Raw genomic sequence first — 106,351 nt, forward strand, 5'->3', positions numbered from 1 at the left:
ACCGTGCGGGTGCATCATGTTGCCCCCGGGGGACTGGGTGGCTAACCCCTGTCCACAGTGCAAATAAATACACTGAATAACAGCACCTGTTTTAATGGAAAGACAAACACACATCAAATCTATTTTCAAACGCATGACCTGGGAAAGAGCCTGCAGGCTGGTAAGCAACAGAGTGCAGCACAAGAACTATCTGCTGCATTTTTTCTCAGCCAGAAATAAGAAGCATGAAGGTGTTATTAAGACGTCACAGAGATTTACAGTGTGAGCCTCACACACCGGGTCATTCCTGATGAGGGAGTGTCACCATTTCTGACAGCGGTGGGTGGGGAAACACTTTGTTCACCCCTTATTCACACACACACACACACACACACACACACACACACACACACACACACACACACACACACACACACACACACACACACACACACACACACACACACAGGATGTGGTTTAGTTACATGGAGTTTTCATTTTATAGAAACATTTTTTTTTAAGAATTGTCTTCAGCACATTTGGGTCTCGGTTGTGAAAAACCTTGTGCTGTTGCAGTTTGTCTTTTGGACAACAAAAAAATCATGTGTGATCAACTCATTTTGCTTCATTTTGCTTTCAACCAAATGTTTCAGATTCAAATTCTGCTTTGTTTTAATGGGGATGAGGACAACCAGGTGAAACCAGCACTGATGCTAGACTGATTTTCATTGTGCACACTCCTGGGCTCCTGAATGCTTTACGCCCATTTTCACTATGTGTATTCATTATTATGTACGTCGGCACCTACACCGCGTTCCACATTATTATGCAAATTGGATATAAGGGTCAAAAACATTCATTTTTTAGTTTTTAAATTAAACTCATGGATGGTATTGTGTCTCAGGGCTATTTGGATGATTGGAATCAATCTCAGACACCTGTGATAATTAGTTTGCCAGGTGAGAACAATTAAAGGAAAACTACTTAAGAAGGATGTTCCACATTATTAAGCAAGCTACATGTTTCAGGCAAAATAGGGAAGAAAAAGGATCTCTGTGCTGCTGAAAAGCAGCAAATAGTGCAATTCCTTGGTCAAGGTATCACAACATTGGATATTTCCAAAAGAATTGCGCGTGATCATCGGACGGTGAAGAAATTTGTCACTGATTCACAGCACAAGCGGGTTCGTTCAGACAAAGGCAAAATAAGGAAGATTTCTGCCAAACAATTGCGTAGGGTTAGGAGGGCAGCCACTAAAATGCCATTGAATAGCAGCAAACAGGTGTTTGAAGCCGCTGGTGCCTCTGGAGTCTTGCAAACTTCAAGATGAAGGATGCTCGAGAGGTTTGCAAGTGTCCTTAAACCTGTTATCCGTTCCTCTAAACCAAGCTCACAAGCAAAAAAGGTTGCAGTGGGCTCAGGACTACATAAAGACTAAGTTCCAAACTGTTTTGTTTATGGATGAGTGCCGTGCAACCCTTGATGGTCCTGATGGATGGAGTACAGGATGGTTGGTGAATGGCCACCATGTCCCAACAAGGCTGAGACGTCAACAAGGAGGTGGCAGAGTCATGTTTTGGGCCGGAATCAATGGGGAGAGAGCTGGTAGGCCCCTCCAGGGTCCCTGACGGTGTGAAAATGACCTCGGCAAAGTACGTAGAGTTTCTGACTGACCACTTTCTTCCGTGGTACAAAAAGAAGAACCGTGCCTTCCGAAGCAAAATCATATTCATGCATGACAATGCACCATCTCATGCTGCAAAGAATACCTCTGGGGCATTGGCTGCTATGGGCATAAAATGAGAGAAACTCATGGTGTGGCCCCCATCTTCCCCTGACCTTAACCCTATTGAGAACCTTTGGAGCATCATCAAGCAAAATATCTATGTGGGTGGAAGGCAGTTCACATCCAAGGAGGTGCTCTGGGAGGCTATTATGGCATCTTGCAAGGACATTAATGCAGAAACTATCAAAGAACTCACAAGTTCAATGGATGCAAGAATTGTGAAGGTGATATCAAAGAAGGGGTCCTATGTTGACATGTAACTTGACCTGTTAAGATGTTTTTGATTAAAAACTTTTTTTGATTTCAGTAAATATGACCTCTTAATGCTGCAAATTCAACAAATGACAATTTTTAGTTCTTTACAACCTATAAAATATCTTGAAACTCAGAAACTGAGAGACTCTGCATAATAATTTGGAACACTGCATTTTGAGTTTTTTATTTTTGAAAAAAATACTGTTATCATTGGGAGGTTTGTTCAATACAATTTGAATTATACTCTAACAGTTGATGACTTGAAAAATATACTGACTGGCTGTGCATTACTATTTAGGAAAATCTGAGCAAAGTGTAATCTGCATAATAATGTGGAACGCGGTGTATAGTTCCCGAGTGCATTACTGGACTAAGCTTAAAGAGAAGCTGCAGAACAAAAAAATCTATATTTTTTGATTGATTAAAGGAGACACGTTAATGCTGTTTTTCCACAATTTGACATTTGCTTCTCAAGTTTTAAGTTTCAAGAGTTTATTGTCAAGCAGTCGCTTTCAATGAAATGCTTGGGTCACAGGCTCTCTTATGGCAATGCTCAGAATATTACAAGCAGACAAAAGAAATAAGATAAGATAAAATAAAATAGAATATGAAAATGTCAATAGAAATAAAATATACATATCTAAAATATATATATACACCTGAAGAAAAAAAGAAAAACAATAGTGCAAGTGTGTGCAATAGTGTAAAATGCAATTTGTGAATTTTTTATATTATGTCCCCTTTAAATTACGATAAAAAGCAATAACTGACAACAGTGTTTCTTTACACTGCTCTCCTCTTGTGCCGATGGAAACTCTGACTACTACAGTCACACTATGAGGTCAACAGAAAGGATAAACCCATCCTGAGGTAATCATCTAAACACAAAAGCTCTGATGCACAGAAACAGGGGAAAAAAACATTTCCTCTCGTGTGTTTTGGATCAAATTAGTTACATTGTCGTCCCTTTGAAGGACTGAATCCCTGTCGCCGGCTCAGTTTCACCCAAAGCGTGGCGATCGCTCTCAGGTTTCTCCCAAGATCAGGTTCAAGACAGACGGCACCAGCAGCAGGTGGACTGCAGCCGCGCTCAGATTACCAGGAGCATGAATATTTTATATTCAAAAAGCAGGAGTCAAAGAAGAGAAGATGACTCTGGATGAAACGGGACGCGTGTCGTCCGTCTGAGGTTACCAGGGATCAAGTCTAACATTAAGATGTTCTAATTAACAAATACAGGTGTCAATGATGGTCTCTGTGTTTTCTCTCGACCACCACATTGTCTGCAAGTCAACAAAATAAACCACTGTGTCCTGACATGGAAGCATCTTCACCTCTTACTCAACCTGGTGGTATCAATGGAGTCACCGATATGTTTCACACCCTGCAGTTGTTTCCACATGCACAAATAGGAAATTTGTGAAACAGCTCTACAGAAAATATGACAGCACAAATTTGAATCACGCCAAAATATTCAAACAGCTTCAAGCACCTCACGCGTGAATGAAATGTGGGCACACAACTTTTTTCACACATGCCCAAAATATGTCCTGCAAAAGTTTATCAAACAATCAAAAATTATTGCGACATTTTGAACTCAAAAAAGCAACTTGAAAAATAGTCTGATGGTGTGAGAAGTGTGGAACCGACTGGTGGTTGCAACTTCAACAGACTTTAAATCGTTTTTTTTTGCTCTACATAAAAACGACTACATCTCTTGAACACTGAGACCATCGTGAACATCATGTATGGCTGCAGAGGGCGCTGTTGCTCAGTAAAAGTTACGTAGTGTTGCTTTAAAGTCGCAATAATTCCTTTGATTTATAAATCTAATTATTCAGATATATGCATGCAATTTCTTTCAAGCACACAAAAGATACAAATGCAGAGTGTGGAGCTATTTGTTTCGCAAGTTCAAAATACCAGTGACTCTTATTTGACTCATAACTTCCAGAGAGTCACTCCAGCCTGTAGCGGTTGAGACTGTGTCGATGGAAAAGCATTGTTCTCTGTGTGTGAAGCACCTCCGACCCCCTCCAGCCCAACCACGTCCTTGCCAGAGCCTGGACGCTCCCCTGTGACATGTCCAGGTTTGCCTGCTAACATACCCAGAAACAAATCCCTGTCTGGAACGCCACAGCTCCTCCTGCAGCGTTGCCATGGACCAGGATTATGGTCCCGATCAAAGCTTCCCAGCAGGTTCCATTCATTGTGTCTGTATAGTGAAGGAAGGGCCAAGCATCAGCCTCCTCTCAGTTTCTAAAAGGATCTTCCAGGTTGGGTGTTGAAAAGCAGCAACTGATGATGCAATAACTGGCAGATAATGTGTTGGATGAGCCAACACATTATCACTTATAATTAAGTTTTTCATATGACACATAACAGGTTATGCAATCAGTGATTTATTGAGGGCGTAATAACAATTATTACTTATAATGTGAAAGTAAGCGTTTTATTTTTTTCTAAACAAATATTATTTTGAGTTAAATGAGAGAGTTCTTCTCAGCTTTTCATGGATAATAAAGTTCCATAAGCATGGACGTGGTGTGATGTGGTTAAACGTGAACCCTTGACTTGACTCAGGATCCAATCATCTAAACTTTTCTTATTATCTCTGCTGAAAGGGTAACGTTTTCTTCACTCTGTTTGTTTGTCAGTAAGCAAAATTACACAAAAAGTACTCAACAAATTTCTACCATGCTTGCAGGAAGGATTCATTTTGGGAGTGAATCCGAATCAGGAGACGGATCAAGGAATATATTATTTTACTTACCTCAACTTTCATTTTCACAGTCGGGGAATATTTCATGAATCTTGACTAAGCATATTAAGGGAACTGATATATGTGTGTGTGTTTGTGTGGAACTGGCACAGCTTGATTTTAATGAAGAGATTGTTGAATAAGGGAATAACATGGGGTCATGATTTACCATCACATAGGATCAATGGCAGATGCAGAGGAATTGAAAGGCGGTAAGAACAAGTGGTAACATGGTAACACAGCAGTGGGTACATATTTTCAACTGCTACTTCTTTCCTTCCCTCTCTAACCCCCTCACCTCCATCGAGACCACCTCCCGTGCTGCGGCCTCCAACCAGGTTTTGTCCAAGTAAGAGTTGGATTTTCATCATTGTGCAAAAGCTGTGGCTGAAATTTGAAACATCTTACGTGTGAGGTCTGGTATGCATGTTAATTCACACTGGTTATACTGTGAGCTTATTTGTGCCGGTACGTCTCTGACTGAGGTGATAAGAGGCTTAGAGTATCAAAAAAACCTTTATGTGAAAGAACTGCGCTGTTTGACCAACTGATCACCACGGCTACTGTATGTGCGACTGGTGACCTGTTTCAAAATACGTTTTGCATGGCAGATACATACCACATAGATATATGGGACACAAAACAACACAATGAAACAATTAACTTGCAGAGTTGCAGACGACTAAGACAGGGAAAATAGCTTCCTTCATTAAAATCAATCCATTTTCCAATCTGGCTTTTATGGTCCTAAACTCAGGGTTTAATTTATTTTCTGTGATCCAGAGAAACCTCATGTAGAGCTGCATCTGCCTTTTACAACTCATTTCTTCAAGCATATCATCAGGTGCATCTCAGGTTGCATTTGTGACAGCGTCCCAGAACCAAGAAAACATGCCACATGCGAGCGTGCATGCTCATGTGCACACAAACCTACGTTAGTGCAACATGATCTACACAATCCATACGTCCACACAATGTGGACGTGTGGATCATTTCCTGGGTGCCTGCTGTTGCTGGAAGGGTCCTAGCTGCACATGTTTGCGAGAGAGTGAAAATTAAGGTGTACAAAATAAAGAAAAAATAACACAGGAACCCAGCTGTGACCATTCAAAACAACAAATATGTGAAACTCAAAAAGCATCGATGTTGCCAGACGGGCCGTAAAAGAAACAGCGAGGTGAAATGAAAGTTAATGGGATGGAAGCAGAAAGTGTGAAAGGCCGAGGGAGGAGAAAAAGTGGCTGGTGGCTCTTGGCAGGTGATGTTAGAGGATTAGCAGATTGGTTCTGGGTTACAGAAAAACTCTTTCAGTATTATTCAATGAGCTCACCTTCAAATGCAAATGAAACCCGGAGACATTCAAACGACTTCAACTGCTTCATGTAAACACACACAAACTCTCCGACAGCACAAACACACTGTGTCTATAAAACCATCATTAAAAACTTCACGTGAAATACTTATTCTATACATTTTGCAATGATCAAATCACACAATATGGGCATTTTAAGATATTACAATCAGTCTTTATTAATGTTATATATAACTGTACAGTCTACATACATTATCCGAAATGGGGTAATAGTACATACAATTAATATATATATATATTTATATATATCAATATATCTTCTGTGTAAGTGCCATCTATTTCTGCAGACATTTAAATATGTGTTTAACATTAGAAAAGGGATTTGTATAAAAGAAGTTCATTTTGTTATAAAAGGTTACTCAATCTCTTAATCGTGGTTAAGCTGATGAGTATAAAAATCACTTATAAAAAGGACTTGTTAAACTTGTCACATTTCAGGGTGCATAGATCACAGTTCTTCAAACTCTTGTCTCGCTGTGTTAAAGTCACCATTAGTAAGGCACTTGATATGCTCATGTGTAGATGCTACTGTAACAGAGGGGCGTCGCCGGTTTTCCTTCTCGCTAATGGACACTAAAATACCTCCCAGCCTCCCACACAAGCTGAAGGACGAAGCAGTGATGTAACTGGGAACAGAACCACCATCGTCTCGGTTCCTGCCTCAAAAAAAAGAAAAAAGGTAAACTACTTCTGGCTGCAGGCTGCGTTCGCTCACGTCAACTGTAAATGTTTATGTCCGAGAGAAAACCTACAGCCCCGAACACAAACATTAAAGGGTGCCACTGTGTTTGGCTGAATAGCTATTGTTTCGGAGCGAACACGGTTTCCCTGGACCTTCCCACATCCACTTCCTGTGAGTAAGCCTGGACAAGCATTCCTTCACACATACACACAGAACCCTTATTCTGGATCAATTTATAACAACAATGCTATAATGTCAAAATAATAAAACTTACAAGGTTGTGTTCAATGAGCACTGTGCTGAGGGGAAAAAAAATTAAATCTTGATCTGCTCAAATTATGTAGGACGGCCTAATTACACCACACACAGCGTAAATAAGGTCATCTCACACGTTGTTCTCGTTCGGTTCAGAGCACCGTGGTGACAAACTGGTGATTGTTTCTGTTGACGTACAAGACAAATCCCAGACATTTTTTTTTCTCAGTTAGTAGAGCAGCTTTGAAGTTCACTTGATCAAAGCACTTAAAAACCAAAGCTTGCTAGGTGTTTTCCAGTTGCTGGACAAAACCCACTTTGTTCATATCCAAACTCTCAGAGAATACAGACTAATGCACTTAATGGATAGAAGAAACAAAAGCACCAAGTGTTGTATTAAAGAGAACGTATGGTTCCCTGGAAAGGAAAAGAATCCTGCCGGTGCCTCAGTGTTCACAGTCCAAACAAGAGCTATACTGCCCTCTAATGTTCCACCATGACAGCAGCACTTTGACACAGTCATGAGTGTGGATTTACAGCTTCGAGGGAAATGATTCCTTTACTCGTTATATGATGAGGGAACTCATTTCTATCACACCATTTGTATAAAATGGTTGACATTTTTTCCAAGACCGCAGTAGTAAATGTTTTAGTGGCTATATGTACAGTACATCCAGGAAGTATTCAGACCCCTTCACTTTCGCCACATTTGGTGATGTTGCTTCCTTACGCTTTAACGGTCTGACATTTCAAATTAAGTGCAGCTGTCACATTTCTCATCTTTAAGATGTTTTGACATATTGATTGGAGTCAACCTTTGGTAAATTCAATTGATTAGACAGGACTTTGAAAGGCACACACTGGTCTATATAAGGTCTCACAGTTGCATATCAGAGTACAAAACAAGCTATGAGGATGAAGAATCGCCTGAGCTAAGACAGAGGATTGTGTCGAAGCAGAGAATTGGGAAAGGCTGCAAAAACTATCTGCTGCATTGAAGGTTCCTAAGAACCCAGGGGCCTCCAGGATTCTTCAATTGAAGAAGATGAGAACAACCAGACCTCTTCCAATAAGATAGTAAGGATGCATCAATTCTAAAACCGAGACTGATATGGTAATGTAAAACATCCACAATCTCATACAGGATAGCTTTAAACCAAAAATGTTCACTTTATCATTTCGGGCATTCAGTGACGATTGATGAAACAAAATGAATCTTCACAAAGTGAAAAAAAAGATTTAGGAGTCTGATTACTTTCTGAATGCACTGTATTAGTGTGTACTTGTATGTGCATTTATGTAAAGCCAAGTCTGACAGGCCAAGGCTGTGTCTGTATAAATGTTGAGCACAGTGACAAACTGACGAGGCTGGGCGTGGTCAAAGGTTCCTGTGGCGTGCTATCCCAGAAGCACCCTCTGAAGGCGGGTGCTCTCGTCTTCCGACTCGGCGTCGCTCTGGGGGTTGGAGCTGCAGGGAGAGGTGCATTCTGGGGAGCACAGGTAGTGCATGAGGGGCAGCCGGTACTTCCCACAGAAGTCCACAAATTTGATCTGGCGCACACATGAATCAAAGTAGACGCCTGGAGAAAGTGAAAAAAACAAAGTTAGGTTCAAGTGGCTGGTCAGTGACCTGAATTGTTCAGTGTTGAAAAATGGATACAATAACACAACACAATTAATACAATAAATCGCCATCATCACCAGGCAGGAAATGGTAATGGGAAAGACAAATACGGGAAATGGTATCACATTACTTCCCGACAAGAGATCAAGACCCTACAAGAGTCTACATGATAAAACTGATGAGTCACCGGATCATAAAAAGAAGAACACACAGCACATTTATGAAAAACAAGCTTTCCTCATTCATTTGTGTTCTTGTTCAAATGATTAGATGTTTACTTCTTAAGGTCTTTAAAAGTCTCCTATATTGAAGGATATATGACGGAGCTGCATTTTAGTATACCAATCATTACAAATCTGGATTTTTCTCTTACCGGCACACTTAGGGTTGGGACACTTGCTGGCCAGGTCCAGGTATCGCAGTAGATTTGAAGGCATGTCACAGGGGTAGTATTGAATATTTCCGCTCTTGACCGTACGTCCGGCCAATTCTAGCAGCGAGGGCGGGTCGTAGGTCATCTCCTTGACAAAGCGCACCACCAGTGGGTTGCCTCTGAGGCTGAGCTCATGCAGGTGCACCAGGCAGAGGATTTCCCTCGGCAGGTAAGTGAGCAAGTTGTTGTGGAGACTTAAAGATCGCAGCGAGTGGAGCCTGGGGCGAGACACAGAGGTAATGAATTCAAGAGGGCAATAACGTTCTGTACGGATGGGATACAATGCAGGTTGGACTGGAAGGATGGTGGTGGAAGACAGCAGTTTACCTGGTGAGTTGTGGGGGGACACTTTGGATGCGATTGTCACACAGGACCAGGTAGCTGAGGTAGGGCAGGTTTGCCACTTCCGGAGGAATAGCTGTGATGAGGTTTCCGCCCAGATACAACAGCTCCAGACTGACAGAAAAAAAAAGAGGCGGAGAAAATCAATATCACAATTCATATAGAATTTGAATGCGTTTTGGTCCCTGAATTCTCTTTCAAACGTTTATCTCAGTCAGTCATCATGTAAAAGTTTAACCTGTTAGAGTGCTTTACTGCATTTAACCCATTTGACGGAGGATACAATAATTGATGTTTAGATTTTGGTCAGTTTTTCAAACCTTTCTGCTTGCTGACTAATTTTCACCTACTCAATTGCAGAGAATGGTATTAGATGGTACAGTCGGCTGAGAGAAGTGGTGGAGCTCTACAACAGGTGACCCTTTCATTTCTTATATATTATGTAACAAGTTGTGGTTGTTTGCATGGTTTGCACCAGTTGCACGGTTTCTAGACGTGAAGTTTCAACACGTGCTGCTTGCACTATCCAGTCTTTCTATTTCAAGGGGTAACGATGCAGTCGAGGGGAATTGTTCCAACCCTAACCCAAAGCAAAATGACCCAAGCCCAGTACTGGTACACACCACAAGGGGGAGCTAAAGACACATGGTTTTATGCAAAATAATCCATAAAGTTGTGCCTATGTTTCTGTGTTAATTCTTAGAAAACATCACAGACAACGTACAGAGGTAAAAACACTACAAAAAAAACCAAATGATTTAAACAATCACCAGAGTATTATTTATTTTTGACATTTATGGATTTATGCATCATCCCTTCACAGATAGTTTGCAAAAAACAATACGTAAATTTTATATCAAGACAAACAAGATTATTCATGCGATGACCGCATCCAATGTATTTATAAGGCCAAACTGTGAAGTTAATTAGTTAGTTTTATTAAGACAACTAAAGGACCCTGGAAGGTTAATGGAGGTATGGAGCTCCCAGGAGGGTGATAGCGAGTGAACCGGAGAGACGGGGAGAGGGCGATGGATAGCTGGTCAGCGAAAGTAAGCCGTCGGGCCATCTGCCTGCAGGAACTGATGACACAGCGACTGCGGGACAGGAAGCCATTATGCTGTCCTTGGTGTCTGAGCACAGAGCGAGCTCCTCTGTGGCGGGAATGGAGACATTCATAGTCTGCTCACTGTCCTCACTGACACAAATCAGCCCCCAGCGATTACACTGGTTTATGGGGCGTATCAAGGACAATACACAAACTGTTTTTGCAAGTAAGCAAAATCTTTGGTGAAAGATTGGCTAAGATTTTGCTTACTTGCAAAGGAAAAAGACCCTGTGTCTTTCTGGAGTGTTTTTATCTACACACGCCAAGACAAGAGCATTCATATTCGGCCTGAATTCAGTGTAAATTGTTGTTATTTTAAGGAACTCTCTTTCATAAAGTTCTACCCCCTGCTTGATAAATGTGACAATATACCAAAGAGGCAGATTTTCAACATGAGGACCCCGCCCCACTGAGATTATTTTTACTTGCTCAAAGGTTTTCTAAGATGACCAAATTGGGTTTCTCTCAATAACACCCATTATTCTTTGCATGTAAACATCGAGCTGGAGAAGCAAAGTTAGAACTCTGACCTCAATCTACAGAATTTGAAACTCCCCCCACTTGTTGGCTGCTGTCCACCTCCTCTCCCACATGTCTCACTTTATTGGCTAAAGCTATCCTTACATGACCCTGTTTTGCTGCTTCAGCCAACAGCAGCAGCACTGGTTGGACCCTGAAACTATTACAAATGCACTCCTAAACATACCAATGGGAGCTTCCCCTCCTGTATTTCGTCAAGTTTTGCTTGTGTCTCTTGTACAGACTGTTTTGCAGCTCCTAAAGGTGAGCCCTTATTATATCTTATTTATCTAATATTTATCTAGATTGAGAAGAGAAAAAAACAAGTTAAAAAAAATAAATATGTGTTATTGCACAACTAGCAGCTATGCCAGCAGTCTGCTCTCCTGTGCATGATCATCTTTTGATTCAGAGGGGGCACAATGAGGATGGGCTCATAGACGAATAAGTTTAGGGTGTGAGCAGCTCGAGATGTTTGTTAAGTTCTTGAGACCACGTGACTACGTTCAGAGGCTTTCATCCTCTGCCTCTGACTCACGTCGCCGCTGTGAAAAGCCACACTGGTGTGTTTGTGTGTGATCAAATGAAGACGGTTGGATGTTTGACCTTTGGCCTACAAAATCAGACAAGTCACTGACTTGCTACTGTTAAACTGAGGAAATTATAAGATAGACACAGTTGGCTGACCTTTCTCGGTCAGCTTAGACGCTGCTGCTAAATACACAGTTGTAAAATTGGTGTCATTGTTCTCTTGTACATTTACTCATGACTTATGTTCCTTCTCCTCACAAGAGATTAGACCTACTTGTGTGCCTGTGTGGCCACATGTACTAACAGCAGTGTCTCTGCCTTTATTTGCTCCAATGCTGTTTTCAATATGTTTTTCTATACTAAGGAACTTTTGTTTCAAATGTTTTGCTCAACACTACTGGATTCCTCACATTAGTTATAACAGCCACTTTGTTCATGTCTCCAAACCACATCCTGATGGTTCCAGGAACCGTTCACAATTATCCTGCTTCCTGAATGAATCATGATGTTTACAGGATAAACTGACGGGAAATAAACATGCGAGATAGCAACAGGAATAAAACTGATAGTAATAAACACAATTTCCTTAAAATAAATTCTGAAACAACGTGTACCATGCAATTGATCACCTGAACATTGGCAGTTCTTCATTCTATTCACTATTTTTTAATTAAAGTGTTAAAGACTCTTGCTTGATTACAAAAGTGTGTCAACTCTTCTGACCTACATGAAACAGAAGTTTAAGTGTGAGTCAAGTAAACAAGAAGGTATTTAAAGCAGATGTATCACATAGATAGCAACAGCATAATAAAAGCTAACTTTGGCAAACAGCAACCGAGACGGCAAAGACAAAGACTCTTTAAATGTCAGGATGAACTTTGGTGTTGGCATTTCGCCAGAGGCCAAACATCATTGTGAAGATAACACTGAATGAGAGGAGGTTCAGAACCACTACTTACATGCCTTGTACATCTTCTGCATCTGTAATATATTATTGTATATTCTAAAACCTTTTCACTGACTGATCTTGTACTTTAGGTTCCTGTCTTTAGCTTTCTCCTCCAACTACTGTACTTGCTTCTTAATTTGCTTTATCTAATTGTTATGCACCAAATACCAGCCTTGTATGTTAAAAACCTACCGATTCTGAAATGTGCCAAATGTGGCACTGCAACTTAAAAAACAACTTTCAATCCTTTCCTGTTCTGCAAATTGTTTTCTCAGACATTTACTTAAAGTAGTTGTGTTAGTAGCTAAATCTCCCAAGTTGCGTGTCCGTAATGAAAGCATGACTATCAAATGCACCTGTACTTTGGTAGTTAGGTTTCAGATTAAATAAACATTATAATGACCTTTTGAAAGGGAAACATGCTTACACAACTCACGTGGGAAACACGGTGCCTAAAGCAACGATGTCGAGGTGCTTCTAAAGATGCAGCTTGATAGAAGAGTGGCGAAGGGCAAAGATTTTGATATTATTTTTTGAGAAAAAAAGTGGGGATCTGTTTTTTGCAACTGCATGATAAACTGCAATAACTACAATTTATGCATGTGGCTGAATATCAACAGTGTCCTTGAGATGTTTATGCCAAAAGGTATTGCTTGAAAACCTTATCGAGGATTCATTGATTATCAATGTGGTTGATCAATGCTAGCCGTGCCGGCTAGCATAACATAAATGTTATGTGGCCAGCCCCTATAACATTTGAAAACATGACTCATATCAATAAATGGAGTAAGTACATAAAATAAGCAGATGCACACTTCATTTTTAAGCAGGTAACCTGCGTTCCAACTATGTACCAATTAATATACATTTAGCAAAAGCAAATCAGACTGCACAGGAATTGTTTTAACATGACTGATAATAGTATTAAAAATGTCCAGTGTTTACGTTTTAGGTGGAAGGGGTCTATTGGCAGAAATTGAATATAAAATAATCCTACTTGTGTTTTCATGAGTGTGCTTCATATAAATAGACCAAATTAGCCTAGTACTGGCTCTTCATATTTAAATATTTCCATGTTTTTTACAGTAGCCCAGACGGGACAAACTAAACCCCTTTTGAGTTTTTATGACAACTAGCGGCTGCCTTTAATGTTTGGAAGGGGAGGCTGAGGAATATTCATCTGCAACATGCAACTTCACCAGTAGATGTCACAAAATTCTACACACTGAACCTTTAACTTCATACTGTAAACGAGGTGAACATGAATGGACCAAGTGGGAGAATGAACTGGGTGCTTCGTCTCCAATGTTCACGCGGAAAAATCCGCTAAGTTCAACTAAACTAGCAAACTAGCTAGCTATGACGAGTGATGCAAGGCTACAATAATTGGTCGATACTGTCTCAACACTTATTCTCACGTATAAAGATTGGTGTTGGGTTAAAGGTTCAGTGTGTAGAATTCGGTGACATCTAGTGGTGAAGTTGCATGTTGCAGCTGAATACCCCTCACCTCACCCCCCCTCCCTCCTTCAAAACATGAAAGAGAACCTGAGGTAGCCTCCAGCTGTCATAAAAACTCAACCGGGGTTCAGCTGGGCTACTGTCAAAAACATGGTGGCCTTCGTAGAGAGGATCCACTGTAGATTTAAAGTATTTAAATATAACGGGCTCATTCTAGGCTAAAGAAAGCAACACTTTACAAATTAGATGAAAACATCACTAGGATTATTTTATAACGAATTTCTGCCAATGGATAATTTTCACCCAAATCTGACACCCTGGACCTTTAAGTCACGGCGGGTCGGTGTCTACCCACCTGGTCAGGTTCTCGATCTCCGCAGGTATGCTCTTCAGTCGGTTTCCGCCGAGCGACAGCGACTGCAGCCGCGGCAGCTTGGTGCACTGCAGCGGGATCTCCGTGAAGCGGTTCCCGCTGAAGTTCAGCACCTCGAGCCGCAGGCAGCCGAACTCCTTGGGCAGCGACGACTCGTCCAGACGGTTGTTCTTGGCGACGAGGGTCCGCAGGCTGCCCAGCCGCGTGATGCCCTCGCAGATGGCGGACAGTCCGTTGTTGCTGATGTCCAGGAGCTCCAGGTCGCAGAACACGGACAGGGACGAGGGCAGCGAGAGGAGCCGGTTGTGGTTCAGGTACAGCTGCCGGGCGTCCCGCTTCCTCTCCTCGCTGACCCCGTCCGGGCTGAACGTGCTCAGGCTGAGGCGAGAGAAGTCCAGGACTCCGTCGCCCACCGCCGCCGCTGCTCCTTCGTGAATCTCCATTTTGAGTGATTTACCGTGAATGTAAAAGTGAACAAAGTCCTCGCAGGAGCTGTGCTGGCGGCTCGACGCCCCCCGTCGGACCTCGGGTTAGCCCCAGGAGTTGTTGTGTATGTTGGGCCAGGAGCTCGAGAACTCTTCTCTGCGACCGCCCGCAACGTTTACCCGCATCTCTGGTGAGAACCTGGGTCTAGTTGAGTCCTGGTGGAACTACGGCGGCTCCGCAGGACTCCACCGAACAGACTGACCACAGATCAGCACGCAGCCTCCGCAGCTGTGCTCCCAGAGGAGGGACGCAGGCTTCCTGGCTTAGTGATTGGACAGTACCCGTAGTAAATCACGCCCACCCCGACGCTGATTGGCTAATCCTCCAATCTGTCATAATACAAAACTTCACATAAAGAATCTATAAAAAGTTTATTGGAATGTTTTTTTATGGCGTTACTCAACAATAGCTCTGGTTGTTGTTGTTGTGAGTACGTTAACAAGTTTCCCAGCAGTACGGTGGCCGGCACGCCGACTGCCCTGCTTCCATATGCGATTATGCAACCTCCCTCCTCGGTTGCATTATGCAATGGTCCGCTTATTGAGATGTGCATAGAATGAGAAGGAGGCGCAGGGTTGGGTTCGGGCCAAATGCATAGGACCAGGCAGCCATGCAACCTTAGAGCAAATTGCACTACATTATATCACGTGTTCTGTGCAGTTTCAAGCAAATGTGTAATTATTTTAGAATCAAAAAAGTAAAGCATCCCACATAATATGATGCACTGTGGCTGTTAAAACATCCAAAAGTATATGAATATGTATATAACTGTTCCAGCCAGAGCAACTGAAACACTACTTTTTCTTATGCATTGTGGCATCTACAAACAATTTTAATAGTGTAAGTATGTGAAGGTGTATTCATGCAGCATTTGCCATATACCAAACAGTAAGGATGTGCACTCAAATGCAACAAAATACAATTAAGAGATTATAAAGTGAGGAACATAAATAAGTAGTTGTGAGCTTCTTAGTATTTGCCGAGGTAACCTTAAGTTGGTGTAATAATAGCTTTATGTCAGGTATGTGCAGACATTTTTTTTGGGGGGGGGGTTCTCAAGTAAAAAAAGGGCACCGCTAACATAATTATTAATAGAATACGGTAACATCTTCTCATTACACAAGTTCTTATTTAAGTACCCATACAAACAAAGATGTTATATACATCTCCCTCTCCTGCTGTGGTTTTAATTTCACAGCAGTGAAACAATTTTGAGTTTTCTTTTAACTTTTTCTGGTTGACACCAAAAGGGGCAGGTCAGGGAAACATGATGATGATGATGATGATGATGATGATGATGATGATGCTGCTTTGTCGGGAGCTTGCTTTATGTAATACTCTCTAGTTCAGATTCAGACATTCTAAATCAGACAAATTAAGGAGTAATTCCTCATTCTTTGCTCTGTATTTAAAATGTCGGTCAGATAAAAGCACCCACGCGCACAGCAGTGTTGTGGTGTATTGGCTTTATTGGCATACATACATGTTCCTTACAGTCTCTGCACATTTAGTGAAATACAGAGTTTAGCTAGAACCAGGTAATGCAACTTTCACACAGTTGATAGAGTCACAAAGCACGAGGTTAATGCTAAACGTCAGTAAAGCGCACTTGCTCTGCCATGTGGCCGTAAGAGCCTCTGTGCAGGCAAAGAGAGACCTATACTGTCTGCAGGTCTAAGGCACTGATTTTTATTGTCAATCCTCCCAATTCAGATACAGGATTTCAACAAATAAAAAAATTTAACAAAACCAAACTTCTCTCAGCATCACACTTCATCAGCACACACTCATACACACTCATCACACACGTACACACACACACACACACACACACACGAGCACTTTATATGCACCAAAAAATGATGCGTCTAAGCTACTTTTACAGTGAGGCTAGTCCTGCTGTTAGAGTGGATTTGAAAGCACAGGTATAGTGTTGTTGCTGGGTCCAGAGTAATGTTTTACCTGGAGAGTTTTGTACATCATTCAAACATGTCATCAAGACTTTGGTTTCAGTTTTCATCGTGCTATATTCAGATCATGTCTCTGTTTTTTGCAGGAAAATCATCACTTAATCAGCACTAAGATATAAACAAAGTTCAGGCTTGTGATAAACTAAAGCCTAGGGAAGCGAGAGAGAAAGAAAAAGAAGTGCATTGGTCAAGTAGTGGCCGACTGTGGCAGTTCTACATGGCAGCAAAATCTAAAATCACTAGTAGCTATACCCTTATATCTATTCCAGCTCCTACAACCAACCTCCTGACCATAAAACCTAAAAATGCAGCACCAGGTGTGCAGAAGTCAGTCTTCAGCTCCCCATTTCAACAGGTGGATTCTCATAGTTCCTTAACACCGTAAGCCTTCTCAAACAGCGACTCCCACTTTCCAGAAACAACTCAATAGTTTGTTTCATAATAACTGTAAAAATATAAAGGATTGTGGTAAAAAAGAGCCCCGGGTCTAGTGTGGGGGCAAAGTAATACAATCAAACATGACAGTACTGAACACAAGGGAATCCTAGGATACTCTTTGATAGCCCCTGAATCTAACAGACAATAACAAACACTTGCACAATGTAAAAATGTATAATTAACATAGCAGAGAAAAAAAGTCAGTTTAACAATGACACACGGCCACAAGGTAAATCAAGTATGAAAGAAGGTCGATGGCGTGCATCCTCTCCTCCACTGCGTCCTTGTTTAGGCCTCCTTTGTGCTGCTCTTCATCTTCTCAACTGTTTCCTGTATTTTCAATAACAAAAAACATTGACTCAAACATTTTATATATATATCACATCATTTAAATAGTGAATAAACAATAATGTGAGAACATATTTGCATGAGCATCAACCAGCTTTTTGGATATTTTAAGTTTTTCTGAAGTACACGTATGATATACAGGTGGGTAGGTTTTTGTAGGTATGAAGGTAGGTCAGAAAAAAGGTAGGTCAGAGATAAGAATTAGATAAGTAGATGGGAAGTTATCTATCTGGGATATTTTATTGATTTTAAACTGAAAAATTCCTGTGTTACAGCAGCATTGTATCACTGAAGTTTTATCCTTTAAAAGCAGCAAAGGTCCCCATGAGAGAATCTAGCATTAACCTGGTCACACTGTGACCCACAGAGCTGTATTTGCGTAAAGTGTAATTTTATTCCGGCCTTCTGGAGTACATACATGACCTTGCTGACCCAACCTTGGCTTCCAGCCAAAGCCTGTCGTGCTCTCATACAATCATGTGAGCACACAAATACACACAAATACACACACACACACACACACACACACACACACACACACACACACACACACACACACACACACACACACACACACACACACACACACACACACACACACACACACACACACACACACACACACACACACACACACACACACATGCTTCTCACACATGTAGATGCTTTACAGATGTTGGACAGGTTTTAGAACTAGGCCATAAAGCAAGAGGGGTTCTAGAACTCTATTCTTTATTCTTAATCGGCGGAGGTTCTATAATAGTATTGAATATCTACTCCCATTGTTCTTTGTCTGGGGAGGTTCTAGAAATTCAGAAGAGGCTGTGGTGATTGTCCTGTTCTAGCTGTTGGACAATAGCCATTGTTTGCCCAGAGAGACTAAACTATTCCTGATAGCACTATGGTTGTGACAGTCTGGAGAGGTTCTAGACTGATTTGTGTGGTCATCTACTGCATCACAAAGGGAAATTGGTTCTATCGGATGTCCGGAGATGTTCCTGTAATTTTCCAGAGGGGCTGTGAGTAAGAACGCACATGTCCAAGTCAATTGCTCCACACATGATTTCAAAACTTGTCCTGCTAGGCCCCTGTCAAATGGACTTAAAAAATGTACGAGTGAGTCCATGTGATAATACAGAAGTATAATGTCTAAAGAAGTTTTTTTTTGAAGAATACAATACATAATGAGATTTGAGAGCTCTGGATATAAGTGACGACGCCATTTTCAATCTGCTGTAAACAAATACACATGCAGAGGAATGTATACATCATGTTCTGCTTCCCGCACATTCTACAGAGGCGATCACTGAGGATTAAATAACAGGGGCTTAATAAAAAAGAAAAATATTGGTGTCCATTTGCTTCTTTTATCTACACTCTATTTCATAGTCATTTGCATTTCATAGTTGTATTGATCTCATTTAGAAAACATACGTGTATTTCACAACTTTTGATTTGTTGGCCGCCTTTTCGTGCCAAGAGTCGTAAACCCCACTCACTCAGATTGGTCACATAAAAATGTACAACTACCAATTACTTTGTGAATTATATTGTGCTGGCTTGGCAGTTTGATTCAAATGCTTTATCCAGAAACAGTTTAAAAGCAGACACACAGGCCATGTCAGTATTATTTGATAGATCTGGTAATCCTATCAGCAGTGGGTAATGATGGAGCTTCACACTTTGCCCAGAGCATCTGTCCTTTAATGTGCAGACAGTTTGGGATATTTGCAATTAATATGATTCACTACATTATTGTTTATATTGCAAAATCAGACCTGGTGCTTGTTGAGCTCAGCCACACGGAGGTTCCACTCCTCCTCAGTCATCTCTGCCCCGGTATCTGTGGACTCATCCACAGCCGCCATTTTGTCTGCACAGGTGATAAAACGATAAGAAGAGATAGAAAGAGATGGTCAAATGGGATAATTTAACTTGTGGGTTGATTACAAACTTTCAAATGAATAAATGGTGTAAAATAGGTCTACACTACTTTAACTCACCAGTGCAGGTCATGGCAGTGCAGACCCAGTTGCCGCATGCACAAACACAGCGGTTACACTCAACCTGGGTCTCTGCTCCGTCCTCATACGTCTCATCCTCCAACGCGCATTCTGCAGAAAGACAAGTGAGGAGCTGTTCAAGACCACAGATAAGAGACTGTAGCAGAGTGAAAATGTCAACTGTGTCACTAAAATCATTTCAACCATGACCCAGAGATGTCAGCTTAATTTTAAAGTCATATGTCTTGTTTGGTGACGAGTTTTGACTTAGTCATAAAAAGTCAGCAAATCTGGCAACCCACACGATAATCATCTGTGTGTGTGTGTGTGTGTGTGTGTGTCATATGCTTCCTTAGTTCACATATTACCGATTGAGGACTGCTTGACCCATTGAAGACAAAAACGTGCCCCAAATTGGAAAACATGCTGATTTATGATTAGTTGAAGTTAGGTTATGTTTAAGGTTATTTTAAGGGTTAGGCTAAGGGTATTGGGCAAGTAGTTGTTATAGTTATGGAGGTTTTCAGGAAATTAATGTAACGTCCCACAATGTCGTTCATCAAGTAAAGCTTCTTGGTTCAGGGCCCTGAAGTGAACATTTTCTACTAATGGCTTATTTGTGCTGCCTCAACGTATGAAAACAGATTTGTCTGTTTCAAGTAATGTAACCGTCACTGTCCACATATCATATGTCCTTTTCGAAGGCATGTTTTTTAAGCAATACATCCACAAACATGTCGTCCATGGAGGAGGTTTTGATTGAGCTTAAGAAAGAGGCAAAAGCAAGAAAAAGGTTTAGTAACATCGTAAAGAAGCCTGTAGTTTCTAACTAAGTCGCTAAGACTCTCCATTACAGGTTCAGCAATTGTTTATATTCCTTCTTCATTTTATTTGGGTGACTTGCTTAAACTATTAGCTCCTTCTGTTTTCGTATATATGAATTTATCATTAAGGACTAAAGGACCAGAGACTGAGGCTAATTTCCACAGCTCACTGGATGCCCAACCCTGTCAGACCTGCATCCTTATAATATATCTAACTATATGTCAAAGTATAGTTGTCACTTTGAGCTCACTCTTCTCTGGTGGATTGAAGCCAGGTTTCAGACAGTTGAGGAACTCGTCAAAGCTCAGCTTCCAGTCTGCGTTCTCATCAGAGAGCTCGATGAGGGCGTCAACACACAGGCTCCTGTGAATCACACACACACAAAAACAGAATAAATATCAGCTGCTCCATACACTGACAACAAGATCCAGAAGAAATGAGCGCTCTCTGGAAATACGCATTGGTTTAGAGTGTTTTAGACTTCGGAGCACAGGTGTTTGTGGCGGAGTTGGCTCCCACAGGAGGCCTTCAGTAATGTTGGCACTGGACTGTGAAGGGTTCAGTGACACACTCTGTACGCTTAAAATAGCAGCACAGGAAAAAAGATACGGCTCTGTCTGTACAAACATGACCGCAGAAGAAAATGTTTCCATGGTTTGTGGCACTGATAAAACAAACTAGAATTCAAACAGTAGTTGTCCCCCCCACCTCCACTCTCCACCCTTCACACACACACACACACTCATGTAAGCAAGCAGACCCGACCTGAGCAGCTTGTTGCTCTCCTGGTCGGCGTAGGACTGCATCTCCACAACCGACTCGTTGTGCTGGATGAACTTGAGGAGCTCTGAGGAGTCCAGCTGAGAATCACCGTTGTCATAGGACTGCAGAGACATGGACAGAGACAAGAGAGCCACAGTTCAAGTCAAGGTAGAGTATGAACAACAAGGCTAAAATGTCACAATGAACTGCTCTACTGTCTGAAGCAAATATTACACAATCAGGGAGCCACACTATACTTTTGTCAACATGCGTGATAAAAATTTTAAATCAAAAGAATTCATTAGTGATACTAAGTCCAGGAAATATATACCCGGCCAGGATGGCATTATTTCCTATACTGTGCGGAGATGTCTACTACGTATATGCTCGCAGAAGATGGACTTTCCGCCATCTTGTCTACAGGCAGGTCCCTCTCAGGCCAAAAAGAATGAATCACTAGGTGTGACTGCAGAGGGCGCTGTTGTTCAGATATCTTATTCACATACATGTATGCAACCTTTTTACATACACACAAAAGGTGATATTCAACTGCAGAAAGTGGAATTATTTGTGTACAGGAAATTCTCAAAATATTAGTGGCCCTTATTTGTCTTATTTGAGTGTCCGTCCCTTCTGTAGAGGTTGAGACTGCGTGGATGGAAAAAGCATTATTCTGGGTGTGTGAAGCACCTCCAACCACCATGAGTAATATCCAGTGTTCAGTCAGTTCAGTGAGTGGGACCAGGAAGTCAAGACACATATTTTTTATCAATGTGGAAACCACTTAAACATAATGGAAATAGAGTATTAATACGTAGTGTTGCATTAAGTACCAAAATTAATTATTTTACATATCCTCACCCTCCCTTCGCTCTGGAGCTCTGACAAGAATAGGACCTTATATGTCTGCTGAGCAACTCATCTGATCGGCTGAATTTTATGCCACACACAGAGTGGCTTGGCTCCTCCTCTACAGGTCAGAGATCCTCATTAAACTCAATACTAACTTATTGGCTGATTCAAAGGTCTGACCTATGAATAATTAAACACAGTCTGAGCTGTAAGGGGTCAGAGTGGCTGGTGGAGGCCTGCATGGATAAATATATCAATGTATTTGGTGATCTGAGCTGTAAGGGGTCAGAGTGGCTGGTGGAGGCCTGAATGTATAAATATATCAATGTATTTGGTGAAAAGGATGATGCAGGTGTGCACTTACAGGATCAATATTACGTCTCTGCACCCTAGCAGAGAAAAGACACCCACCTTGAAGTATCTTTGCAGGATGTTGGAGAAGTTGGATCCTTTGACAAACCAGCCATCGGGGACAACCTCAGTCTGCAGCCACTGGATCACGCGACTCCGCAGTTCATTGCGGTCGGCGGCGTAGCACACCACTGCAGGGCGGGGACAATTAAATACAATCAATGGTATTAATAATAATCCAGGGATCAAAAGGATCCTATCTAACTTGCAGGTTATTTCAAGGCTAACCCCTGTCCCTGTGTGACTACGTCAGTATTGCGATTGTTCTTTCCATTAGATAATAAACTCCAGTTATGTCACACACATAACAGCCACTTCTTAGCGCCTAAGACCGGACATTAACCCCTATGAACCTACATAAAAGAAATCCTGAATTCAAACAAAAAAATAATTAAATTTGGATTTTTTTCTTATTTTACTAAATACACTTTAAATCCTCCAAAGATAACTTCACATTTCTATTTGGTACATGCAACATATGCAAGCAAGCACACACATGCACTCACACACACTCACCTGGGCTGGCAGCTGCCTGCTCTCTTTTCCTCTCTAAAGGTGATTTAAAAACAGAGAAAGCTGTCAATCAAACAGTGTTGCATTTGTTTTCCTTTTCTACCACAGCTCAGATCAATGTTCATGCCAGCGTGGACAAAAACAGTGACATCATCGTCAAGTGAGAGCAGCGAAAGTTAAGGCGAGATAGGAGTGTAATATTAGATGTATAATAGAGAGGGTCAAGGCCCGGAGTGTGAAAGTGACGGCAAAGTGATTCATAGTTGTGGCTTTATATGGCTCTCTATGAACCCGCTCACCTCACATATCAGTTCTGTGTATATGGGCTCGTTCAGAGATCAGCTCAATTAACTGTATTCACTTATCAGCATTTTTGTCAGGTGATACAAATGTAAAGAAGACTAACTGTCTCTATCTTTTTTTACATCGCACATTTTGCAAATCAGAGTTCAAGGAGAATGTGAGATTCTCAGTGTCATGGGGTAATAAAGATTTTAGCTCATTTTCATATCGGGCCAATGCTGAAATAAAGGAGTAACAACAAAGTTACAGTGAAATATTCCTATTTCATTAAAAAAAATAAAAAATAATTAATTCATTGTATGAATTTTAATTGTTTTTCTAAATACTTTTCTTATCATTCTACATTGTATCATTACTACATGTAAGATGATTCTTTATAACAATTTATTCAATAATCATTTAACCACAATTTGTTCTATTTATAACAATCTTATACCTGTACATCAATGTATCATTGTATGGGTCATGTTCCAAAATGTGTATGTCCTACAAGAAGGGTTTCTGATTTTCTAACTTTTTATATTTTCTGACATCTCTCTACTCTCTTTTCATTTGATAGCACATTGTGGTTAACTTTGAAAAATGCCATAAACATCAAACATAAAAGTCATGTTCTAAAAAATGTATGTAAAAGGCACCCTGTTCAGGTACAAGTACCCCAGAATATTAAAACACTTTATTACCCTTGATAAGAACAACTTTTTAATAATTGACGATAATATTATTATGGTATTCATTTTCCATTGGGAAGGGCAATCTGAACTTGGAAACAACAGGTGATAATATTACTATCAAGGCCAAGCTTTTTCCATGACAACAGGGCAAAAATAAGCGGTTGATGTACATTGTGTGACACTATTGGACGTTGTGTTGGAACGGTTCAGTCGACAGTGTTATCTTGTGTGCTCTTACCTTGGCAGTGTCCGTCGTGGGCCACCTGGATCTTCAAGCCAGTCAGGCAGGCGTCTCTGTGCAGCTCACAGTGATTCCTGTAGGTCTTAGCATTGCTGCCGCACACTGACCTCTTGTGGGGCTTACAGGTCTGCAGAGTGAGAGGAGAATGTCATCTCATAAAGTCTTTTCAATTTTCTCCTGTTCTTGTTGTCCCCTACTTTCTATGCCCTCCCTAATAATTAGTTTAAAAAAAACAGAAAAGGTACACAACGTTGCCCAGGACGTTCTTTATGTGACGAACGTAGTTAACATGATTTTGTTATTGAGTTTAAGCGAAATTTGAACTTCTAAAGCCCAAATTTCCACACAGAAAACCTGTACAGGATTCAAGGTTAGTTAACACAATGCACTAAAGCCATACACTCACCTCTATACACAGACAGCTGGGCTCCCCCTTCTCGTTGACAGCACACTCTCTGCCGGCCCCACAGAACACATTGGCACACACTTTGCTTTTACTCTGCAACTCCTGAGAGAAGAGGAAAAAACAGATTGCTGCTTTAAAAAAAACACTGGTTTTACACACAGGGCTCCGCTGTTGAACTAATGTTGAACGGATCTGAAAGCACTGAGATGACACCGACCACGTTTCTTAACACATACTAATTACTAATTTGCATATGGTATAAAGAGCCATTTATTTAAAGGAAAAACTAAACACTTTGTTCATAACTCCTGAAGAGTCTAAATAAACTGTAAAGTCTTAAAAAAGTATTCTGGATTTGTCTATTGATATTCTATCAACACACATTAAAGACATGTATAACTAACAGAAATAACCTTCACCTCAAATATATTTGATCTAATCCTCCCAAACTCTGGCACATATTTCAACATTTTGCGTGAACCCAATACAAATCACTGTTTGACATAGATTCCTTCTTGAGAGCATTCACCTCTAGGGCAAACCTTCAATGACTCATAGCAGTTCCCCACTAGGTGGTGCTACACCATGAATTTCCACTACATCCATCAACGTGTTGAGTTCAAATGTCCATAACTTTGGACTCAGGGTTCTGACTAATTTGCAATTTTGCACATTCACACTTAAACAAATGCAGAAGGCAGAATATGAATACTCTCCAAAAATTTAAGAATTCTTGATTAGTGAGGTTTTCTTCCAACATGTGCAACAAATCCAAACAGTTTTACAAATGAATTAGCTCATTTGCAGGATTGTGTCCTTTAAACACTTCCTAGTTAAAGCTTGGACGCGTCTATATAATGCAGTATTCATGTTTTGGTATTTCCACTATTTACTGAGATCTCTGCAGACACACTTATGTTTGCCGGTATAGTTGCCATGTCAACCATAGCCAGATTTGGCTCCAAAAGTGTCAGATGACCGTACTGCACTCAGGCAGTAATGGAAACAGTGGAGCTGGTGTCTTGAGTGTTGATTGAGTAAGGTTAACGCTGCACATAAAAAAACGGAAGGTCTGAGGGCTGCTGTACATCTGAACGAGCTTTTTCTAAATTAAAACCTTGAAGATCCTCATTCCTTTTCATTTAAATGTCTAAAGATATCTTGTTTCAGTCCATCTTATCACTCCCATTTCCTCTTGTTTACATTTTCACGCGACTGTTTCTTTATCCTTCTTTGTTTGCTGTTGCAGACTTGCCAAAAAAAAAAAAGAATAAGTTCACTGGAGCTACAAACCGACCAATCACAAGACGCCAAGCGGAGCTCCAAGAGAGGTTTAAGACCTCATTACCTCCTCCTTCTCCGTGACTGTTTGTATGTGAATGTGTGACACTTTATTTGTGTGTGTGTGTGTGTGTGTGTGTGTGTGTGTGTGTGTGTGTGTGTGTGTGTGTGTGATTGTGTGTACAGGGAGCTTCCACATCTGGAGCCTGAGCTGTGTTTTCATTTGGGCCCATTCCCATACCCCGTGAAATCTTTTCTCCGCCCTATTTTTCCAGACTCCCCTCCTCCTCCTCCTCTCTAAGCTGCGGTTTCCTGTAAGAGCCAGACAGAAAGTTGGCCTTCTGCGTATGACGGCACGTGAGTTGGCCCTAAAGCCCCGGCGCCTGTTTGCGAGTTCCAAGGTCCTGGTATGTGGTTTAAAATGAAGGTGGATACACGTGACTTGAGCTCTCGTAAGCCCAGCAGTGATAGAACATCACTAGATGGATATGGATGCGGGGGGGGGGGGGGGGGGGTCACATGCAAGCATCAGAGTACAGCAATTTTAACCCTGAAGTGCTGAGGGGAGAGGGATTGTAGATTTCTGTTCTATGCAGGCGCACACACACACACACACACCCACACACACACTCGAGAGTTGAGGTCATGGAAAATCTTCAAAGCAGTCCCTGTGGCCTTGAGCATGTTGGACAATCCAGTTTGTTAGACACAGATGGGTGAGAGAGAGAGAGGCCTGTTGAAACCTGTAGAAACCTCAGATGAGAACATGAATAATGGATGGACTCCTCTCGTGAATCTGGTATAAATGAAGAGCTCCGTCTGTCCGTCTCTCTTCGACTACAGGCATCAGAGCATCCCTGACATTTAGCTAACGACCACAGAAGCACAGGGCCCTTTTTTTTCTGATCAAGTGGATTGTCGCTATGATGAGGACATGTGCCTGCTCTGGTGGCAAAACCACAGATGCGTCACTCAAATGAGACACACGCCACCGAGTGCCATAATTAGAACACAGGAGAGTATGTTGTTCAGATTTGATGACTGACACAGTGACGTGGAAAACGTCGGACAAAGAGAAACAACAGCTCTCGAGGTGTCAGAGTATCAGAGCCGTGGTCTTTCCACCTTATGAGATCATAAATCATTTTCTGTGTTTAGCCTAGAGCCCTTGTTGTTGCTATGAACAGCAGAAATAGACCATTACATGCATAGTCATAGAACATTTACTTTTGATCATGATGCAGGATGTGGCATTCACATACAGGCAACATAGCGACAGCTCGTTATCAATTCCCATTTATATATGAATGTGACATTATCCATGTTTCTGATTATCCGTATCATAGACGGTATATAAAGATGGATGATATGACTGCCCCCCAAAAGTGAAGCCTAATCCCCCACTGGTGGCTGGCTGCAGTATTGGTTATAAACCCTGTCTCCTACATATTAGTAGATGGGACATGAACTAAACTGAAAAGTTAAAGTACACGTCAAATAAATTTGTCTCAAAGAGGATTTCTGTCATTTTAGGTAGTTGTTATAACCCAGGTGTATGCTATTTTTTGGCTTAATTTTTATACAATGTGAGGAAGGGGAGACATGTCGTCCATCTGTACAGTCTACATCTGTACCATCTCGGTCTGACTTGAGAAAATGTAGTTTTGAAGACTTTGTTGAATATTTCATGGGAACACTGCTTTGCTTTCTTCGTGTTTGATGATAAAATCAATTCTAATCTCAGTCTGTAAGCTACATGGGAAGCTAGTTGATAGTTTGCTTAGCTCAACATAAAGCTGGAAACATGGCTTTGTCCAAAACTAACAAAGTCAATCTATCAGTTTTAATATCCAATATGTAAATCCTCTCCAGGCGTAAGTTATGTAAAATCGAATGGTTTAAAGCTCAAACACATAACCAGGAATCTCCAGAATTCCTCCAGAACTGAGATGGTGCAGTGCATGTTAACACACTTATCAACCCAATCACCGACAGAACAGTCGTTAGGGAAAAAGTACAAACTCAGCACAACCAAAAACAAACACATCCCGCTGTGCGTGTCCTACTTTAAAGACATCAATTTTACATCACGGCCAACAAATGCCTGCCTCATTTACCTCCTCTCCTTTTTAAAACGATTACAGAAGCCAGAGCTCTGATAAGTGACTGGCGAATCGTAACAGATTAAACAGAGCCTTTCAAACCAAATGCTGCCTCCAGCATGTATGTATATATATACACACACACACACACTCGCCACATATCCTTTTCCTTTGCCATTTCCCAGTTGCACTCCTTTTTTGTCAGGAGGTTGGAGAAGATTAACACATTTAAGTTATGTCTCTCATGACCCTCAGAGCATCATTTTTCATCTTTCTAGTGGAGTCTCACACCTCACGTCTAGTGTGTGCTTTAATTTCTGTTGTGCTGTAATTCTCTCCATCTTGTCATCTTATTCCCTGTGCCATGCCCTTTTACGGCTGCAAGACGGGTGCCAGTGAACCGAGACCAGACAAAGGAGGAAAAAATAAGATGAGCAGAGGAGGAAGAATAAGAGAAGGAAGAAAGAGGCTTTGAGGACAGACTGACTTTTCAGTGAGGAACAGGTAGAAGGCGGAGAAAGAGGAGGAGAGGCGATGTGCCCTCCGATTTTAATTTATCTCCTGTCACATGTTGAATGGCTCCACACTGAGGCAGACACTGACGTGAAATTAAAGGGCAAAGTATAGGCCTCAATTAAAAAGCGTCTTTTATTTTCCACTGCTGATGAGAACACATACAGTCGAGCAGCACTGGAGCTAAATCTGCATATAAAACACCTTCGAACAGCTACCTGAACATCATCCTGCACGTCTGTGTCCTCACAAACCCATCACACACACACCCACACACAGTCTGAGTCTACAGCTACTAAGCTAAGCCATTATCTGGCTTCAGACAGCTGATATCTGGGCCAAGATTCTCTTTTCCGTTCATCCTACACTGCTTGGAGTCCGACTAGTTTCTTTTATCAAACAAAACACAAACAGTGTGTGTTTTTAGTTCTAGGCGTCAATTTGGCAAATCTCCATAAGCAGCTATCTACTTATGAATGCCAATAAATTAAAAAGCCAAGAGCCGATGTGTTCCGCATTTTGTTGCACTCCACATGGACTGTTTACCTGCGGGCAACTTAAATGCTAAAATGTGATTGGTCATGCTAGAAACAGAAAGCAGAAGTCTTACGGCCCCAAGATCTTGTCCCTGTCTACAGATTCTGCATCTTCGCATAGAGAAGATACGTTTTAGCCTCATTAGGACTATGCTTTGGTCCCCATGAGGTCTACATACATGTTCAGTGTTTATGCTGGAAAAGATCCTAAAGAGGAAACAAAAACGAGTACACACACACACACACACACACACAGGTCGACTAATGGAGCTTATCCGCTGATAAGTGCATGTTCTGCGTTTCGTGTGTACGTGCGTTTGAGTGCATCTTAGCGATGCTCCATCGATCTAACACACCAATCAATGACTCTGCTGTGGGTGTCACCTTATGGCCACTGTGGATCCATTACCACAATGCACTCTGCCCATCATTAGCACAAGAGACATTGATTAACACGCTGCCATGGATGTAACGACAACAAGCAGCATAGAGGAAATTGCTTGAAAAAAAAAAAAATAATAAGTTCATTAATTTCCTTTCTGTAAATGAATAATGGGATAACATGAATTTCTATAGCAATCAACATGACTAATCAGCTTAATTAGAGTATCTGACATAATAAGCTTCATTTAATGCAATCCAATACAAGAACCCTGCAGCAAATCCTACACATATCGAGCTTTTCTTCACAATGTTGGAGAGGTGTTGATGCAGCTTATTGTGGAGGCTCTATACATTCCTGATGTTGTAGAAACCGTGCTGCATTTCTAAAAGGTCAAAGGTCGATCAGGTTGAGCTGCATCAACATCTATATGACACAGTTTCTGTGACTGAATGTGACTGAATGTCATGTGATCAATTTCATAAAGATAGGATTCATAGGTTTTTGTGTAGATGCATCGAGAAGGCTCACTGTTTTTCTTCCCCTCAGGAACAGTGAGTCTGGTGTGTGTGTTTTCATGAATAAAATATTGTGATATTTGACAACTTGAAATATAATATATCCCAGGAGGGGGGAAGGAGATGGACGATGATATTACAATTCATTCGAGTTGCCAGTGCACATTCACGGTTTGTTCTACCCAAGAAAAAACAGCTCTGAATATTATTTTCAATCCTGCTCCTCCCTTGAAATTGTCACAGCAAAAGACAATAAATCTGAATAACAAATGACAATCAGAATGAAGGCAGATAATGGTAATTTAATTTTGTATGAAAAATAAAGAGATGAATGCAGAGTAAGGACAGAGGGCTCCATCCGTTTTCGTATACACAACCAACGTTTAGCATAAATGAGCCTTAAGACACCGCCAGATTAAAATCTTAACCGCTGTCTGTAGATAAGCTGCTCGCTGTGGTTTCATGTCTACTTTACAGACACGAGAGAGGTATTCAATACACATCAATTGTGAGAACCATGGAAAGAACACTGATGTTTGCTGTTGTAAAACAACAGCGACTCTAGTTACACAACCGCAGCTGCGACCTTCAGACTGACAGATGGACAGACAAATGCATGCACAGCAAGTCATCTTCACCCTCACAGCCTCAAGGTGTCAGTCCCCTGTGTTTTACATGCATGTGTTTTAATGACAGCGAGCTGAAACACTGGAGACAGAGCAAGAGACAGAATCGGGAGAATGAGAAGGTGGTGAGGAATGGGAGGGGGGATGTACATTCCTGAGCTGTGTGCGCCTCAGCTGGGGTCCGACAGAGTTCGCCTTGAGCCACAATGTCCTCAGTATCTAGGCCACAGAGTCGCCCCTGCTCTCCCCCTTCTCCTGCAATTCCCTCTTTACCCCTGTGTTGTCTCTGCAGCTCTAGTTCGTCCGGCGGAATCATTAGGTGGATACAGGAGGAAGGAGGACAGGGAGGGCAGTCCGTCTCCTTCACCTCCCTCTCCGTCGAACCAAGCCTTAAACCCGAGGAAAAAAGCGGGGCGCGGCCAAGGAAGAATGAGATCCACTTCACACGCTGTGATCCAGCTTTCCTCTGCAAAGGAGTTTGTGTGAGCTTGTGGCTAAATTCGCAGCACAGGGAAGAAACTTCACAGCACGTCATCGGCTCCAGTTTTGAGTCACAGACAGAAAAGCTGTACCGTTTACCCTCAATAATTCAAGTTCCTTCCATTCTCAAACTCTCTAGGCTTCATTTCTTCTCCTCTCCAGAGCTGTTTGACTGTATCTTCATTCATATCAAATCGGGTTCGGCCTCATCTCTTCTGTACTCGGCAGCCTCTGGAGATCAGACGTCCAGTTAAGCAGGAAGCGCACAGTCAATCCACAAAAATAACACAATCGGGTGAGATGCTTCCTTTTGAGCCGAAAACGCCTGGTTAGTGTTTTGTGGCTTCATACGACAGTGAGTAGATAGTGGAACTGGCAGGATGTGTCCTTGGAATATTAAGGCCAAAGTTAGACTAATTTGAGTGTGTTATAAAGATATGAGCGCTTTGCGGCAGCTTGACGGGTGGTCTCAAACACTCTCTGGGGGGGGACAGGACTGAGATTAGATGTGCAGAAACAAAAGGGGCCGTACATGGGTAACGACCGCTTTACACCGATCTCCCTGTTTTTCTTCCCCCTGTGTCTTATTCAGTGTGAAAGGAATGCACCAACAGACGGGATGATGTCACCCCAAGTCTGCAGCCCCTTGCTCTACACCCACCGGCCTCCGAAGAGAGCTGAGATGTGGCAACTACGCCCTGAAAGAAGTGAGACAACAAAAGGGGGGAATTACCGGGAGAAAAACATGGGGAAAAGATACACAAAGGACACAAGGAGAGACGGAGAGGGGACATAGAAAGTAAGAGAGAGAGAAAGAGACGAAAGAAAAGCAGGAAATAAGTCATGGTCTGAGCACAGCCACATCTGCTAGCAGTTAAAACGTCACCAGAGAACATAAAACGCTATGAACACAGCACCACCCCCGGCCCGCCCTCCCTTGTTTGCCCTGTTGTCACACTGCAGAGACCAATCTGTCCCCTGTCCCCCACCACCTGACCCACGTCAATCCCATGGCAGATTTGTCCCACCATCCCCTCATAAAGTGCAGATCTTGTCCGATTTTCTCTCCGCCTCTCTTCTTTGTAACCCAATGAATTTGACATCGCCCCTAAATTTTTCGCTCACTTTCTCTCTCGCTCTCTGTCCACTTTTCTCTCCCACCCCTGCTCCATTCTGGGCATTCCTCCACTGCCAGAGAGGAAAGGAGGGAGGAAGAGAAGGAAGGAGGGAGTGAGGAGGGAGGGTCTGTGCTCGGCTCAGGCCAGGGGAATGAGTAGATTCCCTGCCCTCGTCTCTGTTCCCTCTTTTGAGGCCAGTATTGGGGCTAAAGGCTGAAGCATGTTTGTAGAAGGAAATTAAGCGATTTACAGGCTACAGGATGGGATTCCAGACAAATTTAAAAACTGTTTAAGTACGAACATGCAACTTTCCACGACCCTGATCTTGTCAGATACGGTGGGTTTCTGTGGAGGTGATGGGACACAAACCAGGTCTGATAAGCTCTTACTAGACATAACTGTTCCTCACAGTGCACAGGGAAACAGTTTGAAACTAAAATGGCAGAGCGCATACCTCCGCCGAGACCCAACAGTCCCCTGTAAACCAGATCAGGCTGCACCAAATTGCAAACACTTGTAGAAATCAGGCCCTAAACAGCTACAAGCAGAAATGCAATAGTAAAGTGAATGTGTTTGTACAACTGGTCAGATACAACAGGAAATATGTTGCTTCAGGCTCTGCTATATGCTTTTTTTCATTATTTTTGACATTTGTATAGGCACATTTTCTTTATTAACAGATCTAACAATAATCAAAATATAACTAACTTGTAAGCTGGTATATTGTGCCAAAGAAATCAATAATAACATTATCATTGAGATCAATCAATTATGTCTGATTTTATAAGATATTATTTGTATAGCCCATATTCACAAATAACAATTTGTCTCACAGGGCTAAACACGGTATGACCTCCTCTGTCATTAACTCTCAAATAGAGTAAAGAAAAACTACCAACAAAAACCTTTCAACAGAGACCTTCCACTTTGAATATGGTTTGAGTTTATATAACATAAGATATTACACACTGAAGAAAAAATTACCTCAAAATAACCTCATCCCTGAGAATAATGATGATTTACCAAATGAAGACTGTAGTCTTAGTTGAAAGTTCCTAAAGCATGAGTAAGAAGACCTTAGAGCTTAGATTGATTTGTTAACGCTCCCAAAGGTCAGGAATCGCCTGACAATTAAATAATGAAATATTTTCATGAAAAGATTAAACAGATTCATGTTTCCATGACGACTCCTGTTTAACATGTTTTTCATAGTTGAACTCACACAAAACCTGATGACCTGCACAATCCTTTACAAGTCCTTTACACAGGTAAAAGACACAATGTCCCACACATATGTCTGCAATGCTTTTCATAGGGAAGACACAGACTCACTGAAGACTGGAAAAACGTCAGTATTTCTGAAGCACATAGATGTTACAGTCAGACTTTGGTGTTAACTCTATGAATTTCTTGGAACCAACCCGCCTTGTGTCAACAGGATATAGTGATGGTGTTGTGGGTGTTATGGTTTGTAGAAGGTTTGCACACATTTTGGCACATTCTTAATAGCACATCATTGTTTAGAGGCTGCAGCCTATTTGAGTTTAGCTGCTGACCATGTGAAATCCTTTACGGACTCACTTTACCATCTTCTAATGGCTTCTTCCAGGATAATAATGCTCCAAAGCCTATGGTCACAGAACATTTGGGATGTTGTAGAAAATGAGATTGCCAGCATGAATGTGCATCTGACAAATGTGCAGAAATAATGGGATGCCATGTCGCCATGGAGCAGAATCTCAAACAAATTGCCACAGATATCAGGATCAGGATTGCCTCCCAAATAAAACGTCAGTTTCCACAAAGTCTGGGTATCAGAATAAATATTGGGAAAGGAACATTGGTGTTTCACACACGTTTTGCAGTTTAGCAAAACATGTTTTGAAGTTTAGCTTGAAAAATAGTGATGAAAATGATTATTTTTCTGTCAATTGACTTATTGTTTTAGTTCTAAAGGGAAACAGGCTGAACAGAACAAACACTCTGAAACACTCACAAATTGAATCAGTAAATCAAAAGAAGCCAAGTTGATTTAATTCTGTAATAAAGATCTGTAAGCCACCTTCAAGCTGAAGTAGCTGTCGCGGCGTCTGCTCTGTGGTACAAGGATTTTTATAATGACGACCAAGGAGTGCAATTGTCACCAGTTAGTCACTCATCCTACCGTGACCTCCTGGACACAAAGCACAGTGCATTTCACATGCAGGACCTGCTCTCAAGGTGCATCCTCGACACAGTGTGATCTCTGGTGGACGTGAATGGGCGGCATAAACTTTCCCTGTCAGTTAACCTTATCAGAAAACTCTGTGATGCATGTAGGTCGCTTTGACTGAAGTAAATGGACCCATTCTTGGAATTTAAACTATTTTTTCTAACACGTCGCACTAATGACGGTGTGAGTCATTGCCCCCGACAGTGAACAGAAAGGAGGAGAACAATGGGAAATTGTCTCCGTTTATAACCTGCATTCACTACTTATCTCTAGCAAAGGAAATGTCCGCACAATGGTGTCTGGATATACTCCCGAGTTTGTCTTTCCTTGTTTCGGGTTAGAACCGTTCATGACAACATACAAATCTCCAAAGCTTTCAGGTGCCATCAGCTCTACATGCTTGGCACCTCTTCTTCATCCTCAAAGGTTTGGATTCTTCTTGTTTTTTTCAGCTTTTGTTCATCGCGTCACCCCATCGACTTCCTCCGGATGATCTCCTGCTGTATAATCACGTAGGTTAACTCAGACATTCTCTTTTTCACTTTGTGGCTGGCAGGAGAAACTCCAGAGCCTCTGACATGGACATCTGTATTCTCACACACAGCCACTGCAGATGGCTTTTTCCGAGATTAACCGGAGTTGAGTGCCCGTCGAAAAGCAGCTTCGGAATCCTCTTTGGTTTTGACGAGGGATCTCATTAAAAACCAGGCTGTCCAGATGTTTTTCAACTCCCAAACCTCCAGTGGTGCATGTTGGTATGTTACATATATTAATTATCTCTTACTCACAAACCCTTCGGAGTAGAGTTTAGCACTCCTGCTTGTCATTTGTGTGTGCGTGTTAATTTGTGTGTGTGTGGTGCCTTCAAGTGCAGGGTGCCCGTAATGATAAGATACCGGCACAGCTGCTGAGCTAAATGAGGACTCCTTTTAAGACAAGCCAGGAGTGAGGAGAACACACTGCAGGGACATGAAACACAGTCCACCCCCACCTTCTTCCTCTAGCCCCCTCACTGCACAGCCAAGTCTTACCTAAACCCCACTCCCCCCGGCTGCAATTGCACGACTGTGGCTCCATTTCCTCTCTGTTTTACATCACTCCATCTCGCCACCGAGACCACACTCTGTGCGCAGGACCCACGACTGGATGTCGAGCTTCAGTAATTAGAGCAGGCTGAGACAGACAGAGGACACAGCGATGCCCCCCCCCCCCCCCATCCACCCGCTTCAAGCTCATGTTCGCTCCACCTGGGCGCTTATTTTTAGCCCACCTTGAGTGAGAGAGAAACTGGAGTCAACATGGCGACACGTTGGGTTGTGGCTGTGACTCAATCAGAGGCTGTTACACATCTGTGGCCTCAATGAGAGAACATCGCCTTCCTCTAGCCATTTTGTCTCCTTTATCTTCAGAACTCTCTTGCTTTCGACGTCTGCGTTCGTCAAGCTCCAGAGCTGCTGGCGAGAACTAATTTAACCCCCGTGTCATTCCACCCTGTCCATTAGATGACGCAGGGTGATACAATAAACACTGCCCACCACGCAAACAGACGTAAACACCATTCTCTCTGTGTTTATATGCATGTGTGTGTGTGTTTGTGTGTGCATGTTTGTGTGTGCATGTCCTCTGAGGCCGCAAACTCTTACGACTTTACTGTGCCTGCGTCTCGACCTCCTCTGCATATCAAGCAAAGTGCAAAACATCCAGATTTTTATTCACAAGATGCTTATCTAGTTGCCAGCCTGGGCGCACAGAGTTCTCCCACATAGTCTTGACCCCGGCAGACCCCTGCCACACTACATCTCCGGGTTGCTTATCTTCAAGAGCTGCAATTTCTCGCCTCAGGAGGCACACAGGCATTCTCCTCCATAATAAATCAGGTGTAGGCGTGTAGATTTTAATAGCCTACACCCATTGCGGAAAATAAAAACAGCCTCATCGGATCCACTCCTGCGAGGGGCTTTGCTCCGACTTGTTGACCTCCTTTAGACAGCTCACTGGTATGCCAGTTCAGGCCCTGCCCACGGCCAGTCAACAGGCCATATATTATCAGGGTAATTACCTTTGGAGAAAAGATGCCTTTCTAATACCTCCCCATTAACTTCTCGGCTACACTCAGCAGACTCGGGCTCTGTGCTCCGCATTCACCGAGCCATACCTCGCAGATCACGGCCACGAATCTAATAAAGATGCAAACAAAAGCACATTGTGCAGCTACAAAAAGGTAGGGACAGTGGTTTAGGCTCAGCTGAGGGAGGGGGGGGGCTATGATGTCATAATGGCTGTTGAGGCAGTTGAGACGCTAACAGCCATGTGTGTGTAGCTGTAAAGATAAAGTGAGTGTTTAAAAGAGTCTATCCTCTAATTAGTCGACAGCAAATCTGGACGAAAATGAAAGGAAGTGAGTCGGCTGTTTATTTCCTGGGTACGTGACTGTGACTGTCAACAGGTCAACAGACGAGTCAACACAAAGCCAGGTGTTCAACAGCTGTCTCTGGTGAGGTTAAGAACGTCAAACCCCCCCGGCTGTCTCTTTCTTAAAGGGATGGTGTGAAACGTACGCCGAGACCGCCAAACCAAAGAGGAGGGTAGTGGTCGTGTCATGGGGCCTCATATAGCAACAGAGCTGCAATTGGACACGATGAGAAAGTTTTAAGTATTTTTTCACACGTGCGCCATGAGCTGTTCGGTTGAGTTGAAGCCTGATACTTTAGCATCACACGTCTCTAGCTTGCAGGCGTATGAGTCTGTTAAGTGTGTTGGTTTATCCTATAATATGAGAGAAGCCGATCCAAGATTTTGGTTGAATCAAATGTTTTATTTAAAGATACAATGAAGAGTTATTCATAGCTATGGACAATTATCACAGCCTATGCTAATTAAGTTAGCAGTAGGAAGATAATAATTGCCCCGAACAGCAGGGGACGTGTATAATTACAACAGTAGATTTGATGTGATTGGTTATGAATATTTGGAGGGGAGTCCCCGCAAATCACTTTGGATCTCCCTTATTGGTCCAGCCGCAGTCCCACGCCTCTTGTCACCGAATCCAGGAAGTGACAGGGAGCCGCTCTAACAAACTCTCTTGGACTCTCCTATCAGGACAGCTGTGAGACTGACCATCGTTGTGACTCCAACCTCGAGACTTATCAGACAGCTCTTGGAACTCTATGTGAGTTTAATGAATCTGAGGGAATAACGCTTTAATATAAATGAGAACTAGTGAAACATTTATTCTTAATTTGTAGATTAAACCCTAGGAAGGAAAGGTTATTATTAAAATCATTTGTATGAATGCCTCATATATAGCTAGAACTACTTCTATCTTTATTGTTAAGAGATCTTTCAGACACAACCTATAGTTAAAAGTTTGAAATTCCTAACAAGTCCCGGGATAGGTTTGCCTGAGAGGGATTGTTTCTCTCTCATGGAAGGAAGAATTTGTCAGAGCCCTTTAAATGGGACGGACTTATTGTGCCGCAGTGACGGAATCATATTGACCCATGGGCGCCTGAATCGAAACACAGCTCTTACACTTTCCAGTCTTTATGCTCAGCAAAGCTAAGTGGCTACTGGTTCTAACTCTAGAGTTGGTCTTGAGAGTGGTACCAATCTCATCCGAGCGTCACAAACCAAAATCAAACTGCAAATTCCTCAACATGTCAAACTATTCCTGAACTGAAACTTCATCGATTCTCAGTTTTTATTTCCAATCCTGCCCTGCATGCCACAACAGCAGCTAATCCAACAGCCCATCATCTCAGTGTTTACCCAGAGGTTGGACCACTTAGTGACGCAGTGTGAGACACATACGGTGAGTATTCTCTCAACCCTTGAGCACACAGGCAAACACACATGCTGACTCTGAGTGACCACCCAAACCATGTTTGTGTTTGTACGCCATTAGAGCAGCTGCCAGTTACCAAGGTGTTTTTTTTTGTGCTGAACCACACGGCAACAGTGACAACCAGGGCCGGGCAAAGCTCAGGGCGAGCAGGGCCTGTGTGACATACACAAACACCCGCCCTCCCAGTCTCTCTTTTCTTTTCACAGCTGTCTGTCACTCCTGTGTCACTCTTGCCTTCTTGTGGCGGCTTTTGCTGAGCTGTTAACTTCACAACTCCAAAAAAAGACAAATCTAGAAGGGCTCTGAGAGAGTACGTCCTACAGCCAAGGCCCAACAGTCCCCTTATGAAACCACTTTTAAAGTTTCTAGATCCATGTTTTTATACTATCATACATGTCAGTATTCAAAACATGTCGGATCTTTTTCATCAGAATCCACGAATTAGTCTCTCTCAACAAAAATGTTGAATAACGAAAATCGGAAACCACACATTAACTTTCAATGGATGCTTCCCTGACACATAACACACCCTTCCACCAAGTTTCATGCAAATAATCCACTGTCTTAACCCCATGACTAAAAAACGAATTATAAATAAACTATATAAACTAAACAACCAGTGACAATATCACGGTCACTGACACTGACTCCCAAATTAGCATTATGTGTTACATTAGAGCATACACCATCTACCACCTGCTCACATTATTAAAATGTAGATTATATTACATTTTATGTATTTATCTTTGGAATACAGCACTTGCTTCTTAATTTGCTTCATCTTCCCCCTATATTTTTTCTGCTTAATGTTAGTTATGCACGGAACACCAAGCAAATTCCTTGTGTTCATTTACGTGTGTGTGTGTGTGGTTGTGGGTGTATGGGTGTGTGTGTGTGTCATAGGTCTGGTTAACACTTAATTGATGTGCTTCAGAATTATGATGAATGGGTGTTTGTCAGTCTCTGCTCATAAAGAAGAGTTTAAAACCACAAACTTCGCTCAGGAGACCAAAAACTCCCTTCACACTGAAAGAAACGATAGTGTGACATTTAGCGTGATAACTATCAACATCGTGTGCCATGAAACCTTGTTATCCTGATATAATTGTCGATCGTATCGTGGAATGTTTATCTTGGGGAAGGAGACCGGTGTCCCTGTTGGAAGAAAACTCTCCCACTGGCAATTAAGTTGAAGTGTGAGCTCGATTGTCTCCATAATGAGGCTCATCATTGGGTACAGCGCCGACATTAATGCCATAATTGGTTCTCCTAAAGAAGATAAATGCCACAACAGTCTGACTCAGTCCTGGAGGGGGGGGGATTTCCCAACAGCACCGTCAGATAATGGACCGACTGATTCCAGATGTGTTCTGGAGCCGGGTCTTCTCTAAGAAGAGTAGCAAACCTGCTTTGTTGTTCGAGTAACTCCAGACTGAGTCACTGGGTCAGGAGACAGTTGGTGGACAATGAAGAAAATGTCTTTAGAAGAATTGAAGCCAAACTTACCTCGGCGCTGCTGAGCGCCAGGGAGAGCAGGAGGAGCGCGGCGACACTTCGCAACATCTGGACAGAAACAGGAGAAAGTGACGTTTAGTGAAGAGGGAAAAGAACCATTCGCTCCGATGGAGAGAAACTTCTTCCTCCTCGTTACCGTGTGTGGTTGAGGGGCTGCTCCGCTCGGAGGGGGGTGCAGGCAGGACGGGAGCTGGTCTCTGGGCTGGGTGTTCGCTCGGGACAGTGTCGAAGCAGGAGCCGCCGAGATTTTTCGAGAAATTTGAGGAGCGCTGAGGAATTCCAGTCGGTCCATTAGCATCTCCCCCCTCCTCCTCCTCCTCCTCCTCCTCCTCCTCCTCCTCCTCCTCCTCCTCCGAGCGGAGCAGCCAATAAAAACTCCTGGAATCCCGGGAGGACGTTTACTCAGCAGAGGAGGGGGAGGGACCAGGGAAAGTGTGTGTGTGTGTGTGTGTGTGTGTGTGCGTGTGTGTGTGTGTGTGTGTGTGCGTGTGTGTGTGTGTGTGTGTGTGTGTGTGTGTGTGTGCGTGTGTGTGTGCGTGCGTGTGTGTGTGCGTGTGTGTGTGTGTGTGTGTGTGTGTGTGTGTGTGTGTGTGTGTGTGTGCGTGTGCGTGTGCGTGTGTGTGAGGAATATCATAGTCCTCAATATTAAAAATATTCTTCTTTCTTCAGATCCATTTGGCAATATTTTGCTGATTTTGCTGATTTTGCTGATTTTGCTGATTTTGCTTCAGGTTCAGGTTTACAGTTAGAGTCACAGATGGCCCAGTTGGTTTTAAGAACAACTTTATGTATAAGCATATGTTGACTTTCGTCCAATAGGCATCAAAATAGCATTGATATGTGTTTTTTTCTATTTCTGAAGGCTACATGCTTTCATTCATGTAGCCTACCTATTTAGACAATATTCTTTAGCAGACACAGGTACTTGTTTTGAAATACACATTTTTCGCTTTTGATTATTATCGATCACATACTCACATGGTTATTGCTGTTTTGAGTTTGCACCCTTATGGTTGAATGCAGTTATTGGATATTGCTTTGGATAAAAGCATTAGCCAAATGAAATATAATGTAATGTACCAACATTGTATCTTTCCGTACACTTTTCTGCCTTGTTAAAGTATGTTCTAGTTTTCCAGACACAATAAGATGTGGTGTAAGTATACTGTATAGTGTAAATAGTACAAAAAAGCTCCAGGAGGCTTAGATTTGTGATATGTACCCATGGTATTTATCCATGTGAAATCCTATTTCAGCTGGATATCACACATTGTTCAAGCTACATTATACAATGTCCCTTTCTCTCTGTGCCCTTCAGTCAGACCCACGGGTAAGGGTTAGTTTATTCACAAAGGCCGTGTGTAGAAAGACCTTGTCCCCCAGTGTGCTGAATGATTAATGTTCAAGGGTTCCTATGATTTCTGTATTTCAGGGTCACAAACCACCACTGGTGTGCGTGCCTCAGCAGCGGTAATTAAAGCGTGGTTAAGCAGGACGGTCTGAGGCATCGAACACCGTAGCATAGTGAATTTTGAATAGAAAAAATGGAATAAATGAATTTCCCCCCTCTGCAAGCCATCAATTATAAATAGCTCCATCCCCTCTGAGGAAGAATACCTGTTAAAATAGACGCTGTGATTATTCAACACCCTCGGGCTCTTTGTCATGTGTTGTTGTTTTTTTTATTTCAGAGTCTGTGTGCATGTGTGTGTGTGTTCTGGTGTTTCTCATTCTTCCTGCAGATATCTCGAATAACAATCGACGAAAAAAAGTAAAGAGCGGAGCTTTAGGTCTGAAAAAAATTATTTTATGCTCTTAAAGTGGCTCCATGCATATTACTGTACATGGAAATGTTTTAATCCTTTGTCTCACTTGACCTTTGTTTGCCTCCCTAGTTGGCCGGCACACAGGAAGCTGTGTGAAATAGAGGAAAAGTTGTTATTATTATTTCTCTGCTTGCCCTTGGGAGCTACAAAACAATTCTTCAACTGTGAAGCAAACCTGGAATACAAATACAGAGATGAACTTCACTAAGCATGTTGGGGCGACGACCGACCTAAACTTAACTTTCTGGGTTAAATGTTAGAACTTGTTGGCAGCCAGCCTGGACTCATACAAATCACGACCGAAAATGCAAAAATATTAACACTGAAAGAGAAGCATCAGTCTCTTTATAGGTCTTGTGGATAACCACTGTATATGGGTAGTTTAAAGTCTTTCGTTGCTCCCGAGGGACCTTTGTGAAACATGAACATTTTTGGGTAATGTTAGAAAGACCATATCTCTGGTGCAGAATGAATCGACTTTGATCATAAAAACATTGTCTGTTATGAGTCTGACAGTTTCACAGGACTGCAATACTAAGTCCATGGAGTACTGATTTATAGGTATTTCAAAGCGTTTACTGACACTATATGTTATCTGTTTTCGACACTTTTGCGATACGATATCCAGAGAGGCCTGATCCGTGCATTTCGAGGTTTTGCTCAGACGCTCGCTGCACATGGTCGAAGGTTAGAATAAATTATCACCTTGGTTGAATTTTGAAAAAGGGGACCGCATTCTTGTTCAAATGAAACCGCGAGTGCACCTCAGGATGTGTGCTCTAGCCAGAACATGTTTCAATCAGCTGAGCGCTCAATTAGGTATGGGTAAAATTCAGTGCTCTGCAAAATAAGACACGAAAGTGATGTGATATAAGAGTCTTTTTGGCACTTAGAGCCATTGTGATGTCATCAAGGTTGAAAGGGGGTGTGGCTGCACACTATAGGAAACCCCCCCCGGGGGTCTTGACACTGTGGCTGATGGGATCTAGAGATGAGATGCTTGGACTCGACTGGGCTTGACTGGGCTTCTGGATATGGAGACTGATGGTGATTGAAGAAGAGGAGGGTTGCAGCAAATCCCAGAACAGAATTAAAGTTTGATAGCAACAACATGATTGGCTGATGGAGATCATGGCAGGAGTCTGATTGGATTACCGAAAACACCCAACATCCAGCGGATTAAAAGAGTCGGGAGAGTGAAAAGTCTTCCTTATTCTACTCCCCCTTAACTTCATTTGTATGACTCTCTTTCACATATTCATTAATGATCTGTATTTATTTCTAGTGCTTTTCCAGTCTGTATGACCACTTACAGCTCTTTACAGTACAGTTTTATCAATGATGCATACAGTTCATCTAAGGGCAGCACTTTATCTTTCAGACATCACACACACACTGAAAGCACAGCCAACATGATCAATCAAATTTTATTTGTAGAGCCCATAATCACAAATCTAAATTTGCCTCATTGGGCTTATCAAGGTGCAGCATCCTCTGCCCATAACACTCGAATAGATGAGGAAAAACTATCACCTTTCCACCTATTAACAGGAGAGAAATGACACTTGAAAACTTGTAAGTGAGGGACAAAATTGCAATGTGTGATGACAGTCATTCAGAGGTCAAGCATTCATCAAGTGAGGGGTCATTATTAATTCTAATAATATTCATTAAGTTTGTCCAACAGAAAGAGAGACTTTCGTGCAATGAAAAAGTGATTGACAGTTCATCCTATTCTTCTCCCCATCTTATTCTTCATCCATGCACATATATATATATATACAATGGGCTCCAGACATTGTCCCCCCCCCCCCCCCACTGTAAGTGTGACATACTAGAAACGGACTCACGTTTACAGCAGATTTGCTTTCACAATGTTCTGCAAATCAGTTGTTTAAATCTTTTTTTTTTTTTTCTTGCTGCAACATCCAACAAATAATACATACCCACACTCTCCGAGCGTGAAAACCTGTGTTCTGCCGCCGCTGATTTAAATTCATGCACGTGTTACATACGAGCGAAACCACACAGCCTTCAGGATGGAGAACAGAGGTGTTAAGCTCTTCTGATGTCTCTCCCTGTTCTGCCAGGGGCTTTCTGAGAGGCATCTCAAATATTCACAAACATCCATCAATGCCTGTAAGGGTCAGAGTCGCCACGGACACATGCAATCATTCTCGCACACCGTTGCAGGGAAAACATAGCACACACATTCAACAGTCTTATTTTCTTGCTCCTGGAATTGTCTTTAACCACAGTTTTACTGTCGTGTCCTTCTCAGAGGCCTGTTGAGGTTTAGATTCAAAGGAAGCCAGAGTGTCTTTCTGTGTGTGGGAGCATCACTACTCAGTGTCCTCATGAGAAATACATTCTTGGTTGGTTCTATGTTTCCGTGTGACACAGGAACATAAACATTTTCTACACAAGAGTGTGTGGTTGAGGTTTCCTGTTGGTGCTTTCGTGTGGGGGAGGACCCTGCAGAATCAGATAATACATGCAGCATGTCAGTTTCATTCGGTTGTGCACAGTATCACTTTATAATTTCCCATTAGTGTGTACTGACGAGTGGGACAGAGGGATAATGAGTGTAGTCCAAAAAAAATTCAAGAATCAATGCTAATCATGGTCATGTTGAGACAGAGGTTTCTATCTGTAACTGAAACAAATGTGTGATGGTGAAAGAGTGTGCATCTTGTGTGTGAGAAGTATAACGGTCTCTGTTCCTGTTTGTTTGCCCGACCTCTTCTCTCTCTGTCTCTGGCCGATGGCGCCTGATAACTGTCATTACCATGACCTCATTCATTAACCTGGCATTTAAGGGGAGGGGGAACTTTTTAAAGCTGCACACAAACACACACATTTGCACATGGAAACACATACAGTGACAACACAGTGGGGCTTGGGGGGCACAGCTGTCCCTTTCACATGCACATATTTGCACACATGCATACATGACACACATTTTAACCATGTTTTCCCATCAGTCTTGAGCTGAAATTTTTTCCTGAAATATTCTGATGGGGTTGCTTTTGTCCGGAACTACTCCTGCCGGGTCCTGAAATAAATGAGCCACTGTGAGAATGGAGCAGGAAAATTTCCAGCAAGCAAGTGGTTTGTGATGGTTCTAACATGAAACAGAGGAAATGAGAAGCCATTCACAATGAAGATGCTGAAGAAGATGTTCACTTGAAAAAGACGAGATTCAAGAACTTTGGACGTTAAGGGATGATGTCCCGTGTCGATGTCCTGTAAACAAAAACAAGTGATTTGCACAGTGCAATTTATAGGTTCTATCCTTCCTCCTGCTTTCTCTACTCAGACACCACCCATCGTTTGAACGTCTGACGCAAACAATCTCCTCCTGCATTGTTCAGATGTGAAAGGATCCAATTTTAAAAACATTTTAAAGTCTGAAAACATATACAGACCGACTCCTGGCAGTTCTGGCACTCTGCAGGCCTTTGTTCTACCATTACAAATATCTCCGGCCTGTAATCAAATTCTGCTCCATTAAGGAAGAACGAGAAAGAGAGACAAGACAGAGAAAGAGGTAGAGACAAAGGGAGGAATAATAGCAAATTAACTTGCATGATATCAATGGTTTCTTTATGAAGAACAGACCAAAAATACCAACTGGTTACATGCAGGCACATGGGTAGAAAACAAGGCTATAGAAGTAATCACTGAGGCCTTCACTTAACTGACAGCTTGACAGTTGAAACTTCAATAAACCATTACAAACTGTATGTTATGGGATGTATTATATTATAATTTGACTATTTGTCCATGGTACTACCAATTGACGGCATGGCACCAACACCAGTTATCAGGACACCACAGACACACTGTTTTTGCCATATTGAAGAGTAGTGGTGTAAACAGCAACTCCTGCTGGCGAACAGGATAATTAAGCCCCTCCTCACCACAGATGCATCACTACTACCTCCCTCTCCCCATGTATAATCAACTCTGCTTTGAAAACCCTTTAAAATGAACAATCAGCCCTTATAAACAGCACATGCATCACTCCCTTGCAGAGCAGAGCCAATGACGCTGTGACGACTAATCAAAGCCGTTCTCTGAATTTAAGGCCGGAACTGATAAAAGCCTGAGGATGTGTTTGATACATTTGTGATCGATCCAGAAGCTTTATCAATTTTCCTCATGTATTTGAAGTGTATCATGGATTGTATTCCTAAGTCACCTGTCGGAAAATGACAGTTGAGTCTGTGAGTCACCATATATGTTCGAGGGGGCAGAAATAAAGGAACTAGACAGGGTTTTGTTTTTCTAAGTGTTAAATTTCACACATACACCACACACAAACACCCATGCACCCAAACACAGAGACATTGGCTTACCCTTAAAGAGAGAGAGAGAAACATTCTTCCTGTACAGAGTCTCTTCAACAAGGATTGTTGCTTCGATGTTTGGTGTAGGAAGGAAACAAAACAAATTAAGAAGTAAGTACTGTAGTTTAAGGAGAATGATTAAGACATTATGCTAAAGCACACAAGGAATACGGGGACAAAGCTTTACAATATAATTAAATATGTAGAAATAGAAAACAAAATGTTTAGAAAAGTATGTACAATATGAAAATATGTGCCGGTGGCAGTTGTTGTATGTTTTAATGGTACAATTAATGTCCATTTAGGGGTTAGTATCACTGTTTAGTTAACATTTACGTTCTCATCTTGGTTTAGCTCATTCACACCTATGTACAATTCCTTAATTCTGCACTGAGAAACATAAGATTGAAATAATTGACGGCAGGGTTTCCTCACACACTCATTCGTAGGACAATAAATAATTTCCCAGTTTTGGATTGGACGGAGTTGTGTCAAGGTTACTGTCATTTTGTCATCTGGTTTTCATTCGCTAACTTATGGCCAGCCCGGGGGGAACAGAGCCAACCAGGACCTGGAGCTCAGCCACCTTAAAGTGCCTCCTGGATCGAGAACAACCAAAAGAGCCTCTGCAGTGCAGCCACAGATCCGTCCCCCTATTGAGTCATCCCTGGGTTAGCTGTCTTCTTTGCTCCTCTACCAAGAAGAGGAGATACCCTTCCTCCTGCTCACGTTTACCTCTGACCTTTTGTCACAGAGAACGTGAAGAACTCATCTGCAAATTTCTCCTGACTTGTCTCATGCTCCTGCTGGAAAACGACCTGCGTCCTCCATCGTCCAGCCTGGCCCAGCTACCTGAACTCTTGACTGGCACATTCAGTTTTCACATTTAGCTGCACTCAGCGCATAATAACATTAAACGTCTCCTCAAAGCAAGCTAAAGTAGGTTCTGTTATGGGTTGAACATGAGGAAGAGCTTTGGCAGAGCAGCATGTGAAATAGCTGTCAGGTGTTAGTTCACAGTATAGATCTTAAGGCAGTGTTTTCCTGCAGCTGCAATATCTCAATTTATCACATGATTGACTAAAATCAGCTGGAAAAAGGATTTCCAACGTTCCTAATTTATTGCAAAAGACAGAGCACAATTATAATTTCTACAGGACTTAATTATGTCTGACATACAGCTCTGAGCTTGGTCGAACAGAAACTAACCACTTCCTTTTCTCTGTGCCTCCTCCAAAGACACTGATAACGGCTGTGAAGCTCCAGTCTATCTCTCTCTCTGTCTAATGATCGCGATGTTATACTTGAACCAAGCTGCTCTGCTCGCTGTTCATCTCGTAGTTATGTGTCCTGTCCTCGCAGGTACGGAAATTTATGTTTTTAAATGTGTGATTTTCTGCAGATGTAATTTACACATTTAATTTTATACTGACTGATTTTCTCCTTTCCCTGTTAGAGATTTCAGAGTCTTTTCCAGATGACAACGGCAGTATACTGGTGTCCAGCGGAGACTCTGTCACGTTCACCTGCAACAAATCCACAAACGGAACAATACAAATCAACTGGACCAAAGACAAATTTCTTTTTGCTCACTTTGTGTTAAAAAATCAGACTTTTTCAAATTTCACCTCTGACAGAGTGAGAATAGACGTTGACTTTCCCACAAAGCTGCACATTTCTAATGCTCAGCATGAAGACTCAGGACTATATCAATGTAGTGCGACTGTCACAAACGGTCTATTGAGTTGCAGGTGGAATCTAACCGTGGCTGGGACACCTCCAGGTAAGCAGGGCACCGGGCGTAGTGCTCAAGGTTCAAACCGTCCTGCTACCTGCATAAATACACTTTCTTTTCTTGCAGAAGTCCTGTCGTGGTATTTTCTATACACAATTCTACCTGGAGTTGTGTTGCTCCTCTTTGGCATCACTGCAGCTGTTTGCCTCCACAGGTGAGTTGCAGCTTTTAACTGTTAGATTCTGATGAAACTGAATAATTATGGATGGACCTGGTCAGTTGTAGAGCAGTTATCAGCTCTGGGAACTAAGACTGATTTGACTGTAAAGCTCAATCACAGGTAATTCATTTAAAGTGTCATTACCTCCAGGGACGTCCTGTCATCTCATTATTTATGTTCAGTTTTTTCTATAAAAGTTCAAGTGAACCTTATTTGTGCTGCTTCTAGGGTTGGTTGGTTTATTACAGAATGGACCTTGTGTTGAGAAGTTGAATGGCAACATTTTTATTTGGAGCTAATTGCACACACTCAGATATTAGTCCCCTAAATATGCACAATCCCCCCCCCCAGCCTATTTCACAAAGAAATTAAAAAGATTTCACCTTTGGCCGGATCTGTGCAAAAATATAACAGGTTCTTTCTCGGCCCCTGTTGCATCCTTCCACTATGTTTTGTGGAAATTTGTTTGGTAGTTTTTGTGTAATCCAGCTGACAAACAAACAAATAAACAGATAGGGGTGAAAACATAAAAACCCTAACCCTTTTTTTTTTTTTTTTTTTTTTATAAAGTAGATGATGGATAAAGTTAAAATAAAGTTTTGGAATATCTAAAAAGTCCTTTCAAAACTGCGATCACCACAATGCATCACTCATCTGCATAAGGTGCATTAACACAGTATGGCTCTACGTTTATATTAGTTTAAATAGCTGTACAAGCAGCCGCAGGTCACTTCCTGACCTTGAGGTGTGCTTTGTCCTGTGGTCAAGATTTTTGTTGTGCACAGTTGAGGGTGCAACGTTGAGAGGAAATACACAAAGTGCTGCCTATGGAAATTATCTCAGGACCCCATCTATCACTGTGGTCATGCTCAGTCTGGTATTTCACCTGACGCCTTATGCAGGATGTAACGTCAGGCTTAAAGGTTGTCCAGTGGCACTCAGTAGAACACAAACATCGTCAAGGCCCGACTTTCCCTTGAGTTCACTCAAGCCACAAACTCAAAAATATCAGTCCCCTACCTTTATCTGATTCATTTCATCAAGATGCGTGAATTATTCCCTTGGAAATAAATGTAAATGTTGAAAAATGCCCTATGTTTAAGAAAGTGAAAAAAGAATCCTGGATCCATGCTAAAATTTAAACGGTTGTTTCTTGGTTCAGCCTTTCAAGTTTTGTGGAAATACGTTCAGTAGTTTTTGAGTAATCCTGCTGACAATAAAAAACAACAACAGTCAAATGGACAGGGGTCGATAACGTCCTTGGCCAACATAATAATTTACCTGCAGCACCTGGAATGTGATGGTTATCATTACAGGTCATTGCTTTACCTTTACAGACAACTCAGGACCAGGACATCAAATCAGGACCCGGCCCAGAGCCAGCTTCATCTGCAGTCAGGAGGAGAGGTCAGAGGAACTTTTGTTTTCATCTTCACATGGTCACATTTCCTGTCTTTTCTTTCCTGGAGAAATGATTGACCTTTGCTTGGATGTGTTGTCTCTGCAGGTGGTCATCCCTCAAGCTCAGGTGGGTCCAGAGAGAAGGACAAAAAACAAGCACAGGAGTCAGTACAGGGAAAGGCTCAACTCAATCTATGGTCTCTAGTGAGTTAACGGGAAATTCAACAGAAACACGACACAGTTATTTCAACTTCAAACCAGGTGCCACAAGTGACGACAGCTGGTGTGCAGCATCAACACAATGAATCCAGTGCATTAACTTTGATGGTAGATTCTGTATTGTACTCTGTGTAATGTAATGTTTTTATATTTGATGGTTTAATGCACTCTGAGTTCACTGAGGAAAGTGACTTTCAGAGTTTGTTGTTCATGGCAATAAAGTTAAGGACACTCAAAAGGTTTTGACTGACAGTCGGTGGCCTCTAGTGTTCTGAAAAGGAATTGAATGTGGTTGTTTCTATCAAACTATTTTATGCTTCAAACACCAACCAGGTCAAGTTTGATTTGTGTATTTATCTTCATTCCATTCATTTATTACAGATTTATTGTCTAATCATGCAGGCAAGGTAAACTGTATAAAATAATAATAATAATTATTACTTCATTTGTATAGTCCTTTTCAAAGCAGCCGTTACACAGAGCTTCACACAGAGGACAAATAAAAACAAGAAAAGAAAACACCCGAAACAACAAGCAAAATAATACATTACTTTAAATCAGAGATCACAATTTATTTAATATAAACAAATAAAATACTACAACGTCATTGAAAATCATCGGCAAACAAAATAGATAAAAGAAACAAAATAATGCATAAAGATCTCAAGTAAGAGCCATTTAGTAAAGGTAAGTTTTAAGAGATGGTTCAGGGTTAGGGTTAGTTGAATGTCAGCAGTGGATATTAAAGACCCTCGTACAGAGAAAGGTTATTTTTAACTTAACAGATCAAGTTAAGGTAAAAGTGTACAATTGTCCTCTGATAAAAACAGTTAACTTTCTTCTCATGAGCTTCAGACAGTGTCTGTTCCACTGTGAAGCCACACTCAGCAGGAGGGTCACACTCTGTAAGCATCTTGCTCATATGTGGTTTTCCTGCCGTTGAGAATGTCAACTATGTACATTATATATTTTAGTTTGTAATATTTATACCCACAATTTTCATCATCATTTTAGCGTCAAGAAAGATGGAGCTTGAATTCTCAATATTGACATTTTAAGTAAATCATCATATTTGTGGTTTCATTCACATTCACCAGGCATACTTTAGTTTCAGGTTTCGACAAAGAGCAACTCACCACTTCCTTTTCTCTGTGCCTCCTCCACCAACACTGATAACGGCTGTGAAGCTCCAGTCTGTCTCTCTCTCTGTCAAATAATCGCGATGTTCCACTTGAACCAAGCAGCTCTGCTCGCTGTTCATCTCGTAGTTATGTGTCCCGCCCTCGCAGGTACGTCAGAACTTTATGTTTTTAGATGCATGATTTTCTGCAGATGTAATTTACACATTTCATTTTATACTGACTGATTTTCTCCTTTACCTGTTAGAGATTTTAGAGTTTTTTCCAGGTGACAACAGCAGTATACTGGTGTCCAGCAGGGAATCTGTCATGTTCACTTGCAACCTATCCACAAAGGGAACAATACAAATCAACTGGACCAAAGACAAATTTATTTTTGCTCAGTATGTGTTAAGAAATAAGACTTTTTCAAATTTCACCTCTGACAGAGTGAGAATAGACGTTGACCTTCCTTCAAAGCTGCACATTTCTAATGCTCAGCATGAAGACTCAGGACTATATCAATGTAGTGCGACTGACAGAAAAGGTCCATGGAGTAACAGGTGGAATCTAACCGTGGCTGGGACACCTCCAGGTAAGCAGGGCACCGAGCGTAGTGCAAGTCAAGGTTCACACCGTCCTGCTACCTGCATAAATACACTTTCTTTTCTTGCAGAAGTCCTGTCGTGGTATTTTCTATACACAATTCTACCTGTAGTTGTGTTGCTCCTCTTTGGCATCACTGCAGCTGTTTGCCTCCGCAGGTGAGTTGCAGCTTTTAACTGTTAGATTCTGATGAAACTAAATAATTATGGATGGATCTGGTTGTAGAGCAGTTATCAGCTCTGGGAACTAAGACTGATTTGACAGTAAAGCTCAATCACAGATAATTAATTTAAAGGGTCGATACCTCCAGGGACGTCCTTTCATCTTGTTATTCATGTGCAGGTTTTTCTATAAAAGTTGAAGTGAACGTTATTTCTTCTGCTCATAGCGTTAATTGGTTTGCTACAGAACGGACTTTGTGTTTAGATTTACTACTGTATTCTACTTCCATTAATGTAATACTAGACATTTGTATTTTGAGCAAATTGCACATATATTAAAGTATTAGTCATCTAAATATGTGTGATTTTTTTCCAACATATTTCCCCCCCTGCCACTTAAAGTAAATATGTGTCTCTAGGTCAAACTCGTTCCCAGTAAACAGCATCAACTTCTCAACTGGTTTCCCTCTTTTATCAAAAAAAAACCTGTATGTCTTTTATCACAATTTTACTTCTGCAGAATACGCAGGGCCGGGACCTCAAACAAGAGACGCTGTGACCACAGGACTCTGACTTGTGCAGAATACAGACTAATTACAAGAGGTGGTAAATATGAACCGATAGACTCAGTTGAATGGCCTCTACTTGACTGAGAGGTATGAAGATCACATTACAGCTAAATAAGAATACAGAGAGATTTTGAACAGATATCACAAGAGAGAGGACATTTGGTTTATGATGATGTATAAAAATAAATGAATACACAAAATGTTCACAGAGGCCAGGCTTAATAGGATGTATAAAGATATATGTTGTTAAAATATCCCAAAGCAATGTTTCACATTATTCTATGGTAACCAGACAGCTCATGTCAGCTTTCTGTGGCTGGGCATGTGACCATTACATGCATGATATACAATATTTCTACTCAGATATTCTGCCATTACTGACAATAATCCATCAATTCATATACCTTCCATTATGCTACAAACTGTTTATTCTAATCAATGCTGTAAATACCCTTATCTTTCTGATGTTCTCCATTACACATCTACTGCACTTCTGTCCGTCCTGGGAGAGGGATCCTTCACATGTGGCTCTCTCTGAGGTTTCTACCTTCTTTTCCTCCTGTTATGTTCTTTTTAATTTGAATTTTTTTTACTTACTTTTGTTGATGGTGAAGGGCAGAGGATGTCACAACTCGTTATTAAAGCCCAATGAGACAAATTGTAATTTGTGAATATGGGGCTGTACAAATAAAATTGAATTGATTGATTGACTGATGTAAAATATACTTGATGTTGAGATGTGGTAAGGCTTCTATTTGGTTGCAAAAAAAATAAAAGAATACGGAAACTATCACTCATGTATTGATAGAGTTTGACAAATATAATGAACAAAGATAGGAATTATTCCGACAAAAAGCTAAATATTACTTAAAATTTTTAATTTGTTAGGAAATACATCAAGGAATATACATGCTTCTAATGAACTACTTAAGAGAAACAGGACTTAAGAAAATAATAACATTTTTGTTTAGTTTTGTCTGCTGCTTCCACTCCAGTCTAGTCGGTGGCGATAATACACCTATGAGCTAAAACTGCCAAGAAACCCCACAAACAGAAGAACGGTCATTAAGGAGCAAAGTGTGCAGCAGTACAGAAAAATTAATAAAGGGACCACATATGCTGAGGCTGATAAAAAGTTACTAAATGTGGTGAAGTAGAAGAAATGAGGAGGAATGAAGGGGGAGGCTCCCCTGAAGTGACACGTGTAACAGAAGACTCAATGGTGGAAAAAAAGTTTGTTTCCTGACCTTTATTGTTGAGTTATTGTGTGACATCTGACATGAGGCAGAAAATAAGTCAGATGTGGTGAGAAATATAGTGAAAACTGCTGAGAGGGTTCTTGGAATTGAAGAGGTTGAGCCATCAACACTTTACAGACATGTGTTTTCTAGAGAAGGGAAAGGTCAAAACAAGTGAAGGCCAAAGATGATGATACTTATCCTCCAGTGGAATGCCAGGAGTCTGGTGGCCAATGGGCAAGAGTTTAAACAATGTGTAGATGCCTTTCAAGAAAAAACAGGGTTAATATGTGTACAAGAGACGTGGCTGAAACCTTATATTCATTTTGTATTACCGAGATATGTTTGTCTGCTCAAAGATCGTAATACTTCAGGGGGAGGATGTGCAGTATTTGTAAGGGAGGGAATTCAATACAGGAGGGTAAATGTGCCTCATAGCTTGAGTCTGTTGTGATAGAAATACGGAACTCAACAGGAAGATTTTCAGTAATAAATTATTACAACCCCTTGTCTCCAATTGGTGGTCCCAACGGAATGTTTGATGAAGTGGGAGATGGATTTGGTAGATCCCTGTATGCGGATGACGGGGCCATATGGGAGACAGGTCGCGTCTGATATTTGATGAAACAGATTAAGGGTGCTACGGATAAGGTGCAGGCTCAGGCTGTTAAGTGGGGTCTCACACTGTCTCATAACAAATTGGGTTTGTTATGGGTGCCAGCAGATGTTGGGGTTGAGGGCATTGAGGTGGCAGGAAAGGGCAGCAAAGGCAAGTTTGGGGAGAAATACAGTTGAGGTGCAGGTGCCACTTGAAGGATGGAGTGTCGTAGCATCATCAGGGAGAGGCCGAATCAGATATGGCAGCAAGGGTGAGATGGAGACATCAGAGGAAGAAAGCTATATAACATTAAAATACATGTCATTTGGCTGACGCTTTTGTCCAAAGTGACTTACAATTAGTACACTCATCATTTATGAGGGGACATTTTTTTAGGGGCTCAGTATCTTGCCAAAGACATTTCAGCATGCAGGTGGAGAGAGTGGGGTTTGAACTGGCAACCTTCTTGTTAGAGTCAGACCACTCTACCACCTAGGCCAGATCCAAGCATCAGGCAGGTGAGGTTAAGGACCGGGCATTGTTTACTAGCAAGTGGGTTGGTGCTTGTTGGAAAACACAGAGATGGAAACTATGACAACTGTGGAATCCTGGAGTCTGTCCAACATATTCTGATGTATTTTCCACCCTATGCCAAAGAAAGGAGGGAGCATGTGTTGATGGCGTTTCATCAAACTTTGACGCCACGCCATGGTCAGAGGCTCTAACGAAAAAATAAAATTTTGATAACTTTCGATCTCCAACTTGTTGTGATTAGACTCATATAAATTTTAAGTTGATCTGAGGAAAGGTCTACGACAAGTATATCAAAGTAAATATGCAGAATATGGCCAAAATGGCCACCAAATCCAAAATGGCGGGCTTCCTGTTTACTCTAGCATATTTATCCAAGAGACTTATTTCTTTGTCATGAAAAGACACATGTCCCCGTCGATTTTCGTAGCTGTAGGCCAATCATAGTGCCGGGGCTGCCCTTTAGGGGGCGCTGGTCAGTTATTTTGCCACGCCCATTTCTTAAACCCTTCTGACAGTCTTCAGGGGGGGGCTGTTGACACACACGTTTAGTTTGAGGGAGATTGAACTTTGAACACAGAAGTTACAGCGATTTCGTGTGTCATGGCGAGTTGATGAACTTTGATGCCACGCCATTAATATGGCGTTTGACGAAAAGTCACAGTAATCTTATATCTTCATTATCAATGCCTTGAGACCCATTCGCCACAGTTTGACATGGTTGCGCAAAGTGGATGAGGAGTAATACTTCCAAGTGTAAGACGTACAAAAAACAAGACATTTCATGCTGCCACCAGGGGGCGCTGTGATTTTAAGTCACGATTTCTGTGTTGTTGTCTTCGGGTCGTGACTCTTGTCTTCTGTGTGTAGTTTGGACTTGATTAGACCAAATATGTCCGAGATACAGACGCCCGTGTTTTGATGGCGTTTAATCAAACTTTGACGCCACGCCACGGTCACAGGCTCTGACGAAAAGTTGATTTTTTTGATAACTTTAGTACTCCATATTGTTGTGATGACACTCGTCTAAATTTTAAGTTGATCCGATGAAAGCCCTACGACAAGTACATCAAAGTAAAAACGTGGAATATCGCCAAAATGGCGACTAAATCCAAAATGGCGGACTTCCTGTTGTTTTTTTAATAACGCACTGAGAGACTTTTTTGTGCATCTGGTCATGATACACAACCATCTCTTTTTTCGTGAGGATCGGTGAAAGTTAACTGAGGGGGCTTTCTGTAGGTGGCGCTGTTGAGCTATTTTGCCACGCCTATTTCCAAATACTACAGAATATGGCCATTTTCACACATTTCTAATTTACTGCAAAGTTTAGAAACTTTTTGAGCATGGGAAAGCCCTCAAAAAGCCAATTTAACTTGGCGGAGAATAATAATAAGAATCATTTCAATTTCAATAGGGCCTCCCACCAGAGGTGCTCGGGCCCTAATAATAATAATACTTATAATAAGGGGAGTTAGTTGACAGAACAATAATATTAATAGGCACACAGGCAAAGTTTTCTGTAAGAATCACACGTCCTGAGGAAAGACGATTACTCACAGGAGGTAAAGACAAAATTAATATATATTGAAAATAGAATCGCTGAAATAATAGAATAATCGTAGAAAAAAGCTTGTATAAGTAAAGTGCTTTCCACGTCGTATTCGTCGTATATCTGATGATCATATTTATATTTGTATGATATCTGTATTTACTTCTAATGATTTAATTAATTTGTGTTTCGTTCTGATGATGAGAATTATATTAATTATATGTGTAGTTTAAGGATCAATAATGGTACAGATAATTAATAAATGTGCAGTTTAAAGTTGTCACTACTTTTGCATAATCAAATGTTACACTGCATCTTGGAATGTATATAGTTTTAAGTTATGTATTTTACTTTTTATTTAAATAATAAGCTCTGTATACTTTTGATAGGATTAGGCACTTTATCTGTAAAAAAAAAAAAAAAAACAGTTTGGTGATGGGATGTACAAGAAGGAGAGAGCTGGGGAAGTCTTGCACTTCCTTAAAATTACAAGTTTATATCGCATAAACTGCAGTGAGGATTCCCCACCGTTGGGTGGCAGAAATGCGCTAAATAGTGCCTAGTCTGCCGGAAAGAAGAAGAAAAAAAAGTGCTGGAGCAAAGTAATCAAATCATCAGTTGGCGTTTTGTGATCCTCCAAGCTTCGCCTTGTTATAATGTGCTTGCGGCTGGAACGAGCTACACTTCGTGTTTTACTTCCAGCCGCAAGCATCGTCTTCTCTCCCTGTCGGTCTTCTGTAACATCGAGTTCAGAAATTAATGGATAAACGGAGAAACTCAACAACATGTGGCTGATGTTATTGTTCTTCCTGAACGTGAACATACAGATAAACGGTAAGTCACTCCTCCTCCTTAACATTCAGTCGCCTTTAGTTACGTTTACTGACGGAGGGAGCACGAGGAGAGAGGAGATAGAGGCTCCATGACAACACGTCATGATAAAAGCTAGTTAAGCTTATAATAATGATAATAATAATACTTATAATAAGGGGAGTTAGTTGACAGAATAATAATTTTAACAGGCACACAGGTAAAGTTTTCTGTAAGAATCACACGTCCTGAGAAAAGATGGTTACTCACAGGAGGTAAAAACAAAATGAATTTATATTGAAAATAGAATCGCTGAAATAATATAATTATTGTAGAAAAAAGCTTGTATAAGTGGAGTGCTTTCCAAGTCGTATTTAGCTCTGATGATCATATTTATATTTGTATGATATCTGTATTTACTTCTAATGATTTCATTAATTTGTGTTTCGTTCTGATGATGAGATTTATATTCATTATATTTGTAGTTTCAGGATCAATAAGGGTGCAGATAATTAATAAAGCTGCAGTTCAAAGTTCTCAATACATTTGCATAATCAAATGTTACACTACATCTTGGAATGCATATAGTTTTAGGTTCTGTATTTTACTTTTTATTTAAATAATAAGCTCTGTATACTTTGCTTTTATTTCACTTATTTCACCGCTGAGCTGACCTGTTGCTTCTCGTCCAACACCTTTCATTGTACGTGCTAACTTGTACATGACAAACACAATTTTAGGAACTAGAAATTAAAACGGTAACGGTTAGTGGCCATCTGTAAAAAATAACTGTAAAAAGAAAGTCAAATAAGCATCTCAGTCTCATCTGAGAGGATCACAATCTTAGAGGAGTGTCGTTGAAGCTTTCAGCCAATCAGAGTGAGTTGTTCTGTAACAGAGGTTTTCCAAGTGCTGTAGCTGCAGGAGGAAAACTGTAACCGCTTTGTGTTCAGACCAGCATGCATTACATTATGTCAACACTACACAGAGACTTATGAAGTCAAACACACACCAGTCACCAAACGCATGGTGACTCCTATTTAACAAATCACAGTGTCTAGGGTTGCAAATTTCCAAAGTTGTAAACTTTCCATGAGAATTAACGGGAATAAACTGACAATTTTGGGGTAATTTATACTAACTGTATTTACCTTGTCATATACAGACATAAATATAACAATTTATTTTTATCATAAGCAGACATGCATGCAAACATTTCTAATACAAATATAAAAATTACATTTTTGACTTGATCCATTTGTGAGTTGAACTTTAATGGATTCTTTAATTGAACAACAAAATTTGAATGAAATAAATGTATTCCCTGTGACCCCCCCCCCAAAAAAAAAAAAGTCCCATTCTAAATGGGATGTAGACAACCTTCTGAAGCCTCTGGTATTCATTTGACGCATTTGATCATGTCGGGTTGTGAGAGAGATAAAACAAAAATCCATTAATCCTGTCTTTTTGGTTAACAATAGCCAGCTACATCCTTTGCAAAGATTCACAGCGTGTGCTGCATTCCATTCATCTTTAAAGTCGCCCAACTCGCGCTTTTTTGATGGACCCCCAACAGCCGCGAGTAATCGAGGTGATGCTGTACTTTTGTGTGGACATACATACATCATATTCTCACTGCTGTTAAAAGTGAGCCTACTGTATACAAATAAACTTGGTATTAAAATGAACATGGCATGAGTGTAACAAGTATTCAATATGCTAGGTAATGACAAAGACGTTCAAAAATAACAAAGTCATAGGTTTATGTCTTTTGGTAGACAAGGTTCCCAACTAGCTGCATCCAGGGTCCAGCTGAGCTAGGCTTGCATAGTCTTGTTTTAAACTACATTAAAGTTCCCCCTTATAGGCTAACTTTTTTTTTTAAAAAGTGTAAAAATTTACAAAATTCCCGAGCTTATTTCCCCATGGGAAATATTATGAAATTGTTTTCGCCCCTTTGCAGCCCTAACAGTGCCTACTAATACAAATAATAATAATCCCTGCCCTTGGGTTTTCATAGCCAATATATTTGAATTGAATTCCCTCATTCAGTAAAGAGGGTGACGAGAACAAACCAGATTAGTTGCTTTAGAACGATTCAACCTGTTAGCTGCCACGTAGCGCAGGAGTAAGAAACAAAGCATGGCTGCCAGAGAGTCCAATCATATGTTTTAGCATTTCTTGCATGTGGCTTTTTACCTTTGTTTGTGCTTTGTAAATAGACTGACAGGTTTTATGCCTTTTACAGCTCTCCAGGTGATTGGAGGAAACAGGACTGTGGTGCAAGGACAAACAGTTACATTCAACTGCAAACTTGTTGACACCACAGAGACCCTCACCCAGATTTCATGGCAGAGGACGACCAGAGTTAAGAAAAATAATGATTTCTTGACGGTTCTGGAAACAAATGGACCAGTGTATGTGAACGGACGCGATGATCGAATCAAGTTTAATGGGAGCTTCAATGAGCTTAATGGATCTATTCAGATCTCCAATGTCTCATTGCTGGATGAAGGCATCTACACTTGCATCTTAACTTTGCTCCTCAGCAGAAGTCACAACACACATGTACATCTGGATGTTCTCGGTAAAAATGTTATTAGCTTAAAAAATCTTTTGTGTGAATGAGAGAAGATTCCATTCTTGGGCATGTTAACCTTTTGTGTCTGATAACTCTTTTAGTGCCTCCTGTCATACGTGTGAAGGATAACCTTCCTACTTTGGCTGATAAGGAAGTTTGCATTGCCACCTGCACGGCGGCTGATTCCAAGCCTCCGGCAAACGTGAGCTGGCTCACAGGTAGCTTAGCAGACAACTTGAGGGCAACAGCCAACTCCACACCTCAAGACCATGGTAAGACTACCACAGTCAGCTACCTGTTTGGAGTGCCTACCATGGGAATCAACCAACAGGTGGTCCACTGTGTCGTCACCAGTCCAGCCCTGTCGAAGGAGGCAAAGATCCCCTTTACTATACAAGTTTACTGTGAGTATACAAACACTAAACTGAGGTAGAGGTTTATTTCTGTTTATTTCTCATTCACAACATCAATTCTTTTAGAAAGATTACAATTTTCATAATGGTTAATTCAATTAGGGGCCATGCACTCTCAAAGGTCTCGTAATGAGGCATTCGGTAACCATTTTGTTCTTGCACCAACTATGGTCACATCAAAAAACAAACAAGGACAGACATGAGAAATACAAGCTTTAAAAATGTTTTTAATGAAAGCCTTTTGGATATACATGTATCAATTGCAGCCCGCAAATGATTTTTAAACAGTTTAACAACAGTTAGGAGGTTAAGCTAATCCTTTATTTGTCCCACAACACTATAATCAATGAGTTATCATGGCTTAGCAAGATCTTGAATGACACAATGGACCTCTGTAAAGACTAAAACTGAGCTGTAGTCCAGGCAAAGTAACTCATTTTGGAAAAAATGAAGCCTATTTGGGTGTATTTTGGGCATATTCAATTAGTGTATAGCTCATTTACATATTCAAATTCATTTTCAAAGAAACTTGTAACACAAAAAATGTTAATTTTCATGGGTACTTTCATTGTGTAAAGTGTAATTTTGATAGGAGTAAAGGAAAAAAATAGCCTCATTGGGGTGTGTTGTTGCCTGGCCTTATTGGCACACATCTCGGATTGATGAGAATTAATCATATTACCTCAACTAGGATTTCTTAGGACTTTTAGTATGTTGTTATGGTCACCTCATAGAAATGATCTATGCTGAAAAAAATGATTTTACAATTAGTCGGTTGTAAAACACTACTTTGCCTGGATAACTGTGCTAAGTTACAACCAAAGAAAACTGTTTTTCAAGTTTGCAGATCCAAAATGACCCTGAAAAATTTGAATGAATAGCCCACAGTAAGCAAGGTAACCCTGTGCACAGTGGGATGAGATCCACATGTGGTGTTTAATATGTTTTTAGTATAAGACATAACACAGCTGGTTTTCCTTCGGTTTCTTGCAGTTGCACCTATGGAAGTGAAAATTGTTGAAAATCCCAAAGAAGACTCATTTCAATGTGAGACTGATTCTAACCCCAATCTGGAATTTAACTGGACCAGGTACAGTAATTGGAATCAATCCATTTCAGTGGAAAATGTCTTAACCCAACAATAATATATTTATTTCATTTATCATATGAATATGGATGCGTTTGAATTGTTTTTTGTGTTACTGAAGTTAGGAGAATAATCATAATTGCAACGAATCATTTCTAAAGGTATTAGATGAAGTCCGTCGAAACTGCGGAGCATCTCACTCTGACATTTGTGTTCACACATGATCCACAGAGTCCAGTGCATGTCTGAAAGCAGCTATACAGACACTTATAGTCACACTGGGTTAAATATCATTTAACTTCACGGACATAAATTACATATCATTTGCATACAGAGTGAATCCTGAGTGTAGCGACTTTGTGAAAACATACATGTTACTGTACGGAGCCCCCCAGGGGACATGAAAAAAAAAAAAAGGACGGACTTTCTCGAGATCTCGAGATCTCGAGAACTTTCTGACTGCAGGGTCTGTCATGGGAGACTGTTTGTGTGGGGGGGGGGGGTGTGTGTGTGTGTGTGTGTGTGGGGGGGGGGGGGGGTGTATGCTTGTCTCTGTTCCTCTTCACTTAAACTGATAATCACATGTATTTTTTAGTTATTATCCGATGATGACCGATCATGACTTCGGATCGCTCCGTCACTTTAACGCTGACGGTCCTGTACTGTGCGCGTCACGTTACGTCTAGTGTTGTGTGGAGCGGGGGACTATGTGCACACTGTGTTTAAACATGTGTTTCATGAGCTCAAACAAACACAAAGTAAACATCAGTCCTGTAGGTGTCCTAATAACTTGTGATCAGTGCTGGTGTTTATTGTTAAAGTGTAAAGTGAGCGGGGGACAGAGGGAAGTGAGGCGGAAGCAGGCTCCGACACACACAGGACTACCGGTGTTCCAGTTTAACTGGCGATCATGGCTTCTGGCGATTTGTTTACCTTTTTCCAGATGTTGATTGTCGGTTGCAGAGCTGGTCGCAGATTCGTCATTTTCACAAAGCGCATGTGTGTGAAGTGCGGTGATCTACTGAAGGTCTCGCTGAAATAAAATCCTACAAAAACCCTTCCCGAGTTCATGTGTCTGTGTCAGAATCACGTTGAGACTTCAATATAAATTAAATGGTTAAAAAAAAAGAAAATAGTACAAAAATCTTGACCGGGACTCGAAACAGCGAGCTGAAGCACTAATAACTTCTGGCCTGATGACGATCTCACTACGCCACTGAGCCGCTGAAGTTTCCATCGCGCAATAGATAAATGTCTCGTTCCTTGCTTTGTCAGCTGTATAACACCAGATGTGCTTTAAGGTAACGCCCATGTCATCTGGGGATAGTCCCAACACAGAATTAACGCATATATACATAATATCAGGCTTTACAATCTATTGCTCCTCGTCATAGGAGACACAGGGAGTTCTGAAGAACACACACGCGTGACCAGCTCCACACAAAGTGCTTGTGTTTGACGCTGGTGATCATTACAACGCGCACACACCAAAGCAGTGTCAGATGTAAACATCGCCTCACAACAACAACAAGGAAGCTCCAGCGGTGTTTTTATGAGTAAAGTTGGTGAACGTGCTTCTAATGGATGGGTGAAGCTTCACGTGTCCTCCTGTCGCTGCTGGTTAAAGTCAGCAGACGTGATTTTAAAACACATGTGTAACGAGGCAAGTCTAAAAAACGAACTTAACGTCTTCATTGTCAAACAACGTGTTGTGTATTACTTCTCTTCTGTCAGATGACAGATTATTGGTGCTGTGTCAGTCGAACGAGTAAATAAAGTTCCCTGTGTAACTATGGCAACACTGGCAAATAATAATAGTGATAAATAATAATAATAAAACTATTTATATTTTGTTGTATTTTCACAAACAATGTGGTGTGTGATACAAGCAATTGTGGACGCTTCGTGTAACATCATTATTAAAAATAAAGTGCATTTTCTGTCAGTATCATCTTCTGACTAAATATAAATGTGAAAGAAATCCCACCACGGGAATCGATGCGGTGTGGTCCACATAAAAATGAACATAGTGCCCATGGCACTGCCCACTGCGCCACTGATCGGGAGATTTTCTGAGTCACGTTTATGTTCAGGTGACTGTGAAGCCTGTGCACATCTTACCCTGAATTATGTTTCAGGGAACACGCCCAGGTTAACTTGTGACAGTCACAATTTCCCCAAAAACTCGGAGTTATCATTCATACTTGACACATTTGGACACCGCTGCGCCCGTGTACCTACCACACGTATACGACATCATGAAATACTGCTATATCCTGCGCACAGACAAAGCAAAAGCCACAAATAGTTCGCCTGCTTACTATGAGTGGGCGTTTCATGTGCTCGTTGATATCATGGTTGGTGTGGACACAATACACAACACGTTGTTTGACAATGAAGACGTTAAGTTCGTTTTTCAGACTTGCCTCGTTACACATGTGTTTTAAAATCACGTCTGCTGACTTTAACCAGCAGCGACAGGAGGACACGTGAAGCTTCACCCGTCCATTAGAAGCACGTTCACCAACTTTACTCATAAAAACACCGCTGGAGCTTCCTTGTTGTTGTTGTGAGGCGATGTTTACATCTGACACTGCTTTGGTGTGTGCGCGTTGTAATGATCACCAGCGTCAAACACAAGCACTTTGTGTGGAGCTGGTCACGCGTGTGTGTTCTTCAGAACTCCCTGTGTCTCCTATGACGAGGAGCAATAGATTGTAAAGCCTGGTATTATGTATATATGCGTTAATTCTGTGTCGGGACTATCACCAGTTGATCTGGGCGTTACCTTAAAGCACATCTGGTGTTATACAGCTGACAAAGCAAGGAACGAGACATTTATCTATTGCGAGATGGAAACTTCAGCGGCTCAGTGGCGTAGTGAGATCGTCATCAGGCCAGAAGTTATTAGTGCTTCGGCTCGCTGTTTTGAGTCCTGGTCAAGACTTTTTGTACTATTTTCTTTTTTTTTAACCATTTAATTTATATTGAAGTCTCAACGTGACTCTGACACGGACACGTGAACTCGGGAAGGGTTTTTGTAGGATTTTTATTTGGGCGAGACCTTCAGTAGATCACCGCACTTCACACACATGCGCTTTGTGAAAATGACGAATCTGCGACCAGCTCTGCAACCGACAATCAACATCTGGAAAAAGGTAAACAAATCGCCAGAAGCCATGATCGCCAGTTAAACTGGAACACAGGACTATTAATGAGCGTCTGTTCTGATCCTGGAGCACCGCTGGTTATAATTATTCAGCGGCAGCACATCGCTAAGACAATGAACAGAGCAGAAAACATGAATCGATCCTGTTATGTCTCTGTACCGATACACAGTTGCCCACTTCCGCTAGTAAGGCGGCTGACCCCGCAGCCGCTCAGCCTCGGCTTCCCTGCTCTGTGGTGCTCCGCCGGATGTACATTGTCCTAAACTTTCTCCAGATCTCGAGAAAGTCCGTCCTTTTTTTTTTTTTTTTTCACCCATCATTTTTTCCAAGTAATACTCCCAAATACAAATCCATCACATCTTATATCATAACCATCATAATACTAAAAATATACATATATTTTTTTTACTTATTTATGGCTCCTACACTGAGATCCAATCACAAGTCACATGAAACACATTCAGGATACATTTTAATACAAGGTGTGAACAAGGCTAAAAACTTCTTAGTATGACTTATGAACTACTTGAAATTCTAGAGACAGCTAGAATCTAAAGTTATCATCTGATTAGTTGCACATCTCTACAGCGTGACACATGTTATGTCTCTACAGCAGTCATCACTTGGCCGCATGTTTGATACTTATTCTTGTTTTCTCTGCCTCAGAGTTGACCAAGCGTGGCCTCAGTCTGGTGTCAGAATCGAGGGTGGAACGCTGCAGTTTCTGACCAGGAGCTCTGACCTGAATGGCCTCTACCAGTGTACCGCATTCAACCAATATGGAATAAGCAGTGTTTACATCTTTAGATCTGTGATTTCAGGTGAGGTCTAGTTTTGCATTCTGTTTTTGAATGAGTTATGAATGTTGCCATCTTTTCTAAGTGTGTGTCTGCGTGTGTGTCACTTAAAAATAATTGGAATCCAAAAATGTATTTCTCCCCTAAATTAATGATAAAGTTGGACATCAGGACTGCTGCAGATATTTAGTCAGGATTCCTCTCATTCGCCTTCTGTCAAGGTTTTTCTTCAAGGGATAGTTCCCCCAAAATAATAAAACAACCTCCAAACTGCTTGTGTGCTGTCATCCAAGTGTCCGCAAGCCCCAACAAATTCTACTTCACATGAGGTCAATTACACCATGTTTTTAGGCCTTAATAACTGTTAGTGGCTAAGCTATCAGCGTTAGCACGTCCGACGGTCCATGAATGAACCTCATAGAAAGATATAAGCTGACATTTAGGCCTAAACTAAAAACTCAATGACCTCGTTTCGAGTCGAATTCGTGTGTGTGTGTGTGTGTGTGTGTGTGTGTGTGTGTGTGTGTGTGTGTGTGTGTGTGTGTGTGTGTGTGTGTGTGTGTGTGTGTGTGTGTGTGTGTGTGTGTGTGTGTGTGTGTGTGTGTGTGTGTGTGTGTGTGTGTCTGTCATCACCACCACCAAGCTGCAGTGCACACTGAAGCACCATCGAGATTGACATGTACCTATCAATCGCTGACCACAGGGACAAGTTTTAGGGAGATAAGCTGACAGTATTTCCTCTAACTGTTCTTCTTTCTTGTGTTTTTTTTCTCCCTACAGAACCCAACCCAGTTTGTTGGATCTTATTTGCTCTTCTGATCGTCCTTATCGTAGCGCCAGCGGTGTGGCAGCTTTATAAATCTGACAAACTACCATTTTTACATTCAAGGTACCAAATTTAGTAATACTGTATTTCATATATAATTATTGTATCTTCTATTAACTTATGTTTGATTGTTAGGAGAGTCCGGGTCAAACGTAGGGAGAAGGAGGTGATAAATCCTGTCGAGACGGCTTTTAATGAGGACCTTCGAGAAGCAGAAGAAACGGTAATACAGGCAGAGATAGAAGAAACGTGTCATATTTATTTGCTGCAATACTATTTGGCTCGTAAGTTTCCCTCAAATGTAAATTTAAAACATAAATTAATAATAAAGCTATTTCTCATGCAGGTATTAAGGGTATTTTATTATAACAATACATTTCATTTTAGCTGTTACTTTGGAAATTCATGATATTTTCTTTCTTACATTTGTTGTCTTAGGGAGCATGACACCCACCTCTGCTACACACATGTTCGTCCAGTGAACTGGTGCAACAGCTCAGGTGCATCAGTTAAAGGGATAGTTGACCCCAAAAATGGTAATTCACTCACTCGATGGACAGGGGGGTGAAGTGTTCACAAAACCTTTTTGGAGTGCCAGTGGTTTGTGGAGGATCATGCAGCACATTCACATATACACACGGAACCAAGGTACACAAAAAAATCAAAGGAAAACTCAATTGAATATTGAATTTCTATACGTACTCAGTAGTTACGTGGTCCTTTTTTTCCTTGACCGTTTTTTGATATGATTAGAAACGGAGTTATATGCTTATAAGGCATCAAAAACCCAAATCTTTATGAAAACCAAGTATAACTTTTTTTTTTTTATATATATTTTTATTACACATTATTTTTTTAGACAACACAAAACATACAGAACTGCTCAGACACGACAAAAAAGGGAAACAACAGAATGTGGGCATGTGGATACAGTAAAATAGAAAATAATTGAGAAATTAATTAAGAAAATAAGAATTAATTACAGTGGGCACAATTTCCGGCCCGCCCCCCCCCCTCCCCTTCAGACCGAAGGCGTCTGTTTTGAATTGAAGCATTCACGTGATGTATTCACTAGGAAAGAAGTCCATAACAATGTTGTGCCATGACTTTTTTGTGGGAACAAAATTTGTGTACCAAAAGAGTAGAATGTTTTTTCTAGCAGCATACGATAGTATATTGAAAAGTCTCCTGTGTTTACTGTCAGTAATCCGACCCTCCGGGAGACCAAGTATCAGGCACATAGGGTCCATCCGTATTGGGACACCAAAGATAGCAGTCATTTCAATCACAATACTAGACCAGTAGCTTTGTAATTTCACACATGACCAGAAGCAGTGGACATAATTACCAGTCTCAGAGTTGCATTTCCAGCAGAGCGGGGAGATATTAGCATCCATTTTGTTCTTGACAACAGGTGTTATATGCGTGCGATGTACAATTCTGAACTGTATGGATTTGGTACGGTTACATGCAGAAATGTTCATGGCCTGAGACCAAACTTCCTGCCAGTCAGCATCATCTATAGCAACGACTAAATCTTTCTCCCAAGCTTGCTTGGTGGTCTGTGAGGTAAAAAGAGAATTAGAGTTCAGAGCTCTGTAAAAAACAGTGATACATTTCGTACTAATCTGCAGAGACAAGGCCTTCTCCACACACAAAGTGGTGTTATTAGTCGTTAAGGTGGTGTCTTTAACTATGAAATCTCTAATTTGTAAATATCTGTAGAAGTCACCCCGGTTGAATAAACCAAATTGTTGTTGCAACTGCTGGAAGGATAGTAAAATCTGGCCTTTAAATAGATCACATATTTTCTTCAGCCCTTGGGTGCTGCAAACTCTAAAGCCCTGATCCCTACAGCCTGGCAGGAAGTCCGGGTTGTCAAGAATGGGAGTGAGAGGAGACGATAACTGAGCCCGGCCTTCTATAGAGCGAATGGATCTCCAGGCTCTGATGGTACTAAGAGTGACAGGGTTAGAATAGTGTTTTTTAACAGATTCAGGATATTTCATAAACAGTAGATTCGACAAGGGACACTTTGACTGAGAGGCTTCAATATCGCGCCAAATCGAGGCTGGATCACATTTGTGCCAGCTTGAAATCACCCGCAGGTGAGATGCCAGTTGGTAAAATCTGAAATTTGGCACATCTAACCCTCCATCACAACCCGCCATTTGAAGTTTTATCATCTTGAGACGGGGCTTCCTTTTGCTCCAAATGAAGGAGCTTAGCCAGCCTTCAAGCACCTTGATAACCTTGTTTGATAATAATATAGGGATCATTCGCAGTGGGTACAGCAGTCTAGGCAGGACGTTCATTTTTATAAGAGCAACTCTACCTAGCCAAGAAAGAGGGAGAGGGGCCCAGCGGTCCAATTCCGCCCTTATGGCATCCAAGAGGGGCGGGAAATTGGACTTAAACATCTGACCAAAAGTGGGTGTTATATGCACTCCTAAATAAACAAAACCGGTGGGAGACCAGCGGAACGGGAAGGGCTCAGCCATATCTGGAACACATGTTAACGACCCCAGCGGCATGGCCTCGGATTTTGCAAAGTTAATTTTATATCCTGAAAAGGCGCTGAATGACGAAATGACCTCAATCAAGCAGGGAACAGAGATTTGGGGTTGTGATAAATGTATCAAAATGTCATCCGCATATAAAGTAATTTTGTGTTCCTTTTCACCAACGAAAATACCAGAAATCAAAGTGTTTTGCCTTACTGCTTGGGCCAGCGGCTCAATAGCAATATCAAAGAGCAGGGGGCTGAGGGGGTCACCCTGCCTATTCCCGCGGTGGAGAGGGAAGTTATCGGATCTCAGCCCATTAGTCAGAACCGCTGCCGTCGGAGTGTTATATAGAACCTTAATCCAATTCACAAAATTGTCACCTAGGCCAAATTCCTCCAGAGCATAGAATAAATACAACCACTCGACCCGGTCAAATGCCTTCTCGCCGTCGAGAGATAGCACGACGGCCGGGTCCTTGCTGTTTTGAGTTAGTTGAATGATGTTAAGGAGCCTCCTCACATTATCACAGGAGTCCCGGCCCTTGACAAAACCCGTTTGGTCTTCCTTGACAATATGGGGCAGAACCTTCTCCAGACGTAAGGCCAAAATTTTGGAAAGCCATTCAGAGTTAAGTAAAGCTATCGGCCTGTAAGAGGCACAGCTGTCTGGACTTTTTCCTTTTTTAAGGATGAGAAAGATGTTGGCCACCCTAAGGGATTGAGGTAGAATCCCATTTTCAAATGAATGATTGAGCATAGACAACAGAGGGTCTAAAAGAATATCACTAAACTCTTTATAAAACTCGCAGCCAAACCCATCTGACCCTGGGGCCTTACCGGACGGCATAGATTTCAAGGCAGATAGCGCTTCCTCTCTAGTAATTGGGGCATTTAGTTGTAATTTTTGATCATCCGCAGCTTTGGGCAGTCTTAAATCCGCCAAAAAATGACGCATAAGGGACAAGGCATTATCAGGCTGTTCAGAACCATATAGGTCGGAGTAAAATGATGCAAAGTTTTTATTAATAGTTCTAGTATCAAATTATCTAACACCATTAGAATCAATAATAGAGACTATATTTTGAGAATCTGCCCTCTTCTTTGCGAGATTAGCAAGATATGAGGGACTGTTCAGAATCCTGAATGAGAAAAGTATTCAGTGCAGTACGCGCGTGTAACAGCTCCTCAAGCAACTCAGGACTCGGACTAGATATATGATTTTTCTCCAGTTCAGCTAATCGAGATTCGAGAAGTCTACGCTGTTCATTCTTCCCACGTCTCTTGGACACAGCAAAAGACGTAATCAGTCCACGAGAGTATATCTTACACGTCTCCCAGAGAATATGCATGTAAACAAACTGACCAAAGATTTGTGAGAAATTTGAAGAGCAAACTTATAGTGATAGAAGTACTAAATACACAAGTTTCGAGTTGAAGCTATAAAACGAACAAAAATTAAATTATAAAAAGGTAAAAACCAGAGATATAAAAAATAAGAGTGTGTCACAACATAATTGTGTTTAAAATAATTATGCTTGTCTTGAATAGAACTCAACTGAATCATTACAAAGAAGAGAAATAAGGATAAGATGAAGTCATTACAATTTTGCTGAATGATCAATCAATCAAAGTATATTTGTATAGCCCATATTCACAAATCACAATTCGTCTCATAGGGCTTTAACATAGTGTGACATCCTCTGTCCTTAACCCTCAGCAAGAGTAAGGAAAAACTATTAAAAACCTTTTTAACAGGTAAAAATAGGTAGAAACCTCAGAGAGAGCCACACGTGAGGGATCCCTCTCCCAGGACGGACAGAAGTGCAATAGATGTCAAGTGTAGGAAAACATCATCGGGATTAAAGTTTTTAGCAGCATGGATGAGGGTAAACATTTTGAAGGATAACTTCAATACTATATGTCAAGCAGTCCTGCTGCATCATAGTCTCTGGTCAGCAGCCAGCAAGATCACGATCCAGCATCAAGATGGGATACACTATAGTACACTGTCATTGTCCACTGCCGCCAGTTAGGACCCATCATGATCTGAGAAAGAAATGCAACACCAGCTCAGAAATGCACTAACACATGTTAGCTGGGTAGAGAACAACCTCTCCCTCTCTTGCCAAATAAATTATGAAGGTGTTCTCCATCTTAAGTTGGCATGCTAGCATTTGATATTTATCAGTGTCATTATTTATATTTATGACATTTCACCATTTTTCAGTCGTTAAACGTTCATTCTGGGGTGATTCTGTTGGTTGTTACTTTTCATCCAGGTAAACCAGTAGGTCATTAAACACTAAGAACAAAGAATTCATCATCTGGGGAGCCTTCGAATTTCTAAATAGTTTTGGGTTCAGATTTATTCTTTAGTCGTCATGTTTTTGATTCTTTTTAATTCTTTTTGTTTTGCTAGCCTATTTATTCTTTCTTACTTATTTCAGCTTTATATATTTTGTGTTTATATTTACAATGACTTTGTTTAAAATTGGGTGTACATTTTTTTAAGGAATTGAAGATACCCTTTCAATGAAGAGCTGAAATGTTTTTAGCTTGTTCTGTGCCTTAACATTTAACACTTTACCCCTTGCTTGTTTTTAAGTTATATCTCCTGTTAACTAATGCACTAGTTGGGATTACTTTCATTTGCACGTGTCCTGTATGTTTAAAGTGAGGGGGATGGTAAACTACTGCTTCTATTTTTTGTTTTATTTAATCAGCAAAGTAACCAAATTGTTTCTATCTTTTTCGCTTTTTAAAGGCTGAAAACATTGATGCATAGTGTGCTCTGTTTATGTTTGAGTAATTTTTTTAAGGAATCGGAGATACCCTTTCAATGAAGTGCTGAACTCTTTTTTGCTTGTTCTGTGCCTTAACAATTGACACTTTCCCCTTGCGTGTTTTTAAGTTATATCTCCTGTTTACTAATGCATTAGTTGGGATTACTGTAATTTGCACTTGTATTCCAATAAAAGTGAGATAAACATTACAAGGAATGTTTTACAGTGTGTTTACTCTACACCCAACGTCCTTGATGGTGAATATTACTTAAGGAAAATAGTTTTCCCTGTATCACATAGTATTTCATGGGTTAAGGGTTGCTAACTCTGGTAAAGGGCAGAGCAAACAGCAGCTGTCACAAGCAAGTCTCTGGAAACAAAAAGTATTTGTTGGAATTCTGCATTTAAAGTCCGGTGAATAACCACTGTTCTGACACCAAAGGAAAATATAGCATTTAGAATCAGCTTGTTTTTTAAGATGTGGATGTAGAACAGTGGGGTTTTGATCACAACCACCTGTCACATCTTTCACTACGCACCAATTCACATTTTCTTCCCGTCTGTCTGAATACAAAACGCGCATGACCTTATGGTCTCACTGCAGTTTATATCGCATAAACTGCAGGGAGGACTCACTACCGGTCGGTGGCAGTAATGCACTAAATAGTTCCCAGTCTGTCGGCAAGAAGAAGAGGAAGAAGTCAACTCTCCTCGTCAGTCTTCTGAATCATCGAGTTCACAAATTAATGGATAAACGGAGAATCTCAACAACATGTGGCTGATGTTATTGTTCTTCCTGAACGTGAACACACAGACAAACGGTGAGTTGCTTCTCCTCTTTAACATTCTGTCCGTTCAGTCGCCTTTAGTTACGTGTACTTACCATAGACTGTATATGTACTGACGCAGGGAGCATGATGAGAGGGGACAAAGGCTCCATGACAACACGTCATGATAAAAGCTAGTTAAGCTAATAATAATGATAATAATAATACTTATAATAAGGGGAGTTAGTTGACAGAATAATAATATTAACACGCACACAGGTAAAGTTTTCTGTAAGAATCACACGTCCTGAGAAAAGATGGTTACTCACAGGAGGTAAAGACAAAATGAATTTATATTGAAAATAGAATCGCTGAAATAACATAATAATAGTAGAGAAAAGCTTGTATAAGTGGAGTGCTTTCCACATCGTATTTAGCTCTGATGATCATATTTATATTTGTATCATAATTGTATTTACTTCTAATGATTTAATTCATTTGTGTTTCGTTCTGATGATGATATTTATATTCATTATATTTGTAGTTTCAGGATCAATAAGGGTGCAGATAATTAATAAAGCTGCAGTTCAAAGTTCTCAATGCATTTGCATAATCAAATGTTACACTGCATCTTTGAATGCATATAGTTTTTAGTACTGTAATTGACTTCTTATTTAAATATAAGGGTCTTTTTTTCCCACTAATTTCACTGCTGAGCTGACCTGTTTCTACTCGTCCAACACCTCCATTGTACTGTTGCCCACGTGCTAACTTGCACATGACAAACACAATTTTAGAAACAGGAACTAGAAATGAAATAAGCATCTCATCCTCATCAGCTGCTGATAATGAATCTTAAAGGAGTGTCGTTGAAGCTTTCAGCCCATAAAGAGTGAGTTGTTCTGTAACAGGGGTTTTCCAAGTGCTGTAGCTGCAGGAGAAAAACTGTAACCGCTTTGTGTTCAGACCAGTATGCATTACATTATGCCAACACTGCACAGAGACACATGAAGTCGAACACACACCAGTCACCAAACGCATGGTGACTCCTATTTAACCCTAGAACACTAACATCGGGTGTTTTTTACCGGAGCGGTCATGGGATTTCCATTGTGATGCTGCTGTCTGAGTGGTGTGGGTCCCCCATGATACCTTTTTTTTCATTTTAAAAAATAAAAGAAGAGCTGCCATGTATTGTTGTACATTAATATATTTTGATGAGAAGTATTTTTTATCGGATATATTATATCGGGGGAAATGTACCTGACGCTAGTGATGGTGTTACTAATTGTACGTAAGTGTTCTAGGGTTAACAACTCACAGTCCCTAATAATAATAATCCCTGCCCTTGGGTTTTCACAGCCAATATATTTGGATTGAGCTCCCTCGTTCAGTAAAGAGGATGAACAGAACAAACCAGTCCAGTTGCTTTAGAACGATTCAACTGGAAACAGACGATTATAAGCCACCTGTTGGCTTTTTATCTCTGTTTGTGCTTTGTAAATAGACTGACAGGTTTTATGCCTTTTACAGCTCTCCAGGTGATTGGAGGAAACAGGACTTTGGTGCAAGGACGTACAGTTACATTCAACTGCAAACTTGTTGACGCCACAGAGACCCTCACCCAGATTACATGGCAGAGGACGACCAGAGTTAAAAAAAATAATGATTTCTTGACTGTTCGGGAAACAAATGGACCAGTGTATGTGAATGGACGCGATGATCGAATCAAGTTTATTGGGAGCTTCAATGGCCATAATGGATCTATTCAAATCTCCAATGTCTCATTGCTGGATGAAGGCATCTACACTTGCATCTTCACTTTGTTCCCCAGCGGAATTCACAACACACATATACATCTGGATGTACTCGGTAAAATTTTAATTTGATTAGAAAATCTTTTGTGTGAATTGGAGAAGATTCTCTTCTTGGGCATGTTAACCTTTTATGTTGGATATCTCTTTTAGTGCCTCCTGTCATACGTGTGGAGAATAACCGTCCTACTTTGGCTGATAAGGAAGTTTGCATTGCCACCTGCACGGCTGCTGATTCCAAGCCTCCGGCAAACGTGAGCTGGCTCACAGGTAGCTTAGCAGAAAACTTGATGGCAACAGCCAACTCCACACCTCAAGACCATGGTAAGACTACCACAGTCAGCTACCTGTTTGGAGTACCTACCATGGGAATCAACCAACAGGTGGTCCACTGTGTCGTCACCAGTCCAGCCCTGTCGAAAGAGGCAGAGATCCCCTTTACTATACAAGTTTACTGTGAGTATACAAACACTCCTGTACCTCAGTTTCTGATGAGGCTTATTTCTCATTCACAACATCAATTCTTTTTGAAAGATTACAGTTTTCCTAATGGTTAATTATATTGAAGTCCCTGCACACTCAAAGGTGTTTTCGAACGCTGCTCTCATGGTGAAGGTGGTTGAGTCTGTGATGCGGAGAACAGGACCCCTTGCAACCCATTGGTAAAATCTGTTGCCTGTTTTAAAGCATAATTACAAACTTGTGGGTGTTTGCCTGAAAGTGAAACAGTCTCAATAAGTCCCTGCTGTTCTTGACTTTTATTCTTGAATAATTTATTTTAGTTGACCTTTTATATTTTGGATATAAAATATGATCCCTTCATCATTTAACCATGATGCATTAGTGTAACAATTATTTTTGCAATTGTTTGCTCTTTCTCCACATTCTCTCCTCTCTACGGCATTCCCTCTTAAGCAGGCGAATTCTGTCATTTCCCAATTACATTTGTTGAGTCTATGATTTCTTTTTGGATGTCTCTGGTGCCACACTGCCGAATTAAAATGATTAACTTTTTCATGGATTGATTGAAAATCCTTAAAGCATTTGTAGGTGCCTAAATATAGAATACAGAACTCAGCAACTGAAGATGAACATAGATAGCGTCTCCTATTGAGGCATTCTGTACCATTTTGTTCTCGTACCATCTATGGTCACATCAAAAAAAAAAAATCATGATCTGACAGGTTAGTATCAACAATCTTGTTAACAGAAATATCTAAACCTTCAGAGATAGCTAAATCTAATCTGTGGCCGTGGGTATGAGTTGGAACAGCAATATGTTGAGTAAAATCCAAAGGGTTCAGAGTTCGCATGAAGTCCATGACCTTGCAGGCCGAGATGATTTGACCCTGACTGACATACTCTGTGTGAGAAGTAGCAGTCTGTACTGAAATCTCAGAAAACAGCATTCTTTTTAAAGCAGCTGATTCACTTTAAACGTGGACAGACATGAGAAATACAAGCTTTAAAAATGTTTTTAATGAAGCCTTTTGTATATAAGTGCATCAATTACAGCACCCAAATGATTTTTGAACAGTTTAACAACAGATAGGAGGCTAAGCTAATCCTTTATTTGTCCCACAACAGTATAATCAGTGAGTTATCATGGTAAAGCAAGATCATGAATGGCACAATGGACCTCTGTAAGGTCTAACACTGATGACCTTGAAACATTTGAATGAAAAGCCCACAGTAAACAAGGTAATCCTGTGCACAGTGGGATGAGATCCACAATTGGTGTTTAACCTTCGGTTTCTTGCAGTTGCACCTATGGAAGTGACAATTGTTGAAAATCCTGAAGAAGACTCATTTCAATGTGAAACTGATTCCAACCCCAAACCAGAATTTAACTGGACCAGGTACAGTAATTAGAATCAATCAATTTCAGTGGAAAATGTCTTAGCCCAACAAGAACATATTTAGTTAATTTATTGAATACATTTGGATGCGTTTGTATTGTATATTGTGTTACTGAAGTAAGGAGAATGATCACGATTGCAACGAATCATTTCTAAAGGTGTTAGATGAAGTCCGTAGAAACTGTGGCGCGTCTCACTCTGACTTTTGTGTTCACACATGATCCACAGAGTCCAGTGCATGTCTGAAAGCAGCTATACAGACACAGGCACTTATAGTCACACTGGGTTAAATATCATTTGACTTCACAGACAGAAATTACATATCACGGAAATAGCGGGTTGAGTGGGGAAATTTTAGCGTTCAACAAAAAATACAGCGTCCCCTCTCACCCTCTCACCCTCACACAGGTGCACAGGTCCTTATATATACTGTAAGCCCCGCCCCTATCCTTATGACCTATTTCTTTCCAAATAATATGATCACAATTCAACAATAAATAATACAAATAATAATCCCAAAACACAAATCCATTACATCTTACATCATAACTAACATAAAAATAAAAATATTTTTTAAACTTATTTATGGATCCTACAGTGAGATCAAATCACAAGTCACAGGAAACACATTCAGGATGCATTTTAATACCAGGTGTGAACAGGGCTAAAGACTTCTAAGTATGACTTATGAACTACTTGAAATTCTAGAGACAGCTAGAATCTAAAGTTATCATCTGATTAGTTTCACATCTCTACAGCGTGACACATGTTGTGTCTCTACTTCAGTCGTCACTTGGCTCCATGTTTGATACTCGTTCTTGTTTTCTCTGCCTCAGAGTTGACCAAGCGTGGCCGCAGTCTGGTGTCAGAGTCGAGGATGGAACGCTGCAGTTTCTGAAAAGGAGCTCTCACCTGAATGGCCTCTACCAGTGTACCGCATTTAACCAATATGGAAGAAGCAGTGTTTACATCTTTAGATCTGTGATTCCAGGTGAGGTCTAGTTTTGCATTCTGTGTTTGAATCTGTTATGAATGTTGCCATCTTGTCTGAGTGTGTGTCTGCGCGTGTGTCTCTTAATTAAAAAATTTAAAAAACAATTGGAATCAAAAAATGTATTTCTCCCCTAAATTAATGATGAAGTTGGACATCAGGACTGCTGCAGGTATTAAGTCAGGATTCCTCTCATTCGCCTTCTGTCAAGGTTTTTCTTCAAGGGATAGTTCACCCAAAATAATAAAACGACCTCCAAACTGCTTGTGTGCTGTCATCCAAGTGTCTGCAAGCCCCAACATTCAATTTCGACTTCAAATGAGGTCATTTACACCATGTTTTCAGCCTTACGCCGGGTTCACACCGGACGCGTAAGCGTCGCGTAGACGTCGCGTAGATCCCTAGCGCGCCGGGGCCAGGCTGCACACCGGACACGCTGAACTCCGCGGCGGTCATCCTGCGATTCCTCTCCATGATCACACATACAGCTGATATTTGTCATTAACTGCAACAGCGTCCAAGCGTTTGTCCTTTTTAATGTTGTCTTTATACAACATGTTCCGAGGATCATACAGCTCAGCTCACTGTACTACTTCTCAACTTAAATTATTAATTTAATGTCATCCATCTTCAAGAACTTCTCCGCTGTTTGCTCTGTTCAATGTCGGGTGTCGAGGGTAAATTACGTATTCTCCACTCAAGCCTATGGGGAGGGTACGTAGACACACACACACACACACACACACACACACACACACACACACACACACACACACACACACCCCCCTTTTTATCTTTATGACTGCTTGTGTGGCTGTAGTGGGGGCAGAGGGGGGACATTTAATAATGTGATTGGTCAAATTGGTCAAATTAAAACTCCAGGACAACAGAAGGGGAATACAAACTATGGGATGCATATTTTATCATTATATCATGTAAAATATGTCATCAATATCGTTTAAAATCATTTTTCACTGTGTTTCCCGGAGCGATACGCTCGCGTCAAGCGCAAAAAATAGACTCGACGCCGAAACGATCGCTGCACGACGTGAGGCAGCCTTGGTGCAGCGCTGCACTTCAGCCTCCGGTGGGACGGGACAAGGGATTTACATGGGAGTGGATGGGAGCCAGCTGTTATTTAAGGCTTGACGCTGCACTTACGCGACACTTACGCGACGCTTACGCTTCCGGTGTGAACCCGGCGTTAAAGTCCACCAGAAGTGGCTAAGCTATTAGGCGTTAGCACGTCCGACTGTCCGTGAATGCACCTCGTAGAAAGATATCAGCTGACATTTAGGCTTAAACCACAAAGTAAATGACCTCATTTTGAGTCAAATGTGAATGTTGGGGCTTGGGGACACCTGGAAATGTAAATTGTTTGTGTGTGTGTGTGTGTATTTGTACTTCATCACCAAGTTGCAGTGCGCGTTGAAGCACTACAGAGTTCGACATGTACCTATCAATCACTAAATCACTGACCACAGTGACAAGTTCTAGGAAGATAAGCTGACAGTATTTCCTCTAACTGTGTTCTTCTTTCTTGTGTTTTTTTTCTCCCTACAGAACCCTGCACTGTTTGTTGGATCTTATTTTCTCTTCTGATCGTCCTTATCGTAGCGGCAGCAGTGTGGTATCTTTGGAAATCTGACAAACTTTTTTTTTTACGTTCAAGGTACCAAGTATTACTGTATTTTATATATTTTTATTGTATCTTCTATTAACTGATGTTTGATTGTTTAGGAGAGTCCCGGTCACACGTAGGGAGACGGAGGTGATAAATCCTGACGAGGCGCCTTCTCCTGAGGACCTTTGAGAAGCAGAAGAAACGGTAATAGAGGCAGAGATAGAAGAAACTTGTCATATTTAATTTGCTGCAATACTATTTGGCTCGTAAGTTTCCTCTCAAATGTAAATTTACAACATTAATTAATAATAAAGCTATTTCTCAGGCAGTTATTAGGGGTATTTTATGATAACAATACATTTCATTATAGCTGTTACTTTGGAAATTCATGATATTTTCTTTCTTACATTTGTTGTCTTAGGGAGCATGACACCCACCTCTGCTACATACGTGTTCGTCCAGTGAACTGGTGCAACAGCGCAGGTGCATCAGTTAAAGGGATAGTTGACCCCAAAAAAGGAAATTCACTCACTCGATGGACAGGGGGGTTGAAGTGTTCACAAAACCTTTTTGGAGTGCCAGTGGTTTGTGGAGGATCATACAGCACGTTCACATATACACACGGAACATAGTTACACAAAAAAAATCTGAAGAATCTGCAATTGATTATTGAATTTCTATACGTACACTGTATTTACGTAGTTAATTTTTCCTTGAACATTTTTTGATATGATTAGAAACGTTAAATGCTTATAAGATATCAAAAACAAAATATATATGAAAACTAAGTATTACTTCGTTCTGCATGTAAACAAACTTACTAAAGATTTGTGAGAAATTTGAAGAGCAAACTTATAGTGATAAAAGTACTAAATACACAAGTTTTTATACAAAGATAAAAACCAGAGACTGTGTCACAACATTATTGTGTTTAGAATAACAACGCTTCTCTTGAATAGAACTCAACTGAAGCTGAGTCAGAGTATTGTATACCTCAAGTGGTTACGTATTTCACTGGATATTGTTTTGATATGTCAAGGCAGTGTGGAACAAGCTTTCAATATGTTTACAATCAATGTGTTGTTTGTTCGAGTACCTCAACTGAAGTCAGACTGAAGTCAACAGTGACGTTCTGTGTTACATCAATACAATGAAGAGAAAAAAGGATAAGATGAAGTCAATACAATTTTGCTGAATGATCTGAGAAAGAAATGCAACACCAGCTCCGAAATGCATTTCATAGTTATCATCATCGTTATTATAATTATTAAGATATTATTAAGACATTTCACCATTTTCAGTCGTTAAACGTTCATACTGGGGGGATTCTGTGGGTTGTTACTTTACATCCAGGTAAACCAGTAGGTCATTAAACACTACAATTAAAGGATTCATCATCTGGGCAGCTTTCGAATTTCTAAATAGTTTTGGTTTCAGATTTAGTCTTTAGTCGTCATGTTTTTGATTCTTTTTACTTCTTTTTGTTTTGCTAGCCTATTTATTCTTTCTTACTTATTTAAGCTTTATATCTTTATTAATGACTAATAAGTACTTATACGTTTTGGTTTTGAAACTAAGTGATTTCCGTCCACAAGAGCATTTTAGCTCTGCGTTCTTAATAATCCTCAGTAACATTTAGTTTAGGTGCACAAAAACTCTGTATTGGTGTGGAGGACAGATTTAAACATAGCATAAGGACGTTTTAATACAAAGGTAGTAGTGTGGATGTAACCTATGTTTGTGTCCTGTAAGTTTAAAGTGAGGGGGATGGTAAACTACTGCTTCTATTTTTTGTTTTATTTAATCAGCAAAGTAACCAAATTTGTTCTATCTTTTCCGCTTTTTAAAGGCTGAAAACATTGTTGCATAGTGTGCTCTGTTTATGTTTGTGTTATTTTGAAAAGGAATCAAAGATACCCTTTCAATGAAGTGCTGAACTGTTTTTTGCTTGTTCTGTGTCTTAACATTTCACACTTTACCCGTGCGTGTTTTTAAGTTCTATCTCCTGTTTACTAATGCACTAGTTAGGATTACTGTCATTTGCACTTATATAACAATAAAAGCGAGATAAGCATTACAAGTAATGTTTTACAGTGTGTTTACTCTACACCCACCGTCCTTGATGGTGAATATTACTTAAGGAAAATAGTTTGCCCTGTATCACATAGTATTTCATGGGTTAAGGGTTGCTAACTCTGGTAAAGGGCAGAGTAAACAGCAGCTGTCACAAGCCAGTCTCGGGGAAACAAAAAGTCTTTGTTTGAACTCTGCATTTAAAGTCCGGTGAATAGCCACTGTTCTGACACCAAAGGAAAAAATAGCATTTAGAATCAGCTTGTTTTTTAAAATGTGGATGTAGAACAGTGGGGTTTTGATCACCACTACCTGTCACAGCTTTCACTACGCACCAATTCACATTTTCTTCCCGTCTGTCTGAATACAAATCACACATGACCTAATGTGCATTGAAATGGTTAATGGTGTTTCTTCCACACTGGTGGAGTTGCATTATTCGGATTGCTCAGGTTACCAGCTTTGTTGAACTTTAGAGTGACTTTTAAACCACAGGCTGTAAATAAAGATGGACAAACGAGTTTCCTCAAACTATTAAGAAATTAATAAATAAGAGGAAATCTTGCATATACAAGCCCTGCCATCTTGCACATTTGGAGCGAGAGTCTCAAACTAAACTTATCAGAAACATTAACCCTTGAACAAACATCAGTGTGAAAGGAACAACCTGAAATGACCGAAGCCATCTTTGAGACTAATACATTTTGGACAATGTCCCATCTACCAACATGGAGGAGACAGGATTTAGGACCTATATTGCAGCCGGCCACTAGTTAGTAATCTTTGGCTTCACTTTTGGGCAACAGTCATGTCGTCCATCTTTATATCCAGTCCATGATTTATACCAAAAGAGGGATGTAGGGATGGACATAGATGTGTTCAGTGTCACTACGAAGATCATTAACAACCCATAAGCTCTGTACTGTCGTACACATTTGTGTTGCCTGCAGCAGAAGAACACTTCACTTACTGTTCAATACTTTATATGTTTTAACAACAATTTCTTTCCAGTTATTAATGACTCTGTACATATCAAAATCAATCAATTACATTTCATATTCTATTTTATCATTGCACATAATCCCAACTGATAATCTTTAGATAAAGTTCCTCTGTCATGTCAGTGTCATGTGTACTGTTGTGTTTAAATTTACGCTTATCAATATTTGTATTGTAAGAAAAAAGATCCAATGACTGTGAGATCTGACAAATCCACATTTATCTGATGAAGGTGGTAAAAGAAATAAAAGAAAAAAAAACATTCAATGCAGCTTTCAGGGAAAAGTATAATTTATCAAAACATATAGCACATGTCCTGAGAAAGCAGTTTAAAATTCTACACAAAATAAGAAAGACAGGTTTTCTTTTACAATGTGAGGCCTGACACTTCATGGTTACTTCCTGTTCTTGCGGTCTCCTTCTCTCTTCACTCACTGGACTGCACTTTTATCGATGATGAGCTCTGGGCTTTGTTTGGGCAGGCTGACAGCTGCGATGACGACCAACATTAATTTCCAAGCAATTCTCGTAAACATCCCCTGTTTGCTCCTGTCAACGAAAAAAACAACAAACAATGACAGAGCAAAAACGTGCAGGCTCTGCAGGTAAACAACCACATACAAGGTGAGAGAATAAACTAAGTCTTCAGATTATGTAAGGATGACAAGATGATAATTCTTTATTTACCATTACTGGAGCCGGCTCACTGTTATCTCTGTAAAGGAGAGCCACATTTGGTTTTTGCTCAAGCAGTTTATCTGAACGGTTCATGTGTCAAGAGAGGCTTCAAGCGAAGACACTTACTCTGCACGGCAGTTGCTGACTCTTCGTAGGATGGTAAAAGTAAATATAAAGATCAGGGCAACACACACATAGAAGAGTTGTAGCCACAGCAATTACATGCATTGTTTACTCACCTCTCCTCTCATTTCAGACTCCTCATTCCCTCCCCTTGGGTGTGTTCTCCTGCCTCGTTGATTATCGGCCCCACCTTGATTGTTTTCACCTGTTTCGTATTTACATTGTGTATATAGTCTGCGTGTCCCTGTCGTCTCGTTGCCAGTTCGTCTTAGTTCCATGTGTCTAGCGTCCCAGCATTTACTCCTGATAGCTCTCCTGTTGCCGACCACTGCTTTGTTTAACGGATTACGTTTTTGCCTTTCCCTTTCCGATACTCTGCACTATCTTGGACTGCCTGCCTGTTGACCGACCTTGGACCGTGTTCTCTACCAACCCTGTCGCTGCCTGTTTCCCTTTGGATTATTGCACTCGTGTTTGGACTGCCTACTACTGTACCAATAACAAACTGTGATGGGAATTTTGTATTTAGACATGTTCAAATGTAACAGATTACATTTATATAGAAAGAAGTTTACTGAAAGATGTATTTCTGGGTTTAAGACTCATAGTCAGAGTTTAGCTCAAGTTAACACTATGCATAATGCTCTTGAAGGCCTATAGACGTGGCCTTCTCAGTCTAGTGTGAACAAAAGGTTTCTCAACAGGGGCCAATTAAGTCTTCTGCAGCAGGGAGCTTCAAAGGCTAATAGGTGTGACCTGCAGAGACAGGAGATCTCTGAGAAACTCACAGGGTCTGGAACAAGATGCGTTTAGCATCTTGTTCAAACTTCAAAGAGACCGCCAGAGACCAATGTCTGGTCTTCCTGTAAACGACATGGAGAGAAGCTGATTGGACAAATGTATTTCACTGTGGAGAGGAGGGATCTGATTGTATAAATGGAGTGTACTTTTGAGAGCTCATCGCCATTGCCCTCATATCTGTCACCGTGATGTTTGAGCTCTGTGCCATTGAGGTCAAGTCTGTTGTCGTGACTTGACCTTTGTAAACCGTCCGCAGACGGTTTGAATTAAACATCCAGAATTGATAATTGCTTGTTGTGTCATGATATGTAATAATTTTTCCATTACATTTGGCTGTTGTTGGCAGTGACATCCACGTGAGCGACTCTGGCTCTCGGTGCTGAGGGTAGGTAATTGCGCCGGGGCAGTACGTTTGGAACTAAACCTTTATTATTTCAGTGGGCCTGATGTTCTGAGAATCCGGAGTGCTCACTGAGGTGGGCTAAAGAACCGACTGGGACAGGCAAGCAGTTTCATTCTGGTAAAGTATAATTCTTGTTTTTAGATCTTTTAAGGAAAAAGGTCCAAAGAAATTCACTCATTCAGGGAAGTGAGTTACTGACGAGTATACATTAAGGAGGTCTTAGAGACCGGTGTAGGATTCACAATAAGCTTAATAGGTTAAGATTCTTTTCAAAAAAAGATCAAAATGTTAAACAGGGTTTAGCGAAAGAGTTTAATGCTAAATTACTTTAATATTGGGCGCTGCGGCATGCTCATAGTTATTGTAAACAAGCAGAAGAGTAGAATATAAATATATAATAGTATTATTATTTTGAAATGGAGGAAAAGCTGTGACAGAGAGACCTAGGCCAGGTCTGTATCGTCTCAGCATAATAATCTGTTTGAAAATCTGATAAATTCCCATACATTTTATACCTACATGTGTCTTGTTTAAGAGAAATGTGAAATTAAGTTTTCTCTAAGGCGATTTGATTCATGCAGAGTTTTAGAATTGTATTAGAGGAATTAAAATTAAAACTTAGTAATTACAAGAGGTGATTACAGTGGCAATATTATAACTGAAGGGGTTTTTTCTCATTGTCTCTTAAAAAGTGTTTTGAAGGTGAAAGGTTACTATCAACGTTACACAAATGTTGATGATTTGATACAAGTAACATGCATGATTTGATGAGACTAATCTGAGAATTACAGCTGAAAAAGAAAAAGTGAGGAGTGAGTGAGAGAGGATTTCTTGGAATTCTCAACACTGGAATAAGGTGAGTATAATTTCAATCATATTTGGGATATATGTGTAAGTTTTAAAGGCTTATATCAAAAGAAAAAGAAAAAGAAAAAGATCAATCTTAAAACGAATTTGAAAATAGACGTTTTTTAAGAAATAGGAAAATAATTGGCTTTAGAAATTAATTCTGAAACATTAGGGTCTTTTCCATATCAGTAGAACTTAAATTCCCAAAAGATTCGTATTCTACTGAATAAATCAGAGTTTAAATTGATAAACAACCATTACAGAGATGAATTTACCACAGATTTCTTCTCCTACAGTTCAAGATATGGTTCTGAAGTATGGTCATTATAGTGTTACACAGTTTGGCTTGTGGGTAAAAAACTATGATTTTCCAAACACAGGGAACATAACTTTAAATCAGTTGAAGCAACTTAAGATCAAATTGCTCATTGAACAAGAACGAAGCAAAGAAGCAACAAGAGGGAGAGATGTGGAGCTATTTGTGCCAGACTGGAGAGCATTTGAGTGTTGGTTGACTGAAGTCAACATAAGAGACAGTATACAGAAGGAAGTAACCGAAATAATCTCCAGGTATCAGTCTCTCCAAATAGGTTCTGATCTGGATACATTTCCACTGAGAGGGAGATCATGGAGACAGAGCAGCCATCAAGAGCAGACCATGATGGAGAGAGAGAAGTTCAACAAAACTTCATATAAGTAAGAACACAGCTGCAGACACCATGTGAATTAATGTTACACATAAAGCATATGGTTAACATTATTATAGTTAAATTAGAAATCAATAAAACTAATTGCTAAAAACACACAAATTAAATCTATTTTTAGGTTCAGGAACTAAAAGCACCAGTAAATATGTGTAAATAGTGTGATATTACTCTTAGAATGAATGTTATATAGCTCATAATGATACAAAAACATATGCAAAAGTTGTAGATAGATCCATTTTTATCATTGGGGTTTAATAATGTGGTTAGAGGCTAAATGCAAGACAAACATTTATCTCTGTTGTCACTTTACTGCTGGGTAAAATTTAGGGGGAAGATAGAATAGTATGCTAAATTTTAAAACAGCAGGGCAGTAGTGGAAGACAGAGTTGAATAACATCTGCATTTATTTAAACGAGAAAGGGGGATCTGACACAAGCGTATCAATGGATGATCCGAGACAAATTTCTCACCTCTAAATTAACATCCTCTTGCAAAGAGCAAGGGGAGAGATCAAATTAGAGCACAAATGGTATTTACTTAGATTTATCTAAACACTTGGTAAGACAAATTTAGTTTAAAAGGTTATATAGTAAGTAAATTAAGGATAAAATAAGTTTGGTTGCATTTACAATAGTAAATACGGTGTTGTCTCAGTAGTTTTTGATAGATACATTGGCTATAAGAAAAGAAAATACATTTAATCAAATTAAAAGATTTTAAAAAGGAAGGTTTAAAGTTAATCGCAAACGATTTTCTTTCATGCTAAATCACATTGGGGTTTCTGAACACATTTCTGCATGAAAATGTATTTCTTTGATGTAATTGATTGACATTTTTAGTTTGTTGTAAACATTATTGATTTTTCTGAGTTGATAACAGGTACTATCATGTTTGTGAAACGGACACATATATGATTTTGGTCTGATCAGAAGAGCAGACGCAATAGAAAAGAATATCTGAAATCTTCTTGTGGAATATGAGTAATCTTTTGTTTAAACAGAAAAACTTTTTCCTTTAGGGGAAAAGCAACAGATGCAAAGTTTCAAGCAAGTCTCAGAGCAATGGCAGCTTCTGAGAGAACAGAGTAATGTGATATGTGTGATACTTTGAAATAAGACTCTACTAGTGTCATATGCTGTAACAATGATATTTGCTTGAGAAAATAACATTCACTTTTCAACAGCTAGGAGGTTCAGCTATGATACAGTATTGTTTTGGATGGTAGACATTACTATTTACAAATAGAAAGTTTTTAACTAGGAAATTCTTAACTTTATCAGTAGAGCAGATTTAAATGGTTAACAGCTGAATATTGTGAAACTGAAGTGTTTGATGACAGGTTTTCAGCATCACAGTGTGATAACGAATGACAGAGGGGTTTTACGACTCTGTTTGAAACAAAGGAAAACCGTCCCCATCATTACATGCATGGACCAAAGAGATGCAAATATGCTAGTGGCGAGAGTGTCAAGATTTACACTGATAGCTTGTTTGCATGGGGGTTCTGCATGTGATTTGGGCTGAAGAAGAAATTCATGAGATTGACTTCACACCATTGTCTTGCCTTGACTGTGTTACTGGTTGCAAACAGTATGCAGTCTGTAGAGGACATGGAAGGCATTTGAATGATTCTTAACACTGACATTTAATGTGGGTTACAGGAGCGGTTAGCAAGACTACATCGAACTAAATTTTTTTAGAATGCAGATTTGGGTTTATTAGTTTAGGAATTAAGTAGTCTTGATAGACTGTGTTTTGTTTGGTGGTCGATGGACTTTTGATGTGGGATATGGATGATTTTGTTCAACCTGTGTATGTTTTCTCATTAGGTTGGATTGACACATGACTGGAGTCAGTGTGTCAAGAGAGAGGAGTAACATATGCTGGATATAGATGAATTGGGTTATTGGGTGTACACAAGAAACACTCTAAATAATATTCAATAAAACTTTTTTAACGGAGTTATGTAATTTGAGTTACAAATAAAATAGAGGACATCCAGATTCTACAAGATTGACATCCACCTCAAAACAAACGGTTTAATCATTTATAGAGAGGTTTAATAAAGATTAAGTTAATAAAGTAGGTTAGGGAAATAAATAAATACTGTTTTGTTTTATGACATGATTTCTATGCAAGCAGAAGTGTTTCCCAAACATCTAAACAGGATTCTCCAGCGGTGAAACAGATACTGTTCGGAGAACTCATTCCATGATGGAAGATTTCAAAAGGATGTCCGCTGACAAGGGTAACATATTCATAAGTATAGCTTTATGGATACTGGTGAGTATGAGTATCAACACAAGGCAACATCATGCCACATCCCGCCAGGGATGGGACAGTGGAGAGAGAAGGAAGTAAAAAACAAACATAACAAACACATTGAAAAACACATTGAAAAACAAACTGGTAGATATTGTTTTAAACTGTTTCCTGTACTCTTTAAAATCCACAGGCAGACGAGGAGATTCTATCTAAATCCATGGAGAGAGGACTGCGTGACCTGAAACCAGGAGACTGGATTGTGCTTAAGGACGTGCGGATGGAACGAGTGCAAGCCAAATGCCTCTCAACACAGATGACAGGAAGGTCGCAGAGGTCAACCTGGAGATGAGGGCCAACGCAGGAGGATTTCCAGAGCCAGGGGTGGATCTACAGGACGGGAAGTGCTTTGTGCCAGTGTGTGAGCTTCAGTCTGAAATTTTTAGGTGTTGCAAGGAGAGTCAACACATTTGAAGAGCTACACGCTGAACACAACCGCACCAACAGGAGATCAGCAACACATGATTATACGACTGAGAAGCATTCAAGGGAAAAGAGATGGTTTCCCTGCTCACGAATGCTTGGCAGGAACAACATCAAATTTCTGATCATCAAAGTCAGAGCATACAAGATGTCTCTGAAACAAGATGTTCTTCAACAAGGAGGTGTTCGACACACGATCAGGACGAAGTGTGGCACCAATACAGTGAACATTTTGATAATATGATGATCATCATGTTAATAATTGTAAAATACGTTATTGAAGTTTGTAGAAACTGATCATTTTCAATTGTGTAACTCTGTTGTATTGTTTTTGCACTAAGACTAGTGTTACTTCTTTAATTCACATATCCTGGAAAATTCCCAATCTAAATGATGAGATGTTATAAAGATGTTGATCCCAGATTGATAAAAAGGGAGGAATTGTGATGGGAATTTTGTATTTAGACATGTTCAAATGTAACAGATTACATTTATATAGAAAGAAGTTTACTGAAAGATGTATTTCTGGGTTTAAGACTCATAGTCAGAGTTTAGCTCAAGTTAACACTATGCATAATGCTCTTGAAGGCCTATAGACGTGGCCTTCTCAGTCTAGTGTGAACAAAAGGTTTCTCAACAGGGGCCAATTAAGTCTTCTGCAGCAGGGAGCTTCAAAGGCTAATAGGTGTGACCTGCAGAGACAGGAGATCTCTGAGAAACTCACAGGGTCTGGAACAAGATGCGTTTAGCATCTTGTTCAAACTTCAAAGAGACCGCCAGAGACCAATGTCTGGTCTTCCTGTAAACGACATGGAGAGAAGCTGATTGGACAAATGTATTTCACTGTGGAGAGGAGGGATCTGATTGTATAAATGGAGTGTACTTTTGAGAGCTCATCGCCATTGCCCTCATATCTGTCACCGTGATGTTTGAGCTCTGTGCCATTGAGGTCAAGTCTGTTGTCGTGACTTGACCTTTGTAAACCGTCCGCAGACGGTTTGAATTAAACATCCAGAATTGATAATTGCTTGTTGTGTCATGATATGTAATAATTTTCCATTACAAAACAGTAAAGCTTTTCTTAACACTCACCTCTGTCTCCGAGTTGTGTGATTGAATCCTCAGACTCTACTGCACCCGCTACACTCTCTTAATATTTACACTGATGGTTCAAGGGATCCACAAATCAATAGAGAGGGATTTGGTTCATACATCCCCCATGTTCAAATCTGTCAGAGTTGAAGACTATACCAGATGGGATTTTTTATATTCACTGCAGGGTTAAATGTTTTATTGTGGGGGCTGTGGTGGGTGGAAGATGGAGGCTGGGATGACGTTGTACTGTGCACAGATTCCTTATATGCCCTAGTCACATTGGTAGGGGGAGAGGGAAACAGAGCTAGGCCAGATATACTTTGGGAGATTTTAATGATGGTCTCTAAATTGGGTGCCGGCACATGTTGGGGTTGAGGGCAATGAGGTGACGAAAAGGGCAGTAAAGGCAAGTTTGGGCAGAAATACAGTGGATGTGCAAGTGCCACTTGAAGGATGGAGTGTCGTAGCATCATCAGTGAGAGGCTGAATCAGGTATGGCAGCAACAGTGGGATGGAGACATCAGAGGAAGAAAGATAACATCCAAGCATCAGTTAAACGTGTCAATAACATATCCATGCCTCGCATAGATGAAATCAAAACGACATGGTTAAGGCTCGGGCATTGTGGACTAGCAAGTGGGTTGGTGCTTGTGGGAAAACACAGAGATGGAAACTGTGACAACTGTGGAGTCCTGGAATCTGTCCAACATATTCTGATGTGTTTTCCACTCTATGCCAAAGAAAGGAGGGAGCATTTGATAGGATTAGGCAAACTGCGTACTGAAACTTTGTCTGTAAAAACGTTGTTTGGTGATGGGATGTACAAGAAGCAGAGAGCTGGGGAGGTCTTGCACTTCCTTAAATTTACAAATTTCTATCGCATAAACTGCAGTGAGGACTCCCTATCGATGGGTGGCAGTAATGCACTAAATAGTGCCTAGTCTGCGGGAAAGAAGAGGAAGAAGAAGAGAAAGTTAACTCTCCCCCTTGTTGTTCAGAATGAATGGAGAAACGAAGAATCTCAACAACATGTGGCTGATGTTATTGTTCTTCCTGAACGCGAACACACAGACAAACGGTGAGTGGCTCCTCCTCTTTAACATTCAGTCCGTTCAGTCGCCTTTAATTACGTGAACTGAAGCAGGGAGCACGAGGAGAGAGGAGACAAAGGAGGCTCCATGACAACACGTCATGATAATAGGCTAGTTAAGCTAATAATAATAATAATACTTATAATAAGGTGAGTTAGTTGACAGAATAATACTATTAACATTCATACAGGTGAAGTTTTCTGTAAGAATCACACGTCCTGAGGAAATACAGTTACTCACAGGAGGTAAAGACAAAAATGAATTTATATTGAAAACAGAATCGCTGAAATAATACAATAATCGTAGAAAAAAGAGTGCTTTCCACATCGTATTTAGCTCTGATGATCATATTTATATTTGTATGATATCTGTATTTACTTCTAATGATCATAGTTATATTTGTATCATCATTGTATTTACTTCTAATTATTTAATTCATTTGTTTCGTTCTGATGATGAGATTTATAATCATTATATTTGTAGTTTCAGTATCAATAAGGGTACAGATAATGAATAAAGGTGCAGTTTAAAGTTTTCACTACATTTGCATAATCAAATGTTACACTGCATCTTGGAAAGTATATAGTTTTTAGTGCCGTATTTTACTTTTTATTTAAATATTAGGCTCTTCTTTTTTTCACTAATTTCACCGCTGAGCTGACCTGTTGCTTCTCGTCCAACACCTTTCATTGTACTGTTGCCCCCGTGCTAACTTGCACATGACAAATACAATTATAGAAACTGGAAACTTGAAACGGAAACGGTTAGTGGCCATCTGTAAAAAATATCTGTCAGAAGGAAGTCCAATAAGCATCTCATCCTCAGCAGCTGCTGATAATGAATCTTAAGAGTGTCGTTGAAGCTTTCAGCCAATCAGAGTGAGTTGTCTGGTAACAGGGGTTTTCCAAGTGCTGTAGCTGCAGGAGAAAAACTGTAACGGCTTTGTGTTCAGACCAGCATGCATTACATTATGTCAACACTGCACAGAGACACAAGAAGTCGAACACACACTAGTCACCAGGCATATACTAAACGCATGGTGACTCCTATTTAACAATTCACAGTGCCTAATAATAATACTCTCTACCCTTGGGTTTTCACAGCCAATATATTTGAATTGAGTTCACTCATCCAGTAAAGAGGATGAACAGAACAATTCAGTTTAGTTACTTTAGAACGATTCAACCTGTTAGCTGCACGTAGCGCAGGTGTAAGAAACAAAGCATGGCTGCCAGAGAGTCCAATCAAATGTTTTAGGATTTCTTGCATGTGGCTTTTTACGTCTGTTTGTGCTTTGTAAATAGACTGATAGGTTTTATGCCTTTTACAGCTCTCCAGGTGATTGGAGGAAACAGGACTGTGGTGCAAGGACAAAGAGTTACATTCAACTGCAAACTTGTTGACACCACAGAGACCCTCACCCAGATTTCATGGCAGAGGACGACCAGAGTTAAAACAGATAATTCTTTCTTGACTGTTGGGAAAACAAATGGACCAGTTTATTTAAATGGACCCGATGGTCGAATTAAGTTTATTGGGAGCTTCAATGAGCTTAATGGATCTATTCAGATCTCCAATGTCTCATTGCTGGATGAAGGCATCTACACTTGCATCTTCAGTTTGTTCCCCAGCGGAACTCACAACACACATGTACATCTGGATGTGCTCGGTAAAATTTAAATTTGGTTAAAAAATCTTTTGTGTGAATGAGAAAAGATTCCCTTCTTGGGCATGTTAACCTTTTGTGTCTGATAACTCTTTTAGTGCCTCCTGTCATACGTGTGAAGGATAACCGTCCTACTTTGGCTGATAAGGAAGTTTGCATTGCCACCTGCACGGCTGCTGATTCCAAGCCTCCGGCAATTGTGAGCTGGCTCACAGGTAGCTTAGCAGAAAACATGAGGTCAACAGCCAACTCCACGCATCATGACGTTGGTAAGACTACGACAGTCAGCTACCTGTTTGGAGTACCTACCATGGGAATCTACCAACAGGTGGTCCACTGTGTCGTCACCAGTCCAGCCCTGTCGAAAGAGGCAGAGATCCCCTTTACTATACAAGTTTACTGTGAGTATACAAACACTCCTTTACCTCAGTTTCTGATGAGGGTTATTTCTCATTCACAACATCAATTCTTTTTGAAAGATTACAGTTAGTTTTCCTAATGGTTAATTATATTGATGTCCCTGCACACTCAAAGGTGTTTTAAACGCTGCTCTCATGTTGAAGGTGGTTGAATCTGTGTTGCAGAGTACATGACCCCTTGCCCCCCATTGGGTAACACTGTTGCTTGTTTTAAAATCATAATTTCAAACTTGCTGGTGTTTGCCTGAGTAATACAGTCTCAATATGTCCCTGCTGTTCTTGACTTCTTGTGTTGAATATATGCCAGGAAATGTTTTTTTTTTTTGCACAACATTATGATGTTGCAGTGGAGTTGACCTTTGTTGTTTTGGGTATAAAACTATTATTGTGTTGATTGTTTGCTTTCTCCACGTTCTCTCCACTCAACGGCATTGGATGTCTCTGGTGCCATGCTGCTGAGTCAAAATGATTAACTGTTTCATGGATTGATTTAAAATCTTTAGAGAAAGTGTTTAAGTACAGAGTACAGAACTCAGCAGCTGAGGATGAACATAGATAGCGTCTCTATTGAGGCATTCGGTACCATTTTGTTCTTGCACCATCTATGGTCACACCAAAAAACAAACAAGGACAGACATGAGAAATACAAGCTTTAAAAATGTTTTTAATGAAAGCCTTTTTTTATATACATGTATCAATTGCAGTACTCAAATGATTTTTGAACAGTTTAAAAACAGTTAGGAGACTAAGGTAATCCTTTATTTGTCCCACAACAGTATAATCAGTGAGTTATCATGGTTTAGCAAGATCTTGAATGACACAATGGACCTTTGTAAAGACTAACACTGAGCTGTGCCAAGTTACAACCAAAGAAAACTGTTTTTCAAGTTTTCTGATCCAAAATGACCTTGAAACATTTAAATGAAAAGCCCACCGTAAGCAAGGTAACCCTGTGCACAGTGGGATGAGATCCACACGTGGTGTTTCATATTTTTGGGTATAAGACATAACACAGCTGGTTTTCGGTTTCTTTCAGCTGCGCCTATGGAAGTGAAAATCGTTGCAAATCCCAAAGAAGACTCATTTCAATGTGTGACTGATTCCAACCCCAAAGCAGAATTTAACTGGACCAGGTACAGTAATTAAAATCAATCCATTTCAATGTCTTAACCCAACAAGAACATATTTATTTCATTGTATGAATTTGGATGCGTTTGAATTGTATATTGTGCTACTGAAGTTAGGAGAATAATCACAATTGCAACAAATCATTTCTAAAGGTGTTAGATGAAGTCCGTAGAAACTGCGGAGGTTCTCACTCTGACTTTTGTGTTCACACATGATCCGCAGAGTCCAGAGCATGTCTGAAAGCAGCTATACAGACACTTATAGTCACTGGGTTAAATATCATTTGATTTCACGGACAGAAATGACATCGGCGAAGTTTTAGCAATCAACAAAAAATACGGCGTCCCCTCTCACCCTCTCTCCCTCCTACACAGGTGCAAAGGTGCTTCAATAAACGATAAGCCCCGCCCCTATCCTTATGACCTATTTCCTTCCAAATTTATACGATCACAAGTAAACAATAAATAATACAAATAATAATACCAAAATACAAATCGATTACATCTCATATCATAACTAACATAAAAATAAAAATCTTTTTTAAACTTATTTATGGCTCCTACAGTGAGATCCAATCACAAGTCACAGGAAACACATTCAGGATGCATTTTAATACCAGGTGTGGACAGGGCTAAAAACGTCTAAGTATGACTTATGAATTACTTGAAATTCTAGAGACAGCTAGAATCTAAAGTTATCATCTGATTAGTTTCACATCTCTACAGCTTGAAACATGTTATGTCTCTACGTCAGTCGTCACTTGGCTGCATGTTTGATACTCATTCTTGTTTTCTCTGCCTCAGAGTTGACCAAGCGTGGCCTCAGTCTGGTGTCAGAGTCGAGGGTGGAACGCTGCAGTTTCTGACCAGGAGCTCTGACCTGAATGGCCTCTACCAGTGTACTGCATTTAACCGATATGGAATAAGCAGTGTTTACATCTTTAGATCTGTGATTTCAGGTGAGGTCTAGTTTTACATTCTGTGTTTGAATCTGTTATGAATGTTGTCATCTTTTCTGACTATGTGTCTGCGTGTGTGTCTCTTAATTCAAAAATTTAAAAAACAATTGGAATCCAAAAATGTATTTCTCCCCTAAATTAATGATGAAGTTGGACATCAGGACTGCTGCAGGTATTTAGTCAGGATACCTCTCATTCGCCTTCTGTCAAGGTTTTTCTTCAAGGGATAGTTCACCCAAAATAATAAAACGACCTCCAAACTGCTTGTGTGCTGTAATCCAAGTGTCTGCAAGCCCCAACATTCAAATTCGACTTCAAATTAGGTCATTTACACCATGTTAGTGTGTAGCCACTTCCGGTGTACACTAACATGAGCTATTAGGCGTTAGCATGTCCGACGGTCCATGAATGCACCTCGTAGAAAGATATCAGCTGAAATTTAGGCTTAAAACACTCAGTTAATGACCTTGTTTCAAGTCGAATGTGAATGTTGCGGCTTGGGGACACCTGGAAATGTAAATTGTGTGTTTGTGTGTGTGTATTTGTACTTCATCACCAAGTTGCAGTGCACACTGAAGCACTACAGAGTTCGACATGTACCTATCAATCACTAAATCACTGACCACAGTGACAAGTTTTAGGGAGATAAGCTGACAGTATTTCCTCTAACTGTGTTCTTCTTTCTTGTGTTTTTTTTCTCCCTACAGAACCCTGCACTGTTTGTTGGATCTTATTTGCTCTTCTGATCGTCGTTGTCGTGGCGACAGCAGTGTGGTGTCTTTATAAATCTGACAAACTACCATTTTTACGTTCAAGGTACCAAGTTTAGTAATACTGTATTTTATATCTAATTATTGTATCTCCTATTAACTGATGTTTGATTGTGTAGGAGAGCCCCGGTCACACGTAGGGAGACGGAGGTGATAAATGCTGACGAGACGGCTTCTAATGAGGACCTTTGAGAAGCAGAAGAAACGGTAATAGAGGCAGAGATAGAAGAAACGTGTCATATTTAATTTGCTGCAATACTATTTGGCTCGTAAGTTTCCCTCAAATGTAAATTTAAAACATTAATTAAAAATAAAGTTATTAGGGGTATTTTATGATAACAATACATTTCATTATAGCTGTTACTTTGGAAATTCATGATATTTTCTTTCTTACATTTGTTGTCTTAGGGAGCATGACACCCACGGTCGGGGATTTACAGACTCCACCTCTGCTACACACGTGTTCGTCCAGTGAACAGGTGCAAGTTACACAAAAAAATCAGAGGAAGCCGCAATTGAATATTGAATTTCTATACGTACACTGTAGTTACGTAGTTAATTTTTTCCTTTTTTTAATTCCTTGACCGTTTTTTGATATGATTAGAAACGGAGTTATATGCTTATAAGGCATCAAAAACCCAAATCTTTATGAAAGCTAAGTATAACCTGGTTCTGCATGTAAACAAACTCACTAAAGATTTGTGAGAAATTTGAAGAGCAAACTTAGTGATAAAAGTACTAAATACACAAGTTTCGAGTTGAAGCTATAAAATGAACAAAAATTTAATTATACAAAGGTTATAACCAGAGACATAAAAAATAAGAGTGTGTCAAAAACATAATTGTGTTTAAAATAATTATGCTGGTCTTCTATAGAACTCAACTGAAGATTGAGAGTATTGTAATTATTTCCGGACTATAGAGCGCACCTGTATATAGGCCGCACCTGCTAATTTTTGAAAGAAAAATTGTACATAAATAAGCCGCACTTGTCTATAAGCCGCAGGTGTCCCCGTTGAAAAATTAGATATTAACGCGGCAAGATGTTACAAGAAATATTTTTTTAAACTTTTAATTAAATAAATGCCAGTAACATCCACAACTACATACATACCGCAAATGCTTTTTTTCAGAACAGCGCTTTTAACTACTAAAGTTGTCTTCTTCAGTATCGGAATTGAACAGTCTGAAGGTATGTAATTACTTCGTCACACATTTTCTCGGCGAAAATATAGGAACCTACCAGCAAAAGTCATTGATCACTATCGCCATCGTCCTCCTGTGTACTAAAACCATTGAAGTCCTCTTCTTCAGTGTCGGAATTAAACAGCCTCAGAATTGCTTTGTTGCACTCAGTCTCTCTTTCGTTTGCGCTCTCAATGTCACTTTCCTCCCGAGGCAAATCCGCCCTTGAGCTTGCGCTATCCTCCTCATCACGCAGCAATCCAGCCTTTCGCTTGTTGTATTTAACCGTGAACGCACCTCGCCTCGCAACCTCAGCCTGAACCATTATTAACCCCGCTGTGTCACTTCCTTCTATCACTGTTTAATCTATTTTCATCGGACCATTGTTCAAAACCGGCAAATCTGACGTGAAAAGATTTTTATTATAGACGGAAGTTTCAAACAGTAACTTAAAACAAACGAGGGTTATGGCGAGGTGCTCTATTCTAACTCGTCCTGTTTGATTGCTGTGGTAACAGTGATTTCAGGTGGTAGAGAAGTCGTTATGGGAAGATTGCTAGTAGGATCTCGACTTTAGTCTTCTTTCACTTTAAGCGCATGCTCCATGACATCTTTACAGCGATTTCAACCACTCCGCTCCAGCGTTTCTGTGTTTTCGTGACAGGGCTTCGTGTAGACGCGAAAAAACATAAGTATCGGATCCAAAACTGTTTCCGGATTCAGGCAATCCAGGTTACGTATGGAAGTCAGTAAATACATACATTACATACATACATGTATACATGCATACATAAATAAATAGATAGCCAGATAGATAGATAGATAAATTACAGTTCATAGAGAATGAATAGGGGATTATTTCAGTTTTCTTTTTGGTTTTAGGAATGTTCTGTCGAACATGTAGACAGCATAAACAGGCAGTTGTGAGAGGAAACCAGACCCGGCCATTTACAGAGTCTCCCTGTCAGTCCTACAGAGAGGACAAACTGGACAAACACATGATGTCTGAGCATCACAGAATAGCCTGTCAGCGCCGGTCAGAAATCCAATGTACAGTTCAAAATCATTAAAAGAAACACATTAACATCATGATTCCTTTAAGTTTTTGTGTCCGTGTCGGCCCCCCCCCCCCCCACGACGCTCTGCCGCCACCGCCGCCGCCCCCCCCAAAAGCTGTAAACCTAGGGGAAACATTGAAATCCATCAATTAAACGCATCGTTGTAAAGCCGCAGTCTCAAAGCGTGTGAAAAAAAGTAGCAGCTTATATGCCGGAATTTACGGTACCTCAAGTGGTTACGTATTTCACTGGATATTGTTTTGATATGTCAGGAATAGGCAGTGTGGAACAAGCTTTCAATATGTTTCCAATCAATGTGTTGCTTGTTCGAGTACCTCAACTGAAGTCAGACTGAAGTCAATAGTGACGTTCTGTGTTACATCACTACAAAGAAGAGAAAAAAGAATAAGATGAAGTTTTTTACAATTTTGCTGATTGATCTGAGAAAGAAATGCAACACCAGCTCCGAAAAGCACCAACACATGTTGGCTGGGTGGAGAACAACCTCTCCCTCTCTTGCCAAATAAAATATGAATGTGTTCTCCACCTTAAATTGGCATGCTAGCATTTGATAGTTAACAGTATCATCAATTATATTTATGACATTTTATAATTTTTCACTTCTTAAATGTTCATTCTGTGGGGATTTTGTGGGTTGTTACTTTACTTCCAGGTAAACCAGTAGGTCATTAAACAGTAACATTTATATAGTTTGCTCTGTTTATTTTTTTGTAAATTTTTTAAGGAATCGAAGATAGCCTTTCAATGAAGAGCTGAAATGTTTTTTGTTTGTTCTGTGCCTTAACAATTAACACTTTACCCCTTGCTTGTTTTTAAGTTATATCTCCTGTTAACTAATGCACTATTTGGGAGTACTTTCATTTGCACATGTCCTGTACGTTTAAAGTGAGGGGGATGGTAAACTACTGTTTCTATTTTTTGTTTTATTTAATCAGCATCTGTATTAACATTTCACACTTTACCCGTGCGTGTTTTTAAGTTCTATCTCCTGTTTACGAATGCACTAGTTAGGATTACTGTCATTTGCACTTGTATTACAATAAAAGCGAGATAAGCATTAAAAGTAATGTTTTACAGTGTGTTTACTCTACATCCACCGTCCTTGATGGTGAATATTACTTAAGGAAAATAGTTTGCCCCGTATCACATAGTATTTCATGGGTTAAGGGTTGCTAACTCTGGTAAAGGGCAAAGTAAACAGCAGCTGTCACAAGCCAGTCTCGGGGAAACAAAAAGTCTTTGTTGGAACTCTGCATTTAAAGTCTGGTGAATAGCCACTGTTCTGACACCAAAGGAAAAAATAGCATTTAGAATCAGCTTGTTTTTTAAAATGTGGATGTAGAACAGTGGGTTTTTGATCACCACTACCTGTCACATCTTTCACTACGCAGCAATTCACATTTTTTTCCCGTCTGTCTGAATACAAAACGCGCATGACCTCATGTGCATTGAAATGGTTAATGGTGTTTCTTCCTGTCTACACTGGTGGAGTTGCATAACTCGGATTGCTCAGGTTACCAGCTTTGTTGAACTTTAGTGACTTTTATACCACAGGCTGTAAATAAAGATAGACAAACCTGTTTCCATGTCCTCCCACAATCAAGAAATTAATAAATAAGAAGAAATCTTGCATATACAAGCCCTGCCATCTTGCACATTTGGAGCAAGAGTCTCAAACTAAACTTATCAGAAACATTGACCCTTGAACAAACATCAGTGTGAAACTACCTGAAATGACCAAAGCCATCTTTGCGACTATTACATTCTGGTCAATGTCCCATCTACCAACATGGAGGAGACAGGATTTAGGACCTATATTGCAGCCGGCCACTAGTTAGTAATCTTTGGCTTCACTTTTGGGCAACAGTCATGTCGTCCATCTTTATATACAGTCTATGATTTATACCAAAAGAGGGATGTAGGGATGTACATAGATGTGTTCAGTGTGACTACGAAGATCATTAACAACCCATAAGATCCGTACTGTCGTACACATTTGTGTTGCCTGCAGCAGAAGAACACTTCACTTACTGTTCAATACTTTATACGTTTTAACATCAATTTCTTCCAAGTTATTAATGACTCTGGACATATCAAAATCAAATCAATTACACTTCATATTCTACTTTATCATTGCACATCAATCCAACTGAAAGGCTTTAGATAGATTAAGTTCCTATGCCACCCACACAACAGTATCTGTTAACATGTTTCTGTCATGTGTACTGTTGTGTTTAAATTTACGCTAGTCAATATTTGTATTGTAAGAAAAAAGATCCAATGACTGTGAGATCTGACAAATCCACATTTATCTGATGAAGGTGGTAAAAGAAATAAAAGAAAAAAAACATTCAATGCAGCTTTCAGGAAAAAGTATAATTTATCAATACATATATTACATGTCCCAAGAAAGCAGTTAAAAATTCTACACAAAATAAGAAGACAGGTTTTCTTTTACAATGTGAGGCCTGACACTTCATGGTTACTTCCTGTTCTTGCGGTCTCCTTCTCTCTTCACTCACTGGACTGCACTTTTATCGCTGGTGAGCTCTGGGCTTCGTTTGGGCAGACTGACAGCTGCGATGACGACCAACATTCATTTCCAAGCAATTCTCGTAAACATCCCCTGTTTGCTCCTGTTAACGAAAAAAACAACAAACAATGACAGAGCAAAAACGTGCAGGCTCTGCAGGTAAACAACCACATACAAGGTGCGAGAATAAATAAGTCTTCAGATTATGTAAGGATGACGAGATGATAGTTCTTTATTTACCATTACTGAAGCCGGCTCACTGTTATCTCTGTAAAGGAGAACCACATTTGGTTTTTGCTCATGCAGTTTATCTTAACGGGTCATGTATCAAGAGAGGCTTCAAGCGAAGACACTTACTCTGCACGGCAGTTGCTGACTCTTCGTAGGATGATAAAAGTAAATATAAAGATCAGGCAACACACACATAGAACAGTTGTAGCCACAGCAATTACATGCACGTGCTCACTCCGCTTTCCATTTTCTGGTTTCTCTGTAAGAAAAGTACAGTTTCGCTGATTTTACCATAGGTGTACCATGCAAACTAAACTCGGCTCACAGTCGTGTAAAGACAGTTTAGTTTTACATGTATGTCCACGTCAGGCAACTGTTTCATAAAGGAAGCAATGGTGGGTGATGAAGTGGCATGTGGTCTTGTACCCCATGCAGTTAGACACAAGCATTCTATTTGTAGTTATACTATACAATCCCATCTGAAAACTTTCTTTGAATGCATTGTTTTTGTTCAGGTATCTTAAATAAATATAGTTTTGAACTGTATCCCTCAGAGACTCTGTTGTTGTAACAGGTATAAAGTGGATGCCAATGCAGTCATACCGTGTGTGTGTGTGTGTGTGTGTGTGTGTGTGTGTGTGTGTGTGTGTGTGTGTGTGTGTGTGTGTGTGTGTGTGTGTGTGTGTGTGTGTGTGTGTGTGTGTGTGTGTGTGTGTGTGTGTGTGTGTGTGTGTGTGTGTGTGTGTCCTTTAAGGGTTGAGTATCAGACCTGTAATTATCAGCTCCAGTTTGTGTATCCACACTCCCTCGAGCGCGGTGATGTCACAGCTGTAGCTCCCTGCATGCGCCCTCTGGACGCCATCTATCACCAGTGCGTACAGTTGTGTCCCCAACAGAGATATATTTATCTTCAGGTCCACTGCTTGTTCACTGGTGTACAGGGCCATGTCCTCTGTCTTGATGCTGATCAGGGTCACACCGTTTAATTTCCATGTGAGCTGTTGGACCGTGATGTTTGATGTGTTGCAGGCTAGAGTCACATGGCTGCCCACCACTTTTGTGATGACGTTTCCCTCTGACATTCAAATGAAAAGATTACATTTTCATGAACCATTCTGTCACAGTGTATAGAGTTAAAGGAATGGTTTTACATTTTGGGAAACGTATCTGATTGGTTTCTAGCTGAGAGAGGATCGATACTGCTGTTACATGCTCTGGAAATATGAAGCCACTGCTAAAAGTGTGGTAGCCCATCTCGGCTCGAGACTAGACCTTTCCGAAGGTATCAAAATCCAACAGCAAGCGCCAGTTATTAGTATTTTATTACAAAATACTGTTCCATACATCACCTAATAACGTACCTAACTACGTACCTACAAACACCAAGGTGTAAAAACGGCATTCATAGTCAAAGAATAGCGTGTAAGCATCTTTCCCAATATGTTGAATTATTCCTGTAGCTCATTAACTCATTATCCTGATAATTGTGTTGTTCATTTTACCTGCAAGAGAGACAATCCAGAAAATGCAACATATCCGGAACAATGTTCTGTTGATGCTCAAATATGAAGAAACATCGTCCATCGCTATAATGTTATCTGGGTTTGAAATGTGGGGGGAGAAAGTATCCATTAAACCTCAGATCAAATCTGTCAAGAGAGGTCTGGTCAACACAACTTAGTGATACCTGAGTCAGGCACAAACAAAAAAAGGGATTGTAATGAAGTTATAGAATCAGAATGAAACATCATAAATAAATATAACTCTATGACGCTTAGAGTAGTTCACATCCTTTTCACAACCAGACACCTTGAGATAAATATCACTTTCTTACCGACAGTGACTTTCTGTGCAGTTCGGTCCCCTTCTTCTTCCTGAAATCAAAACTACAGCTTCAATTAATTTTTCAATTACGTAAAATTTCAAGGCAACATGAAGGCTTATTTGTTTTTATGTATTTCAAATCATATTTGTGACAGAATATTGGTCATCAACTCACGTCTTTGTGTTTGACTGTGTCGCTGATGTCTCCTCAACCTGGTCGGACCCCCCACAGCACACACACACACACACACTATATGCACAGTTGAATTGTTTCCATACAGGAAGTCAACGTTGAGCTTTGCTGAAAGTCAGAGTGACGTGGGGTTACATTTTTTTTTGTAGGTGTAGGTGTTGAAGGCTGGAGAAAGGAAACTGAACTTATTCTTGCAACTTCAGGACTATGAGATGCCTTAGGTCACATGTTTTTCTTTTCATGAAAATGCAAACCAACATTTAAAGTTGAGATGTATCATGATTGCAGTCCATATCCAATAAAACAGAGATGAGTCAGTTTGTTGTCAGACAACAGAAACTCCTCTCGCATGCTTGTTTTATGAAGTCATCTGTTCTGGTGGGTGGAACAGGGTGATTATATGTCTGGTTAGCTATAGTGGTTGTGGCCAAACATTCAAGCTAAGCCCAGAAACAGCTCCAGTGTCATCAAGAGTCACATTACAACATGCACACGGACGCACCCAGTTTCCAAAAAGCATCAGTTGATCCAAACACTGATATAACTCTGTCCATTTGATGCTGACATAAGGACTTTGAAACTTTCCCGTTCCCCCAGTTACCCAAGCAGTGTTATGTTGTTTGAAAATTTGTGCTTGATTTGTTTATAAAGTATTTTCAAATCCAAGTGTTTATAAATGTTTTGGCTTAAACATAAAATATGTCATTTCAGCCTCTCAATCAAAAGAGCTAAATTTCGGATGACGTGAAGCAGCGTAGAATCATGGGAGTTGTTGTCTTCTTCAGCACCAAATAATGTTCATTGATGAGGTAATGTTTTAAAGTTTTATTCCCATTATGCGGCAAAACAATAATCAATAATCAGCAATGAGCAGCTCACTGGCTAACAGCTAGCAGTGTGTGTTTTTCCTTCATCGTATGTCGTTTACCCCGGAAGTGAGAGCAAAGATTCATCACATTTCATATCCATAAACGCTGAATGGCAAACCATGACGATGAGTCCATAGGATTTCTCTGGGAATTTAAAGAATTTATCAAGACTCGATGGAGACGCAACTAATACGTGTAAGAGGAATATTATTATTGTAATTTTGGTTATGATACAAGATAGATAGATAGATGAACTTTATTGACCCCAATTTTGGAAACTATTGCGGTGGAATGGGTTTGTATTTTGAGGTATTATTTCTTATCTATGGTTTATTTGTGATCATATTAATTTGGCAGGAAGTAGGTCACATGGGATATGGGAAGGGGTTATAGATTATATGAGGACCCGTTCACCTCTGTGTGAGTTAGAGGGATTTATGATGCCCAACCTCAACCTCTCAGCGACTCATTTGTTTTCTTGAAGTCACTACACTCGAACACGAGTAAAGAGAGGATTCACTGAAAGAATGAACAGAGGTCATGTGATACCACTGCGGGATTTAAATGTAGAAAGACCAAGATGTTGCAATATACGGAGACTCTTGCCGAAACAGAGTCACACATGAACAGCTCAATGAGACACGCCTCAAATGTTTTATTGCCCTTAAAATAGTTCAATATATGAGATATGAAATCAAACCAAGCTGATCCTGCCACTGAATAGGGCCTGTAAGTGCTAATGTTGCCTTCCTCAGTGCAAAAAAATATGTTATAAATTGTAAATGTATCTGACTATAGATGTGAATGTGATTCTTTGTGTTTGTTTAGGCCTTCGACAGACTTGTATAGAGCTACCTTGTATAGTATCTGCCCTCTAGTGGTGGGATGTGACAAAGTACATTTACTTTGTTACTGTAGATTAAGTCTATCAGCAATACTTCCTTATACTTTCTAGATCTCTGTATTTTTACAATGCATTGTATCACAGGTTCATGTGTTTATTTTTTTATTTCTTGAAGTGATCAACAACAAGAGGGGAGTTAATCCACTGATCCAATCAGAGCAGGCAGGTAACATAAGACCGCGCCTCCTGCAGCAGCATCACTTGAGAAGAAACGATAAGATGGATTCAGAGGAGGTCAAGACTCAATACACTTGGGAAGTACCTTTACTTTGAATCCCTGAAGTATTTTGAATTGCAAGTATTTACCTACTTTTACTCAGAAGAGTTAATGTTGTTTACTTGAGTACATTTTGTCTATCTATAGAAGTCAGTGGTGGAAAGTAATTAAGTACATTTATTTTGTTGAACTATTATTTTAATGTACCTCTACTTTGCTTAATTATCTATAATCGACTCTAGAGTGAATTTATGTACTTTTTACCCAACTGCATTAATTTGATACATTTTGTCAATAGTGAATTTGCAGATTCAGATTATTAATAGAAAATATGATCAGCTAATAAATGATGATGAATCAATAGGTTAAAATAAGACTTCTGTGAATAAAACTAACTTTAAATATGAGAAATAGTTCAAATCCAATTTTAACAAGCTGTAACCTGAAGTGATGAATGCATCAGTATGTATGAAAGTATATGTTATAATACAATTATGATACCTTGACATATTAAGTGCCCTTAATTTTTTTCCATCAGGTTAATCAATTATTCTGAAGGAGTGTGTTTGTGTCTGTGTGTGTGTGTGTGTGTGTGTGTGTTTGTGTGTGTGTGTGTGTGTGTGTGTGCGTGCGTGCGTGCGTATTTGTTTTGCAGAGAAACACTGACACAACACTTCTAGACCACGTGTGACTTTTTATTGCGTTGGTTCACATTCCAAAAGAAGATACTGCCACACATCTATCAGCAAAGAAGACTACAAGTTAGTAAAAAGAGTTTTTTTTTCTTTCCAAAAGATTAATCTTGTCTTCTTACAAACATACAGGCAATGCAATAGTCATATACAAAAAATCATACACCACCAGTCATATTGGTGTACACAAGGACCAGCATCACGCTTTGGTTGAAACACTGTTAAATGCTTTAATGTATTAAATGTAACAATCTGGTGATTCATCGAAGGCGCTTTAATTCAGATTCCACAGCAATGGATTATGGGAGGCAAAGGGATGGCGAGGGGTCACACAGGGGTCAAAGCTGCCTTCTCTCTCAGAGTTTCTCCAAAGCCGTTTGATCACACCCCCTAAACCAACACTGTGCAGCGTATGTGTGTGTGTGTGTGTCTGTGTCTGTGCACACAAAGGCACTTGTGTGATCATAAGCTTGCACTGCGTTGTCACACCTGCAAACGTGTAACTTTGTGCACCAGGATATTCTAAACATGATCGAAAAGTCAGTGTTGTATTTCAAATATTTGTTCTTTTAAATATAAGAGCTGCATAATAGACTCAGGTTTCCATGTGTGGGGGTTTTGGGGGGCGGGGGGGGGGGGGGGTCGCATACAGGAATGAATCTCAGATTTAAAAAAAATAGCAAATAAAACATCACAGTCACATTAAGTCCCAGAGCAATAGAACCACTTGCTACAATCATACAACATTTGACTTCTTACAGTTACAGATAAGGCACAAGAAAAATCGCACAGTGGCAGCTGTTTGAATCAACACAGCCAGAGAACGTGAGAGGAAGATTAGTGATAAACGTAAAGGCATACTTCAAGGCTCAATGCACTTTGTACTGTGAAAATATTTGCTCGTTACTTTCAAAGAAATTCTCAGATATAGATGCAATATAACATGTCATGGGAATTTTCTGTCTTTATTGAGTTTGTCAGATTCAATCTTGTGGTCAAAAATTATAACCTTTTGTGATTCCTCCATAGACAGTGAAAATAACTAAAAACAGCCGTTCAGCAACATTATGTACATTATTAGACACAAGATAGGGCTTTATGTACAGGGGGGAGTTGCCGCTATAGTTTTTTGGTTTCTTTCTGAATTTTAAAGCATGTCACAACTGTTTTCTCTCGGGGGCATAAGGACCAACTACATGGTCAGGCAAAATCAAGTGGAACCATTTTTTTTTTTCACAGTCAGGTCAAGGATGCTTGTTTTCATTGATGAGCACTGTTTCTTTTATTGTCTCGCCTCCATCAATACTTTGTGCTGATGGTGCGAGATCGCTATCGCCCGGACGCCTGTTTGCACAGCGCGAAAAGAGAGGATTTGGCCTGAGGTCGCTGCTATAGTTCATTCTCTGATAGGGCGAAATGAGCCCCGCTCTCTTCCACGGACGACTGATATCACAGCGCAACAGTTCGACTCGAAAAGCAACTAAATAGAAGCAAATCTAAAATGGAAGAGATTCACATTGAAAAAAAGACATTCAACATGTGGTCTTTTTTTTTTCTTTTTTTTCTCGCTAACTCAGCTCTGGCTGTGCTACCTGGTATATAAACATGAAAAGGAGAGAAATGCTCTGAAATTCATGCACATCTCTCTTCACTTGAAAGAATCCTGTGTAAACGGATGCATAGATGAGGTGGTATGAGGGTCAAAGGCCTTGAACAGAGTCTAAGCCTCGGAATGGGCAACAAAAAAAAAGAAAAAGGAACACTCTCCTCAACCTGAAAAGGGGATTTTTCTTCTTCTTCTCCTCAAAAAGCTGATTAGCTGTAAATGTAACGGCACTTTATTGCGTGATTCGTCTACGTGAGAGCCCTCTCACCGGCAACGCTCGAAGCCGCGTGTCGCATTAGCAGTATGCCACCGTGTGAATGGGATTGAAAGTCAGTGCCCAGCAACAGCCAAATTACTGGTTTGCAGACACACAAATATATCGTAACTCTCTTTTCCCTACCTACTTCAAACCCCGTGTAAAAACGTCTAACCTCCACCGTTTATGATTAAAACTCTTTCAATAGAAAAAGATGTTTTTAAAAATTGAACATGGATTTTTGTCAAGTAAAAACATTTCCCGCCTGCATGTGTCCTTTTCACATTTTTTTTTAAATATAAGAACACGCTTAA

At 40.4% G+C, this 106,351-nt stretch overlaps 5 protein-coding genes and 1 long non-coding RNA gene across 9 annotated transcripts; 3 read left to right on the forward strand and 3 right to left on the reverse strand.

Moving 5' to 3' along the window:
* Nucleotides 1-6,285: 6,285 nt before the first annotated feature.
* On the reverse strand, nt 6,286-15,104 carry LOC133022255 (leucine-rich repeat-containing protein 58-like). The gene is made up of 4 exons (XM_061089289.1): nt 14,413-15,104; nt 9,475-9,603; nt 9,088-9,365; nt 6,286-8,670 (listed from the first exon to the last, which is right to left on the reverse strand). The coding sequence occupies exons 1-4, from the start codon at nt 14,871-14,873 to the stop codon at nt 8,489-8,491; spliced, it is 1,050 nt and encodes a 349-aa protein (XP_060945272.1). The 5' UTR covers nt 14,874-15,104; the 3' UTR covers nt 6,286-8,488.
* A 1,263-nt stretch (nt 15,105-16,367) lies between these two features.
* On the reverse strand, nt 16,368-40,080 carry LOC133021661 (follistatin-related protein 1-like). The gene is made up of 11 exons (XM_061088607.1): nt 39,926-40,080; nt 39,781-39,837; nt 24,663-24,764; nt 24,254-24,383; nt 23,042-23,074; nt 22,526-22,656; nt 21,266-21,384; nt 20,751-20,863; nt 19,676-19,786; nt 19,451-19,545; nt 16,368-17,654 (listed from the first exon to the last, which is right to left on the reverse strand). Exons 2-11 carry the CDS (start codon nt 39,835-39,837, stop codon nt 17,613-17,615), a joined length of 933 nt encoding a protein of 310 aa, XP_060944590.1. The 5' UTR covers nt 39,926-40,080; the 3' UTR covers nt 16,368-17,612.
* A 7,638-nt stretch (nt 40,081-47,718) lies between these two features.
* On the forward strand, nt 47,719-49,763 carry LOC133022252 (uncharacterized). The gene is made up of 4 exons (XR_009683009.1): nt 47,719-47,750; nt 47,829-47,916; nt 49,260-49,329; nt 49,430-49,763. It is a non-coding gene; the product is annotated as an uncharacterized LOC133022252 (long non-coding RNA).
* Nucleotides 49,764-56,544: 6,781 nt separating this feature from the next.
* Nucleotides 56,545-66,385, forward strand: LOC133021224 (nectin-4-like). Its single transcript, XM_061087998.1, has 8 exons — nt 56,545-56,749; nt 58,974-59,312; nt 59,408-59,710; nt 60,713-60,809; nt 64,643-64,797; nt 65,554-65,662; nt 65,735-65,822; nt 66,038-66,385. The coding sequence occupies exons 1-8, from the start codon at nt 56,701-56,703 to the stop codon at nt 66,044-66,046; spliced, it is 1,149 nt and encodes a 382-aa protein (XP_060943981.1). The 5' UTR covers nt 56,545-56,700; the 3' UTR covers nt 66,047-66,385.
* A 5,207-nt stretch (nt 66,386-71,592) lies between these two features.
* On the forward strand, nt 71,593-95,011 carry LOC133021225 (nectin-3-like protein). 3 transcript variants are annotated; one of them, XM_061088000.1, is made up of 8 exons: nt 71,593-71,709; nt 73,189-73,527; nt 73,623-73,925; nt 75,232-75,328; nt 93,524-93,678; nt 94,386-94,494; nt 94,568-94,655; nt 94,857-95,011. In XM_061088000.1, exons 1-7 carry the CDS (start codon nt 71,661-71,663, stop codon nt 94,638-94,640), a joined length of 1,125 nt encoding a protein of 374 aa, XP_060943983.1. In that variant the 5' UTR covers nt 71,593-71,660; the 3' UTR covers nt 94,641-94,655; nt 94,857-95,011. The 3 variants fall into 3 exon arrangements, with proteins under 3 accessions (XP_060943983.1, XP_060943982.1, XP_060943984.1); XM_061087999.1 differs by lacking the exons at nt 93,524-93,678; nt 94,386-94,494; nt 94,568-94,655; nt 94,857-95,011 and adding exons at nt 76,165-76,319; nt 77,883-77,991; nt 78,060-78,147; nt 78,365-80,023; XM_061088001.1 differs by lacking the exons at nt 93,524-93,678; nt 94,386-94,494; nt 94,568-94,655; nt 94,857-95,011 and adding exons at nt 76,165-76,319; nt 78,365-80,023.
* Nucleotides 95,012-99,119: 4,108 nt separating this feature from the next.
* Nucleotides 99,120-101,542, reverse strand: LOC133021228 (uncharacterized). Of its 2 annotated transcripts, XM_061088008.1 has the most exons (7): nt 101,476-101,542; nt 101,311-101,350; nt 100,979-101,074; nt 100,246-100,551; nt 99,603-99,735; nt 99,486-99,513; nt 99,120-99,348 (listed from the first exon to the last, which is right to left on the reverse strand). In XM_061088008.1, exons 3-7 carry the CDS (start codon nt 101,058-101,060, stop codon nt 99,247-99,249), a joined length of 651 nt encoding a protein of 216 aa, XP_060943991.1. In that variant the 5' UTR covers nt 101,061-101,074; nt 101,311-101,350; nt 101,476-101,542; the 3' UTR covers nt 99,120-99,246. The 2 variants fall into 2 exon arrangements, with proteins under 2 accessions (XP_060943991.1, XP_060943990.1); XM_061088007.1 differs by having other exon boundaries at nt 100,979-101,350.
* Nucleotides 101,543-106,351: the final 4,809 nt, after the last annotated feature.

Source organism: Limanda limanda, chromosome 16 (genome assembly GCF_963576545.1).
Source record: "Limanda limanda chromosome 16, fLimLim1.1, whole genome shotgun sequence".
NCBI classification, from domain to species: Eukaryota; Metazoa; Chordata; class Actinopteri; order Pleuronectiformes; family Pleuronectidae; genus Limanda; species Limanda limanda.

What these genes read in the sequence shown, in the direction of transcription:
- LOC133022255 (XM_061089289.1), bottom strand. Translation starts at nt 14,873, where the DNA reads ATGGAGATTCACGAAGGAGCAGCGGCGGCGGTGGGCGACGGAGTCCTG. An exon ending in GAGATCGAGAACCTGACCAG is followed by an intron (nt 9,604 to 14,412) that starts GTGGGTAGACAC and finishes TTTTTCTGTCAG; the next exon opens with TCTGGAGCTGTTGTATCTGG. An exon ending in TCCCAACCCTAAGTGTGCCG is followed by an intron (nt 8,671 to 9,087) that starts GTAAGAGAAAAA and finishes CACTTTCTCCAG; the next exon opens with GCGTCTACTTTGATTCATGT.
- LOC133021661 (XM_061088607.1), bottom strand. Translation starts at nt 39,837, where the DNA reads ATGTTGCGAAGTGTCGCCGCGCTCCTCCTGCTCTCCCTGGCGCTCAGC. An exon ending in GCAGGCAGCTGCCAGCCCAG is followed by an intron (nt 22,657 to 23,041) that starts GTGAGTGTGTGT and finishes CCCGCCCTGCAG; the next exon opens with TGGTGTGCTACGCCGCCGAC. An exon ending in GAGAGCAACAAGCTGCTCAG is followed by an intron (nt 20,864 to 21,265) that starts GTCGGGTCTGCT and finishes TGTGATTCACAG; the next exon opens with GAGCCTGTGTGTTGACGCCC.
- LOC133021224 (XM_061087998.1), top strand. Translation starts at nt 56,701, where the DNA reads ATGTGGCTGATGTTATTGTTCTTCCTGAACGTGAACATACAGATAAAC. An exon ending in CTGGAATTTAACTGGACCAG is followed by an intron (nt 60,810 to 64,642) that starts GTACAGTAATTG and finishes TCTCTGCCTCAG; the next exon opens with AGTTGACCAAGCGTGGCCTC. An exon ending in CTTTAGATCTGTGATTTCAG is followed by an intron (nt 64,798 to 65,553) that starts GTGAGGTCTAGT and finishes TTCTCCCTACAG; the next exon opens with AACCCAACCCAGTTTGTTGG.
- LOC133021228 (XM_061088007.1), bottom strand. Translation starts at nt 101,108, where the DNA reads ATGGATACTTTCTCCCCCCACATTTCAAACCCAGATAACATTATAGCG. An exon ending in CTGGATTGTCTCTCTTGCAG is followed by an intron (nt 100,552 to 100,978) that starts GTAAAATGAACA and finishes TTTGAATGTCAG; the next exon opens with AGGGAAACGTCATCACAAAA. An exon ending in GTGAGCCGGCTTCAGTAATG is followed by an intron (nt 99,349 to 99,485) that starts GTAAATAAAGAA and finishes TTTCGTTAACAG; the next exon opens with GAGCAAACAGGGGATGTTTA.
- LOC133021225 (XM_061088000.1), top strand. Translation starts at nt 71,661, where the DNA reads ATGTGGCTGATGTTATTGTTCTTCCTGAACGTGAACACACAGACAAAC. An exon ending in CCAGAATTTAACTGGACCAG is followed by an intron (nt 75,329 to 93,523) that starts GTACAGTAATTA and finishes TCTCTGCCTCAG; the next exon opens with AGTTGACCAAGCGTGGCCTC. An exon ending in CTTTAGATCTGTGATTTCAG is followed by an intron (nt 93,679 to 94,385) that starts GTGAGGTCTAGT and finishes TTCTCCCTACAG; the next exon opens with AACCCTGCACTGTTTGTTGG.